The sequence below is a fragment of the Melospiza melodia genome, chromosome 1 (assembly GCF_035770615.1).
Source record: "Melospiza melodia melodia isolate bMelMel2 chromosome 1, bMelMel2.pri, whole genome shotgun sequence".
NCBI lineage: Eukaryota > Metazoa > Chordata > Aves > Passeriformes > Passerellidae > Melospiza > Melospiza melodia.
Genome location: NC_086194.1, coordinates 123,883,773 through 124,019,591, shown reverse-complemented (window position 1 = coordinate 124,019,591; position 135,819 = coordinate 123,883,773). Strand labels below are relative to the sequence as shown.

Here is a 135,819-nt window from a genome sequence, read left to right as displayed (position 1 = left end):
TCTGTCAGTGTGCAGTTAATAAAAGAGGCTGCCATTCTGTGAATTATTTATGCACTGTCCAGTTTGTTTGTGTAAGTAGGGCACACAAATTTTTTTGGATGAATTATCTGCTGGCATGAGAATGGGCAGAGCAGGGCAATTTAACTCTTTTTTGAGCTAGAGTTGTGGTTACCAAGATATCACAGATCTCATAATGGATATGCGAAAATTATTTTTATTCACATTTGAATTTTAATGATAGAATCATTTCGGGTGGAAAAAGCCTCTAAGATCACTGAGTCCTATTTTTAAGCCAGCATGGCCAAGTATACCACTAAACCATGTCTCTAATGCCACACCTACATGCCTTTTAAATACTTCCAGGATGGCAATTCAACCAGCTCCCTGGGCAGCCTGGTCCAATACTTGATGACCCTTTTACTGAAGATATTTTTCCTAATGATAGAATCATTTGGACGTGGCATAGTCTGCATTTTCTGAAAGGAGCCAAGCTTGCCAAATGCAAACAAGTGTTATTTACTGTGATGTATTTTTTGTTTTGTAAAAAACCCAAGCTTTTATCTTGTGTTTGAATATTGGAAACTGTTCCTCATAATTATGGATAGACTATAATTGAAAAATCAGTCATCTCACAGCTACAGCCCTCAGTCCCCTCCAACCTTATTCTTTGTCAACCTCATGTTTTTTAAAACATTAGATGTTTATTGTTTAGAGCAAGAACAATCCATTTAATTCCCCCATTGCTATATTTGTTAGTCAATTATCTGTAAAAAACCTAAAATCAATATAGAGCATGATAGTTTCACATCACTGGATGACCAGTATTCCTGCATTCATAAACCTCACACAAAATGCCATTAGTAGAGAGGCACATCAGGCTCCCCCTAAAAGACAGCTTTGCCCGCTTCTGGGTGGTACAGCTGCTTGCTTCACTAGCTCATTGCAGGCACTTATCTGCTGACATTTTCCCAAGCAGCTGAGCATATTTTGGCATTGATATCTGTAAAGAGAGGTGGAAAGTTTCGTTGCAGTGAACAAGCTCTGTGGCTTTATGTGTGACGGTTTATGTGCAGCCTATCGGGTTTGCTGCACATTTGCTAATGACCACAGACTTTCATGTTTGAAATGTGTGAGTTTTAGAATGGAGAGCACTTCTGTTATTTTAGTTTGTACATTTTAAGCCTTTTTCAGCACCTTTCTTCAAGGAGATCAGAAAGATTTTATACTGTTAACACCTGCATTTTCAATCTCACTATTGAATCTGAATATTTGCAGAAAGCGTGGAAACAATTTTATGATAATGAAAGTAGTGATCTCTCAGAAGTGATCTCATCAAACAGCTAAAAAAATTAGATAATGGAAGAAGTGTTTGATTAATTTTAATGGAATAAATCAGCCTAGAAAGCTGAAAGAGTCATCCTGATGTCACACAAAATTAAGGAACTAAGGTTTGGCTTTTCAGTTCCATGGACAAACACACGACCTTCATTGCCAGTTATTAAAAGTGCAGAAAAAGAAAGAATAACTCTGGTGTCCATTTCTCTTCCCTGAAGTGACTTTTAATATTAAAGGTGGTAATAGCTGTCTAGGAGGAGGAATTAATTTTTTCTGTAATGTCAGTTATTTAAACCATCTTCCTTCTAATGGCAGGAATACATACAGGAGTAGCAAACACAGAGAGAAAAATTGAAGTTCTTTTGGGTGCTTGCTGTTGCTTATAACCTTTTCCTTTCCAAAGAACAAGCTTTACACATTGCCTTCAGGCAGCTCTGAGATGTGACTCATTTGTAGTAGCAATCAGACTGGTTTAGATATCACTTTTTGCTGATGTTTTTTTGCCACATGGTTGTAGGAATGCTGAAGAAGGTGGAATCTTGTCTAGCAGCCTCAAATGCAGAAAATAAACCAGAAGTAGGAAGGTGAAATCTAAGTTTGGGCTGACACAGATCTAGTGAAGGCATCAGCACCAGCAGGATTCCCCTGGCTGAAGATGGTCTGAACATCCTTGGGTGAAGGACCAGTATTCCTACAAAGGATTCCAACCTTAGAACAGTGGCAGGTGGCAAAGTGTTCCCCTTGCTGTCTGCTTTTCTTCTACTGCTGGTGGCAGGAAGCCTTGTTGTTGTGTAATTTTTTTTCTATATTTAATGTTTTGAAGAATTTAACAGATATCATAAAATAGAATTATTCTCATAAATCTAATAGGTCTGGACCTGTCCCAAAAAGGCTGCATAACTTTTGCCCAAGAAAAAGAATATGTATAGGTATAGATATTTAGATATATATAAATATTTAGATATATCTGGGTAAGCTGAGGCAGGTGTGCATGGTTTTGGTTTGGACTTGTGATGGGTATCAGTCCCTCATCTCCTGTTGAAACACAGCACATTTCTGGTTCCCATGTTCTGAAAGAGGATGAAAAAAGAAAAGGTTTCAAAATTATTTGGAGGGCTGTAAGAGGTGTTTTAGAGTGAGAGACTTCAGAAGTACTAGTTGTTTAGCTTCCTCAACAAGTATGCATTAGGATGACTTGATTACAGAGACTAAGACACTTCATGGAGAGAAAATACTGAGCAAATAAAGGGATCTTTAGTCCAAAGACTTGGATTGTCTGAAGCTGGAAGCTGTGACCATGAAACAATTCAGATAAGCAATGATGCATACTTTATTTCTAAACAGAGGGAATGATTAACTGTTGGAATAAACCAGCAAGAAAACGAATGGATTCTTCATCTCTCAAAATCCTCAAGTGAAAAAATGGATGCCTTTCAAAATTATGCTTAGTCACACCCCAGTTAATTGGCTCAAAGTAACAGCAGCAAGTCACATTGTGTCCTGTTTTATATAGGCTGTCAAATTAGGTGGTTATAGTGTTCTTTTTGGCTTGCCAGTCTGTGAAATATTGCAACTGCCAAAATCTGCATTAAAAGAAAAGTAGTGCTTTGAAGTTAAGCACTCCATGGATAAAGAGGGAAGAATTAAGGTTACTTTAGTAATCTTCACTGTGATCCTCTGTGTATTTGCATTATGATGCAGTCTTAACTGCTCAGTCACTCAGATTACCAAAGCTCTAATCCTAAATTTCTAGAAATCAGACTATTCTTTTGCTTGATCTATAGAAACAGCTTCTTCCCCTTTTATGTGGGTCAGCCCTCAGCAAGGGGTGCAGTGAACAAATAATTTTATAAAGGACTGGTGGAATGAAAAGCATTTTGAATCAATGTCAAGTTAATGGAAATACATAGTCTTCAAGGAGAGAGGATACCCCATTAGGCCATCAAAATGCCTGTTCTGAAAGGCAGCACAGTTATGGAAATGTCATGATCCTGCATATTAAGAACAATTATTCTGTTCATAAATGCAGATACAGGACATTGGTCACTGCCCAGTTGAAGAATACAATGGGTTTTTGCAGGGAGGATTTTATTTCTCATACTTATGTGTGTTACCTGAGGTGCGTACAAATATCTTGAGACTACCATAGGTCTGTTAGGAAAAGGAATGAAGGCGGGAAAAATTGCTGCCTAGAAATTTGCTTGAGCTCATTCTCCTCATAGTCAGTAAGAATATTGTCCCTCACTAGGGAAGCAGATGCATAATTTATAATGCAATGCATAGATAATACTGGCTCATTGACTAGCATTGACTTTTTAACACATCACATCATATACAGAAAAAAATCATAAAATTTAGGTTGAGAAAAATGCATAGAGCTATGAAACAATCTTTTAAACCCATTGAAAAAATATCTCTCTATGGCTCTGCACAAAGAATTTAGGAAATAAATTTACCAAATTAAAGTAGAAGTGTAAGTGAATTTTTAAGGGAGAGGGGAAATGGGATTTTAAAATATAATGTTGCCTACCTTTGTCTCCTAGTAGTCTCAAGAACATTAAAAAGTTGTATGTTATAGTATGAAAGAAAAGTGTAAGCCTCCATTTGGGGATTTTTTTTTTTAAGTGTGGTCCTCTATTTCTCAGGAGCTTTTCAAAAGCCATAGTGTTCAGAGATCACATCCAACATCCACGAAAGTACCTGGAATGGCTCCCATTGATTTCCATGTGAGACACTGTGAAGCAGTGTTAAAGATAGGACTGAACACAGCCTAGGTCTCTTCAGATGCAGCAGAATTTATTTTCTGATAAATCCAAAGCTATTACTGTAAATGATCAGTTTCATTTCTTAGAAGATGAAGAAAACCCTGGCTCTCCGTTTAGTTTAATGGGAGTTTAGAAAAATGAAAATCCTCTATTAGAATTAGTATAAGTATTATCACTGCCTTGTCTGCTTTCTTAGGACTGAATTCTGCAAAAGCAGTATTTAATTTATTACTTTAATGTATTGAGGCTACTTGTATCCTCATGTGCTACACAGTGGGAACAATGTGGAATAAAGACAATGGTTATACTGAATCCTATTAGTTTTACTGTTTAAAACAAAAGCAATTCCCTGTCAACTAGTCTGGATCTTCTTCCACGTTCCTTATTAGTGTAAGCTTCATCTTTATATCATGTAGCTAATTGTTTGCCCAAAAGAAAAGATATCCTGTTATCATTTTTGGAACTCATGGTACCTCAATATGAAGGGATTTTAACTGTTGGTTATGGGATTTGGTGACTACAGAGAAATCTTTACTGGTATACAGATATATAAACTGTTGATAAGAATGATTTTCATCATCTCAGAAATACCTGGAAAAGCTTTACATAAGATGAAAAATTACAGTCAAATTAACTGAAAACTGTAGGTAGGAGAAGTAAGGGAAAATAGTTGCCAATCACTTACTTTGTACATACCAGCCATTTCCCTTTAAATAATCTTCCAAATACATATAAATAAAAGGCTGCGACTTTTTATTCAAAAACATATCCAGATGAAAAAGAGGTGTCTGTTAAGGATAATAGATTTTGACCATGATCAATGCATCTGTTGTGCAATCTTACACAAATTGCCTTGCCACAGTTTTATAAATTGCTAAAAGATCTAAAGATAAGTATATCAAAGCAATGATGTGCTGGAAATACTAACTTAACAAAATTTAAGCATCTCTTCCCTTTTCTCCTCCTTCTATTGTTCCTTGTCTACTCAGCATCTTCCAGAGTCCTCAGTATTTACTGGACTACGAAATAACAAATGCAGCTATAAGGAAATAATATATAGTGGCTACCAAAACACTTTTCTCTGCTGTCAGTATGGACCATGGTGACAGATATCACAGGTGCCCAAACACAATGACATATAAAATAGTTCATTTTGCCTTTATAGGGCTGTATCCTTTGTGTCAATTCCGACAAGAAATTACCAGAACAGAGTATTCCAAGCAAAGGGACTAAGGTTTGGAGATTTGTTGTTGTTGTGTCTTGTTGCTTGGTTTTTGGTGTTGTTTGGGGTTATTTTTGTTGTTGTTGTCATTGGCTGTTTTGTATCGTTTAGTTTTATTTAAAAGTCTGGTATTACTAGAGCATACTCCACAAACTTCTTTTTTCATCTAGTTTCCTATGAAGTCTAGTATCAAAAAACATAATAATTTATCTATCTGAAGCTCAGATCTACCTGTGTTTCCATATTGACTTTAAACACAGCACTCTTCAGTGGGGTTTCAGGGCACCCTAATAGATGTAGGTTGACTTTGCTACCATTGCAGATGGTAGCTTACAAATAACCCAGTACACTGTAGCTTGTGAAGTTTAACTATGGGAAAATAATCTGCCCTTGACTTCTGAAATAATGGCTTAAATGCATGCAACTAATGTGCAAGGTCCCCAGGGATAAAGAATGTCCTTAGGAAGATGAGGAAACACAGTTAATAAAATAAGAAATGGAAGGACTAGAACATAAAAAAGTATAGTGCAACAGGCATAGCAAACTAATTTTCAGTTTTCCTGCTGCAGCAAGAATATATGGTACTGATAAGTGCTTCTGACTGAGGCAGGAAACCTCTGGATTTTCCAGTTCCAAGAGTTTGTATAAAAGTGGTTGGAAAATTGGAGAAAATCCATGGGATATAGCTACTGCACACTAAAATGGTAACCTAAAATGGCTGTGGTGTGCTGCTGCTCCTAGTGCAATGATGTACAGTTGGACTTGGCCTTCATTGTTCAGCCACAGGATTGTCAAAATTTCTGCCAAAACAGGCTATTCTTACCAGCTTGTTTGAGCAAGATTCTTTCATCTGCTTGAGTGCCCAGTATTGTGTATGTGTGTGTTTTTCAAACTGAATTCAACTGCACATGGACTTTTCAACCACGTTCAGGTCTGTGCTTCAATACTTTGCAGTAAAAGTTGCAGGAAGTACAGGAAGCATAACTTGCAATAAATTACAGGCTTGTGTGAATTATTAGTCCCATGGAAATAAGTAGAAGTTACATTTGCCTGGTTTGAACAATTTATGCTTTATAACTACAGTCTGTTAGAGTCTTTTTCACAGAGCACATATAAATATTTCCAACAGCTGTGACTGCCAAATTACTTGGAGCAAGTGAACATTGCTCAGTCTCAGTATGAAGAGATTAATAACAATCATGCCTTATGCTCATCCCAAACATTACTCAATCTGCTTTACCTCATACATACTTGGGACTTAAATGCCCGCTGACATCTCAGCCAAAACTGTGAGTGATACAACTACAGCCTATGGTGGTAATACAAGAAGCCTTTTTGCTAGAAATGTGCTATGAAATCAAGTTATGTGCTTTAAAATAGAGTTACATTAATCATTTATAGTATACATGCAGCAGAATTTGCAAACTTACACTGATTATATTATGCATTGGCAACTTAACTAACCTGCATTTACCATTCTTTCTGTATTTATTCACAGAATTCAAGGTGGATGGTAAGCAACCATTTCTGCTTTCTGTATTCTGCAGTCTGCCTTCATGTTTTATTTTGATATGAAAGCAGTCAGCTGGTCTCATAAATGTGGAAGAGAAACATGTGCCAGAATAAGAATCTCATCTTGTAAAACCCTAGAAGAGTTTCACAACTAAGTCACTAACCATCCAACTGTAATACCAATGAAAATACAGAAACTTCTCAAAAACCTTGCATAAATACCATAATAGACTTGCACAGTTCAGGAACAATTCTTATAGTCCCCCCTTGGTCCCAGCATCTGTATGTAACCTAAGACAAATGGGATAGGGATGGAGAGAATAGAGAACAATTTTCATAAGATTAACATGCTGCCTCTGCCTGCTGTCTGCCAAGTAGTCCAATTTACAGAAAGTAACGTTTCCAGTCTGGATCATCCTTTAATGATGGGTGCCAGGTGAAAGCCTGGGGTGCGTTAAAATAGATTCTGTCCCTTCACAGACTTTTCCATCTCAATTAACATCACTCCTTAAATCAAATGCAACTAGCCATTGTGGATGTTCTACCTGTCGGGGGGAGATATGTACAAATAAAGTAGATGTGTGGTACACTGCTATTGTATATTAACTCTCATTCTCTGAGCTTACCATAGTCAAAACATAAATTTCCACAGGCTGGCCAGTGCTGTCCATCATGGTACACCCACTGAAATGATAATTGGGATTATTTGTGCACATTTGAAACTAGAGATATTTTGTAACTGCAGCATTTTCCAGACTTTCTCCTGTGTTAATAAGGTATATTGTTATTAATAGAAGTAAAACCAAGTTCTTTTTGTCAGTCTTTGGTGCATGTACTTGCAAGCTTTCACAGCTGTTAAAATGACAACAAGTAAGTTTCCATACACATTAAAATGCTAGGATAACTCTTGCTTCAAATACACCCATATGAGAGAAAGTGGCTGTTTTTTCTGACTTAAACCATGACACCATTCTGTTAATTTCTCCCATAAGTGCCTATGAAACCAGTCCTAGCATGCAATAGAAATTTCTTAGTGGGGATACAATTGGGACCTTAACAGTGCAAGCCCTGATTTCAGAGGTGTCTTTCAAACACTGAAACACAGCAGGAGTGAGAGTGAAATGACAGCAGCTATAAACTTCACCTCTTATATTGACATAGATTCTGTAAATGTCATTCATTTCAGTAGCAGAAGCCCCTCTGTTTAGACATGACATCCACATGTACATGACACCCACAAAAATAACCCAGAAATCATTTCACTTTTAACCCATGTGGTGGCTTTTGTGCCTGGGAGAGCAAATGCTTATCAGGAGATACTGTAACACATAAAATCTGCACTTAGCTGTGTTGTAACTCTGTCCAAATCCAAATTTAGAGAAAAATAGCAGGAATTTTTTTTTGTTTAAGATCACCAAATGTAAGTGCTGCACAATTCTCAGGGATTCTCTTTTGCTAATATAATTGCCATCGTGTCTCAGAAGAACCTGAGATAGCCTTTGTTAGCCTTCTAGCTTTAAAAGCTCAGGTGTAGCTGTGTATTAAAAAGAAAAGAAAAAAGTGAATTTATGAGCTTAAGAGCATATAGCTCAGTAGGTTAATCACACACTGACTGTTAGAATCACAGAATATCTTGCATTGAAAGGGATCCAGAGACATCACCAAAGTCCAGCTCCTGGACCTGCACAGAACCACCCCAAAAATCACACTCTGTGCCTGAGAGCATTGTCCAAATGGTTTTTGAACTCTGTCAGGCTCGGTGCTATGATCACTTCTCTGGGAAGCTGCTGCTTCAATCACTCTTGGGGCGCAGATCCTGTCCCTCTGCTTTCCCTTGTGAGATGTTGTAACTGCAGTGAGGTCTCCCCTCAGTCTCCTCTTGTCCAGACTGAACAAATCAAGTGACTTCTGCCTCATAAGGCTTCCCCTGGAGATCCTTACCAGCTTCATGGCACCAGCTTCATGCTCTCTGATAGCTTTATGTCTTTTTCATATTGTGGTGCCCAAGACTGCATGTGATACTCAAGAAGAAGCTGCTAATGATCACAATATTTAAGTATTTCATGCACTGCACAAGTCAGAGCATCTGTTAGAGCTTTGGATTGGTATGTTGTCTATTAGCCCACCACACTAAGTGTTAACAGTACTATATATGCTTGCATGTCTTGCTGTGACAGTTGAAGAACCAAGGGATTATGTATTGTCAATACAGAGGCTAAATATGTCATAACAGCCTTAGGCATTGCAGGCTGCTTTGATTCAGCAATATTCTGTTGTAGTCCTCTAAGACACTGTTAAAACTTTTCACTTGCTCGTTTTGCAGGAGCAATTTAGCCATCAATTCTGCTGAGCTAATTACTTTGCTTTTCCTGAACAGAAAATATGTTGCTCACAGAAGTTTTACATAAGCAGTAACTCAAGAAAAATTTGGGTGCTTTTCCTTCTCAAGATCACTAGTGCAGAATGTCCAGAGAGAGGATGCAACAGCTTTTACTTTCTAGTCTTCTTATTTTCAAATACTCTCACCCACTCTGACTTTAAGAGCACTCAATCTCACCTGACCCTTCTATTATCTCCTGGGTACCTGGTATGTGGACCTTATAGAGCATTGCCTTTAATTTTGACTTACTGCTGTCTGTTGAATGTCTTTCTCCTCTTTTCAAGAACCCTCATGCTCAGATGTCAGTGACCTCCTTGTTGATGGATGATTATATCTGCCCATTTCCTCATCCTTGTAAGCTTATCTAAAAACTCCCTATAGGCACAATTACTGAGTTTGTGTCTTCCCTGAATAAAATGCTCTGTGATCTTTGGCTCCATTCTACCTTGGTGCAGTTTAGTTTCTTGCCTCACTGGCCCCCACAATCATGTCCTGTCACTAGTCCAGTCATCAAACATTTCATCCTAATTTCTTAGTTCTTACCTTAGGTTTTCTCTCAGCCATTGTGGGACTATTTTGAGTTTGTTCTGGAAATTCTCTATAAACATGAATAAAGTGTTTCTCATGTCCTACTTAAAAGCCCCCCTTTTAAAACTCTTTATAGTAGACAAGCCATGTGCACTGGGATCTTTTATCCCTCACATCCCTTTCTATTCACCTAGGTGTCTCTAAGCAGTCCTCTCTTGCATTGCCTGTAAGCTGTTTAGACGAAGAATCCACATTCTTGTTCTGTATGAGTTCTCTATCTTGCAAAATGAAGCTGTGGACCATGAGCAGGGGTTCAAGATAGTTTAGTAAAACAAACTATATACTCTACTGATGATGAACCTAATTGTTATTAGTTCCTGTCTTTTGGCAGTGTGTCAGTGTGAAATAAGTCAGCAAAAATCATGCCAGGTATACAACCTGTGTTCAATACAACCTGGGTTAAATACCTACTGGCTTAAACCTAGAGGCGTGGTCAGGAGCTTCTAGATTGCTTATTTACAGTTTCCCATGGAAGAAAAAAATATTAACAAAGTTAAGGTATATTTGCCTCATGACTTACCTTCACATGGTAAAATAAAGCTCACCAGCTTTGGACCTGAAAGATCTGTCATATTCATAGGCCTTGATTTTCATTGCTGTAATTATGAGGCTGCTCTGATATTGTAGTTCTAGGATTTGCTTTGATTTCTAGTGATTTTACTGCCAGATATCGGGTGGAAAAATCCTGTTTGGTGGAATATTCGTCTTCTGAAGTATAATTCTGAGGCAAGATCATACTTCAGAGAAATAATACACAAACTGTTTCCTGCAACATTTAAAGATATACAGTTTTCAAGGGCAAGAGGGCTTTAAGAGATAGTTTGAGTTCCTGCTAACAGTGGAATGGATACATTCTGTATAAAGTTTACTAAAATCCTAGAAGGTTTTATAAAGAAATGGGAAGACCTTGCAGAGTTCTGTTTGCTGCCACAACAAAACCTGCCACAGCAGAATTCCTTTCTCTTTTCTCATCTGACTTCAAGTTAGACTCCAGATCTTGTACTAACAAAAGTAACATATCTAGCAAGTACTGTTCACAAATTTGGTTGTTAGAGTGCAAACATATAGTAAATTTTCTGTTCCAAATTGCTTCTCCTGCTTTCAGTGCAACCTGGTAAATCTGCCAGAGATCTGTTGTTTCCTCTAGCCCTCTTTTAGGGTTACATCCTTCAGACCCATCTGTTCAGGTTATTTTGACTCCTAGACCTTGGGGTACACAGACCTTCTTTTCCACATTTAATCTCTTTTTAGAGACAAATATTTATTTTTATCTGTGTGATAGAGGCAGATGCTTTATTTCCTTCTAGATCTGTCACAACTCTTTCCCCGTCTGGCACCATAGAAAGGAATATGCACTGTAGAAAGGAATGTGAATACTTTAATTCTCACATTATACATTTCCACATCTTGAGACAAAGTCTCCCAGTGAGATTTCCTCTCTTATGTTGGAAGCTGTGCCTTCCCACTGCCACTGCCATGCCTAATTCACTTGTACTTGCATTGGAACAAAGATAGAGAAAATAATATCAAATAAAAATGACAGGTTTCCCTGTCATTTGCTGAGGCTGATCTGAGAACTACCTGATAATTTTACTTCAAACATAAAGAGAAAAGAGAAGTAAAGGAATTGCTGTCAATGTTTGGGTTGTCCTATCATCTGCAAAAGCAAGGTCTTGACAAGCCATGCTGATGACCAGCACAACACACAAAATGGACATGTGAGGGAAGCTATCTCTGAATGACAGCAGATCACTGTTGTGAACTGGATGGGCGTGTCTTTCCCAGTGAAGCAAAAGTACAAACTGTCTGAGGAAAGCTACTGACCTTCTTTTCACCTTTGCTGTGTTGGAGCTAGGCACATGCTTCTTACTGTTGAAGTCACCTTCACATGAATTTGAGAGGGACGCTTGTTTCTGCACATCAAATGACTGAGCTCAGTCTGAAAGAAGTTCCTATTAAGGATATTGAAGGAAATATTCAACTTCTTCTGCACCAGCCATGAGATTATTTATACCTTAATATTTGCAATGGGATATGTTGAACACAGACTGAAAATTGTTTTCTGATGGCAATAACACTAACACAATGCTGCATTTGTGAACTTCTGCTCATCAGCCACAACAGCAGGGTGCAAGGAACTATGAATTTGTAAGGAATAATTGTTGGGAAATAGATATAAACATTTTGCAGCTATCATTTGATAAAAAATATAAATAGAAAATAGTAGAGGAGGATGTTACATTTTATAGGCTTCAACTTCTTTTTCGGTAGCTATTTTGTGCATTTCTGTTCTGCTAACAGAAAGATTAATACTCAGTCACATCCAGAAAAGGGACTGGGACCCAGTACATGGGTGTTGATAATGTGGAAAGATCCTAGCCCTGACTGCCATCATAGCAGGCTCTGAGCAAGCCACAGGTACTGGCTGACAAGTGAGTTGGCATGAGGGAAGTTTCTCTGCCACCTTACATGGATATGGATGTGGATGCCTATGAAAATTTCTATCATCAAGGTAGTATGGATATTGTATTTGTAGGTTGAATACAAAAGACTTGGTAATGTCAGATCTTCAGGTCTTGCAACTTGTGTTGCTGGGTTTTTGTACCAGGAAGATGACAGAAAAGCTCAGCAGGAAGGGTGGCTGTGATTTCATCCCAGAGAAAATGACTGAGATGAAGCTGAAAACTTTGTTAGAAGAGGGATGAGAGCCAAGGAGTCCATAATGCATAACAGTGAGAAACACTGCAGAACACCTGGGAGGGATATAGAAGCAGAACCAGGAGAGGCAGGTTTCTCCCCTGTGCAGTTCTAGATTAGTTACAGTGTACCTAGGCAGAAAAGGCTGGCCAGGAGACTGCTGAAAACCTGCCAGAAAAGGCATCACCAGATCCAAAAGACACCATCAGATCCAGTGCTCTCAGTACTCTCAAATACCACATTTTCTGAGGACAATGGCTTGCCCTGTCAGAAGCAAAGCCTGCATGGGATAATGACTTTTGTCCATCAGTGTATTCCCAAGAGAATCAAGAGGGAAATTCTGCTGTCTTCACTTATTTTTTCTTCCTTGGGAGAGAAATGGATGCAGAGACATCTCTATTAGCAGGTCTTAGATACTACTGTTGTCTCAAAAGGTTATTATTTATCTCCAGCAGCAAAACAGTGCAAGAGGCGTTGAGTTTTAATTGTTGGTGCCAACATAGCAGGCATCAATTTGACAAAAGCTTTACTAATTGACTTATAAAATATCTATTTGCCAGAGTAGCTGAGCACACAAGGCTACTTTGACCAAGCAGATAATTTAAGGTGAACATCATTATCAAATTATGTACAGCTGAAATCAGATCACTTGGGAGTCTCAGCAATAGCTGCTTTGCATAGTTTCAGGTAGGTGAAGAGGTATTACGGGTTTAGTGTTGAAATACTTCAATCTTGTTCACACAGTTTATAGTTTCATGCCTCTTTATGAGGGGGAAAATACAAATGCAAATATTACTGCATAATGAAATCCCTTGAAATTTTTGCTCGTGGCTGAGCCAACAGCACAGCAACTGTGCAGGCATTGGATATAGACTCTATTCCCTAGTTCCTCCCTGGCACACATTAAAAATATCATCAAATAACAACACAGCTGTTGGTATCTAAAGACATGATTAGAGATACAGTTTAGTATTATATAACCTGAGGACATGCTGTGGAATTTAGCAACATTATGGGGATGGCCTTCTCCACTCTTATCTCTCTTCATCGAGGTCTTCAACTAAGAGCATGTAAAGGTGAAATATTCCTGTTTCAGATGGTGGATGGACATTAGTCCATTGTTATTTTTACTCCTTTTGGAGACAGCAATGCTAGTAATTTATGGCTAAGAGTACAATATACCGGATACATGCTAACAGACGAGATATGTTGTCTTGCATATCTGAACTTTTTGTTACACCTATGGTACATTTTGTCTGATTTATTTTTTACCAAGCATCACTCAAACAAATTGGTTGTGTTATCCCTACAGAAGTTCTGCATTAGCACTGTCTGCCTTACCTCATTTTCCTGAACATAAAACCTCAAGAGTTTAACAAAACCCACATAGCTGTTGGTTGCTCTGTATCACCATCTGCTGCAACACTACTCTCTTATTTTACTTGCACATACCTAGAGGTTTTCTTTCTTCCACATGATTGTTCTTTTATGAGTAGCCACAAGATTTTTCTTCCCCTTTGCAACCATTGTTTTTGCCTTAAAGAAGTACAAAATTTAAGCTGTAGACACATTATAGAGTAGACATGATAGCAAAGATTTTTACTGAAACTTGTGCATAAGATGCAGCTTTCTTGATCTTGAACTATTACCAATTACCTTGCCTTTCAGTCATATCATCTTCCCCAGGCTCAAAAATAAGTTCCATCACACATAGGGGAGGAATTGATTTTGCTCCCACAACATGTCAACAATACTGATGCTTTTCATGGAATTTTGAAAAGGCTGTTGGTGGGATCTTTTCACATCATTGTGAAAGGCAGGTTTTTAGTTTTGGCCAAATTAGTTTTCTTTTGACAAAAACAAATCAATCTTGTTCCAAATCATTAGAGCAATGGGGCTTGGCCTGCCACAGCACTAATGGCTTCCTTGACACTGCAGGGTTAATTGTCAATAGCAGATTAACATAGTTCACTGGAGAAACTGGAATCAGCTTCCCACATTGTCCATATATTTCTGGAAAAACAAGGACATATAATGATAAAATTTGGGTAGGTAGCCAATTGGGCATACTGTTGTCTCAACATCCATTAGCTTTAATTGCTGGGGTGATTGATATACTTCACGATACAGATGGAACATTCAGGGTGTCAGCCAAGGTTTCTGTCACCCACAAGGCTATGGCAGAGCCTGTGCTTTGCCTGCCTCTCTTCTGCTCTGCCATCTTCCTCCTGCAGCATTAAATGCACTGAAGGAGACTTTAGTAGCATGACTGGTGTGGATGCATCATTTCAGTGCAAATGTGCCGACGCATGAAATCAGTGAGCTGATACCTGGCTTGCTCAGCCTGTGTCACAGCAGCCTGGCTTGTGTGGATCAGAACATTACTAAGGTTTATGTAAGGGTCATGTGTACTAGAATGGGAGGAAACAGTCCCATTCCTCAGCCCTTGCTCTGAACAGATCAGGTAGAATCCAGCTCCAGTTCAGAGACTACAATGCTGGGCCCAAGTGAAGACGTCCATTTGGTCACAGGCATTTTTATCAGTGGGAATAAAACTGGTGGTTTATTCCAGAACAGTTTAGTTATCAACATAGCAATGATGTTACCTCCTTATTCTCATACACTAACAAGTATCACATTTCCTGGGGGGGTGTCCATTTTGCCTTCACACAGAAGTTCTAATGCGGTAACGCACATGACAGAGCTGTTTCTACTAAACAGTGCTGCAGCTGTAAATATATACAAATTGCTTGAAGAGAAGCAATACTAACCCTTTCAATAAGTTAGACAGAAATATGGGCTGGCTGAATCCACATTCCAGGGCAAGATCATAGCAAGGCAGTGTAAAGGAAAACTGGATGCACGCCACAATCTCCAAATATTTCCACAGAAAAGCGGAGTGCAACAAGGAGGACCTTTACTAAAAGACTGGATAGAGAGTCAGAAGGACTTAAGTGAGCACAGAGGAGGACAGGATTGAGACAGAAAAGTGTGGAATGTGTCTACAGAGAGGGCAAGTCATGGGGGACAACAGAAAGGTACTGGCTTCTGAGCCTGAGCCTGGAGAAAAGCTGCTGTGCTATCTCTTGTGGGGGAAAACAGGCTGGCCCCCAGAGTGGGACAGAGCAGTTCTAGATAATATTGACAACATGACTCCTGATGTAATATTGAGAGTTGGGGGACCAAAGCATGCCATGAGGGTAACTAAAAATTGAGGAAGTAAAATTGTGGTAACACACATGACACTGTGAGGAGAAAGATCCCTTGAGATGCAATCATGAGGATGTGTTGAGGCTGTCAGGAGTTGAAGTAGACAAAATACTTCTATGGCTGTGAAAAGGGCAAGTTGAGAGTGAAGAGGAAGTAGATAGGCTGGTAATAGTCATTCTGCTTGTTAATTCTGCATGTTAATTATGCTCTCCTTGGAAGGTATGGGCAGGAGCCCATGCAGAAAGAAGTAGAAGCAACAGGCAGCACATAGATTGCCTTATTGGGAGGTGGGATTTATTTAAATAGAGGAGTGTAGTTTAATATTGTTAGAGAAAAGAATGTTTACTGTACTGAAGGCAAACTACAGCATTTCCGTCATGCATGCTTTTCAGTGACAGGTCAGAAAGAGGAATAGAGAAAGTAGGGATGGGGTTTGAAAGGTCTGAAAGCAGATGACAACTCATCAAAGCTAATGGACCAGAAAACATGAAAGGTCCAAGTGTCAATGTGAGGGGAAAATGAGCAAATGTTGAAAGAGATCAGATGAAGGTTGAAGAGGGAGAAAGTGGATATATAAAAATATCAGAGAGTGCTGCTTGATAAAATCACTCATAGGAAAGACATCAGGGATGAGAAGAATGAACCAAGACTGACATTTGTAGAGAGACACGAAAGCAAAGAAATATGCACGTAAGAATGGGATGTATCATTGTGGCAGTTGAAGTGGTTATGGATAAGTTGGGAAGACTGCAGGACAGAGAATTAACAAGACTTGAAAGAAGGTTGATAGGTGTGATAAGAAGCAACGTCAAAATAAATAGAAAGAGAAGCATCAGATGCAGTTTGCTTAAAAGCTGGGGGAAAAGTTGGAAAAAGAAAAGATGCAGAGAGAAGCCTGACAGATCAAACACAGGTGGGTTAAGTTGGAGAATATGAAAGTAAGCAAGAAGGGACAAAAAGAGTTTAAAATAACTGGGAAGTGGTGGGATAGCTATTGCAGGCTGTCTTCCCAGAGTAAGCAGATGTGTCCTCATTACAAGAACCATATCACACAGATATTCAAGTCAGTCTTTTATTTCTGTAATATCAGGCCACATGTTGCAGTGGTTTGTTGTTCCCTTTTTTATAGAATGATATGTCAAAAAGTACCTGTACTGACATCTCATCTGATCGCAGGAAAAAAAATCTAGTTACATGTCAATCACCAGATCGCCTTTTAAATAGAAAGAAAGAAACAACAAAAATATATTGTTTAATGGATATTCAAGGATGACTTCAACAAAATATTCTTAGAATAAACAATGCTCTGTGAAAATGTGTGGGTGTGTTAGTCCAGTAGCTTAGGATTTAGGAGCTCTAAAGATGAGTGGTTAAATTGTCACCACCTCTGTGGTTATATAAAATGATTCACATCTATCTAAGTTGCATATTGATTGGAGATTGGACTGCAGGCATATAAATGCCTTTAGAAGCCTTCATATACCAAATGCATCAACTGTATGGCCAGAAAACCAGGACGTCTGAGAAATAGCCTCCTAAATCCACTGAGAAAGGACATCTGGGCTAGAAACACCCTTGATTTAAGAAAACATCATATTAGCTGGACTTTTCCTACTGGAAAAGGCTTTGAAAGTTCTTAATTATTTACTTTGTATACTCAGATATATTGCTTTAATTTGTTTCTTTGCAGTTTTTGTACAATTTATGATACACCCTTCTCTGAGCCCTTTAATGTGCTTTGACTAAACTTGTGTCTTTTACACTACAGCCACCCAGGATTATTTACCCAATAACACATGGCCAGTACTTTACCTGTGCACTGTAAGGCAAGGCTTGTGTGGGAACACATCCTCCGGGCTGTAATTCAGGCAGCTTGAAAGCTGCACATGTTCTGGGATCTGCTTTTTTGCAGCTCTTGTTAGCTGACATTGCCCAAGCTTTGGTTATGCACAGAAGTTAGGAGTCATGGTACACCTCACCACAGCAGGACAGCAAAGATACTTCTAGAAAATGGAAAAGAAATTCCTAGCCAACTCTGGACAAAAAAAACTCCACCCCACCCAAGAATAAAAGGTTTGTAATTTAAGTTTTGTACTGGAGAAAGTAGAGCTGGTAGACTGTAAAGATAAAATCTAATGTATTTAAAAAGGAAAACAATTTCCAGCGTCAGAACTCTTTCTCATTTTTCTTTTCCCTTTTATGTCACTGTAGTCATGCTCAAAGACAGGCCATTAATTCTACTTACAGTGAGTGATGGTCATTTCAGCTGCAAGGGTGAGGTCACTGATTTATGGAGGTTAGAGCTGAATTTGGGAACATGAGATAATGGAGGAAAGTTGACTGACTTTTTTGTGTAATTTGAGCACATTGGTTTCCCTTTAAACAAGGATTTTTGAAATTCTGCTCCAGAAGCCCTTACAGGAGCCATTAGTTCCAGCTGAGGAGCAAGACTGATGTTGAATAGGAGCCAGAAAAAATGGTAGAGGTGGAAACAAAAGGTATAAACCAGACTAAGGTACAGTCTGAACAGGGGCTAACATTATTCCAAGGTAATGGAATAATCTGGTTACAGTTAGTGAATGTGGAAACGTATGGAAAATTTTTCTATAGAAAAACTAACAAGATGTCCCATTGTTTATCTATATGCAAATCCTTGAGGTGGAACTACAAGATGCATAAATAATAATAGTCATTTTAAGTATGACCGAGTTTTAATTAGGAAGGCTGGTATTTTGTGTTGCTCCAGAGCAACTACGGGCAGACTTTGCTGATGTGGCATAACATTAGTGACAAAAGACACAGAAACCCACTATTGGCAGTGTAAGATTGATATAGCCTTTGGAATCTATAGATTTAAGAAAAGTGCCTATTTTTCTTTCTTTAAAAATAATGTAAGAAATTGAGTTAGTGTTTCTCAAAGCAATCCACCTGTCCATCCACAGTACCTCAAACCAGCACTGTACCTTGGGATCTATATAGGACTGCAGGAGATCTCAGCATTGCCTCAGACATGTCAGAAACCTTCAATAGGAAATATTATTAAAAATAATGATTTGATTCCTAGTTCTGAAGAATCTCAACCATTATTGCTCCCGTATAAAAAAGGGAAAATGTATTTCTTTATCTCGTCCTTAATTCCTGTGAAGATGTAAAGGTAAAGCTTGTAAATGGGTTTTCTGACCTGAACTGATGGAACTGTTCTGGTGTAAGGAAAGAAACCTGCAGCAAGACTTGCCAGCGTGATTGCCAAACTGAAGCCTAAACTCAATGTCCAATTTATATGCCATGAAGAACTATTTATCAGGAGCTATCATTTTTGCAGATACAAATTGTTGTACAGATGAAGCACATCATCTCACCAATTGCTTAAATCTGCTCTGGAAAGAAATAAGGCTAAGCTGTTAAACCCTTGCTTTGATCTAGTATATGGATTTAGAAGCTCATTAAAGGTTTTTTATATTTGCTTGAGCACAGAAACACCATTACTTGCCATTTGTGATGAGACAGCCTTAAAAAACTTCAGGGGCATAAATTTTAAGGAATTCCAAGCAGCCTTAAAAAATGTCAGTGTGATGTATTCACTCTTTCTGTATGTGTAATGGTCACTATTGCTGTGGTCACTGGCTATGCCCATTCTTGCCTGGTGTGCAAAGCCCTTACCACAATGGCTCAGAGTAGTCATTTCTCTCAGGATTGAAACTGGGATTCCAGTTGTAGCAAGTAAGGCTGCCTCCCTGGCTGGTGTCTGTGTTGGCAATGCTGCCCACAAATAACACACTGAGGGTTTGTTTTCCAGGCTGGTTTATGTTGAGAAGCCAGACAAAGACCAACAACAAATGAGAAGACACAGAGACAAAAGAAGGTTGGTAGAAACAGGCAGGTGCTCTTTATTTCATGTGGCACAGCATTAGGCAGACAACCCAAGAAACAGTTTCTAACAAAAACCAAAGCTATAACTTCCAGGAACCATCCCCCAAACAAGGGTCTACTACCAACAGTGGCACTGAGATGTCCTTGCCTGTCCACTCTCATCTCCTCATAGTTTATATGCGCTTAGGCGGTATCTTAGTGGTGAGTGTCCTTTCCAAGGAGACTAACTTCCTACAGTGCAATATCTTTAGACAGCGTACATACTGAGCAGGATCACCAGAGTACAATCTCCTCAAGCCATGCTAAAATATAATGCTAACTCTGGAGAGAAGGCTGTGCGATGGCCTCGTGTCTCTCTGAGGTAATACAATGCTGTTTCCTAGCTGACAACATGAGGGGCACCTGAAGGAGGATCGGTATGGCTTCAGAGTCTGTTTTGAAACTCCTGATGCGGTAGTGAGGACCTGGTGTGCCACCGGCTAAGACGGGGTGAGGACCTCCTCCGCCCCGACCGCCGCTGGGCACCAGCAGCACCAGAGAGCTGAGACTACTGTCACTCAGGGGGATGAGAACAGACATGGCCTTGGGCTAGGAGGAGGAGGAGGAGGAGAGGGCCATCAAATATCACAACAGACCGTCAGTTTTGCTCGGTCATTAGTCGAGAGGTAACAATGAGGCGGGGCAGGGAGGGGTGACATCGTTAGCACTCCAGATTTAAAGGCATGAAGAATGGCTGGTGGAAGGAGGATGTTTTGGAGACTAAGGGCAAAGCTTTAAAAGCCTTGGGATATTACTTTTAATTATTATCTACAGGTTATTGTCTCTATATATACTATTTTTCTTTCTAAATTATGAAAATAAACATTTATTAACAAGTCACTGGGTCAAATCCTGCTCTCCACTGAAGGCAAATCCATTGACTTCAATGGGAGGGAGCCCCGTGTAAACAACGAAGGGCAAATTTGGCCCTTTATGTCCTGAAAAGTCTGCTTGTACCCAATGCCTTTCAATCCTGCAAGGAAATAGACATTGAAGGGTGAACTAATCCTTACAAATTTCTCTTAAACTACTAGGGGAGTGTCAGTGAGATGCAGCAAAGATGTGGAAAAAAAAAAAAAAAAAGAAAGGAACCAATAAGTAATACTGCTTTAAAGAGAATTTTATCCATGTTTCAGAGCCAAAGTACAAAAAAGAGAGTGGATCTGGATCAAGCGCTACTGGCCTTTACTTTCTAAGCAACAACAAAATTCTTCATTTAGCTTCGGTGAAATGTTACACAACCACAGAAAACAGAAAGAACCAAACAGTCCTTTTCCTTTGCAAACATCATTTGCCCAAAGGTGAACACTGTCATCCCTTTGGATTCTCCGCTAACTCCCACTGTCTGCACAGTGCAGTGTCAGCCACTGAAGACAAAACACATCTACTGTGCACATGAGTGAAACCTGTGGTGTCTTACAAACATAACATTTTGATGTTTTGAATACTAAAGAACACTAGGTGCTTTTAGACACAGAACAATACGATTTCAGATGCATTTACCACTTTTATTTCACTATGCAGAAACATACATTCACCATGTGTTGTGATGCAGCTGACAGTGTAATGGACGCTATCCCTTCCGTGGGTATTAGAGCTGGACACTAGCGAGTTTTCAGTGGACGTTCTGTACAGGTTAAGGCTTGACTCAGAACTAGATAGTAAATGCTGACCAGATTCTCAAACAGATTTTTTTTTTTCTCTGAGAACAAAAGGGAAATCAATAGAAAACCATCACGGTTATTTCAGATTAATAATTTTCTAAAGCTGCAAACTAAGTAAAATACAGATTTTTTTTTCTCCAAAATAACTACATATAATTTACAAGGTTAGGATCTGTGAAGGGTGACTGGAAGCTGACTCTTAACAATGCTGACAAAAATCATTAAAGTTAATATACTAAAATCATTACTACCTCATAAGGTATTCAGTCAGGTATACAAAGCACACTTTGTAAGCATTTATATGTTTTGATAAGAGTAAAGATTCATCATCGTTTATCGGGCAGTAATAAAACCAGATGAAACAAATATAAGATTCAAGTTGTTTACTGAATAAACTGTGTTATTGGCACATCTAATGTGTGGTAAAACATTATACACAGTACCTATACAGCTTCTAGCATTTTCGGGGTAATCTTCATTTACAATATTCGTAAACAAAAGGCTTGCCACCTAGCAAATTTTAATTTGTTTAGACTTTCAGAAACTGTGAAAGGCATGAACTGTTTATGTGTTACATGAGATCACTGTTTATATTGTTTATGAACGTGCAGGTAAAGCTGAAAACTTAGACATTTTAAGAAAATTAAAAATGCTGCTTTTCTGTAATTTTATTGTTGCTTCATGCAATATTGTTTAACTGCTGCTGATTCAGATTGCTTTCTATGGGAAGGTATCTCTGCCAGTTTCTTTATTAACGGTCAAGATCAATTCTTCTGTACTGAAATTTTCCATAGACAGATACAAGTCAGTCAGGTTGGAACTGAGACTCCGTATAGGTTCTCGTATTCCTACTGGTATGCATGTCTGGATTCATATGCATTCTAGGTTATTCCTGCAGAAAAGAGAACTGAGTTAATTATTCAAAGCAACAACACTCTTGCAAAAGAGATTTTGTCAATTTGTTCATACAAGAAAAGCTATTCGAAAATGGCATATCCCACTATAAGCAACTTGGACCAAATCCAAAGTCCACTGATGCCAATGGAAAGAATTAGGGACATCAATAGACTTTTAAGCAAGCCACATTGAGCTGTCTCTGAAACAATTAGCAGAATACCACAAGAATCACAGCTACTCACTCCTTAGTGACTGGTTCCATCTTCCAAATAAATAACTGACACTGAAATTCAGTTTTCTTTAGGGTCTGTATATCCAAAAGCAGGAGAGCCAAAGAGCTTCAAAAGGTGCTGTGCATTATACTCTGTTACTTACACCAAGTGCTAGGGAATACATATTGTTTTAAGAATAAAATGCTGCTATCGAGTCAACAAATCTGACAAGCAGCTTTTTCTTCCCCTTCTGCATACAGCATTCAAAGCAATTTGTGCAATGGTGCTGGCATTAAGAGCTTTTGCATAGCAGGTTAGTATGCATGACATGTTTCTGCACACAGAATAAATATAGGAATATTGAGACGTCTGTTTAGCCAGCCACTATTGGAGAGCATGCCTTTGCTGAGGAAAAGCTAGACGCAAGGAAAGCTGCATTATCATCTCATCCTGATAAACAATGCTGCTTTAAAACATTAAATGCTCTTTCAAGTACAAGAAAGCCAAGACACCCAAATACTGACAAACTAATTCACTGCGTTTAAAAGCAACTTGGACCATATCTTTGCAAGTCAGGAATTGAAGCATAACTTTCAACATATCTGCACAAGACATTTAAAAAGCAGCTGTAGGTTTTTTCCCTTGGCATTTTTAAACAAAAATGCACACCTTTAAGAACAAATTGTTTTTGTTCTTAAATGACACAAAAGCGGACAACAGATTTTTATGACTTCAGAAGTAGAAAATTAGACTATAACAAAGCATGGACAATGAGGACTTTTCAGAGAGCCAACGAAAGCAAATGAGTAGTTTCTCTTTCTCCAGCTGGCACTGTTTAATGAAGGCAGATGTCTAGAGCTGAATGTGGTTTACTTTCATGTATCAGAACTGATAACCAGCAACTTGAAAATGCCAGTGAGAGAAAGTGAAGAGTTAAAGGTGAAATATGGTAGGAAAATAACATCTGCAACATGCCAGCCCAGTAAATGCCTAGGAAAATCATCTGGTCCTCTTACCTGTGGTCAATCCTCCCCATCTTCTGGTGTGATTTCTGTCTCTTTATGTACCACTACTTTGGTCACTGACATGTCAGGGTGCTGCTCTTTGGCTTCTTTAATTGCCTGAGCCAGCGCCTATCCCAAGGAAACCACAGAAGGGCAAAAACAAAAAGGAGGTGGAACATGCATGATCAATAGCAAGGTGGAGAGATTCATGACATATTACACAATTTACAAATGAGGAAAATGATTAAAATATGAAATATACCATCACTGTTTTAACTACTATTCCAGTTTAATATAAGGCATGCCAGTATGGATATCTGTCAAAGCAATATTTAGAAATGTTCTCTTTTTCAGTCTTCAGGGTAGTCTTTTTAGCAGTTTGTAGATTTTACCTGATCATGATCAATATCTGCATCTCCTGTGATGACTATTCGTTTTTCAATTCTTGTCTCTGAGATGCCTCCTTTCACAGTCTAGATGGGAGGGACAAAAATGCATGTCAGTAACTCACTTTAGATGCTGCCATTCTCATGACTGGACCAAAACCACCCAAAGAGGCCACAACCTGGACTGCAAATGAGCAGCTCTGGAGTTGGCCTGAATGCTCTGAATGGACTAATGACCTCCAGATGTCCTTCCAACACAGGTAATTTTATAATTTGAGTTAATCTGCACATGCATCAAGAGAGATGTTTGTGTGTCAAAAATGCCAAACTTCTCCCATGAAAAACAGAATGGAAATACAGACAGCCCCATATTCAGACCTATTTAAGTCCAACTGCTTGCTTCAGAATGGCATACAGGGTGGCATGGCCTATGTATGGCTCATCTACTAATGGGGGAACTTCAATGCAGAAAGATGAAATCCTGTTCTCAGTGAATACTGGTAGGAGAGCTGTCACAGCACTTATTTCTGTTTAGGGAGGAACTGTTATTTAAATGCTACCTTAGAACCTGGAAGACACAGCATGGTTTGTCTGTGCAGATGAGCTTTTGGCCTGGCTGTGGGCAAGTTCCTCAGGGTACCACCCAGAAACACAGTCAAGGTGCTGGAGCTGACCGAATGTCCTGTTATGGCTACAGGATACAGATTCACTATGTGCAGTGCTAAAACCTCAGGGCTGAAAGGCACAGTCATGTCAATGGAGCCTCATGTTCACACAAGTTATTCCTTCCAGGCTACCACATGATGCGGTATTTACTCCTTCCAGTTCCAGGTAGCATTTGCAGCTAAATCAAGTGTTTCTGTACAACAAGGTTTTGTGTTTGCATAGACATACCTTAAGGGTTTAGGATTGATGTCAAGTCATTGGATGATGTGTTAATCAACTCAGCATAGCCAAAGACAGGTGAATAAAGACAAGTATTTATGGTAAATTTACAACATATTGTCAAGAGAATAACAGAACGTGTTCCCTTTCTGAAATAAATCATAGAACCAAAGCTAAGATAGCATACACCCTGGTGAAAATGGAGCTCTCTGTTTTCTGAGGACTCACTTTGGTGATATGTGTAGTAGTTGTAGTGCTGGTGGTTTCAGATGTGATCGTTTGTGCACTCATCAGTACACCTGGTTCAGAGTCAGCACCACAATCCACCTAGAAACCAGAAGAGAAAAGCAGTTACCAAAAAAATTATCCTGAGGACAGAACTGGACTGTTAAACTTCCCTATTTCTACCGTTCTTCATAAAGTGAGTACCTTATGCTATGGAAAAACTGCTATGAGGGCAACCATGTGTGAGTATTTCTCTGTGTATCTGGAGGCTGTCCTTCCCCTCTGGAAGCACAGATGAGAAGATGACACTTTTAAATCTGCAGTCTCATCAATGTTCTGGAAAGGCCCTACACCAGGACGTGAGAGTGACCCTCAGGTAAGTTATTCTTATGTAGATTCTCCTCATGCTAATATTTAATATCTGAACAACTTAGAACAGTTCACACTAAAACATACACTTAAAGAAATGGGTTCCTTAAAGGCACATTAAATTAGACCATGTCTTTTGCAGAATTTCTTACCTGAGAAGACTCATATGTAATGGTTTTTGTTTCTGTATGGACTACTGGCACTTCCTTTGTTGAAATTTCAAGGGTTTCCCCACCAGCAGGAACACTGCTGAAACTTATAGTCTCAGTCTTCACAACTGGTGACTGCATGAACAAAAAAAAGAAGGAATTGGAACATTTAGCAGAGGTTATGGATTTCTCAGAACAATTTTTCTTCTGTTTGTGCCAAAGAAAGAATAGCTAAAAAATGTTCTGCATTAAAAAAAGAGAAAGATAAAATTCTCTTAATTACAGTGGTACAGTCATGTATATAATGCTGGCAACATTTAGGACTTCCCTGGATTTTAGGAAAATAAAGTCCAGAGTGCTCTAAATGCTGCAAGAGGCAATGGCCACAACTTGAAAAACAGGAAGTTCCCTGAGAACATCAGGAAACACTTTTTCACTGTAAGAGTGACTGAACATTGGCACTGGTTGCCCAAGTGTTCATTCCCAACATTGTGGAATGTTCTTCCTTGAAGATACTCAGAAGAAGCTCTCTGGACATGTTCTTGAGAAACAACTCACTCTGGATGTCCCTGTCTGATCAGAGGACTGGAGCAGATGACCTCCAGAGGGCCCTTCCAGCCTGAACTGCTCTGAGAATCTGTGATTCTACATTTTCTTAGAAAGACAAGAGAATGAATTCTGTCCAGGCTTAGTCTTTAATCTCTGGGGAAAAAACCCTGCACAAAACAGCTCTTGAAATTCTACCGATGGGGATTAGATAAGGAACCCGGTCTGTTTGAGACACAGTACACTTATTTATAATTGCATCAAACATGGAAAAAACAATCCTGTCTTTGGGGATATGTGAACTTTGCCAACCTCAAAGGACTTTCCTAAACAGAATGCCAGCTGATCTTGTTATCTGTTGCATAAAATGCCATGAAATTTGGTACTTCTCTGTAGCATGAAAAGCAGTTACAAGTAAAACATGCATGGCATTTTGCTAATGATGGAAACCAGCAGCAAGCCTTGCAGGTGACATGCAAGGAGGAAATAAGAGGAGAAAAAAACCTGCTTTCTGTAAAAGTGCAATCATACAAGCTGTGCACACTTTACTTTCAATGACAGGAATTAACTTAGCCTACTATTAGCCTACATTCACAATTCAGCACAGACACGACCAATTTAACAACAAGTTACCTCAAAATGAGGTTTTCTTTCCAAAGACTCTGAAAGTTGGACTGTTGTTCTGTGCTCCTCCGCCTGCTCACACGAAGCAGCGGCAGCGACTCCTTCCTGTTTGGTTTGGGCTTTCCCAGCCTCCTCCCTTTTTTCCTCCTTGGCCCCCTCAGTCCCAGCAGAGCCCTCCTTCCCTTTCACGCCAGCAGCCACCGCCGACGCTGCCTCAGCCTGGGCATCCAGTGTAAGTCCGGCCACTTTAGCAGGATCCCCGCCTGCATGCACCTCCATCCCATGTCTCTCCTTGACAACTACAGTCTCCTGTACAACCTTCTGCACTGTATCCTGATCCGGCTGAACTGCTTGCTTCATGTCACTGGAAGTGATCTCCTGAGATGTCGTCGTGTCTATTCTCTGCAGGGAAGGAGGAAAAAAACCCTCAGCATCAGAGGCAGACAACACTATCTGCAGTAGCGCCCAAGATTAATGAACTGTGAACATAAATTTTAAAAAAATGGGCATTATATTTTGCCAAATTATTTCTCTCACGTTGCATGGATTTTTGTTCTTGGGATATTATCAGTAAAGCAGAAATGGAAAACAAGGCAAGAAGCAAAATTTTTAAAAGTGAAGAGAAATTTTCATGTTGGGTGCTCTTCTCATTGGTATTGTTGTGTGAGTTTTTACAAAGGCAAAATACAGCACCCCACAAAATGACCAAAATAAAATGAAATAAAAGAAAAGTTGGTTGTAGCCTTTTCTTTTTTTTTTTTTTTTTTTTTTTTTGATGAAGCTTCTGTTGTGGTCCATTGAATCAAAAGAAAACACACATGAATACATGCATTAGTTGTACAGTACCATATTGTGCAAAAAACCACAAAATAAGAGAAAAGCAAAAGTAATTGGTGCATGGTTATGACATCGATGGAGGGAATCAAGCAGCCACCTGAGCCCAGGTATGGGAAGTAGAAGTAACCCCTCCTATGAACTCAGTTGGTTTTCTGGCGGACTCTATTAAAGTGAAGATATCTGAACCATCCAAGGTTTTTTCACTGGTGGACTGTTTAGTCTAAATAGACAAAGAAATGTAGAGTCATACACAGAAAAAAGGCAGACCCATATGCACAGACATATTAATTGCCAAAACCAGAGGCAGAGAAGGAGGAAAAGGAGAGAAGGTTGCAGGGGCACGGAGAGGTTGGAAACAGGAAAAGAATGGGAAAATAAATCAGAGCGAATTCATAATGGCTGTAGTAAGCAATAGTTACAAAGCATTGTTGTTAGCATTGGCGTTTTGCTGGTTCAAGCAAACCTTTTTTTTTTTTTCCTTTTATTAACAAGCCACAGCAGCAATACTGAATTTCAGTACATAAACCAGAAAGGTTGAAAGCCTTATATAATGTCTGCTTCAGACCGTGAGACGGATTCAAAGTATGAGAGAAAAAAAATAAGCCGGGTTGGCTGCTGTCAACATAAAGCCAGGCAGCAAGAGAACCAAAAGCTAGGGTGGTGTGAAGGGATTGCCTAAAAGAAGTCATGCTTTTATCTTTAAATCGTGGCGTGAAGTCAAAGCCACTTGTTACCACTACTCTTGATGCAGACGACTCAGTAACATAGTGAGCAGTAGCAATGGTAAATGGCTGTTCTCTGGAATATCTCCACTCAGACAGGCTCTTATCTGTCCGGGCAAACGCCCCTGCTTTTACAGCTTCTCCACCAAGATGCTTTTCTGCTTTGCCAAGCTGTAAGCTTTCCAGTGTACCAAGTAACTTCAAATCCTGGTCCATCCTTAGTGTCTTTTTCAAACTTTCCTCTTCAGGACTTTGCAACTGAGATTCTGCTTCCTTTATGGGTGTCAGAGAGTCAGACAGCTTTCTTCTTGTGCTCTGCACATCAGATCCCCGCCTGGCTTTCTCATCAGTGACAGGCTTGAGGACTTCATACTTGGCCACTTTTGGAACGGTTTTCACAGACTCTTGAACTTCCCTTTCCAGTTTTTGCAAAGTTTCTCCTGAAGGCTGTACAGCTTTCTCGCCCTCTTTAGCTTTACTTGTCATGGTTACAATTTTCCCAGATACGGTATCATAGGACTTTCCTAGGGTGAACATTTTCTGCTTATTCTCCTCATGGGATTGTATTTCACTTTCCAAGTCCTCAAAGCTCTGCATTAGAACGGTACTGGATTTTAATATCTCAGGTGGAAAGGCAGTTTTACTGCTCACAGTCACTACTTTGTATGCCAGATTTTTTTCCGATTCACCATCAACTACCTCAGAGGGTATTTTCTCTATAATAACCCAATCCTCAGTGCCCTATATTTGAGATATAAAAGCTAAATTAGAATATCTACAGGTTTATCTGTACTTCAGGAACACTAAATTATGAAGATTTTTAAGAAATCATGTTGTTTCTTCTGAAAGCATATAGTAACTTCTAGCATTGTACCTCTCAGAGCAGTTATCAAGCAAATAAACAGAATCACCTTAGGGAAAATATGATTTCTTTGCATATTCTCTCTCTTCAGAGGTCCATATAACATGGACCCAAAAATATTACTTTTGCCACACTATTTCTTTGTATTTGTTTGAGGCAAAATAGCATGTCAGCACGTAATTATAGTGGTGATTGGAATCAACTTGGGGTTAAAAATCACATATTGCAGTGGTTAACAAAGCTACAGTCAAAAACAAATTACAAAAATAGGGCAAATAAGCCCATTCAAGTGTACCCGAGTTGTTACAAACATGCTGTTAATGACGTTTTAGAATAGTACTCTTCTGTACGTAGCCTGCACTGAATTTCCTTGTTTTCATTAGAACATCAAGCCCTTCAGGATTGTTTAAATGGAGAAGCACAACACAGCAAACTGTATAAACTAAGCATACTACTAAAACTTCTGAATGAAACTTAATTGCAGCATCTTTTTTCCTCCTCATGCAAATGTGCTATGTGATTTGCTTTGACTATGCAATCAGCATCCAGTTATTTGACTTTAAGACTGTAACTTCTGTAATTAACTGAGCAAATGATGAAGTTTAAAATCAAATGAGTTAAAAATAACCTCTAGGGATGATGGGATACTTTTCTGGATAATGATTTGATGAGAAGTAACCAAAGTGCCAGCAGATTCTCCTTCCTGCAGCTTCTTCTCTATCACACTTGGCTAATAGAAAAACCAATAAAAATATAAAGTTCACCATCACTCAACATACTCTAAATTCAGTTGACAATATAAAGGAAATGCATTCTCGTGACAGAAGTGCCTCATTCCCCGTAACGTTCTCAGTGAGGTTTATGCTGGAAATGCATGCAAACTGCAAACAACATCCAAACTGCACCGTGCAAGGAGACTTCTAACTGGCAGAGAAATCAGTCTCCATTAGGAAGCCATAAGCTCTGGAGAAGACCCATTCCTCAGAATTTGGTCTCCAGATTATATCTCTGCCTGGAACTTATTAAATAATAACAATAAAATAATATGAAAAGGGAGGGCTTGGTAAGGAAAAAAGATAATAAAATAATAAATCATTGCCATCCTTTCTGACTGCATTTCAATGAAGTATTGTTTTTACCTGCATTTCAAGGAATGTAGTACCTCCCTTCTGCAAAATTATGAGTTTTTCTGATTTTTCTGTTTCTTCTTTGGTCTAATGTCAGGGGAATAAATGATTTTAGTAAATGGAGGGTAGAGATACTATACGTCAAAGTAGTTCATATTTCTCTACAAATTATTAATCTCATGGAAAATTAGGAAACAGAACTAAAGAGAATCATTTTGCAGCACAGAGGTTTCCAATGAGAACTGAAAACAGTGTCTCTTTATGGAGAGGAGACATGAGTATACAAATGGTATGCACAAGTGTAGCACAAAACCCACTAAACTGAGTAAGACCCAGGTGTGGATGCACTGTGTTTGTTTCACTTCATATGATTGATTTAACTGGGGCTGCTGCCAGCTCACACAGCTTCCCCCAATAGCCCAGAACAGGCCCCTGCACCTTCCCTCTGGGCAAGGCTCCCTCCTGAGTGTGCAGCCCTCTCTGCTGAAGCAGGCAGAAGGTGTGCCCAGCCATGATTTCAGCTCTCCCTTTCTCCCTGCTGCTATTAGGAGTCTTAGAAGCACTTCTCCTACAGAGGGAGCTAACTGCTGTTCTATTATCCTGTAGTGTGACACCGAAACCTCCTCACTTTTATCCCATCAGTGCTTTCCCAGTGCTATGGGAATAGTAAGAGTAGCTCTATCTTGGACAACTGGGAAAATGTTAAATGTAGGCAAGACTCAATTTCCCAAGGCTTTTGAGCCCACCTTCTGGGCTGGCCTCATTTGGCCATAAGCCCCTGCAGAGCAAAATGGGTTTCTTGCCAAACCTTTTCTAGTGACTTCAGTACCTACTATACTCAATAGATATGCCAATGTAAGTCCTATAACTGGCATGATAAAAGGGTACATATACTCGAGAGGAAAGACAGAAATTTAAAGAGAAATATGAAACTAGAAAGGGATAAATGGTTCAACACTCTGACTGCCAGGAGATGCACAACTCCTTTATTCCTAAATTGTTGGTTTCATCCAATTCAGGTGAGATTAAACATTGTCAAGGACTTTGTCAATATGATGGCTTTCATGTTCAACAGCTATCTGGCTGTAGATGTGTCATGGAAGATATTTAAAACCATATTTTTCATTACTAAGGAAAACCAAATTACTTCCCTATCTGTTCAAGAAACCAAGCTGTGACCGGTGGCTTAAAGTCACACTGACCAAACATTCAGGTGCCATGTGCTTGAAGATCATATTTTGAAAAGACATCTTTTCTCTTCTGTTCTTGCTTTATTAGAAGAAGGAGCTACAGGTAACAGCACTGAACATATTTTTAAAGTGGATAAGGTGTAACTTCTTTGACTAGCAGAAGGCACTACACTATCTTGACTTCCTCTGCATTTCTTAGTAGACAACAAGATGGTGATTTTGACCTATGGATGGCTCCAGCATTTTCCTGAAAAAATCCCCTCTCATCAGGACATGTGAACTGAAACCTTCTCATTTACTGGGACCAAAGGAATGGCCAGGTGCTATCTACTGCAAAAGTCATTTCAGAGTTAGGCTCTGATAAATCAAGTCTGCTCTTAATTTTCCTCAGAAATACCTTCATTTGGATGAGGTTCTGTGAAACAGATGTATTACTTAGATGCATGTGTAATTCTTGCCCTTTTCCTTTCCAAATGAATGGTTAAATTCACATGTGTTTCATCAGGGTGAAGCCTACATAGCTGTGCAATATTCTAATACTGCTTGTTTTAATTAAAACTGTTTATTAAATTCCTAAAATAATAAAGATATTAAACAAACAGGGTGGTGCTAAGTTTGCTTCCCCTGTAATCCTCTGATTCAGGCTCAGCTAGCCACCCTTTCCAACAGTTCCTTACATCTTAATTATGATAAATGCATCCTGTTCATTTTACTTACAATTTTAATTCTTAGAAGGATAAAACTTCATTTTTAACTACAATCAAACCAACCTGTTAGTAGGGTCTGTTATGATTCCTGAACATGGCAGTACGAGCAACACTAAAACTCCTCTGCGCTCCCCTCAAAAGGGAAGATTTGAGCACAGAGCTGCTTTTTTACGTATTTTAATCCAACTTGAATGCCACAGTAATGCACATCTGGTGTCAGCATCAGCCACTGGCTATAATGTGGGAGAGGAGGAGGTGAGACCCCTTTCCTTGGCAATATCCCTTTCCCTGTGAGGAGAAGCTGACACTTGCTACCTGCATGCCTCCAGGGATGCCCTTCCCCAGAGTTATGGGTCTGCAACACCAACTTCCGAGGTGAGAAAGCAGAACACTCTTTCAATTTACACTTTGCAGACAATTTTTACCGAGTTCCCTACAACACTATATCAGTGCTGTGGGCACAGGGAAAAATCTCATGACCTTTTATTGGTTTCTAATGCTAAAACCAAGAGGAACCCATAAAGATAATTCCTGTGAGACAGAAATCAGATATCCATTAATAATAAAAAAATAACTCTCAGGCAGACCACACAAGCTTATTTCTTTTTGCTCCGCTGGACTTAAGCCAAAACACTGCACTATGTATTTTATTGCAACACAAATGTTGCCTTGCTACCCCTACATGTCCTTATCCTCCTACAGATCAAGTAAACACCAGCTTTTAAACTGGCAAGTTTCTCACAAGCACTTCAAGAGTGCACAGTGAGCAAGATTTTTTTCACACACACACACTGCAGGAAAATGGAGATACTTAGCAATCTGCATTGGGTCTTCAATGACAGTATCCAGCGGATTGCAGCAGCCATCAGGTTCCTTATGGAACTGGCCAAGAAGGTCTAATTATTGTCATTATTACTTCCCTGTTTTCAGAGGCTGAGAGTTCTGCCCTTTGTTCTGTATTTTCCTTTCAAGCTTGGCACCACAGCCCCCACCTGTCTCACTACACCACTTCTCCCAGCCAGTCACCATTGTTTAAATTTCCTCTCCATCACTTTCATGGTGTCTTTATGCATGGCTGGACTTCCTCAAGCTCACTGAACCTGCAACAACGCCTGTATTTTGCACCCTCAGAGAGACCCAGTTTTGCCACATGGCTACCAGTGAATTTAATTCTCTATATACACATATACTTATATATGTATATATTTATGGTATTTACTCTTCCTTCCATCTTTGCTGCCTGTGTCCTGAGAAAAGGGAGTGCCTGCAGGCAGGGACTGGCCTCTAACTACGGCCTCTAATCTAGTGAGAGCTGCTATAATACAAATGAATAGACAAATACATAATGAAGCCTTTCAGCTCACGCTGACCTCTTCAGGCACTAGTGGTTCAATCATAGGAGCATCCTCCTGCCTTGCTGCAAGCCGAACGGGAGATGTGGAAAGCCTCTTCTCCCACTCATTAGACACAGTCGTTTCTGTGGAGGTTTCCAAGAAGGTGCGTTTCAACTCGCTTATATTGGTCTGATGTTTCATCAGATCTTCCTGGGTTTTGTCTAGATCCTAGACAGTTTTAAAAGAATAGAGCAGTTTGTGATACATCCTAAGCCAACCACACTTTAGAGCCAAAACACACAACTTGGTTAGTATAGAGGGAAGTAACAGCTCAGGGAGCCGGGGAGCACAGCACCAACACAACACTCTGTGAAAATGTGGCATTTTGAAAGAGAACAGCATAGCATATCTCGTACAAGTGAGCCTAAATACACTCTTAAAGAGCCTATCCATATCACTATAATTTGCACCTGATAAAGAGGCTCCAAACAAACATACATATGCGCGTGGAGGCACACACATAGAGGCACACGCATATATCGATATTGAAAGTACAAGTTAGAGGAGTCATCATAATCTGAGAGAAAAAATAATCTATTAGCAGGTGGGAGTACACAGTTCATGCATCATAGTGCAGATCCACAGTTTACCACTAAAACTAACACACATGTACGTACATGCACTGGTATATACCAATACCAACCTCTAACATAAGATTACTATGTTTGACATACACATTTTCACCCTGTATTCGCTTAATCAGACTATTCTGAAAGAAGTGAAAAAGAAAGGGAAAAGTAAGGGACACAGTATTGAAAGGATACAAAATGCTGTTTCTACACATTTCTTCACAGAGAACCGACAGTAACATGCTGAAAGAGGCGAACACCTCCAACATTGATACCTGAGCAACATCTAGACCTTTTGTTTCTGTACCTGTGCCTTTAGATCTCCGTCCTCCTCTTGATCCGACTGCCAGCATGAGAAAGATTGGAAAACAACACCTTACCCACTTGTATGAATGAAGGCTTTATGAACATTGGTGAGAGGTACACACTAGGTTAAAATCCCATTTTCTTCTCATTAAGGGTTTAAAGAGAAGGAGTAGACACACTGGCTTTGCACGGTTTTCCTAACTCAGAGCAAACGTCCACTTCACAAATTTGTGTTTTGTTATCAAAGAGGTGTTAAACGTCTTCCTTTTATAAATATCGCTACACTCCACATTCATAAATCTCTATTTATGGAGCAGCAGTTGCACCTTCTCACCAAGGTCACGGCTAGTCTAGGACGGAACAGCAACAGCAAATGCTTTGGAATTCTGTAATCCCAGAATTTACACATAGGACACAATCTGGGCCACAAGCAAAGCTTTGCATAAACTCACCACGGGCAAACAACTTGCAACACTTTTTACAGAAAGAAGCACATTTTATCTGCTTAAAATGCCATTTCCCTAACCATAGTCCCTTTCTGTATTTCTGAAATTTTATTTAATATTTAGCCTGTATATATTCTTTCAGAACCTATCACCTGGAATGGCACACACATCCCGTCCACTTCAGTACACATTTTCAAAAGCAACACCATAAGGACTATACCAGCAGCCCTATTTCCAAGTGTGCAATTTTCAGGTGGCAGATATACCACACATTTTGAAAATCAGGCATCCATATCCAACTGATATGTGCTATATCTTCTCTAAATAAAAATGGCAACTAGGAATAATAACACACATTTCTTGGTAATAAACTGAACATTTAAAATGTCACAATTTTATGATTATGTTTTACTTTCTGTAGTGCTCAAGGCCTATGAGTGGAAGAAGTGCTTCAAAGCATTTTGTACTTCTGACTCATCTCAACAGACTTTATGTTGTTGCACTGTTTGAATTCTTTTAATGCCCATGTTGCTATTTTATTGTTAATTTTTCATATATTCCTAATTAGACAAATGACTCATGGGAAAATCTGTTGATTACTTTACAACTCCGTTCAAATTTATTTTATTTACAGCCAAGGCTGAATCGTCCTGACGTGTCATACAGAAAATTTTTCCTTGATGATAATTTTAACAGTCTCAAATATTAATGAGATCCTCCTGAAAACCTAGAGTAGTGTTTGTGGTAAGACTCTGTCTTCTAGCAGATGTCAGATGAAATTCAGCTCATGTTTGCAGCTGCAACCATATTAATTATGAAAGCATTATATGCACTTCAGTGAAGTCACATGAGGTTGAATTTGCCTGCACAGTCTATGTACCATGTTGTGGATATGAGGCTTCTTAGTGTAAGGAAAATATAAACATTTTACATTTCTCTTCTAAAGAGAATACCTGGACTAGTAGTGGTCATATCTGAAGATTACATATGAAGGGCCTATGTGAAATTACATTAAAGAAATAACTTAGATATTTAAAATGCGAGAATATTCAGTAAATTTGAAAACTTTTCAAATTTAGATTTGAAATTGTCCTTTCCCCACTCTCCCACTCAGGCTTCAGAGTCTAAGAGCAAACAAGCAAACAAAAACCCCGAGGGCACGATCTGGCCAGCAGAACCCTCCGGGCGGGCAGCACTGTGGCACGGGTGACACCGCCACTGCCCCACCAACCGCACAACGCAGAGGCCTGGCAGCTTCCAAACCAAACCAAACTCAGGAATGAGAGGAGCCCACAGGGAACACCAGAAACTCAACTGTCCTGGCAAAGCTGTCCCGCTTGCAGGCACGCACATGCACACGCGCGCAGGGAGGGACCCTGAGCTGCCATAGGAGCTGACATGCGGGCAGGCCCCCAGGGTCGGGAGGAGGCGATGCCAAACGCTCTCCCCTGCCACAGCTGGGCGCCGGCGACTGTACAAACCTCGGTGGCAGTGGTCTCACCATCAGCCGCAGTGTCCGTCTGCTCACTGTCAGTCTATTGGGTTAGACAAGTACCCGGGTCCCGAGAGGAAGGCAGGAATAAAGAATAAACCCAGCTCATCAGTACACGCGGCTCACGCGGGGAACTGTTAAACTCAACATCCCTGTGAACTGCATTAGCATTGCTTTTCAAACAACGCACATGTCAAAGAAGCAAAATAAAAATGCTATATTAGTAAACAGAACAGACTCAGAGGAAGACTCGAGGCGTACTGTACACAGTATATGGCTTTACTGGAACAAATTTATAAGCCAAACAAAGCATTACTGGAAAAGTGTTATTTGAATAGCAGATTTTTTTTTTTCCTTAAGAAAACCAGATAGTTTAAGAAAAAAAGGGGAAAAAAGTGACTAATATTTTCTAATTGAACTTTTCCTCCCATAATGAATTTTACAGAAAATTATTGAACTAATTTTTTGTTCTAGCCAATATAAGTAGTGGTTAAATTTTTATCTGGAGGGGAAAAAGATAATTTAAAAAAACAACAACAAAACAAGAGCTACTTTAACAGTCATCTGACTTTCAGCCCCTCATTTGTACAGAGGTTATTCTTGTCTCCACATTTATACACCATGAGGCTGTCTGCATTACCAAGGAGTTCAAATAACTGTACCCCCAGCCCATCTACTGTCTGTCTGTGGAGTAATGGTAAGGCTCAGATCCCACTCGGTTCCAATAAAGAGCAGCTGATAATTGTTAATGATAGTAAAAAGAAAGAAAACTGCCATTAAAAGAAGAAAAAAATACTTCTCATTCCATTTAAGAGTATGGATGAAAGCAGGAGAAAAACAAAAGTAACTCCCCCCACCCCCCAAACACTTACTAGGTATGAGTGATAAAAATGAAACAAAGCACAGCATTGCACAGACTGATCTATCCCTGCTTTGCATGAAGAACATTTTAGTGGAGAACACAAGTGTCAAGATTAAGAGAGAAGGGAGTGGAGCTTACTACAGACTGAGAAGAGAGCTCAAAAAACTACTGTGATGTCAGGTAAGCATATCGAAAACTGGTAAGTAAAGTGCACCCTACTGCCCCAGACTGGCACATCCAAGTTGTTTTGATAGCAGTGAAAGCTCTGCTGTCCATTAGTGATTTTCTGTGGTCCTTAGATAGTAACCCCGGCAGCAATTTAAAGCCAAGACAACACATCTCATCCTCCAATCCCATCAGTATGAACAAGCACAAAAGAACAACCTACGGGTGGATGGAGTATCAGTCTCAGCTTTGAATTTCCTCCATTTTTTGGTCATTTTCTGACAACTCCATTGTTTCAAATGACACTGTTTTGATTTGTTTTCATAGCTTTGTTTTTTATTCTTTGAAGAGTTTGTATTGTTTGTGTGACAGACAGAAGAATAAACAAGCATTTTGCACTACTTGCTAAGTGCATGAATAGAAGTGACATGAAATTTTTCAAGTCATGACCACTCTTGAGACAGACCACATTTATTTTTAAATGGAAGTGTAATGTCAAAGTAGTCTATTAGGCAGGTCCAACTGCTTTCACTAAAGTGCTAGAAAATTGTTTCTTTATTAATAAAGGTTCTCATGTCTTTATAACATTACAGACAATTGTAAAGATATGGCAATAGGAAAAAAAGTATGCATTGTCACTCCTGTTTACAAAAATAAAAGAAACAAAGAGGCATTAATGCATCTAGGCATTTAAAAAGAATTAAAAATTGTGTCAAGGCACTGTAACCAAAGTCTGGCATATAGGGTTCATTTTAAGAATGTGAAGTCAATAGAAAATTAGCTGCTAAGGTAAAAACACAGAAGCTAGTGAAAATAGAAGGGCTGAGATTCTATCTTTGACTGCATGGACTAACTCCAGAGGCATAGCTCAAGGGAGAACAAGCTCAACAATGTAAGGTATTGGTTCAGGATACTGGCTGTAGTCCTCTGCATCCCTATGTGCAATCTTTTGAGAACTGTCGGGGGTGGGAAACATTCCTATTTCTTTTACCACGAGTGGAATGAAATCCTAAATAAAGCATAAAGCTTGCTTTGTTGCAACATACATATCTGCTAATCAGCCAATCAACAGCCATGGAGTCAAAGTCAGCATTACTGAGTTACTTGAAAAAAAGATCTGGGGTAATCACAGAGCAGGGAATGGTGAGTTAAGGCTGAGTAAGGCAGGTCTCCTCTGAACTGAAGAGTAAGGAAGGGCAGGCTCAGCTCCAAGATGGGCTGAGGTACAGCTGAGGTGGGGTAGGCAGGCAGGCGAGGGCTGGAGCAGGACAGAGGCAGCTTCTCCTGACGTGCTGTGGCTGCACCTCTCCTACCTTGCGATCGTAATTGCTGTGATTTGTTTTGCCAATGTAATGCAGACATGCCCGAGTTTAAAACATATTCACTTTCATGCAATATTTTGAACAAGAAATACCCAGTGGATTAGGCACAAGTCTGTGTTGTCTGCCAGGAAGCACTGCCAGAGTAATCACCCTCATAAAGGAGCAATACTAAAAAGCCTATTTTAGATGTTTTTATGCTCAATACTTCCTAACTTTGCTAACAAAAAGAAGCGCTCATTTCTGAAAGAGGAACAGACTAATGTATTACATAAACACTGCCTCATTATTGCCTCTAGAGCTGGAAATATATTAATGCTGTTACTGCTATTAGATTAATCCAAGTGCAGAGCTAATGCAAATTGAGACCTAAATGCTGTCTTAAAATAAGGACAAGAAATAAGACAGCAGCATTTTGGATGCCTTTTATCAGAAATAGTATATTGTTTTTTAGTTGTAAGGCATCACAGAGCCAAAAGCATTTAAAGACAATGTTTTTACAAGACAAATTGATGTGACTTTTGGCTTTCCATAAAAAGGAAATTAAATTCTGCACCAAGTCTTACAAAACCAACAGCAGCAGATGACAATGTTCAAGTTGGTTATTGAAGAGAGCTACTGCAATGGACTATCGAAAAGTGGCCAAGGTGGCTTTTTACATGGCCAGCTGGTCTGTGATCATCTGATCTGGGCTTTTTTCTTTATATACAAAGCAAAACTATACTTTTGTATTTGAAGTTGAAGAAGAAAACAGAGAATCAAGGAAAACCTGAACTCATTATTTTATTCTGTCAACAAAGAATAATCAGGCTCCAGCAAAAACTGAGATGTCAGTTTCTCTGTTACTTAAGCAGATTCCTTTCCTATTTCTGGATTTACCATCACATCCACAGTACTCAGAGCCACTTCAGACTCCTGCTGCAGCTGGTTCATCTGCCCGCGATGACCCTGGTGGCTTAAGGCATCAGTTTTGGCAATGCTAAACAAACACTGCAAATGTCAAAGCAGCCCACATGGCATGCTCCTGCAACAGCTGCAGAACAGCTGTCCCAATCTGACCCCTCACTGATAAGTTGGATTTAACCATGGGAAAACAACTTAATCTGCAGCAGAGATAGGATCAAGGCTGAAAATTGAGATCTAGGTTTTGTTGGACCAGAAAGACTTTTCTGGGGTTCAGCTACAGCTGATAGCCTTTTGCAAAAAGCTGAGTCTATCTGGACTTTGAACATACTGAAGTTGGTGAGGGTACTTATCATTGTTAGGCAGGTAGTCATATAAATAAATGTAGATACAGATTCATATATTTGGATGTTCAGTAATTATGCACAAATATACTTAATACCCACTATTTAGATAACTATCCTAACCCTAAAACTATTCTAAACTGATAGAGGGAAGAAAAAGGTCTTGTCATATAGTGCAAGTCACTTTGAACCAACTGACACTGAGTTCAAGCCAAGCCTCTTCTACACAGTGTTGTGCCTAACCCTGGGCTCCGAGCTGTACTCCCAGCATGAGGAAAAAATAAAAAAGAAGAAAAAAATAAAAACCAAACCAAAAAAACAACAACCCCCAAACAAAAAAAAAAAATCCCTTCTAACATATCAGCACAGACAGAAATGAGGCTCTGAAAGTAGGACCACTATTGCAGCAATCTAACACTGGTTAGGACTGAAGCACTGAACACGAAAAAGATTGTGTTCGATGCCGAGGTACACACCTCTTCCTCTGAACTGTCACTCAGGTCATTGGCAAGTGAGGCACTCAAGGAGGCCGCCTTGGGCTCCAGGTAGCAGAGGCACATAGCCAGAGGAAAGGAGAGAGTGAGGGCGTATGGCACTGAGAAAGAGGCAGAGAGCAGAAAGAAAAAAATGAAGAGGAAGCAAGGCACGAGGGAGGGGGAGCGGATGGGGAGGTAGTGCTGCACACTGGCAGGCAGGAGGTTGGTTTCGGAGAGGTTAGGGAGCGACAGGTAGCCATCGTCATCCAGGAGGGAAGGAAATGACTCTGGAAGTTGCAAGGAGAAGGAGAACAGTGTTCCGCCTTTGCCGGCTTTTTGCTTGTAGCCAAAAGCCACGTCTTGCTCGGCGGAGCAAACTCGCCCCTTTCTGTCAGAGTCTGGCTCCGACTCGCTGTGCTTTGGAGCACTCTCTTTGGGGGCCTCACAGCCTAAGGACTTTGTCCGAGTGCTCTCCTTGCATCTCCTGCGAAGCTTTGCTGAAGATACACGGGGGCCAGGCTGAGAGGATGGCGAGGAGTGGTGGGAGTCAGTGCCAAGCAAAGATGGCTGGTGACAGAGAAAGGGCAGCAAACAAGGCGCAAAAGCAAAAGGACAAAAAGAAAACTGTAATTAGTTAATTTTCTTCCGTGATGATAATATAAATTATATATTTAAAATTATAAACAGTATTTTAACACCACAGCTTTCCACTGAATTGAACGGTGCATGTTCCCATGCCACACACCACAGGTATGAGCGAATCAGGCTTCCAGCTTACAAAAGGCAACTTCTTGATTCAACATTTGTCTAGTTCTCTGCAGCACAGGATTTACATAAAAGCCTCCATGGCCACATGGGGAGTTTCAGGTGTTGCCAATTTCCACTTACTGCAAGACTGGTTTCTGATAATAAAGTTTTCAAACAAGAGGTATGTGGAGAGCAACAAAGAAGGAAACATATTTCTAATACCAGCACTACTTGTGACAGCATTCTTGCAGTCAGGAGGAAACATGGTGGGGGCCAAACGCTTCCCATCTATGCCTTGGACAACCTCAGCAGTAATAAGTAAGGCTCCAAGGACTTTAAATTTCTCAACTGCAGATTTTTAAAAAAATCTAGGCCATAAACCAAATTAAAACACATTGTTTGGTGGGGGGAGCAGAAATCCATTCATCAATGCACCTGATGAAAAAAAAACCTGCTCAACAGATATCCCAGCAGCCAGTTCCTCAGCATGGCTCCCATCACTGGGCCCTGCTGGGCATCCCCAGAGCCCTGCCCTCACCTCTGCTCACTGTGAGCCCAAGCAGGCAGTGCTGGGGGCTCAGCCCCTCCCAGCCATGCACCCTGCCAGCCCCTCCATCTCCATGCTGCCATCCCTTCAGCCGTACATTGAAAGAAGGGAGCTGAGACTTGAGGCTCAGCTGATCCCATAATCTCTCACTGGGGATCTGAAGGGGGACTGGCTAGAGAGAGGTCCTTGTCCCACACAGCCACATCTTCTCATAACCAAAATGTAACCCTTTACCCATAGCGAAGAGGCAAAAGTGCCCCTGATGCTGTTGCTGCAAGTTTCGCCACAATGCCAAGAATACTGGCTACCAACAAGCAGGATTTGCTTTGATATGCCACTTGTAGGGCATTCAACTGGCCTTTCAGGTCATTTGAGGTCAAAAAATTGGTAGGAGGAGGGAGGTGATTCAGTGGAAATGGTGACTGTCATTTCACATGCTCCCTGCAAGCAGAAACCGCTGCTCTTTAGAAGGACAAAAACCACTGTCATCACCAAAATGTACACCCAGTACAACACATCAGACACAACGCTGATGGATCTGAGATGTTTTGGCCAAAATCCCCCAAGTGCACGTAGCTGAAGTGGCCCACTGGATCCATGACCAAACCCTAAGTGCCTGAGCTGCTCCATCAGTACTACATCTCCCCAGGGAGCTATAACAGCCATTTCATTTTCACTCCAGGCTCCCAAAAGCAAAATTTCTTAAAAACCACAACAGTATCTGCCTCCTGTTCAAGCTGATGTTGAACTGGAGGCAAAAACTAGATCCAAGTTTTAGACACAGATTGCTACTAAGCCCGACTGTTACCAGGTATATTAATGGTAGGAATGGGACATAAGCCTAGTAATTACATGGAAGAACTCCTTTCCTTCCTCTATCATATCTCCCTTTCTCTCTTCTGTAACAATTTATCCATTCAAGGAATCTGCATTCCCAAACTAAGCAATCAGAACCAAGCCTAGTTTCAAACCACTTAAAATGCCTTTATGGGTTTAATGTAGTAAGATCAAGTCAAAACTTAATGCTCATGGACAGGTTTTTGTGTGAGCTAAATACACACACAAATACAACTTCACTTTACTGTAAAGACAAAAATCCAAAGTAAATGTATTTTTTTCTAATTCAGACTATTCACTTGCTGACATCTCTACACTGTTAATATTTAGAATAACTTCTGGTACTTCAATACACATGGATAAAACAAAGGCAAAATGTCTTAATGGAAAACACACCTAAAACACTTATATGCCCTTAAAAGGGATTTGATTTTGAGCTTGTACTTCTTGAGACATTCTCTTTATGATGACAGACTAATCTGTTAGCAGGTCCATGTGGAAGCAGGACTGAGATCTCTGTAGGATTACACAACTTTAACTCTATTTATGACGGTTTAAAAATAACTCATCTCTTGAGTGGGGGTAAAAATCAATCATTTGTACATATAAAAGTTCCATCAAATTAGTCTCCTAAAATATCTCTGAGTATTTCTATCCATATATAAGGAATAGCTAGATGATCTTCAAAATGCAACTGATCCCTCCATTGACTTAAATTAACAAACACTTAGAACAGAACTAGCTTCTTTTGAATGTTTTCTACATATTTGATTTTTATCACTCTTTCTCCACGTGGAAACTACAGGAGTTTCAAGAAGACCCCAGTTAAATTTAGTAGATATTATCTTTTAAATGCTACAATACAGCACAGACTTTCAAAAGAAAATCTTTCTCATTCGCAATTTTCAGTAACTCAATTTGTTTCTGGTTTTCAGTAGCTTAACTGCAACTCTTTTTGAGGACTTGGTCCTTTTGCTATGTAGCTCATTGTGGCCTTGTACGACAAAGCTAAAAGTTCAGGTTCTAACATTTGCATACTTGACAGTTCTGTGGATATAAATATATATATCAAGGTTTTTCTTCCTAAAAGATGAGGGTAAACCTTACTTGTTTAGCAAGTGCATTCCACAGTACACTTTCTGAATGCTATTCTACTGTATTCCTCTTCACTGTCAATCTCTATTTACTATTTTTTCCATCCTTCTGTTTGGTTTACCCTGTTTTAATATCTCAGTAGATATTATGCACAAACATGTGTGTATGTTTGTGTGGTGGTGGTGGTGGGATTGAAGATGATGAGGGATGACTCAAATTTAACAATTGTTAAGAGAACCATCAATAAAAAATGCTTTCCTCAACAGAAACTTCAAACAAGTGAAGCAAATGCTTTTGTAAGCCAGAAAAAAATTGCTTATAATACCAGATTAATATGCAGAAGTTAATAGAGAAAAAATGCCCACTGAAATTCATGCAAGGAAACAGTGTTATGAGAAGTATAAGAGGAATAGTTTCAAGCACAGAGCTTTACATACAAGAATACAGAACTATTTTGTTGCCTTGTCAAAATAAAATCCAGGATGGCCATACTAAAGTCAAGATATCACCAAAAACCAGAAGAACAAACATGCACCGCCAGGCTACTTCTGGGCATTTCCTAAAGAGCTGTTGAATGTTGTGTGAAAAACATCATTCTGACTATTAAACATATTTCAAAAAAGAAGTCCAAGGCAGGAACTAATCTTTACAACATCATATGAAAACTGAAAGGACTACAAAAACACTGATCCAAGACACGTATATACACACAGTATATTTCCTTTCACAGAATCATTTTTATTTCCTCTTTCTCCCCTTTCCCTAAAAATTCTGTTTCTCCAAGCACTCTCAAGGCAGCCCTGTTTAATACAAAACCCTGAAATTTGTACCTTGGTGTCGTGGCGTATTGCTGAAATCGGGGTGACTTCCTCTGCTCTCTTCTTTTTGCCCTCTTCATCATCTTTGTCCTCTTCTGTCTTTTTCTCTGGAGTCACAGTGGTTATCAAGTTGGTCTGAGAGATGCCCTTTGTTGTGGCGTACTGGCCAGTACCAACCTCTGCAGCAGACACAGAATCCTTCATGTACATTTCATGGTTTTCATTCACTGATGCTAAAAGCAAATATTTAAAAAGGGAAAATCTGAAATAGCTTTTGCTGAGAAGCTGCATAAAATTAAAAAAGCTGGTTTAGAAAAACATTTGAGATAACACTGAAAGCACAACTATGTCATGTTTCAGGAAACCAGAAGCATGTGCATACATTTAAATAAACTGTTTACTTGAAGCTCATAGCTTTTATATGCATATACATATATTGTGAATGTGTATACACACATTACTGCAGCTAATGTGTGCATTACACAGTTGTTAAACGTTAGCAAGCTGTTAAAATTAGTACTGTAGTAAAACACCACATAAAAAAAGCAATGCATTGCCACAGTTATCAGGCAGGAAACATAAGGAGAACTAGCTATGACATCAGCCATGGGGGTGGAAGAGATTTTTTTTTTTTCAATCTGTCAGAATATAAAAATGCAGATCAAATGCAGATTTAGTAACGTGCTGCATTACACAAAATGACAGTATTGATATAGCACAGGCATAATACCTGAGAAAAAGGAATTGTGATCCTTGTATTATTGAGTACTAAAGTCTGCCACTTAGGTGAGCTCATTATCCTAAAAAATTCTGTGAAGTGATGGTATTCAGTTCAGCAGACCCAACCAGAATATTTTAGGATACAAGTGCTCAATAATTAAACAGGTTTAAATATATAAAAGTCATTTTGAAAGAAATAATACCTTTACAGACAGAATATAATCAAAACTGTAACATATGCCCAGACCCTGCTCTTGACTATTGAGTAAATAATTTCTAAACCAATAGGATTATTCAAATTTGTAAACTCACTTGCATCTGTAAAAAATGACATAGTCTGGATCTCAATGTAAGCACAATGCAGAATGCTACAGACACATCTGCATTATAGTAACAATGATAGTGATGAGATCATAAGCAATGATTTAAAAAACCTCTTTCCCCCATTAGCACTCAGGCAAATTAACACCTTGCAGAGTCTAACAAATGCTGGGTAAAATGTTTCAGGTATCTTGTCTCTTGGGATTAAGTTTAGGAGGCAGGAGAAAGCAAAGATAATAGAATGAAGCATCTTATTTAGATGCTACAAACAAAATAATCCAGAAGGATAATTTCTGCTTTGAAACACATGCACAGCAATCGGGTCACCAGTTGCTTGGTAACGAGAAAGAAGCACATCAGAATTAGAATATTCCAAAATAATCAATGACAAGCAGCACCTTTAGAGGAAGAGAAAAAGGCTTGTCACATGTACTTTTAAATCAAAGCTTCTCCCCATCCCCGCCACCAACCATAGTCATTGCAATTTGTGATATTCTGCAAGAGAATTCACCTTTTTTTTTAATCTGTAATGAATCTGAGTTTAGTCTCAGTCTTTTTTTTTCCCACAAAAATAAACTACAAAACTACAGCCTCTTTTTACTCAACAGCTGACAACAGTAACAGCTGATGAAATAGCTGATACTCTGAACTACACACTGATTTAAACAAAGTCAGCAGCAGAACCATGACCTCCATGAAGCAAGGATAAAGAGAGGAGGGATGTACTATTAACCTATGTATGTTACTCTCCATTTCATACCTTTGAAAATAATGTATGAAAAAATTATCTTAGTGCTCATTGGAGCAGGATGTGAGGTAATTGGAATCAAGTGTTATTACTCAAGGGAAAAAATAATAATTTCTGGATTGTAACAACTAAAGTGAAAAATCTACACAGAAGAAAATCTCAGATTCAACCAAAACCCAAACAGTCACTCATGCAAACTCTGAAAAAGTGCTAAAGCCTGACATTCTTGGGCACGCAGGTCCATCCCATCCTTCCCCAAATCAGGGAAGTAGATTTGAGGCCAAGGACAGAGGCTCTGTGAAGAGTGGACTCCAAAGGATGTCGTCCAGCCAAACATTTTGTAAGGACCACAATGGTACATTCAGCACGGAATTTCTCTGCATCCTCCTCCTCTACCCTTGCAGTGCAGGTACTCACAGCCTCCGCCCAGCCAAATCTCAAGGAGAGGAGATGATGAGCTCTACACCTAATCTAAAGCAGTGTCAATGTTTGATAAGGTCAGCTGAGAGGCCCTTACCCCCATCCAAGCTGCGAGACATGGTGTAACGTTTACTGGAGGAGCGCTCAAAGTAAGGGGCAGGACGGTCTATGAGGGCGCTGGCTCTTCTCGTCTGCGCCTGCGTCCGGCCGCTGTAGCGAAACTTGGAGCCCAACGTAAGGAACTTCTTTGGAGGTGCTTCTGGCAGCAGGAGCCTAAAACACACCGAGCAGTGCACCTGTTATTTCCTCTCCTCCAAAATCAGCCCACTGTTTCTGCAGAGGAGAGAAGATGACTGCTGGGTATCGCTCTCCATCATAACCTGTGCCTCAGAGGTCTGTGGCTAAAAGGGAATCAAAGGATGCCCCTCATACAGCATGACAAAACCACTTAGCTAAGCATTTGAAGATCTGAGTTCTTCCAAATGGGCAAGAATCATTCAGTTCCTTCATGCTTGAAAATCAAATTTACTATTTTCTGATTATCAAAACTAAAAAGAAGGTGGTTCCTTGTACCAGAGGCCCGACTGGGCTGAAATGCAGATGTATCTCTTAAAATTTAACATGGTGATGTTATGCTGAGGACAGGGCCAGAACTGATTTCCAGTGAATGACAGGCAGTATTCATTCACAGGGGTGTAGACATTTTTCAGGTTAGAGCTCTCCCACCCTCTGTAATTAGGGCATGGCAGCTGGGTGAAGAAGCCATTCTCCTGCTATGGAGTCTATGCATCAGACATTTATTTTTCATTAAAAATCAGAAAATATCCCAAAAATGCACACTCCATTTCTCTTTAGATCTTTTACTGCTAAGACTGCATTTCATATGAATGTACAGACAGCCTGAACCAACAGTTTTAAGAAAGGAGGGAAATCCTTCAGTACTCTCAAACATTCTAAACAGTACTTAAGCACTGGACACACCCTTTCAAACTGTTGAAAATCTAACCCTTTTGGGTTTCTCTTTTTAAGTATCTGTTTAGTGACTATCTTAGCACAAACTAATTACAGCACTTATTTCACTATTCCACATTTTTCTCCGATCTTCCTAGAAGTCAAAAAAATAGCTGCAAAACTTCTTAGTAATCCAAAAATTATAGCTATGGGTTGTGTATTCTGGGTGACCAAAAAAATCCATGACCTACTACTGTCTGTACTTTCATATATAATTAAAAAAAAATCTTCTTTTTTAAACTCTTTCCCACATCTCCCAGCAATCTTCCATATAAGTTGTTCTCTCCATGCAAGCTTATATGCAGTAATGCAGCAGAGTCCTTCACCTCTTTAATTATAGCAGCTGATAATATCGTGGCACAGATAAAGCAAAGTGATTAATTAGGACCATATGGTGATTTTAAGCAATATCTATCTGAAATAGTATGAATAATTTGGGTGTAACATCTCAAATTTTGAAAAAGCAATAATGATTCTTTATCTGCTCAGAGGTACCTCATGATCAAAATGAAAATTTGATTTGAAGGGTTTCATCTCTGCTGACAAAATTGATATTTTCTGTCGCATTTTACATCACACCTTTAGGAAAAGAAATCCACATACCTGAAAAATGTATGGTGTTCAACACACACTTTCCATAAGCGCTTTGCAGCACGATGATTTGGCAACTTAAACCCAATAGTGCTTTCAAACTGCTCAAACTAGGTAGGAAAAAAGAATAAGTATGTTTTTGATGCTGTGCATCTATTTCTAGACAGTGTACACAGGTTCATCTCCATTTCCTCCATCTGTATCACCTCATTGCAAGGGCAAATGTATATGCTCATGTACACAACCACATATATCCATATTCTACAGAAAGAATTCTGGGAAAGCTGTAAATGATAATCTATAGCAACCTTTGAGGATCATTTCTGGGGGGAATCACTAGCAATGAGCAAGAGATTTCTTATGGTGACAGTGATGTTTTATACCCTATAATAACAAAGAGTTCAGTTAAGACTTGGGGGACTTCTGAGAAAACATCATTCAAGTGTTTTATCCTGTTGATTTAATTTCACTAGTTATAACTACAGTGTATAACTACAGTGGGAAGCCTAGTAATAGCTGGAGGTGAGCAATAGTCCTTAGGGACTGATTTGGTCTCACACAGCCTTAGATTAAGGATATTTACAGAGAAAGTACTACTGTTAGTAAATCACATTGGTTAGAGTTAATTCATCTGAGGAGGATGAGGCAAGACAGGTAATTGAAAAGAGTTGTCCAGAGATAGAAACAGACCTCTTTAGATTGTACTGCAAATTTATATATTTCAGATGCAGAAGCTGTGCCAGCTATATCTGCTGTAACATGTTGATGGCTACATGCAGATAGCTGAGTAGGTAAAACAGAGTTGCTGTGATGGGGGAAAGGTAGACAGAAAGGCACTTGCAAGGAAGTCTGGATCCCTACAGAAGCTAACAGGGAAATAAGGCAGGAAATAACAAAATAATAAAGATGACATAAGTTAGTGAATCACATTATCATCAAATGTAATTTGGACAGAGGCTGCATTGATTACGGAACTACAGAAATATTTTACACATGGAACTATGACCAGGTCACAGGATACTGTGTACCAAGACCAGCAGAGCTCAACAGGGTAGCAGGGGTGGAGAGCTTCAGTGCAGGCATTGGGAATGCCAATGACTATTTGTTTGGGTTCTTAAAATCAAATTCAAGGCTAGAAATTTGGTTAATAAAACTGTGTCTGCTAATGGGCAGGAGACGTAGGTTTGTGGACTTTGGTTTAGGACTCTAAAAAAGGCTCAGGCTCAGGGGTGGGGAGCCCCAGCAAGCTTCCCAGATCAATTATGAAGTCAGTCCCAGAGACACTGGCTGCATTAAGGGAGAAATGCCAGTCCTCATCTAAGTGACTTCTGTCCTGCTACACAGCTCCACACTCTAAATGGATATGGGGATTTAATTTATCACAGGCCAACTATTGTATCAGAATTTAAAATGGAAATCCTCCTTTGCCTGTGATGATCCTGAATTTCTTAAGAGTTACCATCTTATAGGCCAGGTTGGATGGAGCTTTGGACAACCCGGTCTAGTGGATGGCATCCATGCCCACGGTGGAGGGCTTGGAAGTAGATGATCCCTTAAGGTCCCTTCCAACCCAAACCCTTCCATGACATCCATGATTCCTGGGAGGGCGCATGCTCAGCCCATGAGGTCGATATTTGCTTCGCATCCTGAAGCTGAGCCACGAGAGGGCACTCACTGTACGAGGTTTCACATCCCCTTCTCCAGAGCCAGCACAGGAGCTCCGGCGGGCCTGGGAGGGCTAATGTGTGCAGCTACCCAAAATGCTGCAAGTATACTGGTCCTATATGTTTATAAAGGTTGCTATGGCCTGTCTACATCTCTTAGTGGCTGAGATAAATGCCAGTTGCATGTACAACATGAGGGAGGATAACAAGCTCTCCGTGAATAAGCAATATGCTACTTAAATGCCCAAAGTATTCATGATATAGATGAAATTTTTATGTGCAAATGGCCATATTTATTTCTTACATTAGTTCACGGATGTAAACAGAAAACCACCAAAGTTGTTTTTTACCTGCATCTTAAAGAAAGCGTGTACCTAACCTTTCCTAGGAAAATCAGCATAAATTAGGAAATATAAATGGAGAGGAGTGTTAAAAGCTTATTAGACAAAACAAATCAACAAATCAGTAAAAACATATTTTTTCTCAAGAGGCTCATCCATTTAAGAGAGCCAGGATGCCCTTACCTCCCCTGGTCGGATTTTGATGTAGAAGTTGTTCCTCTTGTAGGAAATTTTCAAAACCTTTGGCCAGGCAAATCTATTTATTCTGAGTCTGTCTCGATATATTAAGAGTCCACTTGCACAGACTCCTAGCATGATTTCCACTCCTTCAGAATCCTGGAACAGCAAGCAATGCACTTTGTTGAGCATTTCTATCCTTGCATCCTACAGTACTACAGATTCCTGTATCCTGTGTTTCTATTTGAGCTACGTCTTTTTAATGCATCAGCTGTAGTGACCTGATTTCTGAGCATTACCCTCCTCACTGAATGCATTCATGCAAATAATAGTAAGGTTGGGCAGGGTGAAGGAAACTGAGGGTTTCCAATGTTTCCTTATATTTACCAAAGACTCCAAAAGGAGGAGGAAAATTTTAGATGTTATTAAAAGAAATACATCAATCATATAGCAAAGCTTTATTAGCATAATAAAAAAAAGTGTTATTAGCATAAATAACAGACTGAAAGTAAGTATGACAGCATAAAAATTTACTTCTACTGGTATCACTCATCTCCATGACTAAGTCTTGTGAATCCTTAGATAAATTTTTCTTCTGTAGTTTGCTCACCTTTAGTAGGTGGCTTTAGCAAGTTTGCTAATTTCTTTAATGCTTTTGCGTCTTTGCTCAGTATTTTCACTTTGAAATGCCCAGTGGGCATAAAGTTGGGCATTTGGACCAGAAAGGATTATTTTTTAAAAGTGTGTGACTGTGACTGTGCTATAACCTGTTTGCCAGGAGGCTGTAGCTCAGACGCAATAGCACTACACAAAAGATTTGTCCACAATCTTATCAGAACATACCCATAAATATTGGTTTTTTAAAGAAAGAAATATAGATTTTTCTTTCCTTTAGAAGTCTTCAAATAGTCTAAAACCAATCTTCACTGCCTTACTATCTTCTATCACTGTTTTTTCATTTAGCTAAAGTACTAGTACTGACAGAGTAAAGAAGAATCCACTTCAAAGTACTGAGTTCTTCACAAATTGTTTTTCAATAACTTAAAGTCACAAAAACCTGAGGGCAGAAGCTATGAAGATGTCAACCTCTGATAATCATGAAAGGAATTCATAATTTTCCTCTAGTTTTCCCAACCAGCCATCTTTTAGGCACTTGGTGAAAATCTGATTACGTTTCAAGACCAACACAATAGTATGCATGGTCAGTCATGATGAAACAGCTACGGCACAGCTTGAAATGAAAAAAAAAGTTTTAAAATCACAACACAGAAGTAGTGCCACAAAGTCACTCCAGGGTTAGAAAACACATCAATAAAGGACATATGTTCCAACGACGATGGTACCACCACCTAAAGATAGATTTTTTCTAAATACAGCTCATGTGTGGTATCACCATCAGGCACTACAGAAATGACAAAGCTAATTTTTTTTCAGTGTACTTCAGTTTCACTTTCCTAAGCAAAGAGCAATATCTAAATACCCTGAACAATTCTAAAATAAAAAAGTCTCATTGCAATTATCACACCGCCTGGTGAATGTCTGAAATGCAAGTGTGCTCATACATGGCACGTTTCTGCAGGTGCAAGCAACTTCATCATTTTATACACTTTCTCAAAAATTGTTGAGAAACACCTTCTTCCCTTATCTCCATCATCACCACAAATCTAAGTTTATTCAAGACTTCTGTTACTTGGTGTCAGAGACTGTTTTCCAATATGCTACTTCTATTGCAAAATGAAACCTGAATAAAAGAATTTGGCTATTTTCAGGAGCCATGTAGTTACATGGGACAGGAACCTCTTAGCTGTAATGTCCAAAGCACATCCCTCTAGCTCTGCATACAGATGGGGTGGCCTTCCTCAGAATGGTGACAGCCCAGAGGACAAGTCTGTCTATTTGAACATATTTTTCATCACAGCCTTGTATTTGATAACTGAGAACTCATTTTAATCTGAGCTGGAGAGTCCAACATTGAATATATTGGCACAACCTTAATGAACTGACATTTACATAGAGACATTTGCTGTGGCATGACTTCCAAAAGACATGCACAGATACTTGTCCCTTAGCCTGACATCATCAAATCTCACTGGCAGACTTAATTAAAACTAAACATGACTTCTCACGCAGAGTCTACTTTTCCCACCTTCAGTTCAGGCTTCAAGATGACTGTGGGGTTCCTTAACCCACAGACAGGCACATCTTGGTTATCACTGCAGCTTTTTAAAATAAAGAGCATCAGTTTGGAGAGAGATTAGCTTTTCTACTTTTTCTACTTTTCTCTGAGTCTTTCAATTTGAAAAAAAAAAAAAAAAAAAGAAGGGCAAACCAAGATACTAATACTTTTTCAGGAAAGAATAAATAAAATGGTTTTTTTTATAGTATCCCATCTTAAAATTCACAGCTTTTCTGCAATATTCTGAAAAAACACTTAGGCCTTAATGCTATATTATGTAAAATTTTCAGTAACGAAGCCTGTAACTTTTTTAAAAAGTAATCCATTTAGTTGCTGGTTTTTGGACTTCTTTGCATTGTGACATTTGCCAATCCATTTCTCCCTGCTCCAAATGTGCCTCAAGACAGAGTGTGTATCTGCAGGATACAGGGAAGGCAGTGGCATCCCTCCTGGTAGATGTTGCCCCTTGAGCTGTACTCAGATTCTTCATTTTCAGTGAAGGCAATTAACAGAACACAAAAGATTGCCTTGAATTCTGTAACACACATGTACAGCTCCTATGAAATGCCCCAGGGACACCGTTGCAGACTCTTTCAAAATCCAAGCAGCAAATTTATCTCAATTCTTGAAAGGAGTTGCAGCAGCAAAAAACCAAGCTCACAATAACTTGACCTTTAGAGAAAATGCAGTTCCCTCCACAGGGGCGGGATTCTTTGGTTCCACATTCATTTGCCAAGGATGCTTGCTAACCTCAAAAATGCTAAAATCCATTAGTCTTACTCTGAAGAGTGAAGAAAACAATAGTAATTATTTATTTGGGAAAAAAACCTTAAAACCAAAAATTCGACAACCAATACAAGGCTAATAAGTGACTCTCTCCAGCCACAGTAAAAATGACCATGATTTATTCATAACTTAGTCTGCTGATGATTAGAGAAACTACTTGATCATGGGAGAATGTTTCCAGGAGAATTACTGCCCTCCCTGTCAACCGCAACAACCACACTTCAGGAAAGAGACAAGCTGCTCTCTCCCCATTATCATCAATCTGATTAGGTTTCCAGCACAGCTAAATAATTGCTTTAAAGTCCTTTGCAGCATAAAGATGATCTGCTATCCAGTTAAGATAGCATGGTTGGCCTTACTAAACTGGAAAATGTAGCTGAATGAAAAGAAAATTCACCACTCTCTGGACAGCTTCTAAAATCCTCCTTCATCACCTCATCCACAGCATTTTCCTCAAGGATACATGAAAGTTGATGTGCAACATCTTTGAATCTATAGGATAAGTTATGTTATGGTTAAAAGATATATTTATGCTTATTTCATGAGTCACCTTTCCTCATGTTGACACATGAGTCATCTCTGTCTCAAAAAATACAAGAAAAAATTAATCAGGGAGCCTATGCAGATCCAAGCACTATGCCACAGGAGACATGGCCAGTGAAGGAACCAAAGCACATACCTTGGCATGATGGAGGTCTACTCCATACATTGATAGTTTTTTGGCATTCTCCAGGAAATGCATCTCAGCTTCTGCAGGTGTCATTCCCCTGTGGAAAAGTAACCAGTTCTAGCATAAATGTTAAGGAAACAGAATCCAAAAGAAAATCCAGCAGCTGGAAAACACTTTCAGCCTGTCAGAACTATAGTTTTACCTTTTATGTATCTGGGTACCTAACAGAGCCACAGCTCTAGTGCAGACCCTGCTAACTCACACGCTGCAAAGCTCTTCTCTTATCCACAGACATGCAGAGGAGTCTTGCCGGAAAAATCTTAAGTACACCACTGCAGAATTTAACATCTCCTGGTGCACCAAGATGGAACCTGAAGCAGGCTGGAGCTCCCACTGACGCTGCTCCGTGTTTACCTGTGGCTCTTGTGCAGCTCGATCACTTTGTCCTCCAGCTCCTTGGTGTGGTTGGGCGCGAAGCGGAACTCGCTGATGTAGTCGCTGCCGTACTCGTCGGGGTCGTAGTCGCCGAGCTCCGACTGCACGGTGTAGGAGCCCAGCAGGGCCAGCGTGACGAAGGAGCAGGGCAGCCGGCCCGAAACGATGTCATCTCTCAGCTGCAGGCAGAGGTAGTACCTGCAGGGGAGCACCAGAGCGGCTCAGACAGGGCTCCTGCACCGCTGCCCCCAAAGCACCGCCCGAGCACCGAAGAGAGTTCCAACAGGCATTTGCAGACAGCCAAGCCCAGAGATCTTCAGCCATTCACAAGGACAATAATAATTTTGTAAAAAAAATCCCAGAACTCCCAGAACCCTGAGCTCTTGCCTAATTTATCAGTAGGAGCACCTGATTTATCTTTATACAGCAGCATGGAGATCTCTAAATAAAGGTATTACTTTGTTTAGTGAGCTAGATGAAGAAATACCCATTCATCATACCAGTTTTCTATCATAAATCACTTACATATAAAACTACCTGATAATTCTTTCATAAGAAAAAAATATTTCAATCTCTCACACAGCATTCATTTCAGAATAGGACAACTCCAAGTCTTACAAAAAACATAACGTGTCTCTTTAGCAACATGTTGTGCTTTCTCAAAAATACATTGAAACAGTAAGTGCTGTTAAAACCACAGAAATATGCAGTGGAAGGTTTCACCAGATACATGAAAACAGAAAAAAGTGAAGAGCATTGGTTTGGTGGCAAAGGCAGAGCTCCCAGGGGAAATTTAGGAGTCTGAAGAGGAATAAAGCAATCCTTTCCTTTGGAAGTCCTCTGTTAAATTGTGAACTCTTGGCACACTGTCTTTCTGCACAGTACCTACCACAGGGGACCCTGATCAAGGCTAAAGGCTTCATGCTACCTTAAAAGCATCAAGTAGTCCACAAAACACTGAAGGTTAAAAATATTCAAAGGTTGCCAAATGTTGCAACAGGCTGAGAAACAGTTTGCTGATGGCACAAAAACTCATCACGGATCAAAACTTTTGTGCCTCCTTCCAAGGAGGAAATCAGGTGAAGTTTTGGGTTTTTTGGTGTGGTTGCAATGTGAATACAAAACGAAAGAGTAGAGGTGTAGAGTGCAGAGCTGAGCGACTTGAAGAGGAGGGAGCAGCTATTAATTACCACCATATTCTCTATTCCATGCACATCGATTGCTCACTTTGTCAAATGATACACAAAATTTGCACATGCATGCTTATTCTCATCTATCCTGGCTTCAGCTGGGAGAGAGTTCATTTTTCCCTAAGTAGCTGGTATAGTGTTTGCTCTGTTTTGGATTCAGTATGGTCACGAAACCACAACATTATCTCACATCTTTCCTTTCATAGTCATGATTTTACTTACAGTAATAACTTGTTACCACTATATATGCAAAAATGGGCATCAGGCATCTTTGTGAAGATTAAAATCAACTCAAAGGAATTTACATATTGAAAAATCTGGGGATTAGGCTTAAACTACACAAAATACTTCATAACACAGAGGACAGACACTGTTCACACTATCTTTTTTGTCAAAGTATTGCATATTTTCCATATGAAAAAGAGAGACAATTGGAATATAAAACATTTCTTTTCTTGTATAATTAGAGTGTAAGTGCTACCAGGAACAGCTTTTAAGCCACTTCTTAAAAGGTATTTAATGTTTAAAACACCTGGTAATGTCTTCAGATAGCTGGGCAGGGTCTGGAGGGTAGAATTTCACATTAAATGCAAACTGCCAAGCACCACCTGGAAAAAAAACATAGATTGACTGAAAGTACACTGCAAATGCAAACAGAGATGCTCATGCTATTCAATCACCAGACAAGCAATTAATAAGAACAGGTTTTAGAATATTTTTCCCACACATCATACTGAAGATAGTGTATTAGATCAGATTTTCTTTACTTAATTAGCAGGATTTCCACAGAAGTGAGAACTCTGAGTGAGCAGTAATTTATTACTAATACTAAAAAACCTCTCAGTTTGAGAACAACGTTTATTGAATGTAAGCACCACACAGTCTGTACAAGTTTTAAAAACCAATAGCCCAAAGCACAGAGACCGCAAGCCAGAGTAAGAATGGGCTCTGGAGTACGGTGATGTGCTGAGGTCTAGCTGCCCAAATCAGCTCACAGCATCCTCTCAGCGTGCTGCCTCAGCACATAGCTCCTTTCTTCAGCAGACATAAATTATTGTGCAGACAAAACTGCAAGGACAAACACAGAGTATGACTGCAAAAGTACATAGCACTGGGGAATTCTTATTTAATCATTTCACTAAATTTAGTTGACCCACGGGATGGATACTGGTTTTTATCTCCAGAGTTGGCAAAATTATTTCTGGAGTGTTAGCTTTAAATGTTGTAAAAAAAATTATATCAAGATTTAAAAATAGAGTTGAACATGGTAGGTAAATTTAGAAGCTGTTCTGAAAAAAAAAGGGTTAGGTTACACTAGCACATGACTTGAATGCAAATGAAAAGCAATAACAAAACCCCAAACCAACTGTTCTTACAAGCAACAAGGAAATTTTATCCCATGGCAGATCCTATCCACTTTGGTTATCCACACATCTAATCTCAAATGTTCAAGACCAGGCTGGATGGGGCTTTGAGCAACCTGGTTTAGTGGGAGGTGTCCCTGCCCAGGGCAGGGGTTGCAATTATGTGATCTTTAAGGTCCCATCAAACCCGAATGATTCAATGATTTCATGAATGTGCAAGAAGAGTTTTGTTGTTAACCATCAGGAGTTCAGCTCTTGGCAAGACTTTTGGAGTCCTTGATTCTAGGAATTTTTCCATTTTCTTGGGACATAAAAGACAATGAAAGGAAGATTTGGCTGGCAGCAAGGATGGGGCATGGTCCCAGCAATGAGTAGACCATCCTCAAGGTGGGAATGCAGCCAGAGGTGACACCTGGTTCCACAACAGATGGAAGGGACCATGGCCTGTGAATCTATTCCTTGGCACAAAAAATACATCAAACCTATGATAAAGCCTATCATAATAGCACAGATGGTTAAGATAGAGGAGTAAGCAGTCTTCACCCCATATTTACAGGGTTGGAATAAAACCTAACACTGTGCAAGTTAGTGGGATGTAACTAACGGGATGTGAACCTTTCTCAAACACTGGGATGAAGTCCCAGCAATGTGGTCTGCACGTTGTACAACTCAGCCAGTTTAGCAGGACTATATATATGCTTTGGAAAGTATTATGGGTCACAGCACTGCTTTTCCACTGTTGGCCTGTTCCAAACTTCTGGGATGAATTGTAAAGAGAAAGGAAATTATTATTGTCATTTTCTGCAAACAACACTGTCCACTGCCTCAAGTCCAGGATAAGACGCTTCTGCCCTGCTTAATCTCCCACTGTCACAAGCTTTCATTGTCTATTTCATGGCTTGGGTAACTATTAAATGCATTTCAAATATGTGCTGCGGAGCTGAGCTGCTTTACTTGCATTGACCATCTGTGTAAACTGACTCATTGTGATCTAAAGCACCTTCCCCTCCAGATCCATCCCTTCAAGAGACTTAAAAAAGGCAAATCTACATTACTTTGTATTGCAGATCACTTACTTGTAATGAAAATAATACTGGAGGAAAGGGGAAGTTGTTCATAGTAAGTGGGGAAATTTTCCCACCAGTGTAAATTTACCCTTTTAATTTTGAAGAGGGAAGGGATTTCTTTGCCAGGCTTTATCCAATTAGTGTGAACTACCAGATACATTTGTTTGTGGAAGCAAAAGTGCTAGAAGAGGTCATTTACAAAATGTGCAAAGAAAAAAATTTACTGGAGCTTTTCTGCCCACAGAAGCCATACACATAGACATTTTGTAAATTTTTAAAAGTGAGGGGAAGTAAAAAAATCCAAGTCTAGTTTTGAACCCAGCAGTCTCAAAAAGGTTTTCCTTTGAGCGGTTTTTGAATTTCTAATATATGAAGCCACAAAGTGAAATAGAAATATAGATTTAGAATACAGATTTTTGCTTTTAGTAGAAACTTATACTAAGTTTATAACTAGATGCCTAGTTATAACAACTGAGCTTTTAAAAAGATTAAAGTGAATTAGAAACTTCATGGTCATTTTTGGAAGAGAGATCAATCTTCTGAAATGAAGAAAGAAAAAGTATTTTAGAGTAATATTTTGCATCAGTGAATTATGTCAGTATGGGGCATGAACAGTGTTTCTGCATATGTTATAAATATCAGTAATGCAAGAAATAATTCAAATACATGGCCTAGTCCCTAAGGTTACGTTGCTTAATGTCAAATTTCAGGATTTTGCATCACTGCAAATGTCAAGTTGTTTTCAGCAACACAAGTTCACGTGTTGTGAGCATCAGTAATGCTTCACCATCATCCTAGCATAAAAAATCTAAAGGATGTACATAATTCTTTTGCTAAAGACTTGGGACAGGATACAAAAGATGACTGTGAAATATGCTTTGTCCCCATGGGGAGACGTGTAGAAGGGGGCAACGATAACAAACTTACTTCGGATCTGCTTCTTGATTTCCTTGGCAGGGTCCAACCAATTCTGCAAAGAAAATGTTTCCTTTTTTCAATTTGAATTAGAAAACACAATAAACGTTATTTTTTAAGTAGTGCTATGAGTCAAAGCTAGAACATGTGAAGCTCTGCCACTCCTTTCTCCTTGGGGTAGCAGTAGGCAGGGCTAACACTAACTTTCCAGATGTGGCCCTGGATATAAACAGGAATTTCATTATCCTTCACAGACTTTGAGGGCCTGAATGATTTGAAATAAAAGAATAAAAAATAGGATTTGGTAAAATAAAACCACAGAGATCTTTTTGCAGAGTATTTTCAGGTAAAATTGAATTTCTACAAGCTTGTTAAAAAGACGTGATTTTGATAGATTTTTTTTTCCTCCAGTCCTGTAAAGGCTGAAAAGACTTGCTAGAGGATAAGCAAGTGCAGAGTAGGGATGTTTGCAATGCAGCATGGGCATGAGGGGCTCTCCAGGGAAAATCAGAGGCAGAACCACAGCACCTCTGCCCCCCATCCACACCATGCAGAGCCCAATGACTATGCAAGACAAAACCCCTGCTGAGGAGGTGGAGAATTATCCCAGCGATGTGTTAGTACCCCAGAGATGCCAAGGAGCAGATGAAATCCCTCTGGAGGAGGCACACAGCAGCTTGGGGTCTCAGTGCCTCTGCTTTCTTGACCTCTAAGAGAATCAAATTAATATTTAAAATGCGTCAGAGCCCAGAACAAAAAGTTCACTTTCCCCAGGAAAGTTCCACTTTCTCCAAAGAAAGATAAACAGATGTACCAGAGACAATAAAACGCTAAAGAAATACCAAACAAGCAGAACACAACAATCCTCCCCAACAAAAACAACCAGTTTGCAGCTGTCCAAACCTGCTCTGTGGTGCAAAACCTGAGCCTGAAGATCTCCAGCTATTGCTGAGCACAAAAGCACATTATGCACCAAGAAATTGAAGACACATTAGGGTTTCTGTTTACAAAGATGACATGGGATGTGGGCACATATGTTGTTGTCTGGCTGAAAGTTATGTGCCAGAGGATGGAGATGAATTGTTAAGTACTTTGACATTAAAAATATGCATGTTATTGATCAATAAAAGGGGTGGCAGGCAGCTGTTCTTTTAACTGTTCAGCTCTGTAAAGTAACTGGTGACCTATAAATATTTAGTGCTTCTAAACCACGTGTTAATAATGAATCCATGCTTCTCTTTCCCACAGGAAAGCATACCTATCTGAAAATGCACTTAGATTTCTGCCTAGCTTTTCTCAAAACTCAAAACTAAGCACATGCTAGGGCATTATCTTGTGCTGGCATGGACCAAGTATCCACTTAAGTGATTTTCTGAATTAGAAACAAAGAAGTCTGTAAAGAAAGTGGAAAAAAGAAACAAAAAGATTGATTTATTTAATATCATATATATCTGAAACAAAAGGAAGCCTGAAAAACACAACTGTTGCTCCCACAAGGCATAAACAGCTAAAAAAGTAGTAGAAGCACCAGCTCCATCAGGGAAGCCCTTTCAAGCTTCACAAAGCACAAAATACCCTCAGCTGATGAGCTCTGCTGATCTACTGTGCATATTTCTAAGAAGTTTTGTATTGGTTTCTGTCAAAATATTTATCTTAAAATGCCAAAATAACACAACATATTTTAAATTATTTTTTGATACTCTCTCTTTCACAGTACCATGTTCCAAACACCTTCACATTAAATATCTTCAACACTTGTAATACACAGCTTGTTTCATATGGAAGTTGGAATGCAGGACAGCAGAATGTGATTCAGTGTTGCTACTAACTGCTTCTGAAGACTAATGTCTTTAGTCAAATCAACAATAATGCTAAGATGAAGTCAAGGCATAAAGCCTTCCCTTATCTTGGCAGTCAGCAGGAACAGTCAGACATCCCCTGCCTATTTGTGTCCCAATCACTATTATTAAGCCATATTTTAGTACGATATGTTTTGCAGTGTATCTATAAGTGTAAATCTGACTTTCATCTTGACAGTAAAGGAATAAATCATACTAGAAAGAGCACCAGCTCTATGATTAATATTTTCTATGTCATAAATTGCCGAAAGAGAGGGAACCCAGGGAAGCACAGGAGATGCTCTTGAGGAGCAAAGTCGCAAAAAGACAATTGCTCAAACTGTGTCTATGGAACTTGGCAAGGAAGATAAAACCACCTTCTGGATTGTTAACAGCTGTCTGGGGAGTGTCTCAGGGAGTTCTGATGTTCACATGCCAAAGGCCATCTGCATTTTTGTGGGTTACCTTTTGGTTTTCTGTGTCTCTGTATGTTAGCCCAAAGTAGTCTTTTTCCAAAAGGTTCAGATGCTCGCACACTTTGTCAAATAGCACTTGACCTCTGGAACGTTTCTGTGGGAAATAACAGAAAACAAACAAAAAGATGCTTAAGTTTGCAAAATTCTAAAAGAACACCTTTTAAAATAAGTTTTAAACACTTTTTAAAATAAGTTTGCAAAATATTAAAATAACATCTTTTCTGTCAAACCAGTAACCTCAAAATGATTCAAATCAATGCATCCATCTTTCCAACCTATTGACCTGGAGCTTCATAACAATCTGCTGAGTGGGGCAAATCCTCTTTTCCTAAAACCTCAAGTCTTCTTGCAGAGTTAGAAATAAGTCATATATGTCATATTTCAACTTTCAGTAGGAAAATCTCTTCTGTCTTTGAGAAACTCCAGCTTCAAGAGCATGATGAGGTCACATCTTTGCAAACCGAAGCAATTCTTTGTGTGCAAGTAGCAACAAATAGCAGTACAAAATATTCCTGGTCATGGACTATCAGAGTTGTGACTGGCGGGGCAATCCACTGGAGGAAAAACCAAACATGGACATACTTTTTGCTTTGGTAACAGTGTGGACTGGTTTCAGGACCCATTTTTGTCATCACACAGGGAAATGTGATTATGCCATCTATGGAAATCATGAGAAGAGCCTGGTATCTGACTGGGAATGCAGCTGGGTAAAAAACAGCTTTCCAGTGCCCCAGTAACCTTCTTTACTGCTGGCATGTCAGATAAGAAGGCCTCTCACTGTCAACATCTAGAGCCCTTAGCAGAAGCTTCATAGTATCTATCATACTGGACAGTAAAAATTCAGGTCATGCTGTTTCTCAGCGTTGTATGTGAAATTGAGAAAATAACCCTCCAGAAAACCAAACAGACAGAAACATCCTCTTTATAACCTACACATGCCAACTTTGATATTCATTAACTACGATAAACAATTCAAAATTATTTGGGCCATATTTATTGCTGTGTTTCCTCACTGCCTGCTTCCCAAAGTGCAACTCAGCTAAAGGAAAAATCTCTCCACTTTATTCTGACCACACACGTACATAAATATTTTAGTTGATGTCACCACAGCATTTTCTTTATCTGTAGGTGGCTAGAAGCAGACTGGAAACACACTACTTGCTTCAAAGGCAATGCAGGCAGTTGACAAAAAAGAGGAGAGAATGCCACCTCCAAATTTACATGCATCTGCCAACAGAGCTGCACCCGGACTGCACTTCCAGCCCAGCAGCCTTGGCTGGGAGAGGGAAGCTCAAAATCCAAGCTGACACAGCTATGCCAGCAAACCCATGGAGCCCAATGCTGGCCTCAAACTATTTTAGAAGTCCTAAGCAAGCCAAGAGAAAAAAAAGGAAAGAACTGAGGGTTGCTGCCTAACATCCAGTGAAAACATCACAAGAGATGATGAAGGGAGTTGTGCAGCGTAATCTAATTTGTGTTAAATTTGGTATTTTTACTGGCATTTACCGGTATAGTGGAAAGGGCGCTGGAAAACATCCTTTACATTTTATCAATGGAGAAACTGAAGCGTGGCCTAAAAAATGTTCTCCAGCCGAGGAAGGAAAACCAGGCCCAGAAGTGCATTACAAGTGTATTCCTGTAACTTCATTTACTGTGCCTTCCAGCATTATTTGAGCAAACAGCTCTAGGGCCTTGTTCTGTGTGTCACATGCTTTCCACGCTGTAAGTAGGAAGTGCAAATATGCCCCAGCTCCTTTATAGTGTCAAAACAAATGTTTAGTTAATTCTTCACGCCCTGAACTTGAAAGTAGGTAATGAGAGGTTGCTGGTTTTATACTTGGTGCTCTCTGTAGAGAAAGAGGCAGACAAAAAAGATCTTAATACTAGTGCGTGGAGAGGAAGCAACTCAGAAACTTCAAGCCAAAATGCTCACATTTCTGCTGTAAGCAAGCAAAGTTGCATTTGACAAATTTCTTGCTCTTCTACTTGTTAACAAATTAAGTAGTTATACCGAATTGGGAAAAACAAGCAGGTTAGCTCTAGAGGACACCAGCTCTGAAAAACACTGGTCTGCACCAGTGCACCATTTACATGTATTCGAATTGTGGCACTTCAGTGCTCACTTAATTTTAAGAGTCACTCAAGGCCAGCACAGGAGCTGTTTTATGTGGCTGATCCATAGCTACAGAGATCTACACAGACGTCTGCTTTGAGAAATAGTAGCTAGCAGCTGCAAGGTATGATGTTTTAACAGGGAATTACAGGAAACAGTTGCGCAGGACTGTGCTGTAATAAAAACCAAATGCCCAGGACACCCCCAGTGCTCAGTATTTCTTGTTTGGCTACACACTGCAAGTGAGAGTATCTAGAGCAATCTGGAACAATTTTCTTGGCAATCTAACCTCCTCTTCCTCCTCCTGTGTGAAGATGCCCAAGTTGTACATAAGTCATTTTCCACAAAAGTCCTGCTGCATCAGGATGGGGGATAACCCTGCTGGTGGTGCAAGAGGACATGAGAAATCAAAATGTAACTAACGGCCCCTCCTGGCCAGTGTCTTCTCTTCACAATCACAGGGTAAGAACTGGTGATAGTTGAGGGAAAGCATGACCAAGATCACTTCTCCTCCTACAGAAAGAGCCATTAGTGTCCAAACACTCACATTGAGTGTTGGGTGAGCCTCACATCATAGTCTCACCACTGCCCCTCACCCTGCCTGTTCCCAGGTCAGAGATGACCTGTGGGAGAAGGATTTGAGGGCTCTGATCATCTGGGGAGTTGGAGCAGCCTTAAATGGAGTCACCCCTGCTGTTCTCCTAATGCAAGAGAAATCCTCATGCCCCTGCACATAGGCAGCAGTGCCACTTTGTACCCATGTGTTTGTTGTGAGCAGGCACACTGTTTCTAAAGCACATTGCACAGAAACAAAGTGAAGGGAAGCTGTTGCATAAATTCATGGGAAATTAGGAGATTCAATTGGAAATATATAATTAAAACAATTGAATGGCCTGTTTTGCCCTTGTTATTTGTTTTTATTTTACAGCATGCCCAAATAACCCTGCCATGAAAGGCAAGGATATCATTGCTTTGGCAGGGAGAGAATGGGAGGGGAAGAGAAAGGTCAAGCTACAAAATCATACAGCTTCTCAATCCATCCCAAACCTTCCTCTTTCATTTTGTTGGAGTGACAAGTCTAAGACGATGAAAGATTGACAGTCTGCTGGTTACTGTGGATCACAACTTAATGCCAAAAATGCCAATCAATTTCCAGCAGTCCAAAAATGTGGATCAAAAAATAAATAAAAAAGAAGACTTTGTGCTATAAAGTACTGACTTTGTAAACGAAAAAAAAATTCTGAAAGGTAAATCTGGCAAGAGCATCCACTAGAAATATCGTTAGATATTTTTCAGGCATGAATGGGATGAAAGGAAACGTGCAGATGTGAAAAAAGGCACTTTGCTTAAGCTCTGGGAAATCAAGTAAACAGAAGGGATACAAGACACAGATTAAACAGTATAAATGAACACAAAGGTCTGGGAGCAAAAACGTTATGTTTTTTCACAGCCTCATCCCTGCAGGTCTATAAAGGCCATGGCTCTCTCTTGAAGCTGGAATGGGAATAAACAGCCTCCTGGTGAAGTTCCCAGTGAAAGGAGCCAGCAGCAGCAAACTTGGCAAGCCAGTGCCTGCCAGCAATTCTCACACATAAGGAGAAGCAGACTCTCTTCTCACCAGCTTCTCCTCAGTTTTGATGCTAAGTTTCTCCTTCCTTGGGATGCTGAAGGTCACAAAAGGCTCTCTTGTCCCCTAACGGGCTTCTGCACCATGCTCAAATCTTCCCACATCATCTTCTTCAGCCCACATTCCTCCACCATACCCCCATCACCTCACAAGATCACCAGACCAATATTGTGTGAACAGAGTACAGAGTGAAGAACTCAAAAATTCAAGAACTTCCACCTTTGCTCTGCCTGGATAACAACATTATTATCAAGTCAATAACAACATTATTATCAAGTCTCATTGGCAAAAATTTAGATACAAAATTCAGCATTTCTTAATGCAGAACAATAATAAAAAAGTTTTCCTTTATTACGATTAAACTCATGAGCTGCAAAGTACTTATAATAAGCATATATTATCAAAATGACAAAATGCAAGTTTTTGTTATCACTTCAGCCACAAACTATGTGCTGCATGGTAATCACAGAACTGCTGATGGCTGAGGCTGGAGGGCACTTCTGGAGATTGCCTAGTCCATCCTCCCTTCTCCAGAAGCACCACCTAAAGCAGATTGGTCAGGATCGTGCCCACTTGGGTTTGAATACCTCCATGGATGGAGACTGCACAGTCTGCGGGGGTCACCCTCATAGTGATTTTTTTTTCTTCTGTTTAAATGGAAATTCCTGTCTTTCAATTTGTGCCCTTTGTCTCCTGTTGTAGCAAATATGTACCCCCAATAACATTCTGGCTCTGTCTTCCTCACTCCTCCCATCAGATATTGATACACATTACTAAGATCCCCCTGAGCCTTCTCTTCTCCAGGCTGAACAGTTCCAGCTCTCAGCCTTTCCTCATAAAAGACATACTCCAGGGCCTTCCTCATATCTGTGCCCTTTGCTGAACTCTGCCCAGTATGTTCATTTTTCCTTGTACTGGGAAACCCAGAATCAGACTCAGCACTTTGAGACTGAGAAAAGGGAACGGATAATCTCCCTCGGCCTGCTGGTAACACTGCCCAGGATGGCACTGACCTTCTGTGCTGCCAGGGAACATCACTGACTTCTGTTCACCTTTTTGCCCATCAGGACTCTTGAGTAATAAAACCCCTGTATTGTGCCAACCCAGCAACCAAACCCATATGTTATTGTACTGTGTTAAGCCACGAGGCAAATTACATCGAAAATGAGCAACCAACAACTTAATACAAAGGTATGATGCCAACTTCCTTGTCCGACAGGTGGTCGTAAGACTCCAGAAAATTCCTTTGGGAGTCAGTAAAATATAAGGAAGACATCAGGAAGATTTAAAATGTTATGTGTTGGATCGTGTGTCCCAGGCTGGAAGCCAGTTGTGCCAGAGGAAAATTTATGAGGATTCAGATCTGCCACCTCCAATAGACAAATTTTATTTCTATGAAGGGCAGTAGGCTTAGCTGCCCCATGCCAGGAGGCACCACCTCTCCAAAAGGTCTTCAAGCTGCTGTGGCTCCTGGTTTGGCAAACCTGCCCTGTCCCTGAAACACAATCATTTGCAGTCTTCCTGCAGGCCATTTTGGCACCCACCCTGATAACGCAGCCTGAGGCTCTTCTGTTGCCCCTCACCCTGAATGACCCACTTTCACTTGTTGGGTATCCAACCTACAGGACCAGCCATCTTTCCTAGCTCTATGCCAGCTAGAGCTGTCCATGCTGAGGACCTGTCAGTACTCAGCTTCTTTCAGACAGAACCCAGCCCTCTGCCTGACAGATTTCTCACTGGAGGGGCAGCGCCATTCTGGGACTGGCAGCTCAGCACGGCTAAGGAGCCTCTGTTCTCAGAGGGTTTCAAGGCATTGGCCAGGCAATGCCACAGCTGGCCTGACCACACCTGTTCCCTGGCCTGGCCACTGCCCTGCTCACGTCAGGGGCCTCTCCAGCCCCTCTGAACCAGCACAGCCATGATACTGCGATCCCTGTGCACCTCCCCAGGTGCCAAGGGGTTCAGTGTCTGATTACAGCACAGAGTGTTGGTCTACTCTCAAAGCTCTATTTTTGCTCACTAGCAGATTATCCTCCTCTCACTGAGAGGGAAACAGGATGAGGAGCTGATGAGCAGCAAGCAGCCCTCTCCGCTTCCTAGAAATGAAAACCATTGCAGCCTCCAAAGTGACGCACTTTGGGGCAGTTCTGCTTTGGCTTTCAATGCTGCAGTCTCATGTGGGTGCAGAACGCTGAGTAAGGGCTGCTTGCAGCGTGGAATCAATTACAAGGGATCACATTCAGACCAAATTTTGCAGTGCTAGGGAAAACACAAAGTGAGAACAGAGTTCTTCAGCCAGACATCTATAACAGGATTCATTCTTGCCACCAATAACCATCAACTCCACTGCACAGTAACCACAAGGTCAGGACAGCCTGATGAACTGAAACTCCACTTCCCTTTCTGACCAGTCAAGGAGCACAGCAGGATGAAAATGTATCACAGCTGCGGACCTGGAATTTAAAAGGGATGAGTTTGCACGTAACTTTCTGCACAAATACATATGCAAATGACCTTGCTGCTTTCCTGGGAAAAGCTGCCAAGCTGCCAGTGAGCAATGTCACACTAGCTCCAGCCTGGCATCCAACTCCATACAATTACTGTAATAACTCTAGTTAGGCAGGATTGCTGGAATAAGGACAAACAGATCAGTATCATGAAATCCCAGTACGAATAATTGAACTCGAAGTGATGTTGAGGTTATCTGGTTCACATTCCTAATTAGCATTTGCACTTTCCAATGGATCTCAACAATGCACTGTATAAATGTGTGGGCTGGCTCTAGCCTTGCATGCTGTAATGTATTTTGGCATGTGGCTGTACTAACCTCTTCCTTTTCCCCTCTTCCTTCTGGTGGGAAAGAATTAGCTATTTTTTTTTCCTTTCCAATGTTTCAATTTTTTTTTGATGAAGAAGATTCCAATTGTGTGCAGACCACTGATTTTAGTTCATTTTCCTGTTATAATTTAAATTACTTTTTGCAATTTAATTTGGTTCATACTTTCATTTTCTAAACTGCATGGGCTGCATGGTAGTCTCCTATGTGCAAATACAAGTAAAACACCATATACTAAAATGTTTATGGCAACAAATAAGAAGCATAAGCAAGGGAAGCTTCTCCATTCCCAAGTTGCAGCTTCTGCAATTATTCTTGCAACACAAACAAGTGAAAATGATTAACTGGTTGTCAGGAATACTTTGTACTCACCACAGAGAGCACTCTCTTAACAAAATTCCCCCAGCTGAATCTCTGAGTCGCTGAATTCCAGCCTCCTGACAACACAATTTCTCATTCTTTCCTCATGAACTACCCCATTAATACAAAATATATGCCAAATCCCAGAAAAAAAAAACCCAACACTTCTTCAAATACTCATTACTTGCAAGCTAAACTGACCAAGCCTGCAATATCACTTTTGTATGGAGAATCCCATTTCTGGGGGAGGTATATGAACATCACACATATGAAAAAAATTAATATGCATAGGCAAGTATGTATATAATTTGATGCATACAATACATGGATACAAACAGATGTGAATTTGTAAGTGGATGTTCATTGTAGTTCCAAATGTAGAGAAGCTTGTGGTCACACCATATTGCTTCTCCATCTACAGAAAGTCAATCAGAGATTCTAAACTCACACAGTTGTTCTGGTAAGGAGCACATTTTTATCTGTGAATGAAATAATAATCAACATGCCATGACATTTCCCATGTTCTTCCTGAAAAGAGTTTGAGCTGTTCAAGAACCAAAGAGCTGAACTGAGAAATTCTAGGAGCTGATCATTGCACTTTAGGCCAGAAAATCTCCAAACATGGAAGACATGTTTTTTGAACATGTCTTGATTGAAGCCAGCAGAAAGAAATCGCTATTTTTCTCAAGGAAGATAAGTGGAAAAAGTCATTCCAAGAAATTTTAACTCCATTTAACTTCTACATATTTGTAATTTGCATTTTCAAAGGATTTACTCTTTCCCTGTTTATACTTCTCTGCATTTTCTCTCCACAGGGAAAAGAAGATGAAGCAGAAAGGTGACAGGAGTGAAAACAACCCCTGAATTTCTTCAAATCTCTCATTTCTTAACTGAAGTTCATAGCAGGAAGCTAAGTAAGGAGAATCCAGAAAGAAAAACAGGATAGAGAATCTTTACTGGAGTCTTAACTGGCTGAAAATCAGTAAATTTTCCTCTGGTTTACTGAAGTAAATATCACATGTGTAATGTGTAGGATAAAAGCATCTGGGAGCATGACATGACTTAACCACTGGAATTTAGGTCTCTAAATCCCCTGCTGTGCTTGCTGAAAATGGCACTGGCAGCTCCAGAAGCATCAATACCAGTTAATTCATCTGAAAGTTCAATGTGTTGCAAGTCATGTTCTAGGCGTTCCACAAAACATTTTCAAGTCTTTTCTCCTAGGGAAAAAAACCTTTGCCAAAGTTATCAGTGCAACACTGTATGCCAAAGGTAGGCTATACATCGACAAAGCAAACAAGAAATGCCCTACTCCCCTCTTCCACACAGCCCTTTAAAATAAAGGAAATTAACTCATATTGACTTTTTATTCCAACTACTTGGTTTCTTGCAGAAAAAAATCTGCATATGCAAACCATTATAAACCAATGGCCTGGGTTGGAAGTCCCCTCAAAGATCGTCTAGTTCCATCCCCTTGCCATAAGCAGGGACACCTTCCACTAAACCAGATTGCTCAAAGTCCCACTCAGCCTGGCCTTGAACACTTCCAGGGATGGGGCATCCACACCTACTCTGGGCAACCAGTGTCTCAGCACCCTCACAGTAATGGAAATTCCCAACATCCAATATTTAGATTGGATGTTGGGAATTTCCTCCCAACATCCAATCTAAATATTCCTTCTTTTAGTTTAAAACAGTTCCCCTTTGTCTTATCACTATCTGTCTGAGTAAAATGTCTCTTTCCCTCTTTTCTGTAAGCCCCCTTTAACTCCTGGAAGGCCACAATAATTTCCCTGGATTCTTTTCCAGGCCAAACAACCCCAACCCTCTCAGTCCTGTCTTTACGAGAGAGGCACTCCAGCCCTCCGAGAATCTTTGTTGCCCTCCCCTGGATGAGGAGGAGACATAAATGTTCAAAATATAACACACAGTCATTAATCATAAATGTTCATAAATGCCTCCCTAGATGGACAGAACCCTCTCATCCAGTTTGTAAGCAGTTGGTCACCAAGTGTAGGAGATATTGAACAAGAGATTTTTTCCAGCCTTTTAGGATGCAAAGGGAAAAAAGAGACACACTTCAAGAAAAGAAAATGTTCAAAGCAAAATACATTAATTTTTTGGTTCTCAAAAGTTTTCCATACTTCAGTGGTAAAATGTATTTGGAAATGTCCCAAGTCAAAACTCCAGATAATATCTACTTAATAAAATATTTAGCCAAAAGTGGGGGGAACTAAGAATTAGGCAATTTCAAAAAGATTTTTCTGAATAAAAGCTATATTAAAAAGACTTTTTTCCCCATTATGAAGCTACTTCATGTACAGAAATGCTTTTCCTGAAAGCTGCATATCAATGTAAGCTCTCCAACTGTTCTATTTCTTTATTAACTTCTTTATGTGTGAACTTTCATAAAACATCCCAGTAGGTGACTGATATAGAGTAATAGTTTGAAATAAAACCTGCAATAATATTTTGCATATCTGCTTCTGCCTTTTAATTTAGAACACTATCTTATACTGCCTTGCACATATAAGTGATGGCACATAAGGAAACAGAGTAGATGAGAAGGTATTTTAACATACAGTGATGATTGATCACTGTCTTTTTTCCCCCATGATGGCAGTACTATAATTCAGCATCTTGTTGATATTTATTGTAATACACCATATTGAAATGTATTAGCATTCCTGAAAATAACCTTCTCTGTCGACTGCTAACCAAGCATTTAGATCATCAGATAAATATGTAACACTGCCTGTGCTACCGTTAGATACCTGCAGCAAATGTCAATGACATTGTATAATATGACATAGTTTTTATCAGGGGCAACCTTCTTTAATGCCATTTGAGCTGGCAATCCTAAACAGCCAGCACTAATCTAAAAAACCCCAGAGGACTGCTAAATCCCAGTAAGAAGATTGGTGACCTAGTCCCGATTCTGGCATCAAACCAAATTAGGGTTTTTGCCTTCTACCCCAGCAGCAGAGATCACACCAGCACTGGCACCACACAATCTCTAAGTGTACTGATGGGTGCTCCACACAGTTTGCATCCTTGGGAAAACAGTGAGCACTCCTTTCACAACAATGCAACCGTGCTGGAGGCACTCGATAAAAAATAAACAGTCTGGAGCATGTTTTTGGATGTGGAAGTGTGAGAGCCACGTCTGCACGTGCACAATGGCTACAGAAATACCTGTCAAATGTGACGATTATCAAATGCATCCCAAGTGCATCAACAGACTGCATACTGTATAAACTGAGGTCTGCTACCAGCTTATGAGCACTAGCCTCTGATAAAATGAATATAAAAACAGTGGACACAATTTCTCAATTAGAAGTTCTGTTCTCAGCACATTTATTAGCTTTACACATTTGCTAAATCATGACATAAAATAATAAACAGTATTCCATTTATGAAGGCCTTTCAGCAGAGAAAGTAACCCCCTCACTCAGCTTTCTTAAGAGCACAGATTGTTTGGGCTAGGATTTTAGCTAGACATGCAGCTGATCCATTGGCTTAATGCCTCCTGATTGCCCTACAGCCTCCTGCAAGACACTCTGCAGTAACTCAGGCAGGTCCCTTGGGATTCAACCAGCAGCTGAAGCTTTCCAGCAGTGGCTATAAATATTTTCCTTATTCTACCTATACTTGGATAAACTCAGCAAACACTCATCTCTCCTCATCTCATGTGCTAACTAACTGTGCACAAGCCTAGTACCTACATATCAAGGGGAACCAATCACTACCTGAGATATAAATAGTCCTTGGCATATATTGACAAAAAAAACCCCATAAACAGTTTGTTTATTTTCAGCTGAAAAAGCTCTACTGTCAACATAGTCCGATTTACAGAGTAATCTTGCCATATGAATTTAAAAGCCACAGAGCTCTCTCTGACCTACATTGCCAGCCTGGAGTGAAAAAAAAAAATACACTGCAGAGAAAGATGCTCTTGAGGCAGAAGAGGGAGCAGGATGATCAGGCTTTTAGATTTGGGGTACCTTAGATGGTATTGCACCATCAATGCTGGGGTTTTCATGAAAACTAACAAATCCTGTTCTCAAGCTACATCCAAGATTTATCCACTTCAGATCACAACCATTTCTGCCAGAGTGAGATAAACCATGAGAGACAGACCTTGCTGCCTATCAACACTTTGCTTTGCAAGCAGATACTTCACCACCCAGTCCTGTCTATGATATTCTGTTCACTGTATCAACAGACAAGGATGAGAAAACACAAAAGCAGAGCAGTGTTGCACGCGGCTCAGCTGGAAAAAAAATAATCACCTGTATGAGGCATTAAGATTTTCTTTGACATGGTAATATATTTAGAGGATGATAATAAAGTGAAGATTTACTTAATTTGGGTCTGGAAACGGCAACTCTAAGTGTAAACGGGGGATAGCACCTATAAACTGGAGCAACTAGAGTTGATGAATTTAGACAGCTCGGTTGGGACTGGAACAAGCAGCAGGCACTTCATTGACAAGGAAACAGAGCAGGAAACATGACAAAATGCAGGGAGGCTTGGCAGGAGCGTGACTGGGCAGTGACATGAAAATCAGCAACTTCTGTGTTGGTTGGACATGAGGTAGAGGAATGTACACATTGTACAGAAACAGTAGAAGGCTTTGAGTGTCCATTTGGAAAAAGGAAAAGACAAAGCCTGCCATCCACTCTTTTTGATTTATATTCCAGCAGTCATTAAAAAATACACACAGAGGTTGAGTGCTGGCTACACAAGGCACTCCAGGAAGAAGCTGGAGGCTCTCTGGGGCCAAGACCAGCCCAGGCAATAAGCCTGGAGAAGACAAACACGAAGGGACTGATGCAGTCTTACCCTGGCGAGGCCATCAGCAAGGATGGTGCCAAGGACAGGACCCCTGGAGCCAACAGACATCTCTCAGTCTGGAGTGAAAGGCAGGTGGAAGATCATCCTCTCTTGGGCTCTTGCAAACAGATTAACCAGCAAGGAACCTTGCAGTACCTCAGTTTGAGTGTGCATGATCAAACCTAGTTTTCAAAAACTTTGCCAGATGGCGAACAAGCTCCAGTTGCCTGGCTTGTGTCCAGCTGGTTCCCCAAGGCGAGGGAACCAGAGGCACTATTTCAATAGAAAGTTTTCAGCTAGCCATCTATTCCCAAAATATATGCAGTTTCAGAGCAGCTGAAAGTATTTGTCAATGTAGGTGGACTGCTCACAATAGTTTTCAATGTTATGAAAAATGGCTGGCACCTCCAAGGTATCAAAATGAGTATTTTTGCCCGATAAACTCAACATTTCACTGCACAATTAATTTTCATAAACTATTAACAAAAGGCACTAGTTAAGAGGATTAGATGTAGAAAATGTAGATCTGGAGAAAACATGTACAATTTTTTTTCTTTTAAGCTTCTGGCATTTGACTGTGACTATGTCCTCTGCTGTGCCAAAATGCGCAATTTAAGGTCCCACCTGCTGTCCACTTGGTACATCTAAAGAAGTGACTTAGTTTTAATTTAATTTAATTGGTTCCTCATTCAGTCTCTAAAATACTTGCATATGAACTGGAGAAAATATCTGTCTAGTGATTTAGGTGTCTGCCTGCCAAGGTTATAAGAGACCTTCGCCCTGAGTACCACACATCCCAGATATTCCCAGCCACAGGAAGCTGTGGGGGGACCTGAGCCTGCCCTGGCAAGGCAGAAATGCTCCAGTCCCACTTCCTCTGCCTTGTGGAATTTTGAAAAGGCTTAGCTCAACCTGACTTGTTTTGATTTAGACTTCTTTAGCTTCAGTGAAATAAGAATAATAATCATAATCACTAAAAGGGAGCCCAAACATTTTTATTTTTGTTTTAATTACCAAACTGAAGGAAAAAAAACCCTTTCTCTTCTCAGCCTCACAGTTGATTATTATGAGATCGTTATGACATTGGTGCTGATTTCCAGATCATTATGCTTCTTGAATGGACAATTATTTTAACTCATAAAAAAAGGCCTACAGTATTTGGAAAAAGCAAGTCAGAAGAACTGTTTATTAACTTTATTCAGCTGAATCATATTCAGGCAATACTCAGACTCCTACTGACATGTGTCAGGTAACATAGATCTTAAGTGAATCCCCTGGCTAATCCAAGTCAGCCCTAATTAGAGGGTCTGGGTACAGAAAACATGCTGTGTAACAGCAACGATGCCTCTCAACCCAGCCACTTTTACTGAAACATATCCTGGGGAAGAAACAAGACCCAAAACAAAGGTCTTCATATTAAATTAAGTGAAGTGTAAGCAATGAGTAGGTCAAAAGGAAAAGACTTATTAAAAGAACTCCTCTTGCATTCAATAATCAGTTTCGCATGTAAAACCATTTGCAAGAGACTGTGTGGAATTCATTAAACAATTAAAATGTGCAGGGGGTAACCGAAACTGTATCCTTCAGAATGCAGAGTGCATCTTATTACAAGGTTTCCTTCCTGACCTTAAAACCTACCTCAAAACCGAGGCGAAATTTGATGTTATTAAACTCCCTGTGCAAAAGCGGCTGGCAGGTCCACACACGGAAACTCCCAGGGAAGGGCTTGCTGGGACTGTGTGGGGAGGGGACCAGGGGCCATGCAGTCCCCCTCTATCATTCAGAAACACGGGAGGATTTTTCCTCCAGAGGGAGTCTTGCAGGTCAGGAAAAGCAGCACAGGCAGCCACTGCTCTCTTTCATTGCTGGCAGAGGTGGCAGTGCAGAAATAATTCTGCCTGTTCTCAACCCTTCAAGCCTGTCCTAAGACAATCTTCAATGACTTTATTTTTCAAGGAAGCATCATGTAGTCACACTTTTTAACAGCAAAACGAGAAATGAATGCGAGAAGCACTACTTCAACTATTAGAGAATCCATTTATTTCATGTCCATTTTGTCTTCAAAAAGGATTATCAGCCCATACTTGTGTAGGGCAGAAAGGGAACAGTTCACTCCAGTCTGCTTTGGTCCAAGTCACAAGTCCTGGTTTCAAATGTATGAAAAGAAAACTTCTTGCTATTTAAACTCAAGCATGCTACTCTGATGTCACTTGAGGATGTGGGGAAATCCATTAAGAAAGTGGGGTCTCCACCAGGGAGGAAGTCACCAGAAGTTCATTACAAAGGTGTAACAGTGGCCACAGCATGGGACACGGAACCACTGCCCAAGTTGCGTGACTGAGAAAACTGGAGTTAAAAATACCCATATACAGTGTACTTTTACCAGTCCCTTCCCACCTCAGCTGACCCCCACTCACTCAGAAGTGGGGTTTAACAGTAATACTTTTTGAGTTGTTGTTTCTCCATGTGTTGTGCAGCTTATCTGGATCCTACGTCAATTTGCTGTTTGATGTAGGGCTGCAGAGATGCCACAGACAGGCTGCCATGGAAACATTTGTTTTCATTCACTGGTGGCCTGCATGATAAGAAAGTCTGAGTGGTACAGGAATGACGAAAGAGTATAAATTACCAATGGCCTCAGACAGCTGAGCCTTTCAAAATGAAATCTAATTATTTCGCCATTTATTTAGACAGATTATGTTACAGCTTTTTGCCCTCACATTGTGAGTGACAGCATGTATATATTTAGAGCAGCAACAAAGACAAATTCCGACTTGTTTTAGGAAGACACTTTAAATTAGGCTATGTGTAATGGAGAGCATGACAGCTTGTTCCACTTGCATCTTTTAATTAAAATGCAGTGGTCTAGATAACAGAAAATTGAGATGGGGCAGATATGGACAAAAAAGGAAATAAATACTAGAAGAAACATATTGTACTACAGCATTTGAAAGCTCCTACTTAAAGCTGAAGAAACCCAGAAATAAGTAATTTTTGCTTGTTTTCTTGAATCTTAGGAAAAACTTGAACTAGTGTGTTCATTGCCTTTTTTACGTTATCTGAAATTAATTTGCAGTCTTGGATCTTGCTTTCTCCTTAGCTCTTCAAACCAATGAATGCAAAGCATAGGTCTAGCTTGCTTAAAAGAGACAATTTGAAGTGTAATTTTGGCCACAGCTCTGGCCTTGGACACATTGACAATCAACATTTCGGAGCATGATGCTGGTTGGGAGAGCACAATGAACAACCCAAGGAGAACCATTGCCAGCAGGGGTGAACATCTGGTGGAAACCACCATGCTTTGTCCCTCTGGATGGACTGCATCAACTCCTGTGATCCAACGCCCCTCAGAAATCCCCAGGTTCCTCATGACACGGGAGAAACAGACAGCTTCCCTGAGGCTGTTTGTCTTGGCAGACTGGGGACAATGTCAATGTACAAATACCTCTTTTCCAAAAGCCAACAGCTTTCCCTGGGGAGGGGAAGCACCATCAGGTGGCCATCCCACCTTGGAAAGGAAACCCTGCTCTGAAATTCGGCTGCCACTACCATTTGCAGGCTTCTGATAAGAGCAGCACTGGGGGCACAGATGGTGACACTGGTGGTTTATGGTTTTGGAGGAGGATGAATGAACAGGTTGGGTTACCTCCTTAACCTGGTTTTGGCTTGTAATGTGTTACTGCATGAAAGACTTTCTGGGTCAGGACAGATAGAGCACACAGGCAGTAACACTGCAGGGCCTCGAGGGAAAGCTTTTACCTGGTATTTGCTTAAGATCCTTTCACCGAATGGAGACTACATTAGATGACCCCCTGTTAACCTCAGCTTTGAAGTTGGCTCCACTACACTTTCCCTCATACATCTCATACAACATGAAAAAACCCCCAGTGTCACAAATGCAAAGCCCTGAATGTGGGAGAGATTGAAAGATATAGCAGCAGACAGAGAAAATGTTCAGCATTAAAAATGGAATAAGAAAGAGCTTCTGAAACAAAGGACAGCAAGGGCATAATGGATTAACCAATCTTGCCTCAGAAGTGTCTCAATCTGTGAGTACGTGCCACGTCGGCTGCCAGGTCATTAGTGGGATGAACACATAATTGATAAGCTGCAGGTTGCGCTCTACTGGAGAGCAATAAGCTCCTTTAAATTACATTAATATTTAACATACATAAAAAGCATTTGTCATTTGCAAAGCACTTTATAGAGTAACTGATGGATTCTCTAATGATCCCCAACTCCCAGACTAGGGAATGCAATTCTGGAGAGATAAATACCTGGCCTGCATCCAAATCAAGATTCACTGACAGAGCTATTATTCTAGCTCAAAATTAGGTTTCTAAGTTTCTGGTCCTTCCAGATTACATTGCTTTGAGCCTTCAGTAGGTAGAAGCATGATACACACGGAGCAGGAAGAAAGGAGCTGACAACACAGGGTGACATTTCTTGTCTCATGACTCACATTTAAAAATTGTCACATCCCTACCTTGGGTCACTGTCACTCTGAAAGATGCAGTTATGTGGGTTGAACACAAGGAATGGAAGTATTAAATATCAGATTGCCATGTTGTCTGTCCCTCTCACTTTTCTTTCAGAGAATTAGTCTTAGGGTATTTACTGACCTCCATAATTTGTTGGGTGCCTTACTATACTTTATATTTTATAAATATATATAAGAAAGAACTGAGATTAGCTCACTTGCTTACAGCATGGTGATAATAAGACCAAGGGAGTGGGTTCAATCCCTGTATTGGCCATTCACTTAGGAGCTGGACTTAATGATCCTTTTGGGTCCCTTCCAACTCATAATATTCTGTGATTCTGTAAAACCTCATGGCTTTGTGCGCTGCTGACAGAGAATAACACATACACACACACACACACACACACACACACACACACACACACACACATATATATCAGTATGCATGTATGTATGTATGTATGCTTGTGCATATATACATTTTCCCCCCATTTAAATTGATACAGTGAGTTCACTTGAAGGTGATCCTTAAAATATGATAGCATTTTTTTGAAATATGATGGATTGTTTCTCATGCTGCAGCACTGAGTTTCTGTTACTGACACAGAACTTTATTACCCAAAACTTCTGAAGAACTTCAACTTCAGCTTCCTACACAACTTCCTGAGATGTCTCCTGAGACAGACCCTCAGCTTTCCCGCCCTACTAACTCCCTTTGTGAATACTTTTTTACTCCTTTGGAGAAAAAGCACAGTGAAAGTCACATCATTTGTCTTGGCTGCACTCAGCACCCTTTTGCTGTAGCTAAACTTTATGCATGTAGCAGGTGGACTTCCTTTGGATCTACCCAGAATTCCCATGGGCTAGAGTGGGCTGTGCCACAGAAGCACCTGCAGTTGTATCATCAATACAGATGCAAAGTCTCAATCACACTGTTTCAGGCATGTAAGGTGTATCACCACCCCAGCTGCACTCATTCCCTGAAATATTTGTTCGTCCTAACTAACTTTGTTTCAGTGTACCCCATGGTCTACTCATCATCATAGCCTTAAAGCTTCATCATTTGAAAAGGCATCCTTATAGGAACTCTCTCCTCATCAGTATTACATTCTGCCTGGGAAGCCTGATCATCTTAGAAGCAGATAAAATGATTACTGATGACAGTCAATACAACTTGAAAATATTTCAGCAATGTGAGTAGAAAAAAAATCATACAAAACTTATATTTGACATTATTCAAGAGCTATTCAGAACTTGCAAAGCAGAAGGAGAAATTTGACAAGCAATAAAACAGGACGGCTTCCATATGCCAGCATTTTTATGCTTCACGAGAACTCAAGTAGTGAAAGAGTGAAACTTCTTATAAAAAGTATTATTCACAGCATTTTTTTGCATAAGTGGAAATCTAACATAACAAATCTCCCTTTCTGCTCCATCTTAGATTCTGATAAAGCTCAGCCTGCTAGACAAGATTTCCATAGAAATCTTATTTGGTAAGATTTGCTTGATTGTATTCCAAAAAGTGACTCACATTTTACAAGCAAGTGTCAAAAGCTGAAATGAGTTGACTCTTTCCATCAAAGCCAGTATGAGTCATTCCTCCAGCTTAATGGCTCCCACACTATCCTTGAGTGACAAGACTGAGACTGCAGGTCAAGAAATGACCATTTAATAGTCACAAAGGATGCGTCCAGATAGCCAGTCCTAGGCTGAAGGAAACAACATGGGACTTGGCCAGTGAAATTAAAAGATACTCAGCCACATGGACAGCTAATTTGCTGTAAGAGTAGTAAAATACCAGCTTCTGTTTGCAGCTCACTCCTAGCATGACAACATTTGACCCAAACTGTAATGCCAGGGTTAACTAAAAACCAATAAGGTTTTTCCTCACCTGCCACTCTCCAAAGCCCCTAAAATGAGAGCAGCTGAAGGACAAGGGGGCTGTGCACAACGTGATTGTAAAGATGCCAAAGATTTGGCTCCCAGTCAGGTACTCCTTTTCTCCATCCTTTCCCATGCTCCTGTGGATTTCCCTTTCAAGCCTGCAGACTATTTCATCCCTGCCTTCATACTCTCCTGTCCTCCTGAGGCGGCTTTTCTTCTCCATGGAATTCTGCAGTTACCCAAAAGATGGCTGGCTTAGCCAGGCCCCCCAAGACTCATCCTTCCCCTGCAGCCACTGCTTCGTCAGGCTCAGCCTTGTCTTGTGCTCATGACCTTCTGACCTAAAACAGGACAGGCTGGTCCACTGCGCAAAAATCACCTTGATGATAATGACTGAATGTGGAAAGGATCCACCCTGCTATTCTGAATTTTCTCATGCTTACTCTGAGATGCGAAATGTGCTCACTTTTTGCTTTTCTGGGGCCTTCTGGAGTTGAAGGCATCCTCTTAGCAAGGGTCTGCCCACAGGCAAACACTGGCTTTTAAGTGACAGAGAAGACCATCCCTCCCAAAAGTAGGTTCCTCTCAGAGTCCCAGCAGGGACGGCAAGCTTCCTTACAGAAAAATCACAGCATCTTTTTGCCAGTAACATTCAAACACAGTTATGATTCACAGACATCATGGAAAAGCACACAAAACTCTCCATTCTCACTGCTATTTGCACTTGACATTTTCTCCACTTGCCCAGGGTGTCTCTCATGCCCACAGTAATCTCACAATAGTCAGAATTTCTGTATGGACAATGACTCAATGGAAGACTCAACTCAGTGAAGTACCAAGGAAAAGAAAAGCCCAGTGAGATCAAAATCCTTATTTGTTTATGGCTTTTGTTGCCCATACTTTGTTTTCTGCATTCTGCTGTGGCTTGTGCCAACAGAAAATTAATCCACAGTCTCTGGCTGTTTCAGGGAGTGCTCAGAATCCCTCACCTAGCTCAAATCTGTGCACCATCTCCAACAACCTCCAGAGAAAACAATGAAAGTCTCTCTGTGCTTGGCACTGGTGAAATATCACGCCATTCATCCTTTTTCTTAAATTAGAAATACAATGTTCACCATTTATCTCCTGACAGGATGAAAAAAAAGATGGCAAAAAGCCATTTACCTCTACTTCACAGGCATACTCCGATCCATCCAGGAGCGTCACTTTGCATTGCATATTTTTCGGTTTCTTGACGATCTTTAGAGGAGACTTGGAAAGTTTGCTAGATGAAGATTTTTGAGAGAGCTTGTCGTCCTCTAGCTGCTGATATTCCAACTGTTTTGCACTCGCAGCAGCAAACTCCTGTTCTTTCTCTGTAGCCTATAAAGAGAAAAGAAAGATGCTTTTTGAAATAAGACAAACCAATCATGCCCTCCAATTCACTGTACATGCTGCACCCAAGCTTTTAAGTGAGCCTTTTTTGGGAGCTTGGACAAGAAAGCCATGATGCAGGAGAGAGTCTTTACTGAAAAGATTTCCCATATTCCTTCCAGCCCTCCCTTCTCCCTCCAAAATGTACAGAAATGCCCACGAAGGAGAGGCATTCATGAAAATATTTTAAGGCTTCTGCTTTTCCCACAGGTACAAAATCCCACTTCCTGTACTTGTTTTCTGGCATTTTGGAAGCACTGAGTAATCAGAAAATTTTGTTGATGAACAATACTCCTACACCTTCTTGATAATACTTTGAAGTCCTGTACCTGTTAAATAATACGATGTTTCCATGGTGTCATATGAATAGAAAAACACCATCAAGTTTGCACTAATTTTGCTGTCAGTAGGAAAACAGTCCCTGAATGAGAGCATGGATCCCCCCTGAACAGTGTGAATTCATAAGGGGATTCATCCCTGAGAGAGTGAAAGGGTCCACAAGCACCCAAGCAAAGGGTTAAGAAAACACGACAGAAGTGAGGGGCCAAACAACTTTAATGTGCAGCCGCTGGCTAAACACACAGGATGAGAGGATGAATTTTGCTCTCTGCTGATGCCCAGTAAGTCTCCCAAAGCTGGGGAGAAGGAGGTGCTATTTGGAAGAGGGGCAAGAAGTAAACGACCCTGGCTGCTTTTGCTCGGGTTTATCTGAGGGTCAGGCCATTTGAATTTCCCGTGATGCAGCTCAGCCCCCAGTCCTCTCCACAGCTCTAGATGAAAGCCAGAACAGCTCTACAGCATTTCACCCTTCCTAGCAACAGCACTGTGCTGCAGTCATTACCCTTCTCATCAGTTATATCCCTGATAGACTCCAAACAAAACCTCAACAGGAGTGCAGTAATACCTCAGCTAAAGCTCAAGTTAAATAAAAACATCTTTCTGTTATCTCACTACAAGGCAAAAAAACCCCATCCTGCTCTGGCTCTGAATTATTTCAGTGTAATAAGCAACAAGCATTAGTGGAAATATATTGTAAATTAATTCTGCAAGTCTGTTTCCATTCATTGTATATAATAAACCTTCATGAGAATGAAGCAAATCCATCGAAAGGCTTTAAGCTGCTTTGAGACCAGAACAATGTTGCATCATATAACCTGAAACAACACTGTACCTCTAATCACAGGGTACTGTCCCTGAGTGATTTCATAGAAAAAAGCTTTAAGTTCCTCCTTTGCCTTCTGACAAGGGGGGAAAGGACAATTTGGAGCTGGCTGTGATCCCTACAGTGTTAGCTGCCACCAAAGCCCACAAATTACAAAGAGGTATGGCAAGACCTCACAGTCCTCCTCTCCCTGCAAGGAGGACACAGCAATGGCCTCCTGGGCATTCCTGGATGGGAAACTGGAAAAGAGTGGGCTTAAAAGATAAAAAGGCAAGAGTTGCTTTCAAAAGCTATTGCATCTCCTGGGCCATGAATGTTCTTCCTTAGGAGCAGCCTAGCACCAGCCATCTCTTCCCCCATCTGGCTCCAGCACAAGAGGAACTTCTCCTTCCAGCAGCTGGACACCAGCTCTGAACCTGGATGTCAAGGTCCTCACATACCTTGAAAACTGGTGGGAGATGAAGGCACAGTGTAGGCAAGTGGATCAGCTGTCTGCTGAGCATTTAACACTCACAGCAGCTGTGCTGAAGAGGGAGAGACCCCCCGGGACCACAGCAAGGCTTGAGGCCAGCAAGCCTTCTACCACATCTGCAGCCAGCTGGCAACTGGTCCAGCCTTGTGCAAGGAGAAATAAACAACACTGAAGATGCCTCCTGCTTGGGCCCTTGTGCAAAACTGCACTGCTGCTGGTGGGAAGAGGGGCTGTGATGATTTCTGTATGTTTTGTCGAAAGAAATCTGCCAGGAAAGGCGCACATGCATATATGTTGGTAAAAAAGTAATTCCAGTGATGGGGAAAAATGCACTGTCTTACCCAGTGGCTTATTACATTTCTCATGTGAGGGTTAGCCCTGCACTCCAACAGAAAACAACCAACAAAATACCCCAGCATGGAACTAATCTCTTTCAAGAAAACATAAAAGCTGCTTGAGAAAAAAATCCACAACAAGGACACCCCTCATCCATTTAAACCTTAGAACCATACTCAGCATGCAAGCAATTTATGTGAATCCCAATGTCATTATTGGCCTTCATAAAGACAGTCAGTAGATCAAGACTACTGCAGAGTCTTGCTTATTTATAAATATTAAAAAATATTACTGAGGTTATTTTGTTTGTTAAGGTTCCCATCTACATTAAGATCAGGGGAATGTGTCTAGGTTAAAATCATACAAAAGGTTTTCCTCTCATTTTTCTGGAGAACAAAACATGCCAAGAACTATTAGAGAAAATTCCCCCAAACTATGCTGACATGTTCAGGCATTGAGGTACTTTCAGACTGTATTAAGCCTCTTCTTCCTAAAGAAACCTGACATCCTGGAATCCAGGAAAAAAAAAAGGCCAGTGAAAGACCCATGTACACAGTGAATTATTTCTCGCTCTGCAAGCATGGATTCATTTTCTCCTAAATTCTTCTCCAAGGTATTTCTGCACTGTTTTTTTTGTTTGTTTGTTTTGGGGATATTTTTTTTGGTTTTTTGGGGTTTTTTTGTAGTTTCTGTGCCCTGTTTTTGCAGTATTTTTAAAGTACTATGGACGAAATTCTAATGCAGCACAAGTTGCTTCAGGGTTTGCATTTTTTGAGCATAATCTCTCTCATGTATGACACACTATGTTCGAGCCCTTCTAAATCTGGACCTCCTCTCAAAGGATGCCTCTGGAGTCAGGGAATTCAGCAATAAAGATCTAGGATGCTCTGCAGCTTCTCACTGAGGTATGAAGTGATGTTGCAACACTTGCAAAACACATGAATCCCATCTACTTATGGCAGTTACTCAGAAACTTCGGTGCCGAACCTTGTGTGATGCCACCTTTTCTGTCTCAAAGAGACAGGCAGGCAGGCAGAAAGTGAGGTTGCATTATTACACCTGATAGGAAGGACTCATTTTTCTAATACTGTTAATCTCAATATGAAAAGGTTATTCCCCTACATTAAAATGTTGGGGGGTTTTATGGGCATAGGATGACAAAGAAAAGTTACTGTCAATCACTGGTAACTTAAAGGTTCTCTCATACAAGTAAGAGCAAAAATACACTCTCTCACTGTGATTATGGGCAGCAAGAGGGAGAATAAGATCCTTCAGTTTTTGGCTTTTTAATGACACTATTGCAAACAGCTTTGTCTCTTAGTGCTGCATTTAAATGTTGCTTTCCTGAGATGCAGACACTTAATGCACTATGAAATACACTGGGCTGATCAGTGCAGTTGGATTTGGCAGTCTGCTTACAGCATGGACATTTGGATTCAGTCTGGTAATCTCAGCAGGAAGGTGTCACAGATCCCTTTCACTAACCCAGTTCTTCTATCTTGCCTTCTAGAGAAAGCAGCTCACTGGTGATCTTTGGGAAAGAAGGGGATCATGCAGCACATGAGAGCACCCCACACCTCTAAACAGACATGGACAGGCTTGGTGTCTAAATTAGTTTGGGCTTTTTATTGTGTGTGTGGGTTATTTTGGAGTTGGGCTTATTTTGTTGCTTGGAGTTTTTTTTTCTTGCTGTTGCTGTTGTTTATTTGTTTTACATTTTTAATGCGAAAAGAAACTTGAAGTGGCAAGATTACTGAAGATGTCTGGAAAAACATCCATATAAATAATAATACTTATGCCAAAGACTGATAGAATTACACTTTTAATCAATGACCAGTTTATTCAACACCTACCTCTTTTGGAGAAGCTTTGCTTCTTTCCCCCAAACTAATCTCAGGAAACTTCTGATCTATTTGAGAGATAGAAATTGCTTTGCCAGCATTGTCTACCCCAACCAGGTAAAGAACAGGAGCCCACTTAAAACAGCCAGATTTTTTAAAAGGATGGAGAAGAGGAGGAGCTAGACTGGCTTATTCCACTCTCCAAAGGTAAATGTAATCAGATGAGGGTCATAACCTTACGAAGCTAAAGGAAGAGATTTGCAGGTACCTCATTAATTGTGTGTCACTTACCCATGAAGAAAAATGCCTGTTAATCCTATTGACTGGAAATTATTAACGGAAAGAAGAAAGCAGCTTCTGGAAATTTAATAAGTGCAACAATGAACTAAATGGAAAAGCACGCAATAGCTCTTCTGAAACCTATTACATGAATAGCTCAAGTAATTATAATGCAGTCATTTCAGACCCACGAGAAACTTAAGGGACCACAGCTTCTTCATGGCTCACCCATCAGACAAGCAAGCATGAAATCAGTGTTCAGCAGGTGTCAAAAGAAATGAACTCTGAAAACATTTTCAGCTTCATAAAAACTGACACTGTTTGCTATCTAATGCAAACGCAAGGTCAAAGATGTTTCCTGCTTAGTTAATGAGACTGCCCTCCTGTTTAAGCACTGGGGGCAGAAGTAGCTGCTGCGAATTTGGAAACATTCTGCGTGACAACCATTTTCCTTTAAACGTGCAAGACCGACCCGCCCAGACCTACAGCATCGCATCAAGCGCCCTTCCACGCGTATCTGAACGTGCGTTTGCGCTCCACGCTGCCAGGCTGGTTACTCCCTGGGAGCAGCAGGTGGGCACTCAGCCAGCTGCGTGCAGCGAGGGTGTGTGCGTGGCTGCCTTACCTGCTCCCTTCTGACGGGCGTGCTGTGCGCTGCCACGGCCGAGAACTGCTCGAGCGCGGTCTGCTGCTCCTCGCTCGGCTGCTGCTGCGGCTGCTGCGGCTGCTGGGGCTGCTGCTGCTCCTGAGGCTGGGTCTCTGCCGCCCCTTCCTGAGCAGGGCTCTCCTCCTGATCCTGCTCTTTATCCTTGGACTCGGAGTCTGATCCCGATTCTGTAGTCATGGTTGGTTATTCTGCAAGGCAGGGTGAGCAGTACTGAGTACCATCTCATGGATGTGAAAGATCAGATGGTTTTCTTCTCAATATCCTCAGCCTTTAAAACTTAAGCTCCTATCACACTGGCCCAACCAGGATCCCTAGGAAAGCTTACCTGGTGCAAAATACCAGCTAAGTGTATTGCATCCGTACTCTAGGGAAAAATATGTTGCTAAAAAATCTTATTCTACATAGTAATACACAGACATCATAGGACTTATGTGCCAGTTAAATAGAGAATACATAGTTCATAATTCACAGAAATAGAGTAACACATTGGACCTTAAATCTAACAAAATCCAGTGGGGTTTGGGTTTCTAAACCACGTCGGAAACTTGAAAAATTAAATATTTTGTCCTTTACATTGAAATCAACAGGACTTAAGCTCCTCAACATCTGCACTCTCTTTTGGAAATGTACTCAAGTACTTTTGATGCTTCCAAGCAATATATTAATAGCTGAACTAGATGATCTTAGAGGTCTTTTCCAACCTAAACGATTTTATGATTTTATACATACTAGAAACATCTGAAATGGGTCCACCAACAACAGTGCAAACATACATTTGCCCTTAAACCCAGTTCTGTCCTTCCCACTTGAGTTGATCTACATTTCTGTCATTTCTCTCTAAGTGCTAGAGCATCTAAAAGAAAACATAGACTTCCATTAAGTCATTCTAAGTGTTAGATTTCAAATGAAGGGAATACAACTTTCATTGAATGTGAAAAGTCTGTTTCTACTTAACTTTATCCAGTACTAAATCAAAATGAAAATATTAGCAATATTCATTCAAAATTCTAGCTACTTTAATTAAATAGTTTTGTAGCAAATATGTATTCTCAAATACTCACAAACTCAAACTTTTAAAGAAATGCTGTGATTTTTTTATCAAAACAAGGATTTGAAAAAGCAGACTGTGTCAGTTCAGCAAAGGGAGTGTGCTTTGATGTTTGTTATTTATATGTTCTCAGACCTCACAAACTTATTCTTGAATAGTTTGCTACTAAGCAACTTGAAGGCAAACCAGTCTGCTGCAATCTATTTCTATTAGTCATCAGGACATGATTCCTTTAACCTGGTAGCCATGGCTACTGTGCAATTACAGGTGATTCCACAAAACATACATCTGCTAATTCACCTGCTAGAAAGTCACTGTGAACTCCTAGCATACACTACAATGCTTACTAGTAGAAGAAAGTTTATTATAGAACATAATGGAAGTACAAACGTTTCTCTTTTTCTTCATTTAAATGTTTGATAAGCTAAATTGGTTGGCAGAAAATGTTATAAACGAGGCCAATTACTATTTTCCAACTCACTTGTGTATTCTGCACTTTCAAGGCTAAGCTCTCCAGTGAATACACGTCTCTGCAGAGCAGAGCAAGTCACAGCATTCAGCCTGTGCTCAGCTCCTGCACTGTGTGTGAGCAGGGGGTGCCTGCTCCCACCCCCTGCCAGCCAAAACAGCACGAGAGAGATGCAGAACTAGAAAGCACACATGGCAGATTTATGCTTCAGGCCACACTTTCAAGGTACTAACATGTGACACACGTGTTCAGAAACACATCATAAATTTCCACACTCAAACTGGCACAACTGTATAAAAAAAACAGTTTTTGAAATGTGTTATTTAACAAAATGTCCTTAGCATCTACAAAAAGCAATTATTAACTTGGGTCTTAAAAGTGACAGTGAGAAAGGTTCATTTAATCAAACTCCAGCTGTCCATATCTGAGATGGTCACTTTAAATGCAGAGCAGAAAAACAGACGTTTCAGAGAGGGATTCATCTGACCTATTTTAAATTCCTGCTTTAAGCTGTGATAAATCACATACTAGAGCGACTTCAATTTGCTACGAAGGAAGCCTAAACAAGTTCCTCCGATGCAGATCACTCAAACCCATCCTCCATATTCAATTCTCCTAAGCCATTCTTTTTTGTATGCTTTAAACATTAAATTGAACAACAATGTTAATCTCTGAGAGTTTTTCTTTACCCATCTGTCAAATCAACGTGGAATAAACTATTCTTCATCTGACACTCATTATATAGGCCTTGCTTTAAAAGCACCCAGGTCTCACAAAATGTCTCAAGTTTGCCACCGCCCACCCCACCCTGCTTTGTGCAAGTGCTTGAGGACATGAAATGCAAATTACTCAAATAATTATTGCAGTAAACTCAAACTATGTGTTCAGTTTCTTCTCCATAAACCATGAATTAGGAAGTTACCAAAACCTAACTTAGAGCTACAAGAATCATTGCTCAAACAATATGAAAGAGCATCTATGACCAACACAAAGAGTAAGCACAAAATAAGTTGTAATACTTTTTCCCTCCTCTTCATATTACTTAGAGCAGTGTAAATAAACAGCAACCATCCTACTTGATATATGATATATACTTCTCTTTAGAAAGAGGTATTACTCTCTATAGGATCAGATTGCCAGCCAATACTAACCAAAAGTCTGACTTTCAGCTGCCACCACCACGCCTCTGAAAGCTCATTTTTGCACCTGTGTAGCTTCTTACCTAATGAACATTTGTATCCAGTCTGTTTGCAAGCATGGAAACAGACATTCAAAATAACCCCATAAACCAAAACTCCACGTGGGATGAGATGTAAACAAGTTTTACTGTTCCTACCAGTTATAATTTTGAATCTCAGGGAACAACAAATGAGGTTCTTATATCCTTCTGGGACATTCCTGCATGAAGCGTAGCCTTACAATAGTGAGTTACTCTCTAGGAGTCACTGGTTTTCTCTCCAGTTCCATGAGTTCTTGCTGGCTCTAAGAGCTCTTTATTAGAAAACTTTGTGTGCTTTATCAAATCTTTCAGCATAAGAGATTTCCTGGATCCAATATTACTATCATTAGTCAGACAGCAGATGGATTTAATTAACCCAGGGCTGCCCATTTCCAAATGTCTTTATTTCCCCATGCATGCAGCACGTTTAATAACAAATACTGAGAACAAACTACTGTTCTTCCCACACTGTTCTCTTACAGGTGTAAATAGAAGCAAAGCAAACACATTGCAAATCCCATTTCTTACAAACTCCTCAGATGAGAGTATTGTTAAGATTTATCTCCTTCCATCTAGCGCGGGTTGGAAATACTAAATTACGAGGCAGGAAACAACATTCCTCTCTCAGTGCAAACCAATAAGTGGTTTTGCCTTCCTCAGCAAACAGCTGCTTATCCACATGAACTCTGACAGCATTTCATTTGTTATAAGTAGCACAACAATCCTCCTAGAAAGAGGTAATTTCACTTATTGAAAGAAATAACAGTAATCTTAAGAAATTTACCAACATAAATATTATTGTGCCTTTGTTTGTATGCAGCAAACCTGACAGAATAGCTGGTAGTGCCTAAACCTTTATCAAGCACCCAGCTGACTGGGAATTTCTTATTCTTATTTGATTATTTACTATAACTGGCTATGTACCAAAACCATGACTTCTAATGTGAATTTCAGCACAGGAAGAAAGAAAACACTCAAGTTCCTTAAACTTTTTCTGTTGCCAGCACAGCCTCTGTATCAAATTCCCCTTTCCAGCAAACATAAAACAAGGCAGTGAAGAGAAACTGGGAGCACTACCTTATACAAATGAGGTAATACTATGCAAGCCAGATGTGCTCTTGGATGGCTACACTTTGGCTTACAACCCAGTATTCAAAGATTCCAAAAGATTAGCTGAGTCCAAACTTAACACAGATGCTGCTATAACGAGATAGTCCAAGGCAAAAGTACATTTGGCTGCAGAATGAAAATAAGAATGAAAATTAAGTCTTTTGATTAAAGGGAGGGGCAGGGGGGAGAGGGGAAGCCCAAAACTAGCTTATTTTAATTGACTGCTAAAATTTGAAGCTAAAATTGCATGTACTGTCAGCAGTGCAAAATAAAAATATCAGTAAAATATTAAAATGTCAGTGTTTTAGTGCTGCTGACAACAGGTAAGGGAATATATATAATAATATACTATCAAAGTATTAAAACACAACTTCAAAAAATCAACATAGCATTCTATAATGATTTTATATATACACAAACTTCACACTACACAAAGACATTACATAAGGATTACAAAACCTGCAAACCACTTATGCAAAATCCCTACATCCTAAAACCTGACATAACACCTAGGTCTTCTTTCCTTCAGCTACCAACCTACTGCAGCTTGAGAGATTCCCATTTCCATTACCAATTACTCACTACAGACTTAGACAATGTATTTTTTCCATAAGGGAACCAAAACCATGTTGTCCTCTGTGTCACCTGGTCCCCCTGCAGCAAGTGACAGCCCCACTCTACTGTATAAATTCATACATTCAAAAACTTGACACTCTACCTCTCGTTTTCAGAGCACAGACTTTCTGTGCTGCATCCACAGAGCAACAAAATTCACAGCTAATTGACAGCAGAGCCCACAGTTTAATTAATGCTGCAGTCATTAATGAACCTTTATTTATATATAAATACATGCTAGTGAAAATATCAGCTATATTAAGCAAACAGAAGTCACATTAGACAAGAAATTGCAAATTGATTCCAAATAAATTGTGATGTAATGAGAAAACAAAATTGAACCAAGTATAATTAAATGAACTATACATAGCCACTAACTATTTCCTGTAATGCATGGATTAATGATTTACATTTAAATGCTTCTTTGATCTGATTAATTCTCTTTGTAGAAAGTTCTCCTTTAATTACAGTAATTCTTGAAGATTGTTATAAATCTTTGCAAAGGTCCAAATTTGGAAATTATGTAACAAAATAATGATTCCATACTTCAAAAATAATTTTCTGCATAATGAGAGACATATTTATCCAATAACGATGAGATGCTGATGAGAAGAGCATATGGAGAACAATATTGCTGCAATGAGCAGTGACAGAAATGCCAATATATGTTTCAAGAAAAGAATACACGCCAGAACACCGACTTCTAAGCTTGAAATATAAACTGTTTTCATCAAACTGCCTGAACCTCAGCTCACTTCATTCCAGTTTTCCAGTTGGGTTCCCTTTTAGGAAAACAATCATTTTCTGTTGATCCTCTTTAATGTGGATGAGTTTCACCCTCACAAGCAGGAGGCACCCAAGCCACAGACGCCTGGCACAGGGTCGCCAAGAGTTAAAACCAGCTCTTTCTTGATCCATCACCAGTGCCAGCAGCCTTGCAGAACAGCAAGCCTCACAGAGGAGGCACTTCCCTGGCCTTACAGTTACTTCAGCGGACATCAACCAGCCAAAGCAACTGTAGATGTGTCCTGAACGGACATGGGTGGGAACAACCACAAAAAGGGCCACTGGATGCCCCCTCCCAAGCTCATGCTCCTGTCACCTTTCTCATGCTGGCACCAAGCCCAGCAAGTGCAACCCTCATGCTTCAGTGCACAAACACACCGGCTGAGAGTTCACTACTGCACCTTAAATGTACATACATAAGCAGAAATTCATTTGAGTCAGCACATTAAAAAAAAAAGCATGAAAATAAAGTAAAAAAGGTAATAAGAAAAGCTACAAGCAAAAAAAACCAATGGAGAAAGGTGCTAAGCATCTGATGAGCTGCCGTTGTGCCAGCAGAGAGTGCTCTGGGCTAAATGACTGAAGAAATGTGGTGGCAAAGGACAGGGGCCCAAGCACAGATGCAGGAGGGAGACTGCAGGGAGGGCAGGGAGATGCTAATCAGCAATAATTAAAAAAACTGTTGGAGGTGTTGCAAGATATAGCATGATTTAAAATATTTGTTTGGCCCTCTAGGAAGGCGCATGATATGGATTTCTTTAAAGTTTCTTGATGAAGATGAAAGGAAAACCAGAGGCAACATCTAAGGAAGTAGTAATATTATCTGGAGGAGATGGAGAAGGCACCTTAAAATCACCAGACACACCTTTCAAAGGGGACAAAAAGGGAACTGCAGACACGAATTACCTGTCAGGACCCAAAACTCCCTGACCCCAGGCACACGTGCACCCCTTGGCAGCACCACCACAAAATGAAAATACAGCCAAGTGTTTCTGGAGAAACTTCACCTAGAAAGCCTGGGGACAGAAACTGACAGAAGCTTTGAAAGGACCTGGGAAGGGGAGGAATATATCAAAAAAGGACTGTACACCAAAGCAGAACCAGAGAGACATGACTCAGGGATGAACATAAAAGAGAAATGAAGACTAGGATGCCAAGTGACTTAGAATTAACCAAGAGATGTGGCAAATAAGAAGAGAGTCTCTATAAATACATGAGAAGGAAAACCAGGCCTGTTACAAAACATGAGAAAGGCTGAATTCTCCAGTGCCTCATTTCACAGCAGCTAGCTGGGACCAGATAATGGGGGCATATTTCACTTGACACACAGGATGTGCAAGTTCAGGTTGGATGGAGCAAGGGAAGAACAGAGCAAACACATCAGTCAGCCAAGTGGTTTCAAGACAGCAGGAGCACTGAAAAGGTTCCTACAGTGCTTGGGGAACCACCATCAATCATCTTTAAACCATTAGCCACTGCTATGCGGATGCCAGAGAGGCCAGGTAAGGTCTAAAAGAAATGAAAAGACCAAACACAGCACCCAGCCTTACAAAGGAAAAGTGGGAGCAGAAAAGCCAGAATACTTCTAATATCAAAGTTACTGGAGCACACTGCAGAAGGATTTCTAATCCTGTAAAAATAATGAGATTAGGAACAAAACACAACAAATGGCCAACATTAATGTATCAAAAAGTCATGTCAAACTAGAGTAATGCCTCTCTCAGTCTCTCTGACAGGGCATCTGTCCCAGCTGATAAAAAGGAAGTAGAGTAGTACAGATGACAGAGCCTATCTTTAGAAAGGCTTTTAAAACAGCCCCACATGACTTTTTCATGAGTGAAGTACAGAAATAGCTCATATTATCACAAAAGAAAAAGGAAGGGCGGGGGGCGGAAAGGTGTACAAGTGATTAGAAGAACCCAAACCCTTGACTACCTAGCCCACAAAGTTATCAGCACCATGATGACAACCTGCAAAAACTTACTGATTTCAGGAATCACAGCTATTTGGGGATCAGTGGAAGATGGGAGAGTGTCTGATTTGTGCTCAGTATCATAATAATCAGGCTGGGATATACCACTGGCATCCTCTCCTGACTTAAAGAAGAGCAAAGGAGTCTGAAAGAAAACCATATATGTGCTGAATCTGACTGCATTCCTGTAAGGGTGATGGCAGCAGCAGTGGGGACTCAGAAGTGAAAAGCGGTGAGGAAGATGTGGCTTAGGCAGCAGGAATGAAGCAGCATGAGGGTCTGATGAATATCTGTGGGACATAATGCTGGAGGTGTTCTGCTCTCTGCAGCACCAGGGAGAGGTATACTGCATATTATATTTAAGATTGGGATTCATATTTTTTTGAAAAATATGCACTGAAGAGTGTCAAGAAGGGAGTAGGAAGAACAATAGCAGCTTTAGAAATGTGACCAGTGGAAAACCATTTAAGGAGCTGGATTTGTTTACTCTGGGAAAGGGAATAGAAAGAGGGACTGATAAGAGCCTTGCAATACATTCAAGCTTCTTGCAGACAGAAAGTAATCAAGCATTTGCTAACAGTGGAGCAAGAGCTTGATTGGCATCAAGTGGGATTTAGAGTAGACAGCATATCAACTGTAATGACAGTCAAGAAGAGGTTATCTATAGCTGTGTGGAGTCATCATGGGACACTTAGATACTGATAAAAAATCAACAAAAATCTCTGTCTGCAACTTTGTAAAGCATGAGATATTAAGATTTCTTCTCTTTTGCTACCCCTTCCACTTTGCTTGACAATGCTAAATTCACAAAATGCCTAAATGGTAACAACCTAAATTCACTTCTGTTTCAGAGTACCTGGACGCACAGGGTGACATTTTTGTCTCCTGTCTACCTTTAATTTTTATGAGTCAATGAAATTACCTGGGTCTGTCTTGCTCTCTGAATGGGGGACTTCGCACAGCAATAAAGCCCAGGATCACCGCCATTTCTGCTGCCCCACTTGCACACAAGGTTTATGAAGAATCTGACTGACCATGTTCCCTGAAAACACCACAGATCACCTTCTGGAGGTCATAACACCAAGAGCACCCCAAGGCTACCCTAATTTCTGAACAGGAGAAGAAAAATCAGGCCATCATAACATGTTTTGGATCACTTTTTCCTGTCCTGCTGATCTGAGCAGTTTTCCCCAGGGGCAAACACGGATTTACCAGCGGAAGAAGGGAACTGCATTTTCCCACTAATTTCTCTGTTCAGGTCTCCAGCTGCAGTTGCTGCTGCACCCTTCCCTCCATCCAGAGTGAGGGGTGGCTCTGCCTCCCTCATCCCCCACTGCCAGGATTGATCCACCAGCTCCAAAAGCAGCGCTGATTGTAATTACAGCCACTGCCCACCACTCAAGCCAGTTCCTGCAGATGGCTCCTGCCTGGAAGATCTCACGTACACGAGCTGGCAAAGCACACACCTCTCTGAGAGTGCTGGGTGTAACTGTACAAATGCACAATTTAACCCAAACCTGACACTTGTTTTTTTCATTAAAAAAAACTCAAAAGTGAAAGCAGAACTCCTGAGAAACACAATGAACTGCTGCTTATAACAGACTTCACCAAAATGTCTGCTCCCAAAAAAGCTTTAATCCACTCAAATGCTGCATTGCAGGAAGGTAAAGGGAACCAGAAATAATACACAAATAACTTAGTAAGTCTGTACAGTGAGAAACAACAGGGAATTACAGGAAGGAGGCAGATGTGAGGAGGAGGAGAAGGAACCCATAATGGAGAATACAGCAACATCCCACAGATGTTGATCATGAGAGAATTGCACAGAAACACACCCAACTTCACCTCTCATCTCCACATTTCACAGAAAAATCTTGGCCAAAAAAAAACAACCCACAGCAAAACTGGTTGCAGTTTGGTTACAAGCAATTGATAAATACTTCATTCAGAAACCAAAAAGGCAAGAAACAGCCCTCGATGGCACAGGCTGATTTTCTGCAAACAAGTGACTTTGATTACTTGGGTTACATTTACATGAGGTTTTGACCTTTCTAAATTGCTCTGGAGCCAAATGTTCACATGGGGCTCCCTGTGCAGCATTCACTATTTAAAAGTTGTATTTAATGTCACAGAAGCTGAGTGTGCTTCAGGCATCACATCATTAAAGTTCATATTCTCTTATATTGAGCAGAAAATAGAACCAATTCAAACTTAAAAAAAAAAAAAAAAAGAGTTGCAGGGGGTTGCTGACACATGGCAGGTGTGCTACATTATCACACTACCCTCAGGCCAAAATACTGTAACACCTGTGAACAATATTTTTTGTTTCATGCAGTACCTAAATAGACTGTGCTCCAGTGCTCCCAAGCCGGTGACCTGCCTAACCTCACAGAAACAAGAGAATCAGACAGACAAGGTACAAATCACAGCATCAAGCCCATCTCCTCCAAGGGCTTCTGACTCCCTCTGACCAGACATTTATCATTCCAGCTCAGGGGATGGAAGAGCCTATGCAGTAAAAGAAATATTTGAACTGTAATTTTAAAATAGCATCTCAACTTTTCTGATTTACCTTATTAATTAGAATCCAGCAATTAAACCACTTGTTTTTTGCTTTATTTTACTGAATAGTGCTTGAAAAAGTCATAAAGGACTGCTCACTGACAAATTAAACCCTCCCTAGCTTATTACTTCCAAAGGCAATGTAGCAGTATATATTTTTTTTTGTTTGGGTTTGCTTGGATTTCTTTTCAGTGACTGGATACTTTCCCCCCATTTTTATGGTTTGGAGGGAATTCACTTACGTTTTTGTGGCCTTTTTTCCAATCCGGTGTGGTTCAGAGATGGAAGAAAGGAAGACAGGCATTTTGCAGCCAGTGGCCTGATGTTTCAGCTGGCCACAGCCATTCCCAGTGTCCAGCACTGCTCCCTCCCAGCAAGACACAAATCAGCACTGTGGCTGTCCCAGCTCCCAGCCCTGGCACAGGCTCACAGGCACTGCTGCCCTGCAGCATGCTCAGCCTCAGCAGGTTTTCCATAAACCTCCCCAGAGCTGAGCATTTTAAAAGCAGTTTTTAAGGGGGTCATGAATCACTTCTTCCCAGAAGCAGATGTCTGACCTGGGTCATGCAAGGCAGGATGCCTGAGCAATGACTTCCCCCACAACAGCCCAGAGCAGCGCTTGCTCTCCATCTCCAGGAGCTCCAGGTGGATTCCTCCATGCTGGATTAAAATAATTGAGAAAACTTAAAAAATTCAGGCAGATGCCAAAGGAAGGAAGAAGTCACAGGCAGTGAAAAAAATGCAGAGGAACCACCCTGAATTCATGCTGGGTCCTAGTTAAATAAAGGCAGCTCTGTGTGATGAGAGCCATCATGCTGAGACCTGGGGACAAAAGTGTTCCTACTTCATCTTCCTCGTTTCCTTTTGTTCCTTCCTATACTAACACTAATTTTACACCTCGTGTTTCAACTTTTGAAGACACTAAATGGGTCTGATGCAGCAAAACTACTTGATGGTGAGGCATCACTGTGGTTTTAGTTGTAATAGCTTCTGTTTTTCTGAAATGGATTATTCATTTCATATTTAGATATTAATCCCCTGGGCATTCATGTCAGTTTTGAATATAAAACACAACCTGCAATATCAATTAAAAGACTTTCCAGTATGGAGCACTGAATCAGGAAACCACAGGCTCCCCAAACAAATTAAAATCTTGTGCATCTAAGCAACCAAACTCATGGCATCAGACAGCTAGGTTTTCATACCTAAACTCTTCTGGGTTCTCCACACTCCCCAGAGCTTTAATTACCTGCTAGAGATTACAAAAATACTGCTCAATTGGCACCAGCAGCTAGCCCATGACACGTGTGCTCCAGGTTACACTGTCACTGCAAAAACAATCTCCCAGCATCCTCTGAAAATGCAGTTCCACATTTCCCTCTCCCCCACTCCCAAAACTCATATGCACATACCAGCAGTCAGCCCTAATGCCTCACAGACACCAGCTGTAAAACCATGTGTTGGATGTGAGGATGTGAGGATGGTGTGGGAGCAGGGACTTCTAGGAACAAAGTGGTCAGTGGAAATGCATGAACAACAAGTATATTTATGGTGGGTCCAGGCATCTGTAGAGTGATCTCACTCAAAACCAGCCAGAAAGCAGGATTCTCTCCAGAGCCAGTCACACTTGGATTTAGATGTTTTAGAACCTTTTTAGTTACATGTTTCCAAAGCACAGGAAGCTCCTTTCACATCTCCCAATGCACACTAGTTCAGACCTGAGGGTCATTTGCACAATCAGCTCTGTAGGGAATTAAGAGAAAGCTTTCGGTGTCTTCACATAACATCCCAGTAAAGCCAAAATCTTTCACCATCTGTGCAGCTACACCATACTACAAGGATTTGCAGACCAGCATCCAATACAGCCTGACAAAGAAAACAGCTTTCTTTAAAGAGGCTCTAACCCTTTTTACCTATTAAACCCTGAAATGCTCCACATACAGCTCCATCGTAATTACATTATATAGTCCTGACCCAGTGTTATACTGGATTATGCTGTCTCTGAAGATGGATGTCACCAGATCTGGCAATTCCTCTGCAATGTGTATGACCTTCTTGGAGTTCAGACACATAGAAATGACAGCAGCTCAGAGAGGACAGAAGGGGTTGAGGCAATTGGGACAGACAGGTGGCCTAAAGTGTCCCCACAAGACAGCAGTCAGAAAACAAAAAATGAGGGAGGAGGGGAAAACAAGAAAGCAGAAAGTTGCAGTAATGCAGCTTAATCACAAAAAAAAAAAAATAGGAATGGACAAACTCCTGCAGCAGAAAGAAAAGCTCTTTGAAAGCTCTTCGCAGCTTTTAAATCACTAGGGTTTAAAAAAAGTAAGTCACATAAATCTAGGTTACTGAACAGAAATGATAATAAAAAATATATATTCTGTATCAAGTTCATAATTTAAAAGGAGAAGTGAAGGTAATTAAGCTAGATGCTGCAATTCCCAAACTCTGTAATAAATGACTCTAAAATTATTTCGTTCCCCACATACTTTTTTAAAAATATACCTTTGCTAAATGTTTGATGGTGTGTTTTTAAGACTACAAATTCTGTCCACTACAGAAGGCCACTAATTCTGTTGCTACAATCAACCTTAATTTAAGGGAGAATGCTACAATTCAGAAACAAAGTGAGAGACTTTGATACCGGATCCTACCTAATGTGCTGAGTTTCAAACTTGTCACATGTGCTAGGGAGGTAAGTGCCCAAATCAGTGAAACAAGTCCAAGAACAGTGGCCATCCAAGAACAGTGCCATCTTTTCTCCTGGTATTATGCAGGAGCCTATGCAAGAGTCTCTGGTCAAGTGACAAAGGACTGCTGTGCATTGTAACTAATGATTATTTTATACCAATCCATTTCCTTCAGTACCCTTCAGGTCACAGCATGTAAAATTCATTTACATTCCACACTATATGCTAGTTTGGGTGGAAAAAATAATAAGGTAACTGGGTAACTGTCTAACTCATTACTGGAAAATTTGCTCAGAAAGGCATTTATAATTTCAAAGTTTAACATATCAAACAACTTTGATACCTTAGTGCACAATTCAACCTTCTCAGGAGCTAATAAACACATAGGAAATGCAGCTACTCCCTAGAGCATCATAAATGGTGACTCAACAACCACAAGCTTCTCCTAGAACTATGTCTGATGCTAGATTAACAAGAGAGTCACATTTCACCTCTCCTTCCCCTCTTCTGCTCCCTCTGTAGTCTGTTGTCCATGGGGACACAAAACTCCATGCCAATTTTCACAGTGCCATTACATCTGAACTAAAAAATGAATGAGGTAATCCACCCCCTCCCTGGATGTCATGAATGCTCCAGGGCAGTGGTACCCTGCAGCTGGGCTCCAGCCTGTTCTGCTCTCTGTCACCTTCACTATATGCATGTGTTTTACTGCAGCTGGGGCCACAGACACTTTTCCCTCAAGAAACCATTGCCTTAGAGGTTTGCAAAGAAGCAAGAAACCAACTAACTCTTCCCCCAGCTCCATTAATGATCCCTACAGCAGCAGCCACCACATTTTCTTTGAGAGATACAGAGATGCAAGCATGCCAAAAGTACCACCACAAGACAAGCACATCAGATGCATATTAGATCTTAATTAGGGAGCTCATCTTGCACATTAACTTCAATGCTCCATGGTCCCCTCCCAGCCTGCCTTGTCTGAACTCTACCTGACATATGTCAACTGTTCCAAAAATCCCACAATGCTGAAGTTTACATGTTCCCCATAGGCCATTTATTGCAATGGCTCCCAAGCCTTGCTGTTTAGGAAAACTTTCCCCAATGTCTGACCTAGTTCTTGAAATGTACTGAGTTCTCCTCACCCTGACAATGGTGGATGCACAGCCTGGCTCTGCAGCTCACAGGCAGCTGCTGTTTGCCCCTCAGACCAGTCTCTCCTCTGCCTCTTCTGGCACTCCTATTTTTAGTCCTCTCTCAGGCTCCTTTTTCTCTGCTCTGTTCTCTTTGCCATCAGTTCACCTCTTTCCAGAGCAACAGCATCCAAACCCTACTTTCAGCTGAAGATCAACTGTCCTTACTGATGCTGAACTGCTTGCAAGGACAGCTTTATATCTGAGCTTTATTATCTTCATACCTCCAGCTAGCAAAGAATTCAATATTTTCACCGTATTATGACAATAATCAACTTAGTTTAAACCTTTGATTCATTCAATTCATTCATAATCCCACACTGTTTTCTCCACACTACTGCCTAAGGATCTCCATAGTGGATAAAAACTAACTTAACTTCATTTTATCCAACAAAAAGTGAGGAAAGAGACCTACTTCCTAGCTAGACATTATTTGATTTTTTAAAAAATTTTATACTTACAAAGTCCCTTCTCTTTTGAAGGGTATCATTCAAAAAGTTAAAGCATTTATTACCATACAAGATCTAGTTTCAGTGACAGAAGTGCACATGATTTATGTTAGAACAACTGCAGCTCCCTGTGTCCAAATACATCCGTGCCACAGTACTCTCATATTTATTAAAATATTAGGAAGTACCAATTGGAAAAATTTCCAATTTCACCAATAGTTTCAACTCACTGCTGACATACACACTCCCATTCCTTGACAGGTCTTGGGGGCATCAGAAACTTGGCCAGGCTGACTCCCAGCATGTTTGCTATAATGGTTTCACAGGAGCTGAGAGCACCTTCCAAATAAGGCAGAACTCAAAAGTTCTTGTCCACTTTCAAGAGCCACAGGGCCATTAAGCCGACCTGAATGGCATTCCCGGCAGTGTCACAACTTATTAATAAATTGAGACTAAGCTCACATCTGCTAGGAAAGGAAAGTCTAGTCTCCCTCATTTTATGGTCTCTAGCTGAGTCAAGCACATTAAAATATGTATTACCTCTGTCTACCTCTGTCACTTCGTGTAACATGCTTAGGTGAACCCATGGCTGCAAGCCAGAGCCCAAACTGTTCCAAGGCAAGCAGTGCTTTTGGGGAAAAGTTATTTGCAACAGAAGTGTCAGGTTCCTCTCAGTATGCTGGCAAATGTTTGCCTCAACCCTTACAGAACCAAAAGTTAAATGGTGAGGAAAGACTGCGAGTTCAGGTTAATTCTGGGCATCAAAATACACTCATGAAATAAACAATATGCTCTGCCTTAGCAATGAAAAAATGGAAAAATAAAGAGAGAAATCAAGACTGATTCCTTTAATATGTATTTTAAGAACAATTTCAATACTGGTTTCTCAGGAGGGGACAAAACCCCAGACTACATTACACTACCAAGGAGACCTTGTCTTCCTATCTTTGGTACTGAGAGTGAACGTGCCTTGGGGACAGGAAGCCAAAAAAGAGATGACAGGCCAATATAGGATTCTGCTTCATTCCAACCAAGTGGTAGACAATGGCTGGCATTCAGACAACTGAAAACTTGCAGAAAAGCTAGTTCAAGCTGGCTTAAGTGGATGCAAGTGTGGGCTTGGATATTTAGGAGTTCTTAAGAAGAAAAGCAGCTTGCAATATTTCAGGGTGGGGTTCTGAGACTTTCTTTTTTGTCTAATCCATTACTAGTAAGTAAGACCAGGAACATGGCAGGGTCATGTGTGCCCAGAACTGCATCTAAGCCTCAGAATTGCAGCTGCAATTAATGAGTTCTCCACGGGGGACTTGGAGGGGCAGGGGGAGGAAGGGAGAAGAATACACTGGATGGAAAAAAACCCCACCAAAACCGAAACTACCCAGAAAACCACAGCAGCCTGCAGACTGAGCAAGTTAGAGATTTCTTCTCTTGCTCACATGCAAGCACACAATCAAGGGCACAACTTCCAAACCACACACATTTGAGGTTCTTCCCTGTTTCACCCCATTTATAATCTTTTACAGTCTTGTAAAAGTGTACTGTCTTCAAAAAGGCAAGGATTCTTTTAATCTCTTATTTCATCTGCAGTTCAGCACTTAACCTGCACTGACATAACCTTAAGTGACATAGGGTCAACTATTCAGCTTCACCATCCCTAAAGTAAGATGCATTTTATTAAGGTTTTTTCCTTTTTCCTCTTCCTCTGCTCACACTTCAGATGACAGGAAACGCCTGCTGCGAATTCTTGTCCAGCATTTTAAATAGCACATAAAGTGCTTTCTGCCCAATGTCAGACAGCTTCCCATGAACTGTAAGCTCTCCAAGAACCAGAGGTGTAAATCCCTTTGTCCCTTCTCAGTGAGTGGGAAGCAGCTGGGCCAGAGAGGGAGCCCACAACCTCTGTGTGCCACTGCACCCACCCAGCTCCCACTCAAGCCAGCAAGGACAGAAGATACCATCAGCCCCTTCACTCAACCACCCAGCTCCAGCTGTAACCAAAACTGGCAAGCATCCAAAAGCTCCTAATTTTTTTGTGAATATTATTTTGTTATTTTTCAAGCACTCACTGTACCACCCTATTCACCACAGCCATACATTCATTAAGGTTAGTCACATGCAAGTAAGTGCAGACAGGCTGAATTATTTTTGCCACAACCTCAGTGTTCTAACACCCAGAAGTCTCATAGGAGACAGTTTTGCAGCTTTTAAACTAAATACATTTCTGTGCACTGCAAGTTTTAATTGTCAAGGAAGATCATGTGCAGCTATAAATCTATGAAATGTATTATAAATAACACACATGATCAACTTAGTTCAATATTAATGGGGAAGATGATTCTTTGAGTTTACTCCTCTCCATAACTGTCTGCAAGGTACAGCAAGTCTACTACTCTGACTGAATAGAAGGCAATTTTAAAACTCACATAAAAAAAGGATAAATCCAATCTTCTCTAAGAGTAGAAACACCAACAAGCCATGACTGCACATCTGTTTCAAACACACTTCATAACAAAAAGGCTGGATTTTTTGTGGGATTTTTGGTTTGGGTTTTGTGGGGTGGTTGGGTTTTTTGGGTTGCCTTTGGGAGTTTCTTGGATTTGGGGGGTTAGAGGGGTGTTTGATTTTTTGGGGGAATTTTTGTTTTTCTCAAAAGATGGCTTATGTTATAATTCTCTGTCCTCTCAGAGGATGACATCTGCTTACTGCAGAAAGCAGTTTTTTGTTAGAAAGCAGACTTGTTAAGTCATGTATGCAGTTAGCAAGCTTAGGTCTGGCACACATCCCTTCCAACTCCTCTTCATTCAAACAAAATTTATATAGTGAAAAACCTGTGCCATACAAGAAAAAAAAAATGCTATTTAGCTATTTTCAGAACAGACTGAATGTATGTGAATGAAAAACCTAGACTGAGTACCTAGGAGAATGACAGAACAAGAGGACTGGTTCAGCCTTAGTACTGTGATGGCTGTAACCATCCTTGCCCTTTGCAGTGTTTCTAACCTCAGCAGTAGTGCCTGACCCGTACAATGGGATTTATGTGTACCCTGAGCAGATGCAGAACTATTTCCCAATGATGTATTGCTTTCAGAAGCAAAAGGATTTGGAGTTTCCCTCAAACTGCATGTGTGGGTCTGCAACACCATGTATGACATGCTTACAACCCCTACACTCTGTGCCATGAGTTTTCTAACTTGTTTTGGTTCACGGGTCTTTGCAGGCACAGGCAGTGTGCTGCTTGGGACAAGAGCAAAGCAGGGGCATGGGCATGTCAGGGCCTCAGCCCAAACATTTCATGGTATGGATCCCCTTCTCCCAGGCCAACTCCACTCTCCTAATGAGGATATGAGTACATGCTTCTCTCCTGGTCTATATTTATCCCTGGCCCAGGTGCTGTTTTCCAACTGTGAACACAAGCTTCCCTGTGCTGGGGACTCTGAAACTGAAAGAAAGAATTTCTCCCCCCTGCACAAGTGCAAGGAGGGTAAAATGAATTCCCTCAAACTGGTGTCACATGCCAAGGCACAAAGGCCTAGTGTTTTTGAATGTTCAAAGCCAGCATATGTTTGTCCCTACACTTATCTTCTATATGTTTTTGCCTCATTGAAGCCTACACCAAACAGCTGTCATTAACATTCACCCCTTCTGCTACCACTTTCCTTAATCCCTAACTGACTTCCCAGCCTATAATTAAACTTTCCAGCTGCCACACTAAGAGATGGCACCAATATCCATCATTTATTCCTAAGTAGTCCTTATAAGGCTCTTTTTCCAATTTCCAAGACCATGGACTAGAATCAAAGCCTCTTGCCCTTACAGGTTTTTGGCTAAAAACCTTCCATTCACTTAAAAACTGTCTCGTCTTTTACCAGGCAAATTAAATGGCAAAGTGGTATAATCTTAACAATTAAACTAATGCATTTTTATAGTGCCAATAGCTGGAATGCAAAGAGCTTGAAAACTGACGCATAAGCACTGCATGTGTTTACACATTTTGTATGGAAAATATACTAGAAAGAGCTCTATAACCAACAGCATTTACAAAGCTGTTTGGTTCAAGCCCAAAGTTTAAACAGGAGCCTGAATCAAAATAATGAAAGGCCTGATATCTTACTTCAGATTGCAACAGTAAATTGGGGTTAGCACTTCAATCTTGAAAATGTGCTTTTCACATTCATGTAAGAGATTATTTGAACAGCAGAGCTAGTTGTCAACATTGCTGTCTGGTACTATTCTTGCAGTGTTCAAGAGGACTTGATATTTTATAAGAAAATTACTGGCTTCACAGTTGAAAAAGGGAGATGTTTGAAGATAATACTGTACTTTTTTGGTAATGTGACATAACAAGACCCCGAGGAAGCTGAACAAAGCAGGTGTAGGCAGCGTAACACCCAGTGGGAACACAGTGTGGGGTTCAAAGACTCATCATCCACAAGCCCTTCAGATCCACTAAAAGAAAACCCCACAAACAGCCACAAAATGTGTTTATTTTTGTAAGTCCCAAATGTCTGGGACACCTGCTGGGCCTTTGAGCCCAAAAGGTTTCCCCAGCCTAAACCTGCAGGCTGGAGAGACACGCACATCATCCTCAATCCCAGAGCTCTGCAACTCTGCACGCCAAAACCCAGGAGCTTTCATCTCCAAATACTATCTGTTATAGTGCAGGGCAACATCTGCTCGACTGCTGAAGCACCATCACCGAAAACAGCAAGCAGGCTCCATTCATAGCATGACTGGCAAGTGCCAGCTGGCAATCCTGACAGCCCGGAGCCTGCAGGCTGCTGATGAAGGCTCAGGGATGTTTGGGATCAGCCACCTCGGTGTCTCCTTCAGCATGTTCAGGAGTCACATCATGCTCTGGTTTTGCCTTTTGCCTCATGTGGCAGAGTAAAATTGAGTGCCAAGATGCAGCCTTCATATTGATGAAACTGCAGGTTGGTTTCATAGAGGATGGAGCTGCAACCTTGCTGTAAGTTACCGGCCATTTAAACAAAGTGAGGCCCCTTCAGGAAAGGAGTGCATTGGTTTTCCATGTCATACTACTGCTTGAGATTAACAATTCAACATCAAGGTTTTAATGGATTTCCATAACTGTGCATAAATTTATCAGCTACTGTAAGGCTATTTGGGTAGGCTACCAGAATAATCATTCAGGTTTTGTCAAGTCTAAAAGCATCACTTCTCAGGAGAGATCATGCCAGACAGGTGCAGAAATTCAAAGCCTGAACAGCTATGGCTTTGTTCCTAGCAGCAAGGCAAAAAAAGGTCAATATTTTAGGTGAAAAATGGATACACTTTCAGTTCTTTCTAAACCACAGGTGAAAACTTTTTTCCCTCCTTACATTAAACATATAATTTTAAAGATGGGTTTCGAAGAGTGCATGTGACACTCTTAAGCTTCAAATATGTATGTGTTGAGAGGTTAGGAGAACATGAAAACAGTATTTCATTGAAACCCGTTTGTCATTTTTAATCACAGGATAACTCTAGAAGAGGTGTGACTGATGCAATTTAAATTTTCACCTGACAAAATGAATTATTCATCTTGGCGGCGCCTACGACAAAAGACCAAGCGGAGCAGGCAGTCAGTCAGGCACCAGCCCCAGGAGCTGCTACAGAGCATCCTTGAGAAGGGGAAGCCACGTCCTGCAGCACCACAGGGTGAAGTCTGCTCCTTGCAAGCACAACAGCCAGGAGGGCCCAGCACCTCGTCCTTGTCCCCACTGCTACCTCCTACCTTTTGTTTTCCAAAGCAGGGGAGGACTCTGCGCAGGCTCACTGATAAGAAATGCTGTGGTTTGCAAGGATGATGACAGAAACAAAGTTGAAGCCTTTATCTGCACCTGGAAAGAGCTGTGTGTTCTGTACTTGTAGGTCAGACAGGGAGGACTAAGGACACTGAGGGGCTTTTTATTTGAAACCAAATGAAAACTTTTCCTGTTGCTAGTCACTACTACATTTGCCAGTGATGGGACCTGAAGGAATGGCCTGAAGTCGTGTCAGGGGAGGTCTGAGTTAGATACTAGGAAAAGGTCCACCCAGAGGGTGCTGGTCACTGGAATAGGCTCACCAGGGAAGTGGTCACAGCACTAAGCCTGGCAGAGTTCAAGGAGTGTTTGGACAATGCTCTCAAGCACAAAGTGTGATGACTGGGCCAGGAATTGGACTTGAAGATCCTTGAAGGCCCCTTCCAATTCAGCTTATTCAGTGTGTCTGTGAAATACTCCAAGCTCACACTAAGTCTTCAAGGAATTGCCTTTTTCTAATGGAATGCACTTGTCATCACGCCTTGTCACCCCAGTTTTGGAAGATACCATGCATTTTTCAGAACTGTTATCTTAAGCAATGCTGTATTATTACTCTTATATCCCAATTCTGTGCCTCTCTAGTATTAGTGATCAATAGTTTCTTCACTGCATGTCCTACTGGAATTGAGAAAGAAATAAAGTTCCAAAAATTTCCACTGTTAATAAAATGGGTTTTCCATACACCACAACTTCAGAATAGTAGGTTAAGAGTAGGCTATCCAAGATCTTAAAACGAAGACTAAATGCCAGCAGAAAGCTGGATTCTTTGCCTGGAAATGTAGAGATGTCAGGCTTAAACATGAGATTAGTCAAAGAGTGAATTCTGCTCAACATCTCCAGTATGTTTTTAAGTAGGAAATAATTCTATTCATTATGTAAACTCTTATTCAGACTCTTGTTAATGTTTATGCTATCCATTCGGAATTTCTGGACAGTTTCTTTCAGACTCAGCAGCCAACATTTAATTAAGAAATATTTAACAACTAGTGTTTTTAAACAGCGTCACGTTTGCAGAAATAATTGCATATCACATCTACTTTACAAAATGAAAATACAGCCAGTGGAAACCAGATACAAAACACATGCTTTTAGCTGAGCTAGTTTTGTTTAGAAAATGAACAGACAATGTATTTCCTTGGCTGAGACCTTGATCTGTTTGCCAAATACTGTCCTGCAGCGTTTTTTCTTCTTACAACAACATTCCAGGCACAGAGGACGCTATCAAGGAAGCACACTCACAGTTCTTCAGGTTAGGAACAATGATAACCTTGGCGTGCCTTAAAAGAAAGGTGGCAAAGCATTTTCAGCAAAGCACACAATGCAGTATGTAGTTACTGTATCTGTTTTATCCCTTTATAGCTGTTCGGAAGCCAGAGAGCAAAGGGTATCTTCTTAAGCAATTAGGAAGTTTTTAACATGATGTTTTGTTGCCCCATCTACTAGTGCATGCCAGCACTTTTTCATTTAGGAAAAGAAAAAAAAAAAAGCACAGCACGATTTCTTATGAATCTATGGAAATATCAAACACTTATATCAACTTCCACAGACTGGTTTAAAAAAGGAGGCATAAATACACCAACAGTGTTCTTCAAAGCAGCATCACAGGATCAGAAGGTCATGAGGGGCATCTTTTTTTGTACCAGCTATTTTGCTTTTAGACAGAAGAAACACTGGCTAGAGTTAGAAAGGGGCACTTCAGATGATGGAAAATGCAGAACACAGGGAAATAGGAAAATAAATCACAATACCCAAACTCCCACTGGGGTGAGGCAAGGTGATTCAGAGCAACAAGGGATGGGGAAAATACAGTGATCGTGTCTGCAAAGCAGACAGGTTAAAACAACATTGGAGCTTGAGAGGGAGGAAGTCCAAAGCCAGGTAAAGAGTTTGCTTTAATACAGACATTACTGTTACAGAAGCTGCTGGTATCCTTCTGGTCAATGTAACCATTTTGTCCCCATGGGCAACCCCAAAACCATGCAGTTGGCCCTTTACTGACAAGAGACATTTTATGTCTGTTCCTGCAGCACAGCAATGGGAAGTTGATAACAGTTAATAAGGAAGGAACTTTTTTTATTCTTCAGCTCTGCATCCTTAATTCAATCACTGTCCCCTAGGGCTGAGAAAAGGACTGGCTTTACTGCTCTGCATTATCATGCTGGCAGAGAAGCTACACAGAAAAATATTCCTAGTTTATACATGATGCAAGTGTAAGAAAAACAGTTTCAGGTTCATACAATGAAGAATAAGTCAAGAACTCTAAGTCAAAGAAGTAGCAGATGAGGAGAGAATATTTTCAAACCTTAAATATGAAATTGTGTGGTTGAGCTTCACAAGAGCTGTGGCCAACAGGTAACAGATCAAAAATGAGAACCTTAGCACCAACACTTAGAAGCATAAGGTTGGCTTTTCAAGTATGTTTAGTTTAGCTGTCAAGTAAGTTCAGCATTTCTTTCATATATACTTTCAAGTATATCAGCGTTTCACCATCACAGTAATTGTGTGGCATATTTAGTTTGTGCAAATAAAAGTAGATACATTGTTTATGCAGACAGAAAGCCTGGTTGAATATATTTAAATATATTGATGAAGGAAGTGGGTGCTGTCTTTTCTCCCTATCTTGAAAAACCAATGAGGACAGAAGCATTGTCTGCTGGCTCTGCTTCTCCAGCCCAGGCACAAAGGGATTCCCAAGATCAGGATAGTGAGACAAATCAGCTATTCTCTATTTCTTGAGAGTGTCATTAAATAGGGTGGCATGAGAATGGCTGTGGGTGATGGTTTGTTTGTTTTTTTTTTCCAAAATATCTACAGAGCCCATGAATAGATGATTATAATCCACAAATACTAGTAGTGGCACTGAGGGCAAGACTGAACACAGAAAGCAAACCGCTGTCAATACCAAATCTAAGCTGGCATAGAGCCTGTCCCCAGCCTCTGTTTTCTGCACTTAGCACACTACCCCTGCAAGAAACTGATGAAACCCCAACAGTGCTGGCACAGTATTAAAGGATCCTCCTAATTGCCATGCTTCAAATTCCAGCTCTAAGCCTGCTAAGAGAAAGTCTGCAAAACTCTTTAATAAATCATAGAAATCAGAGACGAAAATTAGGTCATGTCACCCACGCCTCCGATCTGCACCGTGAGTCTGTTACCCCTACAGTGCTGCCGAGTGCTCCGTCTCGACAACTCCTAAATGATTCAAGTGCTGAGGCTTCTCCCAATTCCCCAGGCAGACTGTTACACAGCCCAGTGAACACCAGCATCCACAGGCGTTTCACTGACCAGCCTCATCCTCTCCGTACCAATTTTATCTTTGTCCCATTTTGTTCTGTTCCTATTTATATCTTCCTCCAACTTCCCCCAAATCTGCTCTTGACGCTACCTCAACCACTATCCGGCAAAAATTGTTGCTCAGGAAACGTTCTTCTGCCTCTCCTGTAATACTGCTGTAGTGTGCTGCTATTTTTAGGAGAAAAAAGGAGGTGGTAAGGGAATGAAAGGCTGCCAGCTCCAGCTGTACAAGAATAATGCTCCAGTACAGTGGAAACTACATTACAGTGTTTCTCTTTAAGCACATATAATTGACCAAAACCTTAGTCTTCTGGAATGATCTGAATGGGAAAGATAGAAGAAATGGAAAAGACAAACTCCAAGGTTAAAAAAAAAAACCCTTGTCATCTCACTTCACCTTTCAATCCTACAGCCGGGCTCTTCCTTCCAGGGCTCCTCTTGAGATTTCAAAACAGCATTGCCCAGTTAGACACATGATTAAAGTAGCAACGTACTGCCATTATCCTAAAATAATTTAGGTTGGAAGGGACCTTAAAACTCACCAAGTTCCAGCCCCCATGCCATGGACAGGGACACCTTCCAGTAGACTAGGTTGCTTAAAGCCCCATCCAACCGTGCCTTGAGCACCTGGCCTCTGGCAATGCTTTCAGGCACATGGTGTGAATCTTGGGGTGTTCTGGACAGGTCCAGGAGTTGGATTTTATGATCCCTGATGGGGCCTTTCAAATCAGTATATTCTATGATTCTATGACTTTCAGGGATGGAGCATCCACAACTTCTCTAGAAAACCTGGCTATTCCTCCTTGTCCTACCACTACATGCTCGTGTAAAAAGTCTCTCTATCTTTTCTCTAAGGCCCCTTAAATGTCCCAATGCAGTTTCCCCAGAGCCTTCTCTGCTCCAGTCTGAACAACCCCAACTCTTTTAGTCTGTCTTCTTAGCAGAGGCGCTCCAGCCCTCTGATCACATCCATGGCCCTCCTCTGTATCTGCTCCAACTTCTGCTCTGAGGACCCAGAGGGGGAAGCAATATTCCAGGTAAGGTCTCATGAGAGCAGAGCCCCATCCTTCAACTGGCTGGCCACACTGCTTTTGATGGACCCCAGCATGCTGTTGGCTTTCTGGGCTGTGATCATGCCTTGCTGTCATATTGAGCTTCTCCTACACAAACACCTCCAAGTATTGCTCCTCAGGCCTACTCTCAATCCATCTCTCAGCCTGTATTTGAGCTTTGGTTTGTCCTGACCCCTGTGCAGGGCCTTGCACTTGACCTTGATGAACTTCAAGAGGTTCACTTGGGCCCATCTCTCCAGCCTGTCAAGGCCTCTCTGAATGCCATTCCTTCCCTCCAGCACGTCAGCCACACCAAACCACTTGGTGGTGTCAGCAAACTGCGTGATCAATTAAAAATGATTAATTAAGAAACCTGCTTACAAGAAGCTACTTCACCTTGGGCCAGCACCTCAAATGGAAGTGGGACCTGTGTTTTATGCCTGCTTCAAGACACAGTGACATGCTGACCTCCAAAAAGGCAGCTGCCCATCATTCCCCAACCTCCCTGGCCAATGCTGGTGCCAGACACTGCACACAGAGAGCTCTGTGCAACCACTGCCTGGACTATTGAGACCATCAGACCAAACTAAAAGACCCTGCTTTCCTGAGCACACACTTTTATACATCACCCACTGACTTTATCAAACCTGGCATTTACTGATATCAAAGGTTAGGAACCACCACCAGGAACAAAGCAGAGTTATCAGGTTATCAGGTTTTTTGCTACAAATAATTCTGACAGGCAAGCAGTGATGTTTCTCTTTGTATGGATGCATATGTCCATGTAGGGACTCCAGTGCATCTGTGGGGCACCTTCAGGAATCACATCGTGCTGAGAGCAGAGGGGCTAAGCTCCATCTGCCCCAACAGTTGCTCTGCAACAGCAGTAATTTAATAGAAAGAAAAGAGTGATAAATACAGAGCACCTGGTGAAGTAATAATTTCCAGTGTCCTTAGCAAGATTTCAGCTTCCTGACCTAAGCTACAATTTGGCTGGGTCAGATTTTGGTACCTCCATCTAAACCAAACTGAGCCTTGCTTCACAGCCAGGCTTACCGATTTCCGTGGGAAGATTGGCGGACTAGGATACTCCCCAACATGAGTCAGGGTGCAAGAACAGGTCTCTCAGTTAGTATAAACATATGTTTCCTAGGTCTGGAAGAGCTGGTGTGTTTTTCTGGGTTATTTTTTTTTCTTCTTCTGTTCTTCACAGCCTGTTTACATTTCCTGGCTTATTAAACTAGATTTTATTTGCAGCCAGCACCTCCTCAGGAACTGGAGGTGTTACACATAATTGCCCTCAGATCCGTAAAGACTAAACAAAATAACCTCCACCACCAAGGAGTCCCCCTACTCCATTGCTACCAGCGGTGTCAAGTTCCCTGGATGCCATGAGTGGTGTCAGCTCCTGCCACCAGGGAAAGGGCTGCTGGTGCACTCCAGCATGTGGCTGTCTCCCGGGATTTACTCACCACCTCCAGGGAGGTGGAGAGTGCTGCGACTGAGCTGCTGCAAGGGAGGAAGCTCTGAGGATGAGGAATATGAAGGAATAATCCCAAATGAGGAGGAGGAGAAGCAAGCTAGTGGCCAAGTACTTGGCCACTTTCTTGGGTGATGGGAAAAATGGAGAGTGTCAGAGGATAGGGGTCCATTAGGGATTCCACCAAGGAGCCCAAAGACAGGGGGACTCAGCCAGTGATTGCAGCCAGGGAAAGCAGACAAGCCGGGGGAGCAATAGGCAAGAGCCTGACTGGAGGAGCAGGACACGACTACAGAGCAGAAGAAAACCACAGGCCTAAGTGTGCAGCTTGCCCTAGACTGATCTGGGCGAGGGCCAGGGCCAGGTGTTTTCCCTGCTTCTATCCCATGAACATCCCACTGTTCATCAACACGGCTCCCAACAAAAGCCCACCAGGGTCAGCTGTTGCCACCTCAAATTATTCACTCACTTGCTACCTGCAGCCCATCTGGGAACAAAAAAACAACTCCTGTTTTGGGAAAAGGGCTGCAGTAAAAGCCAGGCAATGAGCACATGCTACACCTTTATAGTCCCAAATTTAACATAGCCCTAAATCAGAATCATCACCCATTCTCTATCCCACACAGGAGCTTCCTTTTCCCAAGTCTCACCTAATAGAGCAAAGCTGTGACTGCTTCCCCCTGACCCATTTGCCAATAAACATCTGTTTCTTACAAATACCCACACATGAACAGGTATTCAAAATTGTATCCTGCTTTTTTTGTCTTCACATTCCCCTACCCTTTCTGAATATTTTTTATTTTCACATATGCTTTCCATTTATTCTAGCCCTTTATCCCCAACACATGCTCTGAGTCCCCAGTTTCCACATTCTTCTTTAACCCTTTAAACTGAAAGACTTTCTCAGTGGGATCAAACATCTGGTGGGTGATCCTTATGCAGATTTCAGTACTTCTTTTGTTTCTCAGCTTGCAACAGATCAGTTTTGATAGATAGTGAAACCACTGAAAAGGAGTCTCTGTGGCACACAAAGTATTTCCAAGATCTATAAAGGAAAGGGTAAAAATTGATGAGGTCTATGTAGAAAAGCCCACCCCCTTTTTTTTTTTTTTTTTTGTTCTGTGTACTTTTTAAACTTTCATTTATGTAATACTCTTTCATGTACTGCATCTCATAGGATGCAAATAGATTCATGATTTAATAGATTATAATTTCCTTTTTGCTTTTACCCACTTTATACAAGAACAGCCAGCTATGCTGATACAAAGTAAAATTTAAAGATTTCCTTTTTCTCCAGAGACAAAAAGCTGACAATTACTCAAATTGCATTATATCAATTACTCAGGAAGGGTGCAGGAGATATTGATTCTGCTGTCTATACAGCACACTGTCTCAGATTAACTCAGTTGTCCCAAATACTGACCCATTTCTGCTTTTCCAGAGCTACTCAGTCCTCAGCGATGCTCCCAAGCTTCCTCTGCACTGATGGTGATTGTGACAGCGATTGAGAGTGGCAGGGCAGGGAGCAAAGGGCCTGTAGGTTTTCTCTTACCAAAGCCAGGGAAAGTGCTTATGCTCCTTTTCTCCACTACCTGGGCTGTTCCCTTTAAGAAATGGAGATCTTCCCAAAGAAAGCAAGGCTTTCTCTTTGGGTGTTTCAAGCCAGCTATTGAGAGAGGCAGTGCTATGTGTCCATATACTCATTTAGACTCGAACCATTCCCCAGCCATTAAAAATGGCTAACACTGGAGATTGAAAATTTAGAGAAACATGCTATAAAAGCTAGCTAATCTATCATTCTTCCAGTGGTTCATCTCTTTTAAATATTTCCTTTATGCTACTCACCCAAACTGCTTAGTGATGCTTATTTAAGTTTAGTTCTGGGTAACACTTTTATACTCTACAATTTTTATACAAAATAGAAACAATCCATCATACAGAATAAACACTTTTTCAGTCTAATTTTCAGCTTAGTTGACAGCAATCATATTTTTCAGTTATGTGCATGCATTTATACTCACTTGATTAGAGAGAAATTTTGTTTGAACAAAACACTTTGAACATTCAAACACTGCAGTCATAACACATTTGCTGTAAAAATGTGATAAATAAGATGCTAAAACACAAAATCCTAGGGCCATGCTACATTGAGAAATCACAATCCTGCAGACTCACAACAGCCCTCCCTGCATAGACTGACCCTTTGTTTTCAAAGCCCAACTTATATTAAACATGCACTGAACACACACACACATTCTCAGCCAAGGATGTATTTTGTATATGTGACAAAGTCACATAGTTTCACACTTTTGTGTTGAAAATGCCGTAGCCCAAGAAATAAAGCTGATGCTTCATCTCATGAGAGACAAGAAGTCTTTTATGACCACTTATAAATGGTTTGATGTTTTCCCTCAGACAACAAGCAGTCATTTACTGGTACATGAGATTTCCATGAAAAGACTCTGAATGTCACCCACTGTGAATAACACATTTAACACATTTCAAGAACTTTCTGTTAACTCATAATCATGCCTGAAATACAAAAAAAGTGATATTTCACATATTTTAGGAAAACAACCATGCATAACCCCCATGAAACTCACAACCATGCCTCAAACAACAAACATAACAAACATAGGTGGGACCACACTGCTGTGGGACAAATCTACTATCACCTACCCCTTCCCGGATTTCAAAGAAAAATCTCTGAATAACAATGATTTCCCATTAAAGACTAAATATTCAGCAGATTTCCACTACAGACAAGAAAAAAATTCATCCTGATTAAATGAAAAATTACGTAAGTTGCAGCTTCACCTTCACTTGCTCCTTCTGGGAAGAGAGAGCAGAGCCCCGACCCAAACCAGCCCTCTCCAGTTTTGGTGCAGCTCTCCAGCAGCCAGGCACAGCCCTGCCCAGCGAGGAGCCGCCAAGGCAGAGGCGCAGGGGGAGGATGGGGAGGATGGGGATGGATGGGGATGGGTGCCACACCCTGCGCCCCCCCTCCCCGCGGCTCCTCCTCAAGGCTGAACCTGCCCACCGCAGCAGCGGGCTCCCAGGGGATGAGCTCCTGATGCGCATCCGAGCAGCTCCTCCTCCTATGGGGAAGCCTTTGGGGAGAAAAGGCCATCAGCTGCACCACTAACAGAGGGATGCGACTGCAGGCAATTAGAGAGGGGAGAGGCCGGGGCTGAGCTGCTCTGATAAAATAGAGCCAGTGTATTTTTAATGTTCCCCGATGTGTTTCGTGTTCCCTGCTGCAGCAAGCAGGTCTACAGCATGCCAGCAGCTCAAGGAGCCTTTGCGTTCATGCAGTGCCACAAGGAATAAAGTTCCAGCAGCTCTAACCCCAATGCAGTGCTCTCAAGCTCTCAGTCTCTCCTCCCCTGATTGCCATGCAGCTCCCATCCTCACGCTAGAGCTGAAACTTTCCAGCCCAAGGAGACCAGCATAGCAGTATTTGCCTATACTCTATTATGCAGATACACACTCAGAGGGGCAGCAAGAGCAGTGAATTTAACAACATCAGTGATGCAGCATGATCATCTTGACCTTTTAATACTCTCTGAAACGACTCTTCTGCATAGAATTAGAGAAAAAGTATACATTCAACTGCATCTGACCTTTACTGGTCCAAGCCTTATGTAGTTTGCTTATATTCTTATTTTTAATGGGATTTAATAATGCTTTCTTTATAACAAACCTTTCAGTTTTCTATGGACAAAGATAATTGCTGACAGCACCAAAAGTTAAACAAAAAGGTATCACAGCTCACCAGGCTGTAAAAGAACAGATACGCACGGGACACACCTAACTCGGAGCTTTTTTCCTTTTTTTTTTTTTTTTTTTTTTTTTTCTGGCAACCGGGCCTCTGACTTGCAATCATTTTGACAGAAAAACATTGTAAGTAGTTTCCCTTCAACTTAGAAGCAACGTGCATGTTCAGTGGAGGAAAACAGTTTCTGCCTCAAACAGGGGCACACGCCGGAGAACCGCGGTGAGAGTAACAACCGCCTTGACCCAGCGCTTTCCTCCTCCAGCACAGCCCCAAGAGAAATTAAATCAAGAGAGCACAAGGCCAGACAGGGATGATTTGCTCTTGCGATTTCCACAGGAGTGCAAGTTTTTAAGCTTCTCGCTATATGTGATGAAGTTTCGCCTTTGAATGAAAAATGGGACAACCGAAAAAGACAAAATCCTTTTCCGCCGACTCGCCCCGGTCCCTCTGTGGCAGCCCAAGGGCGCGGGGCCGCACCCAGGATGCGGGAGCACCGACGGACCCGCTCAGCCCCCGCGCCGGTCGCACCCGCGGCTTCTCCATTCCCCTCTCCCCACACACCTGGCCGAGCACCGACACTTCCACGCCGCGCTCCGCGGGGCCAGGAGGAGGGATGGGGAACAGTGAGGGGTTCCAGGGTCCGAGCCGCGCTCCCGAGCACCTGGGGCAGGGAGGCGCGATGGCTCCAGCGCGGGGCGGGGCGGAGCAGCCCGGCCCGGCCCGGCCCGGCCCGGCGGGGCCCCTCGCTGCCGGCCAGGCGGGGGCCGGCGCGGTGCTGCCACTGCAGCGGTCCGGGGCTGCGATGTGCTCCGTGCATAACCACACCCACCGCATTGCAGAAGCCACGGCCCGGGGCGGGGGGGTACGGGGTAACCCCCCCATGGCGAGCAGCGCAGCCGGGCCCCCGCACCGCCCAGGTGTGGCGTCCCCCAGGTGAGCGGGGCACGGCCCATGGGGGGCTCGGGGTGCGCCCCACCACGCCACACGCCTCGCCCGCCCCCCTCCGCCGCCTACAGAAGTTTCCCACAGAAATGCGTATCGTCCTAAAAAAATTGAAATTGCGCTCGCCCTCCCACCGCCCGGCAGAGCTGCGGCGGGAGCAGCCGAGCCTGTGTGTGTCCCCGCAGAGCCCCCGCCGCCCTCCCCGCTCTGCGGGGACACCGCTCGCTGCCTGCCCCGCTCCCCCAGGCAGCCTGGCCGCACGCACACGCCGCCCCCCAACTTGAAAATGGCTCCTAAGAATGATGTAGATATATATACACATATATATTTATATATATGTCTATATATACACACACGCACGTATAGAAATAAATGCGTATCTATTACAAAAAAGGGGGAGATGCGACGTGCCCCCGCCCCCCGGGCATACCCTGGGCTCCCCGCGGCGGGAGCGTCCCGCAGGCGGAGCGGCGCGGAGCCTCCTCGGGCGCGGAGCGGAGCGCGGCGGCGGCGGCGGGCGCGGGGCTGCTCCCGGCGCGGCGGCCACGCGTCAGCAGCGGCAGCGCAGCCCGGCTCTGCCCAGAGCGAGCCTCCGCCGCTCCCCAGCAAATCAGGGCTGCCGAGGCTCCTCCGGCGAGAGGGAGGGAAAAAGGAAAGGGGGGGAAGAAAAAAAAAAAAAAAAAAGAGAAAAAAAAAAAAAAAGAAAAAAAAAAAAAAGAACTGTACGCAGGGGAGAGCGGCAAAAGCTGGAAGCCAGCAGGTTTGTGGAGGCAGCCTGCCCTACTCCCCGGGCCACCGCAGGCTGCATAACCCCCGGGCACGGCATAGAGCCACCCCGCCAGCACAGGCATCCCCACCTGCGTCCGGAGGGATTCGGCCGGTTTTTGGCTCAGCTAAATGAATCCGTGTATTTAAGGAGATGAGTATAGCTGCAGCAGTTTCAGGCAAACCCCTGCGATTGAGAAGCTCCCTGTCAACTTAAATGCAGCAAGCTGTGAGCTGGCAAGGTCTGGCTTTGAGTAACATGTGGAAGTTTTGATGGGGGGGCCTTTTCAATTTTAATTTTCAGTGACAAACTACATGTTCTTAAAATATGAACCGTATTTCCCTCAAGAAGACTGCCAAAATGTAAAAAAAAAAAAAAATTAAATACATAAGTCCTGTTGCACATCAGCTCCTGATCCAAAAGGGATAATGTAAAACCAAAGATGACTTTGAAGTTTGTACTTCAGTACAGACCACAACATGCCACATGTCAGAAAGCATCAAAAAATTTGTAGTGCATACAAAAGCAGTTCGGGAGGGGATTAATCTGACTTGCACCATTCCAAGTGTGGTAAATACATATCTCCTCTTAGAGCACAAAACTGACTTCTGCCTTCTACACACACAGGAGTGGCTGTTGGGTTTGAGACTGCTGCATCACCATGCTCAGAGGCACTGCTCATTTGCTTCTCTGGGGGACAAGAAGCAGCTGAGCCTGCTCTTTTCTCGAGGAAGGATTGACCACAGGAAGGGCAGTGATGGCTTGGCTGCAGAAGAGTGACAGGTGATGCTGCACCTTCAATCCTAGTACAGCAAAGTGGGTAAATGAGGCATATTCTCTCTTTAGATATGGCACTTACAGAGTTCCCAAAACTTATGGGATGCAAATCATACTCAGGACTCTGACATGAATCAAGGGGAGAGAGAGGGGCAGGGAACAGCTCTTTTAATTAGCAGCATCTCTGGGGGATTTAAGAAGAGAAGGAGGTTTTGACAGTAGGCAGAAGCATACCATTTCTCAGATCTGCAAAACTGTGCTGCTCTGTATTTCACATGGAATCGTAGCCAGCCACACACCGCCCTCTTCACCTGCTATGCAAGAGTGCCTGGCACACTGTAATGTGCCTGAGAAGGAAAGAGAACTCAAAAGGAAAATGCATGCCATCAACTAAGGGAGGGCATACCTCTGGTCACACAGTTGAAATAACAAGACCTGTATACTCTTTTCCACCAGGAGCTCTGGAAGCCATCACAAATCACACGGGAATGGTCTTGACAGCTAAGACGCACATTAGAGTTAACAAGGTTTGATTTGAAAAAAAAACAAAACAAAACAAGAGGGAAGTAAGAAAAGGACTGACTTGCTCTGAATCAAATTGAGCCTCTAAAGCAAACTAGGAGAGTCGAGAAATATTTGTGAAAAAACAGCAAGAATTTACCAGCTCAATCTTTGGCAGCTCTTGCACTGCCCATTAGAGAGGAAGGTGTTGACATCACTTTTATGCAGACACATCACAGGATTTATTAGTGCTCCCCAGCCACCCATGTCGTCCTTGAGCAGCACTGCAGGCAGATTTGCCCCACAGTTACACTATTCTCTGTGATCCCTTTTGTGGATATTCTGCATACATAATGGCATCTTTCATCTGAGGCTCTAGAAGGCTTCCAGCACATTGACTTAACCTCAAAGCATCAAGTGGTATTAACAGGCTGCTCCTCCAAACAAGAAATCTTTGCAACAGATTAAAGGCAGCTGGTACCTCTGGGCTACCAATATGGGCTTAAGTTTCAGAGCTCTCAACACAGTATTTTTTTTTTATTTTCAAATGTTAATTTCTAATTTCAAAGTGGGTTTGTTGCCCCACTTGTCATGACTTTGTCAGAAGGAAGCTCCAAGGAAGATTAGGTTTCCATGAATCAGCATTTTAATTTTTTTTTATGTTTTTTTCACTAATTTATAGCAAGCCTGAATCCATACTCTTCTTACACAGGTGGGAAATGTGAAAAATCCCTCTGCACTTCACTGGAATTAACACAGTGTCCATTTACAGAAAAGGAAGACACCAGACGACAGGTCCAGGTAGCACGAGAAGAGACTGATCTCCTGCCTTCTATGGGACAATATTTTTATTTTTGCTACTTTCTTTTCTTTCTGGAGGTGGTGCTTCAGACCTAGAAGTCAGGAGTAAATGGTTCCATTTAAGTTTCATTCATCTCAACTCCCAACACATCAGGCTTGGTGCAGCCCGAGGCAGTCCCTTCTCACCTCCACATAAGGCCCTGCTGGCAGCAAGTCACACAGCCCTTGCTGCCAGTCCTGGAGGAGTCTTTAACTCCTACATTCTGCTTATTTAAAAACCACCAGGTTGGGTGGGATGCATGTGGGATGCCACACACTGGCACTTGCTCTGAAGACACGGCCTTTGAACCCCCCGCACCCTGCTGCTCTAGACATGAGCTCCCTGGGTGCCACCACCCACACACCATCTCCCCTCCATTTCAGTGACTGCAGAACACCTCTCCCAGCTCCTGTTACACCATCCCCTTTCCTCTTCTCATACCCAGTCTGGCCCATTCTCCCCCTCTCTCTATTAGCACGATACCTATTGGCCAGGGATTTCCCAAACATCTTCCACCTCAGCCCTTAAAAGAGGCATCTCTTCATTTTCCCTCTAAAGCAGTTTCCTTCCCCTCATACCATATATCTTCCCCACATCTTCTCCATTTTTTGTATTGACATGGCAGGACCCAACTGTATGAGCAAGAGTCAGAGTTGCTCAGGAGAATCACCCACAGCTGGGGAAGGGGGTAAAAGAGGAGGAAAGTTCTGCCTTCCATTCTCTACCCATACACCCCTTTTGCCCTTCCAGTTTCTCAGCTTTGGTGAACACTTGCAACTATGCTTGGGAAAGCCCTTCAAAGGGAGGAAGAAAAAGCCACGGAAGAATAACAGCAAACATGAAGCAGGTAAATTAGAGGTGGGGAAGGAAAAGGTGCCAACACACACACCCACACCCCCTTTCCCCATGGGGTTCCACTCAGAGGAAAACAGTGGTAATGAAAACAGGCCTGTGCAAAGCATTTGGCCACTACAAGGACTTTTTTTATAGGGGAGAGGAATGGGGAGACACATGGTCTCTGCCAGGAAAAGATGAATAGGCAACCCTGGAAGAACAGGGACAAGGATTATTGCCCAGCTCTGGGAACTGATGCCTAAAACATTCTTGTGATTCCCTAATTGATTGGACATGGCATTCAAAATAGCACATAACAGAAAAGCAAGACACAAAAATGCTATCAAACTCAGCAAAAAGCCGTCTCAAGTCCAGCCAACGATGAATTAGCTGGGCACAGCACTTTGAGAAATGGCAAGTACTATAAAAGTACTAGCATTAATACAGCATTATTAAGAAGATACTTCTTAGCAGACAGGAGCTTGGCACTATCTGTCTAGACGGGCAGATGGGTTTGGAGTCAAACTGATTTTTTTTTCTTTTTTTTTTTTATTATTACCTTATCCACTTCCATTTATTAAAAGCAAACCATTCTGTCCATGACTCATGCAGCTTAACTTTCTGCATGGCAATGAAACAAAATTCTCATAATTAAGAATGATTGCTGTGAACAGATGAAGGTAAGATTTAGAAACCAAACCAAATTTTCTATTTCTGTCTTCACTCGCTACAAACATCATGCCCACTAATTGGCCAATATTACCATTGCCTTCAAATATGTCAGTAGTAAACCTGTAGATGAGCTATCCTTAAGCAGAACCCAGTGACACAGCAGGTTAGATTCATTCTTCACGCTGGTTTACTGACCTCAGAGAAGAGATTTATTTGGTCTGTTGTCTGTTACTCTGTGCCAGTCACTGCCAAATCCACTCCATTTTAAGACTACTGTAGGAACAATAAGTAAATTTGGCCCCAGCGCTGTGCAACTGAAATCCTGCCCGTAGAAGATTTACTGCAATTAATTCAGCACTGCCCTTTCCCACTTTCATATCTGTGGCCACTTTCTGACTGAAAGCATTAACTGGATTACCAAGGATTACCTCCTGCTGCAGTTCTCCAGCCCCATTATGAACCAAAGGTAGTCACATTTTATGGATACATAAATGTGATGCTTTGGGATGTACCTGAGGCTGTGACCAAAACATATGAGAGTTATCTTTCAGAGAGAATAATAAACTGAAGCTTTGAATCACAGTTAAGGTTTTAATTTTTGATTTAGTTTGTTTATTCATAGTCATTAATAAGGTTTAACTGTAGTTTGATTTAATATGCGCTGACTACAGGAAACCAACAGCACAATATGCAGTCAGTACAAATTTATTTTCATTTCATTAGTGTTCCTGAAGCCCAACAATAAGGGAGGGGAGGACAACTTTCATTTTTCAGTAGCAACTCTAGGACCACAAACTTCCCAGATGGCAACCATCTCTATGGAGGTCAACACAGACTATATTCCTTTATTAGATTGCTTCCTTCATTCTTTTCCATACCATTAAACCCTGTCTTGCATTTTAGTCATAAAACTATTTTTAGCTCTTCTGTGTCTTTTCATCTAATTCAGAGAAAGATTTAAGGTGAAGTTTACATATGCATAAGCTAGAGTCTCACTGAGTTAAAGAAGAATCAATTCTCATATTTATGGACTACTATCAGAAATAGACATGCCATCCTGAATCATAACTGCCTTCTACAAATCCCATGAGGAAGATGTCTCTTCCTCATGACATCTATAATAAAATGGCTTGCAGTGGCCAGGTTAATAGGCATAGCCCCCAACTGCTTTCATATCATTTGTCTTCGTTAGCTGCAAGATTTACCAGGGAGGGAAGGCACTTTAATGAGTGTTTGCCTAGCACCCAACACAGTTCAGCTCTCATCCTAATTAAGGTTAAAAGCAATTAAGGGAAGCAGTAGTAGGTTCTTGTTTAAAATACAATGAATGTTTATGTTTATCATCATACTAAAATGTTATTGGGAAAGGATAAGAAGGCCTGCTCAAAACAGAACACATTTATCCTTTATCTGTGGTGTCTTATAGGCTAAGATGTCCCAGGTTGCTTTCTTCAATGGTTGAAGGATTCCTTTAGGCTCAAGGATTCCTTACAATTGAAACATTTCTGGCCTGGCATGTCTAAACAAGAACTTTAGGTTCACTATCTTTCCTGTTGAGCTATCCCTCTCCATTTTTAATCTCCCAGAGTGACAGAAGAGCAGAAAAACCCAGATTGGACAACAATAAGTAAACTCTCGGAAAGGAGAAAGGCTGGTTTTTCTTATCTATCAAATATACTTTTTGAAGAAAACAACAACAACAAGCAAAACCCCAATTTATGCACTGTAATTTCTCTGTCTCTAATTAGAAAAGCGCACAGTTGTTCCCAGTATGCTGCCTCATCTTACTCTCATATCTTTCCTTGCCCAAAACTTTCCAGCAGAAGTGGCTGCTCTTCACAAAACAAGGACCTGGGGCTGTGCCTGGTGGCTCCAAGCCCACCAAGCCAGATGTCACCCTTGTTCCTCACAGCCTGTCCCTGGCCCAGTTTGCCACATCCTCCCAGTTAGACACCTGCAATACCAACAGGAGAAACCTCTTTATTAATCCCACAATTTCTCAGTTGCTCCTTCCCACCTCCATCTCCTGCCCCATTCACTAAGCCACTACAAATATTTATTAAGTCTGTGGGAAGAAGCAGGCAAACCCTTTCAAGTTAGAACTGAAAATAGAGGAGAAACAATAAATCTGATCAATTTCTCACTGTGATTTCCTGTGAGAGCTCATCAATACGAGACTGAGGAGTGGGTGGTGTGGTGTGACATGAGCAGTGAGAATGACAGCAGTATCACACCACTGCCTCTGTCAGGAGCTATGCCAGCTTGTGCTGATGATGTTGGGCATCAGCCTTTATTTATATGAGCAACTGATCAAAATTATACCCCTATCCTTCAGCCCCCACCTGAGTGGGGTTCACAGGGGCTGGCCCAGTACCAGCAAACAGCCTCTGCACATAGCCAGGAGCTCCTCCACCTGACATTCATAGCTGCTCAGACGCTTTCGAAATGCATTAAAACATCATCTGATCCAGATTACAGTTTAAATCTCACATTCAATTCATGGGACACTGCCAGTTAAAATGAAGGTAGTGAAGAGACATTCATCCCTTCCTTCTGCTTCAACAGCTTACTCCCCCTGCAAGTCGCTCTCACTATCAGTACTCATGGGGAAAAAATCAGAAGTAACTCACTGATGCAGGGTTTTTGCGGTTTTTCCTCAGCAAATATAGCGACATACCTTAAAGTTAGATGCCTTGTGTGCACCCAGCAAATTGTATATCAGAACAGAAAGTAGCAGAGGGTCACACTCCACTGTCTTCTTTCTAACTGAAATGCAGCCAATTGCTAACTTGACACAGACCTGCAAAACAGCCCTGTGATATCCGCCTTGGGATCTCCGAAGGGTAAATCCTCTTAATAGCATGAAAATGACACTGGTACAACTGGGGGGCTGGGGAAAGGCAACACCATAACAAACCATCATCTTCAACTCACAGCTTTAAACTAAACAAATTTCACTCACCCAAATAACAAATGGTATGGGTCTATCCCCTAGGCACCAAAAAATAGCCAGGAAGGCATCTCAGCCTCTCACCTTCTGAAAAGCTTTTTACACATTTCAAATAACGACTATCATGAACAGCCTCTCACAGTGCAAATGTTTAATTTATCACACATCCCTTGAAACAATAATTCTAGGACTGGGTTTACTTGGTCACCACCAGGCTCTGCTCCCAGTCAGCCTGTGTGCAAACATCTGTCCAGCTGCTCCCACAGAAACGCACACACAGCCCAAAGTTGCCAGGCAACGTCCTCGATGCCTTAAGCATCAGGCCAGCTCGCCTGCTTTAAAAAAGTTACTTGGAAAAATAGGCTGATAGGAATGCACAAGCTTACATAAGGAACCTGCATTTAGAAGAAAAGATGCTCTGCTGCTTTCCCAGAAAATTAATTTTTGGGTGCACAATTTGTTTTTGGTAGAAAAGTAAATGTTGTAATTCCTGTCCTGTCATCACATTCAAGAAAAAGAAAAGGCAACAATTAGTGTGCAGAAGTTTCTAAGGTTTCTAAATTAAAATCTGAACAAATAGTCAGGTTGAAAAATCTATTTCCTGGGCAAAACTACACAAAGCACACACTGCCTTTCCATTCCTTATCCAAATCCAGGAATTAGCAAGCATGCCTTCAGTGTACCTGAGGGCTGACACAGAACCACTGGTGACAGTAAAAGTCAAGCACATCAGTGGTTTCAAATGCATGACTATAAAATAATGTATTTACAAAGGGCCTGTGAACCAAAGAGTTCCAGGCTACAGTCTTCTCCACATTTGAACTAATTTTGCTCAAACTTTAGTCAAATTATTTCCAAGGCCCTCTTTAACACACCAATCAGAGTAGCCTAGCACTCCCACTTTCCAGGGTTTTAGTGTAGCTCTTCTCTCAAAACAAAGTAACAAACAGAAAAAGCGGGACTGGAATCTGTTTCAAGACAAAATCATGTCAGTAGTGTCAGGGCTTACACACAGGGCTGGTCCTCAGTTTGCCAATTTGCCCGCCCTACCCTGATGGCACCATGGTGATGGGTTGCATCACTCTGCACTGGGGTATCCTGACCCATCTGCTAAGGACAAATTTGCAATTGCCATTGCACCTGTTACCATGCACCATGAACAGTCCCTTCTCAACCAAAGTTACCAGACCTTGCTGATGCTTGAGGTGCCAGTCAAGGGCAATAAGGCTGGAAAAGGAGTATTTTCAGTTTAAGACACTGTTTTCTCCTGACAAGACACGCAGTGTAAGACATAATGAAACCTACAAATATTTTCTCAAAGGAAAAACACAGTGACATTGACACTAAGTATTACATTTACACAATATGTAGCGCACAGTTGTTGCCTTTACAATTGCAAGAAAATTCTATAACTCAATTAGTTTGGAATTAAATGTCCCAAACTCGTCAAATTCTGACCTTGCTATTAAGTCCATTCCTGGAGGTTTGGGCCATTTTACTGCTCTCTGTACAGCAGCTAATCTATAGGCTAAGAGTTATTTTTATAGACAAAAGTAACAGAAGAACAGCAGAAGAAAGAAGTTACAAAGAAACACAACTAAGCCAGATAAATGAACTCATAAAAAAGCCTTCAGAGGGTTCAGATGACTTCAATGAGTTGCTCTCATATCTTCCTTTCACATTTTGGGGAGAAAAATTGGAAAGATGAAAATGAAATATGGGAAAGGCTGTGTTCATAAGGTTTTATTACTGCTCCTACTCCTCTACACTCCATGCTTGCCCCAGCAAGCTCAGTGCTATGAGTACCCCTCTGGATCATTCTGCACGGCAGGCAGGAGCATATGCCCTGGCAGTGTGTGAGCTGACAGGCAGCACTGCTCACGCTGACTGTCTATCACCACACACCCTGCGATTAATCAAACAGGATCCATGCCCACTAGGGCTCACACCCAAACAAAACCTGTCCCCTAGAGAAAGAGGCAAGCTTTGCTCCTCTGGACCATCCATCCTCGACCACCATGGCTTCACCACCAGCACTGCTTGTCTCTATTTGTCACAGCACTGCGCAGGATGGATTGGAATGCTCAGCAAAGATGCTGTGGCAGTGTCTCGTGGCGCAGAGCCGCCGTGTCTCCCCCTGCGCCAGCCACCCTCTGCTTTGCATTAAGCAATACAAAGTCTTGCTTTATTTTCCTTTGTGGGGGATTCTGCCATGCTTTGAAGGAACCTGAAAGTGATTATACAGAGGAATGATGAAACATGAGCTCTTGTTCTCATGTTCCACCCAGACAAAAAGGCAGGAGATAGAGTGACTTATTCTTGGAGAACTCGGCCTTGAGTACCCACCACAATTGTGGTGATGCATTTCTTAGGGTGCAAGAGTGCCAAACCCCTTCAGAGAGCAAGATCATTTTTGTACAGTACTCTGAAATCATCTTCAAAAAGAAAGTGTTCTCATGTCACCAGTGAATTCCTCACTGGTAGGTTTTTGGGTTTGTTTTCCTCTTCCCTGTTTTTAATGAGCAGCAAATAATAATGATAAGAACAACAATAATAATAACTTTAAACTTTTAATGAGCAGTTCTTGGAATAACACGACAAAAGGTCTAGCCTTTGAGAGAAATAAGTTTTCTATACTCCACAACACCCATGAAATCAAATACTCTGACCTATGTCAGCTATAATGATTAAGGTAAGGACTTGTGAAGTTAAACTCACCAATGACAAATTTACAAAGTAAAGCAAAGCAAAGTTTTGTTTTTCTGTAATTGACTGTGATCTTGAAATGCATGTGAATTACAAGGTCTGTTGCAAAAGCTGCATCATCAATGTGGATATTTTATACATTTACTTCTTCAAAGCCTCTTTAAAGCTAAAATTATGTTCCCTATTATTTATCAATTTTATTTCAGCTTATCAAATAAAATTTTCACTTTGCAACTTCCCAGACATCCCATTATGTGATGTGTCTAAAGTTTGTATAGAATTCATCAGTTGATAAATGCAGCAACGCAATGTTCACCAGGCAATTACAGCATCTGAGAAACTCGCCATAAAACAGCAGTTACAATGCATCATGTACATGCAAACTGAGCCATTATGGTAAGATAATGTAGCATGTTACATCTTAATTTCTTATCTTTGAAGTCCTTAATACCCTCAGCTTCTCTACCATGAGTACAGCGACTGCTCTTAACCACTTGTTACCTCTTTCGGTACCTGAAACCTATAAAACACTTGCCCTGTGTAAGGAAAAGTTCAGGTTTTTTTGCTTGCTTCCAAGAGAAAAGGAAAGTGATGAAGAATAGAGACATTTTTGAAATGTCGACAGCATTACTAAGTTAAATAATAAGGAATATTTTGGGTGGGATTTACTTAGCCCACAGAAAGCTGTTATATCTACACTTAGGCATTCGCAAATATTTGAGAGGTTTTCATATGGAGAACAACCGTGCACAGAGATGTCACATTTGAACCCCTGCAGTCAAGCTCAGGGGGGCTGGAGAGGTGAGGAACACTGTCAGTGACCTGGGTACCTGAGCATGGCTCCAGAGGATACCAGGATCACACTGCAGGAAGACTTTGTCTTAATTATTGATGTACGATCAACCTGGTTTGTTATGAAGGACCAACAATGAATCTGACCTGAGAAATCTAGGTTCTGTGGAATAGATGAGATGAAAATACTAACAAGTAGAGCAGACTAAAACCAACCCGAATTTTTTACCAGGGAAAGGATTTTGAAAGCATTGCAATGTAGCAATGTTATTTTCAACTGTATTGTATATTCTCTTTCAATAATTTCCAATGTTCCTATATTTGTTTCTACACTGGGTTCTCTTTATACATATATATTTAAGGAAATAAAAATATACCAGTTCTCTCTGATAATTTCAATTCTCTCTTCTTCCTCCCACCCACATCTCTACATCTCCACTTTGCTTAAACCTCATGGTTTCAAAGAGTAGTAAAGAAACTCGTGGAAGGGAAGGTGAGTATTGTAACAGCTACTCAAATGAGAAAATTAAACATAGGAAGGAGAGGTGGTATGAATCATGCTGAGTCATGTGACAATTCTTAAATCTTAACCAAAAGAAAAGTTTTAAAAATTTTTTAGTTAATAATAGCATTGTATGTCTCAGATTCCTTAGTGGACAGACAATATTTGTCTGTCTTATTTGACAATAAGCCTGCTTTTACCCAGGCTTCTTATACCTCTATAGACTATAATTTTCCTTACTTTTTGTAGTCTTCATTATACTCTGATAAAATTTACTTTCTAGCATAGAAGAAATTCAAACTAATCATTGCTATGATAATGAGAAAAAGAAATCAAGACTTTTTCCCCAAGTGTTCACTATTACACTGAGAATGCATCCCCTAATAGGTTCTAACACCTATTATGTTCTCTAGTAAGTGATTTTATGAAGTGGTATCCCCAAGTTATTCTGAGCAATAGAAGGATATTAAGAAAAAATTTCTCAACTGAAAAAGATAACAAGCACTGGAACAGGCTGTCCAGTGAAGTTGTGGAATCTCCATCCCTGTAAGTGTTAAAAAACCCCATGTAGATGTGGGACTTATGGACATGGTTTAGCAGTGGATTGGGCAGAGCTGGGTCATTGGTTGGACCCAATGGTCTTAGATGTGTTTTCCAATCTTAATGATTCTATGATTTTCAAGACCAGAATCAGAGCTAGCAGTTTGCTTAAACAAACAGGTTTCAAATCAGATTTGAACGCTGCCCTGACTCTGAGCACGCTGGTGAGAGGACAGGAGGGGTCAGACAAAGCAGCCCTGCTTCCTCCATGCCATTGCCTAACGCACACTCTGCTCTCTGGCAGCAGCAGCCAATAATTATATCGGATTTCACAAGAGGGCTTCTCTGCCCGAACAGTTGGGCTGTTTATAAAACTAGGAATTACAGCAGCATTATAAACCACACAAATAAGCCTCCTCTCTGCTTGTTTGCACGTGGGTTACCCTTAGGCAATACTGACAGGCCTTATCTCAACATATTCTTTTCCAACCAAGCCACTGAGAAACAACAGAGACTTTCTAAACCTGTTTGAAAATCATATCACTCACTCAACAAGAGCCTTAAACTGACTATCAGGAGTACAGCACAGGTGGAAAAAAACCACAAAGTCTGTTATATCCATAGTAGCTTTACATAAGCAAACATGCTACTCCTCCCTGCAACAAAGAGGTCTAATCTCAACAGTTCAGTAGGTGAAGCCCTCACCATTGAAAAGGACAGGAAAACTCATCAGTTTAATGATGAAAGGCTGTCCCTGCCCTGTGCCGGGTGGCCAAGCCCAACAAAACCAACAGAAATATAGTGTCACAGAGAAACAACGCATTGTCTGACTGCTCTGTTTTGCAAATTAGACAAAGACTATTTTAATAGCTGTACAGTTTTGACTCAATTCCTTTATTTGCATTTTATTGAAGAGCAGCAATGTTGTATTTGTGGAGAACTTTTTCAAATAACTTTTTTTCTAAATAAATGAAAAGAGTACATTCAAGAGAAACAGCTAAATTATGCACAGCAATGAACTAATTATTACAAAATACACACTCATCCCAAAAGAATTCTAACTTATTATTTCAGCCCATTTGATAATTCAATTCAAATGCAGACAATATTTGAAAATGACACAAACACACTGGCACATGAAAAGACAGCAACTGTGTTTAATATGGACAGTTAGTGCAATTACAGTAATTTCTCATCCAAGTTAGGTGTGCAGTTGATTCTGTGTGCATCCCTCAGCATCAGACCCAACAGACCCCCCCAGTGCAGCACATGAAGGTCAGCTGCTCCTAATGCCGGAAATTTAGTGAAACAGCTCGGTTTGTTATTGCATTGGAACTGCCTTTAGCCAGGCCAGCTCGCAGCTAAATGGCAGGCAGAACAAGCAAATTCAATTAAAATAGCTCTGAGGCAAAAAGGAGATGAGTGTATTAGGAAACTATAAATGGGAATTTAAATGGGTGCTGCAAGAGCACGACCAGCCCACATCACAACCCCGTCTTTCCCTCTTTCATGCCCATGTTTTTCTCTAACAATGATGAATATTTTTAAATAGGTTGCTCCGTTTCACAACTTTATCTTATCTTGGCATGCAATGAGCAGACACAGAAGAGCTGGCTTTTCATCAATCCTAACACACCAATCCTTCCCTGTTGAGGAGAACTTTCAAAGCACATAGACTATCCCACTTTCCCAACTTATTTTTTGTCCCCCCTCCACAGAGAGAAGGCACACAGAGCATCCTTTTGGCACGATGTCAGGCTGAGCACAGGCAGGGCATGAGCTGCCATCAGCCTCTGAGTGAAGAGAAGAGTAGGGCACAGCCCCCACAGCTCCAGGGCTGCTCTGCCAGGAACTTCAGAAATTAGCCTGAAAGTTATTCAGGCCAGCAGAAAGATTGACAATATTCACAGATTCACACAGATGGGCACAGAGTTTTTCTTCCTTCCTTCAAATCATTGCAAGACACTGCTCCACATGTGGTCAAGGGTAGTATAATATTTTCTTGGGCTCACAGCTCAGGATGGAAGTAGTTTGGGGCCTATTCTCTAGAGCTGGTTTTAATCTGAAGAGTTCTAGAGAAGAACATCACCCATGAACTGTGCAGCCTCCCCAGGAGCCTTGTCTTCTGAACTAGGGCTCATCCATGCCTTGCTTTGCAATTACTTCATGCAGTTCCTTCCCTTCATCATTGCTTGTGGCACCACTTTTATTTCCCAGCTGAAGAAAACTATCTAGATAAGGGAGAATCAAACCCTTTTTAGTCTCACCAGATACCAGACAGTCCTACATCATACAGTAGAGCATCAGGAATAAAATTAACATTTTATATTCAAGTACTTCTGTGTCTCTCAATGAGAGTCTCTCCTATTTTTTAATTTTTAAATCAGCTACATATGTGTTTGCTTAACATCTACCCTAGATCCTAAAAAAAATTGTTTTCAGTGGGTCTCTGTTGCTATAATAGCTGTGATGTGCAGCTACATCCTTCTGCACCAGCACTGGATCAGATGCCAGGATTTATCCAAATTACCAATTCAGTTCTGTTTCTTTGACTCTGCCACAAGTTAAAAAAAAAAAAAAAAACAAAAAAAAACAAAGCAATGTTCAAGTAATGAACATTACACAAGTTCAACCTCAAAGTTTTACTCTTCAGAGCTAACTAAAACCAGGCATTTTCTGAACTGATGTAAGTAAAACAAAGCTGTTTGTGGTTGTTGTTTTGCTGGGGTTTTTTCTTTTTTTTCTTTTCTTAGCATCAAAGTAATGCATCTTCAAGCACAAATATTTTATTTTTTCAAAGCATGGCCAGATTTTCATTGTGGTTTACATGACAGCCTTAATAATCAGAAAACTAATGAACTTGGGATGAAGACAGACCTCAGAGGACAATGAATAAAATCTTTTCTCTCCTTAGTACCATCTACTACTAGGACCACCTTCTTTTTAAGAAAGATAAAATATTTTTCTCCTGTATTTTCTTTTTTTCCCCTCACACACAATTTATTTCACAGTTTTAGTGATCATTTCCAGATGTCAGTATGAAAACAACAATTTTTTTTTCATTAATACACATAAAGCTACTTTATTATTTCTTCTCTTGTAGCATCTCAGAACTCCAGGCAGTGAAAGGAGCTAAAGCACACTATAATCTTTATACATCAACAACAGGTAGCCCTTGCTTTATACAGCCAGAATTAAGACTAGGAACAGTACTAAAGTGAAATTATTTTGAAACAAAATCCCCTTTTCACAGTCAATCCCAGGAAATTCACATTTCTTTCATGTAATTATGTTTATGTTGTGTCTAGAGCAAGTGAAACTTGGCAGGAGTGCAACACTCAGCAGACAGATATGGCAGCAGGAGAAAAGATAGCAACTCTAAAAATAAAGGCTTCAACAGTATCACAAGCAGGAGCCAAAATTCAGAAGAAATATGTATTCACTATCAGTGAGGTTAAAGAACTGTTGGAAACCCATGCAGCAGAAAAGTCCACTCAGCCTCTGAAAGATAATTTTACCTTTTCTTTAAGCAAAGGACAAGCTGGACTTCTTTTACATCAGTAATGCTGAGTAACGCAAGCAGACTGAGAAGCTTCAGAGGAATCATTAGGGCCAATGCTTACAACAAAAATATTGACCAATCTAATAGGAACACAGTTTTATAGGTAAAATTACCCACCAGAATACATTAACATTATAAAAGTCAATACTTAGAAATGTCAGAATTAAGTTGCATTCTACATGCACTATGTTCAACCTTCCTCTTTCTTATTTTTTTTTTTTTTTTTGGCCAGGAGGGAACTGCTGCCTTTTCCAGTGGAAAAGGTAGAGAGTATTTAAGGAACTGAGTCATGAGGACAGAGTTATCAATTTCCTCACTTCCTTTCCTGTGGTGCTTAACACTGATAAACGAGCACTGCAAGAATAGCCATCAATACTGATAATTGCCACCTTTCCAGCCACATTTTCTACACTGGGGACTGAGCCACACACATGAATGTCAAAAGCATCCATCAGTTTGGGATGCCCAACTGGTGCCACCCAGGCAAGATCATTTACACCACGTTGTATCTTCTAGCACAATCCCAATACTTTTCAGCTGCAGCTCATCACTTTTGTACTGAAATTCTCAAATCACAGCTCAAACTTCAGGAAAGGGAAAATTCAGATCATTGACATAGCCTCACTAGGGAACTTCAGGGTAATGGACAGGGCTGAATGGATCAGTGCAGTCCAGCCTGCTACTTCATTACCCCCATGGTCTTGCCCTTTGCAAAATATAAACATAGGCTGATCAGCTTCTGAGCACACCACTAAACAAGCCCTAACTAGGACAAAGCAGACATCACTCTCTAGTCCCCTCCCCTGACTTGTTACTGTCCTGCTTCCTTCTTTTCCCCCACTTTCTGATCTTCATCACAGTCTCTACTCTGAGGCTTCCCTTCCATCCATGCCTAGTCTCACCAACTTGAACTCAAATCCTCATTAAACATAAACTTTTTGTGCAGCACTTCACTCAGTAAGGCCTTGCCAAAAAGCCACGCAGCCTGCCAAGCTAATAGGCTTTGCCTGAAAGCATAAGAACAACAGAACATTTGAGAAAGAACAGAAAAAAAATCCTAATATAGGTAAAACAACATATTATCCTTTCATTTCTGAAAACAAGGTTAAGATCATTTTGGCTTGGTAAAAAACCCAAATCCCTTCTCTTCCCCTCTAGGTGAGGCATACACTGCTTTTGGATAAAAGAGTTAGCTGAAGTATTTCAAATCAGGAGTAATTATGGGTTGAAAAACACTTTCCATGAGAAATACCTAACTAGCAGTCTGATAAAAATCAAAAGAGTTCAAAAAGCATAGGATTTGAATTGAATCATTGAATAATTATGATTGGAAGAATTAAAATTGTTAAGTCCTATCTCCTTGCTGAAAGCAAGGTTAACTTCAAAGTTAGATCAGACTGTTTGAGCATTTGTTCTGTCAAGTTCTGAATACCTTCAAGGATAAAGACTGGATACTCCCTGGGCAACATTTGCTGATATTTGATCCTCTTTACCATGAAATTTGGTTTTTTACACGTAGCAGAAAATCCTTCTGCTGCCGTACACTTCCAGGATGAGGAGGATCCACCTTATTTATAGACAATTCATAAGATTCCTCTTTAATTACTTTCTTCTCTGAGATATATAATGTCACACTTTCCACCTCTCTTGGTCCTTCATTTTATTCCTCAGCCTCCTTGCTATCTAGATAACCTTCATTCTGAAAATGAAAGCCTTTCTTCCATGGGAACAAACTGGGCATGGGACTCCAGATACAACCTGTCTTTGGCTGACTAGGGAGAACTTCTCTTGACATTCCATCTGTGCTCTTTTTTAACCATGGACATGGTTTAGTGGAAGACTTGGCAATGTTATTTTTATGGCTGGACTTGAAAATCTAAAGGGTCTTTTCCAGCCTAACTGATTTTATGGTCTGTGATTCTGTCGTTGCCCTTCACTGCTGACTCATGTTCAGTTTGTGCACCAAAAGGACTTGTAGGTCCTCTCCTGCAGTCCTGTTACTGAGGCAGCATCCCCCAGACAGTTCTTATTCCCTCCTAGGTGCAGTTCTCTGCATTTTTCTTTGCTGAGCTTCACAGGACTCCCTCTTGGTCCACTAGTGCAGTTTTTTGTGGCTCTCTCTAACTCCTAAAAACTGCAGTCCCTTGTGTGGCACTGTAATGGTGAATGAGAATCACACTCACCAAGAGAAAAGTTTTTGGAGAATGAAGTCCCTGTCAGGACTGCCCATCCAGACCTGGAACGAACCTAGCACACCTCTTAACAGCTCGTGTCCAAGTCTAGGACTGAGACACTCCTGCTCACTCAGAGAGCCCCTCAGTGCCCGCTGCTCTCACAGACAGCCCCAGTAATGCAGGGCAAACTCTGGAGGTTCATGAAGCCCTCATTAGAAAAGGTCCCCCAAACCACTTCCCACAGAAGGAACAGGGTATGTTTCTTCCATCATCACTTCTGGAAATATTAACTACCGTCATCTGAAGGCAGACAAAAAATCAATACAAACTAAGAAGTACTAAACCAGATGTGCAACAAGAAGAAATGATGGATCTTTTGGGGAATAAGATTAAGGATGTAGAATTGACAGGTTTCTTTTCTCCTTCTCTGAGAAAAGCATGAAGCTGATGGATGATTTTTTTTTTTTTTAAGGAACATATTGTTAAAAACGTTGGCAACATATTATCAACCTCTAGGGTATATTTAATCAATTAAAATGTCTGTCTCTGAAAGAATCAAATTAATATTAGACACAAAAGTTGAAGAAAAAGCAGAAAGCTGGAGAAAGGAATAGGCTTAGCTGATTCATCCCTCTGAGATTCTTGTTTAATTACACTTTGCCCACAGTGGAGAACGAATTGTTTCTCAAGTGTAAAGTTGATGGAAGGTAAATCCATCCATTGCCACTGCAGCAATGTAGGTAGGATGCTGTGTTCCTACACTATTTAATTGACCCAGTAAGTGATATGACTGGTTCCCCCTGAGATCTAGTGCATGGCCCCACACCAAACAGCTGATGGTGATCTCAGCTGGGGTGTAATCACCTCCCACACCAATGGCATTGCTGTTTTGCTGCTTGTCTGACAAAATGCTTTAACAGTGTCCCTGCTGTGGCCAGCTTGGCCTCCTCATCATCCTCTGCCCCTTCCCAAACTACTAAAGCCCCATGTGCTACATTCCTAGGGGTTTTTGGTGTGATTGCATTCAGTATCTTGTCCTCTGCTAGAATTCTGTGAGGAGGGCTGCTACAACAGCAGGTGAACTTCACTATTTGTACTTGACACATGTTTCTACTGTGGAACAAAAATAAAAAGGAATGTTGTTGCTTGCTAGCAGTTCAGCTCCACTTGTGGTTACTGCATCGGATGTCAGGGTCAAAAACTAGATGTGAAAAACACAGATCTGATGCTCTCTGTAGGGAGCCAGTTTCTCATCTGTCCCAGGCTGGCACAGCTCCACATTGGCAGTTTGGCTCCCAGTGTAAATGGGCTATAAACATGGTCTTTGCTTTATCTGCGAGGCTTGGGGTATCTTAAATTCGACAGCCACTGAATAAAACCTTGCTCTGAAGTTTAGAGGCGAATTATTGAACTGACTTGGTAAATTACACTTCATTAGCTGTAGGAACATTACAATTTCGGCCTTTGTTATTCGAGCCTTCAATTTGATTTTGTCAGGACTCTTTCACTGCACAATTTTCTAAAGCATATTATTCTGAAAGGTTGTGCAAATGGCATGAAAAGCAGCAATAGAGTAATGACTTTCTTAGCAATAGCCAGAGGTGGTGGGAATTCATTTTTGCAAAACCAAAATTTTCTAAGGCTTCTCAGATCAAGAGTCCTCAACGAGTTCATATTCTCAACCCAAAGTGTAAACCCCAAGGAGCATGGCAATGTGAGAGTTCTGCACTCCTGTTTGTGAGGAGCCTCAGTGAGCTGTGATTTGATATGCATCACAGCAAAAGAATTGCCAGTTGCCAGCAGAAAAGGAAGACATCAAAAACAAAGTTTGAATTACTTTTGTAATTCATCAGCTAGGTATTAAGAAAAAGAAAAGAAGAATGACTGATTCAAAGCCTGTAAGGAATTACTAGGTTTAAATTTACCTCTGGAGAGAATGAAATCACATCTGGAGCTTATTAACTTTTTCCACAGAAGCAGAGCATATTCACTTGTGAAATCTTAAACAGCATGAAATGATAGACACGTAAAATAAAATTTAAAAAAAAACAGACTCCAATAAAAGATTTTGAAAATAACAGCTTTAGGCATCATAAAGACTGTGGTCCTACAAAAGTTATTAAAAATTTTTAACGTAGTTTATTCACTTCCTAATATTATTCTGCATATTCTCATATAT

General features: G+C 41.0%; 1 protein-coding gene across 28 annotated transcripts; it reads right to left on the bottom strand.

Moving 5' to 3' along the window:
• Positions 1-19,568: 19,568 nt before the first annotated feature.
• On the bottom strand, positions 19,569-116,536 carry EPB41L3 (erythrocyte membrane protein band 4.1 like 3). 28 transcript variants are annotated; one of them, XM_063166471.1, is made up of 27 exons: positions 116,454-116,536; positions 85,522-85,751; positions 80,558-80,755; positions 61,244-61,348; positions 58,953-58,995; positions 56,127-56,202; positions 54,384-54,602; positions 53,979-54,066; positions 50,344-50,496; positions 48,168-48,265; positions 46,651-46,826; positions 44,357-44,577; positions 40,301-40,867; positions 36,221-36,274; positions 34,295-34,330; positions 34,062-34,127; positions 33,395-33,586; positions 30,140-30,214; positions 29,629-29,730; positions 28,151-28,879; positions 27,514-27,636; positions 26,589-26,981; positions 25,413-25,544; positions 24,895-24,993; positions 23,788-23,868; positions 23,408-23,524; positions 19,569-22,174 (listed from the first exon to the last, which is right to left on the bottom strand). In XM_063166471.1, exons 2-26 carry the CDS (start codon positions 85,738-85,740, stop codon positions 23,414-23,416), a joined length of 4,356 nt encoding a protein of 1,451 aa, XP_063022541.1. In that variant the 5' UTR covers positions 85,741-85,751; positions 116,454-116,536; the 3' UTR covers positions 19,569-22,174; positions 23,408-23,413. The 28 variants fall into 28 exon arrangements, with proteins under 28 accessions (XP_063022541.1, XP_063022550.1, XP_063022559.1 ...); XM_063166480.1 differs by lacking the exon at positions 116,454-116,536 and adding an exon at positions 115,643-115,747; XM_063166489.1 differs by lacking the exon at positions 116,454-116,536 and adding an exon at positions 114,121-114,252.
• Between the last annotated feature and the right edge of the window lie 19,283 nt (positions 116,537-135,819).

Coding starts and splice junctions, on each gene's coding strand:
- EPB41L3 (XM_063166471.1), bottom strand. CDS start 85,740: ATGACTACAGAATCGGGATCAGACTCCGAGTCCAAGGATAAAGAGCAG. Junction 44,578..46,650: donor GTCTCGCAGCTTGGATGGGG/GTAAGGGCCTCT, acceptor ATTTGCTTTTAG/CATCAGTGAATGAAAACCAT. Junction 23,869..24,894: donor CTACTACACATATCACCAAA/GTGAGTCCTCAG, acceptor CCTCCCATCTAG/ACTGTGAAAGGAGGCATCTC.